The sequence below is a fragment of the Glycine soja genome, chromosome 7, assembly GCF_004193775.1.
Source record: "Glycine soja cultivar W05 chromosome 7, ASM419377v2, whole genome shotgun sequence".
NCBI lineage: Eukaryota > Viridiplantae > Streptophyta > Magnoliopsida > Fabales > Fabaceae > Glycine > Glycine soja.
Window position 1 is genome coordinate 9,744,013 of NC_041008.1, and position 133,107 is coordinate 9,877,119.

Consider the following 133,107-nt stretch of genomic DNA (forward strand, 5'->3'; position numbering starts at 1 on the left):
ATAAATAATATTTTTAAGATATGTTAAATATAATATACGTCAATAATATTATATTTAATAAGATTATCAAATTAATTATATTTAATAAATATAAAAAATACAACAAATAATATTATTTAATATTTGTGTAAAAAGTACATTAATAATATTATTATTACACTTGCTCAAGTCTAGATATGCATATAGCTAATGAGAGCTTCATGAAACATTTAATAGCAGTAAATTAGGGCAGAAGGGGTAATGAATAATAATTAAACTCATTGCCCTATATGTCAGCTTTCATAATTCATATTTAAATATGTTGTTTGATTGCCTTTTGGCAGAAATCCTGATTCTAGACACTGCATGGCACATGTTCTTTTCACGACAACTATAATATGCGTGGACAATTTTAAATGTAAAATAATCACTAATTGCCCATATCAGAAACCTAGCTAGAAAGTATTCTATTTGAATTCATAAAAAGAAAAATTATGCAATTAATTAGATAGGTGTTCTTCCCTATCTACTCATACTGGTTGGTGGCTATTCTTCCAAAATATTCAGCCAAGAAAACTATTCTTCCAAAATTAATTAAACTTCGTGCCATTGTCATCACTCCTTGCAAAAAATTAACAATGATGTTCGGCTATGATTAATTGTAACTGTGAAATTTGTTTTCTTTCCTTTCAAGTTCTGTTTGCTTTTGCAATTTCTCTTCTTTGTTTTTTTATAACAGCAAATTCTCCTTTTTGAATTGTTGTGTTAATTAATTTATTAAATTCTTGAAATTAAAAAAAACCATAAAACAGATTGAAAAACCTTATTACAAATGAAAAATGTAAATCTAATCAAATATGAACAACGAGGTTTTCAAAAATCGAACTAAAAGTTTTGAATAGTATTGCAAACTCGCAACATATTTTATAAAATATTAACGAGGTTCTACAAATTATCCTTCTTTCTTCTTTTTTTTATTACAAGATAGTGATAAATGTTCTATAAGGATATATTTAGGTAGAGTAACATTTTTTATCATCTTTGGTGGGGTGTCAATATAATTAAAATGTTTACCTTAATGGTCTTATCAAACTCTCCAATTTCTATATAAAAAAATAAAAAGAAGACGAGTAAAAAGTGAGATAACTATATAAGTTGTTTAATTAAAAAGAATAAAATAAAATATTTTTTGTTTAACAATAATAATATAAATTATTTAATTAAAAATATATAAAAAAATGGAATACTTTGATTTTTTTTTACTACTCAAAAGCATATATATTTTTCTCTCTTCTCTTTTTTCAGTGGACGGATTTCTCTCTCCTCAATCTTCATTTTATTTTCCTTCTTAAATGTTCATAATTTTCAAGTAGCTTTTGAATCCTATTACAATACACTCCCAATTAAGTTAGTATTCAATCAACCATGTGCTTTTCTGTTTTATAAAATCTCAATGACTTTTTCAATAGTGACATCGACTTGATCCCAATATTAGTTACTTCAAGCTGTAACTCGACTTCTTTTATTTGTATTTTTCTTGGGAAAACAACTTGTCGGCTTTAATCAAATTGGATCTGTTGTGTTACTTTCCTTTCTTAATTAATTTTTGAGATGATATGCAAAACAATAAATTATCTCAAATTCTTTATGAGAACGGTTAAGAAAATAAAAAATATATATTTTCATTCAAATGCACTCTCTTATAATTTAAGAGAGTGCATTTTAATATTTTAATCAAATATTTTAATCAGTGTTCTTAAGGTAAGAAGAAAAATATTGATTACCAAAACATGCTATCTTTCATGATGTGAACAATATTATAATATATTTATTCGAGTAAAAAATAAAGAAGAGAAAATAAAAAAAAATTAAAATACAATTTAAAATATAAAAAAATTGAAAAATTAAATTTTATTTCTAGAGCTTTCTTTCTTATTTTAGTTTTTCATGGTTTTCTCTTCAATAAAATAATGTAAACTTTAATATTTTTTTTGTAATAAATATACTATTTATGTTCTTTTTGTCTGTCTAAATAATTATATCATGATGAAATAATGTTTGAGATCAAGAAATACAATAAATTTAGAAGTGCTTAATTTTTATATTTTTTACAATTTTTAGGTTATTTAATTGCATTATTTTATCTATATTTATATTAGAAATTCTAGCTGTAATGCCACATGTCAACCTAGCCACCAAAAAGAAAATGCCCCATGTCAACCAAGGATGGTAATGGTAGTCTATCTCCCCCAAATAAAATATTATGGATTCATGGTTATGGTGTAATTTATTTTTTTTTCTTTCTAATCAAGGATGTTGTAATTAGTTTGAAAGTTCATTTTTTATTATTTTTCCCGGCTGTTGCCTAAATACTAGTTTTTAGTTATAACATTAATAATTTTAATTACAACTTATATCCGTTCTTTATCTTCAGCACCAAGCCACACAAAGAAGTTAAATTTATATTCTAAGCAATTGAATAGGTTGACTCCACAAATTGAGAATTACTTGTTACACGCAACTTAATCTTTTTTAATATTATCTTTTTTCGTAATAGTTGACTTTTAGGGCGCATCACTAAATATAATTTGAAAAAAAAATTAAAAAAGCAACACAGTCAGGATGGTATTTGGTTCATTCCCACCACGGCCATTGCTAGAGGCAAAGAAAATTCATAGACATGAAAGGAAAAAGAAAATGACCCATCTTGAGTTGAATGTCTCCTTTATTTTTATTTTTTTTCAATCATTCTCTCTCTGTCGATAGGTTAAGTGTAATATATGTGGATTAAATACTACTATGTCAAACCTAAAATCAATCTTAATGCATTAGATGTATAGAATATAGATCTTTATTGCTTATATGTTATTTAATTTGTCTAATTTTTTTCAATATAAAATTATTTATTCAAAATTGACATTTTCAATTTCTTTTGATACCTTCCTTTTATGTGCCTCAAAAAATAATCAACCCAAAATAAAAACTACTAAAGAGACCCATAATTCCATAAAAAGCAATCGTGACTCCTTGTGAAATAAATGGAAAATAAATCAAGCCCAAAATAAATAAAAAATCACTAATTTTTTCAAAAATAAAGAACAAATCCATAAACGCATTTTAGTTCTCTACTATTTAATCATGATAGTTCTCTTTCATCTCATAAATAATCCAGAGATTATAAATACGGTTACATACTAAAAGACCAAAAAAATTATATTTGTGATGTAAGGATTAAAATGAATAATTTTTAATTATAGGACTAAAATTAATTAAATGGGTAATCAAATCATATATATATGTTGCTCAATTTATTTGTTCTCATCCAATGTTAAATTTCTTACTAACACTTTACAATTTTCTGGAAAAAAAAAGTAAAACTGTTTTTATAAACTAGGAATGAAACAAGACAAAGAAATGGACAATAATTCCACAATGATCACATGAATAATTGACATTGAAAAACAGGTGTAGTATTTTATAAATAATAAAGATTAAAATGAAAATATTTCAATATATATAAGAAATAAATAAAAAACATAAGGATGAAAATAGAAAAAATAATATCTTTAAATAACAATCTGAAATTATATATATATATATATATTAATTATTTCAAATGAAATATTTTATTTTGGATTGTTTCGATTTGAATTATTAATGGACAAATATTGATCCAAAAGAAATAATAAAGAAATGCAATTTGTAGAAAAGTTTGAGACTCTATCAAGTTCTTTTTTTTTCTTACGAAGAGATGTGTATATTTCATGTTTTAGGGTATTGGTTGTTTTGAAATTGCTAATATATTTAGCCATACAAATTTGAATGTTTATTCTGATGTTCTATTGTCTATGCATTGTGCATTTCTATAGCACTCTCTATTTTTTAGCATGTTTTTACTGTTGAAATTTTAGAAGATCTTTATAAAATATAAATATAATCATCAAGAACATATTAAGTTAGATTATCAAGAAGAATTTTAGGAATACCTGGATTCATAATGATTTATCAAGTAAACGCACCGAAATCTAAATTCGTAGGTGATTTCTGATCTATGTACTCTTCTTAGGATTTATTATGGAATAAATAACCGGCTAACAGTGTAACCGGTGACTTTATGATTCTTCCTTAACCGGAACCTCTTTATTACTTAATAGGACATTCGTAACTCTTTAGATGAGAGAAAAGAAACTATATGTGACGGTTCGTTATATTGGAGACCATAGCCTTCTTATAGTTTGTTGACCTAATAGAGTTCTCATTATTCCCTAATGGGCCAACACTGGCATCTACTCATTTAAGTCCATATCATCTGATTTAGTTGTTTAACGGGTTCACTTAATTTGATCACATAAAATAAAACTTACTAATGATAAATAACTAATATAATTGTCTTGTAATATTAGCCCTCATTAATTATTGGAATAGAAAATTCCAACAATCTCCCACTTGGGCTACATATTGTAACAATTCTATCAAAAATCTTTAAGCATGCATCTGTATGTTATTTGCCTTTAGACTTTTACCTTAACAACCTAGTTCATCCCATGTATCAATAATGGAATCATTACAGCTCTCATCACTACAACAAATATAACTAGACCCCAATAACTACCACATCAGTACACTCAATGACATAGGTCAATATGGATAAGCAGCATGGAAATTACATGCAATGTGATCTTAGTCATGCCTATTTTCAACTGGTCCAAACTATATTCTTTATAGAGATCAATCCAAACACAACATAAATATTATAAACAAAACAAACTTATAATGAAATAATAAACTTCAACTTTATTTCGATTGAAAATTCAAACAACAAAATGTTTGTAAACAGTAAGATATAGAATATAAGTAAGACTCCCACTAAACTAAGGTATTATCAGGGATTACACCCATATGAGTAGTATGCTCATGAAAAACTTTAAGTGTCATACCTTTAGTAAGTGGATCAGCTAGCATGGAATGAGTTCCTATATGTTATATACAAATTTGTATTTTCTGAATTCTTTATTTAACAACCAAATACTTTATATCAACAAATGTTTACTTGGTTGAATCCTTAATAATATCGCTAAGATATTGTCCCAATAAACATCCGATGACTAATTAATGTTGGCAACAATAGGAAAGTCAGTTATAATAATTTAGCAATCATAAATTCTAGTATGATGTCTCATAGCAAAATATTAACTCCACTAACACAGTTAAATATGGATCCTTATATGGAGTGATTGCTATTAAGACATTTCAAAAAAATCGAAGTCAGAATACCCAATGATCTCTAAACTTCTAAACTTTTGATATAAAGACATGTAGTTTCTTGTTCTCTTCAATTAACGCAACGCATAATACATTTTACTACTTTATAGTGTTTCATACCAAGATTAATCATGTATCACCTTAGAACTCCCACAAAAAATTATTTCAGGATAATAAAAAAAAATAAACTTAAGCATATATGATAAACTATAATATAAATGTTTTGCAACAATAAGTCGTATGATGATAGTAGTATGTCATCAACAAATAATACCAAAATAATAAATTTACTTCCACTGAACTTTTAGCACACACAATCATCAACCAAATTTACCTCAACACCATAAGAGATAATCTTGATGAATGTTGTAATACCATAGACGAGAGACTTGTTTGAAAGTATAAATGGATTTCTTTAGTTTGCATACCATGGACTTTAGATCATCTTAAACAAGATTTTATGGTTGCACCATATAAGTTGTTTCATCAATTTTTCAATTTATAAACGTAATCTTTACATCCATCTATGCAAAACAATTATCAGAATGATCTACAGTGTCATTATAGTCCTAAGAAAATCTTTCTAAGAAATCAGAGAGAAAGTCTCTTTGTGATCAATGTCTTCCTTCTTGTAAAACTTTTGGCGGCAAGACAATCTTTACATATCTCAAAATTACCCATTGAATCCCTTTCAACTATAGATATTTATTTGCAACTTATGAGTTTCATACATTCAAGCAATTTGACAATATCCCAAAAGTTGTGTTCAACCATCGATTTTATTACATCATTTATGACATCAATCCACTTGAGAGTTAGAGCAAACATGACTTGACTAAGGTCAATTATACCTTCTCAATCAACCTAATGTCATATTCATGTTCTTAAAGAAATATGATAATCATATCAAATTATATTTTTCCTTTCTTTAGTGGATCTTCTTAATGACACTTTTTGAGATTATTGAGTTTGAACTTTAAGTGGTGCTTAAGAGAGAATCTTAGTATTTTCTTGTCTTTTAATAATGTTAGGACTAACATTATTATTTAATTACCATATTTGTTTCTTGAACAATGGTAAGTACAAAGACTTATCTATTGTCAATAACAGGTTATTCTTTAAAGACAACACTCTTTATGTTTCCTTCCCTTCCAAACTCAATTTTATCAAGGAGTCTTGCACGTCTCAAACATGATCTTAAAGTGGAATTCTAAAACTTATACATGTGAGAGCTTTAAATGTAACAAAAAAATATAATTAATTATCTTTAAGTCCAACTTACCTTTATGCAGCCTATAAGACATTGGTTCAATTGAACATCCCTAAATGTATATATGTCTAATGTTGGAATTTCCCCGACTCATACCTATAGGGTAGTGACTACTTTAATTGGTACCCTAAAAGGATATAAATTACATTCTTTAATGTTTTTTCCCGAAGCGACTTTGGTATAGAAGAATTAAAGTTCTTACCATATATGTACAAGTCTAGTTTCATCATTCCACAACTTTGTTCATGCTAGGTTTGCCTAACATTACATGTTGTAAAACAATTTCACAATTATTAAAGAAAAACACATGAAGGACTCCAAACGTTGTATCTTATGTCATATATATCATAGTATTTCCCACGGTCACATTTGACAATCTTAATCTTCTTTCATTGTCTTAGTTGAAGTTCAACTTCATCTTTGAAAGACTAAATGTTTAGAAGCCAAAACTTCTCATAATTTAAATAGAGAGGAATCATCTATGAACATAATAAAATGCATTTGTTCATTCCATGAATCCATAAGGAATAGAACACAAATATATGCATGTATTAGTTCTAAGACACTCTTATTTCTTTCTACACCTGAATTCCATTTTGTTTGTTTATTTTCCCTTTATATACTCAATATAGACTATAAGGTCCAACCAATATAAAGAATCTAGAATTTCCTATAACACAAGCATCCAAATTCTCTATTAAGAGATATGACTTAAGCGCTTATGTTAAGTAACAAAACTCTCGTTTAATTTTAAGTTTTGTAACACCCAAAAAATATTTGCAATAGGAACACTCAAATATCCATAAAAGAATTCATAACTTGCAACATTTGAATCACACGAGAAACTAACTTCATTATTTCTAATTGAACAAAAATGACTTAATTTGTTCAAATTAGAAATAAAATTTGGTTTAATAAATAGCTCAATATATCTCTAAACCAAATTCAAATGAAATTGAGCCTTTTAAAGCAATATAAAAATTCCCATAGCTTCAACTATAACTTTATATCATCGTCCACATAGAAGAATCTTTCATTATCACTTGGCGAATGACTTCATAGGTAGCATCATATAGACATGTTTTTGTGAGTAGTAGAATCAAAATCTATCCATTAACGTCCTTCGGTACAAAAATAAGAAGTTTACCATTTTCTCACACTAAATAGTGTAAAAGGGACCTTTTTTTTTTTACATGTCTCATCCTACAAAAGCAAAAAGGAAATTCCTTATCCTTTTTTCTTGTTTCTTCTTAAAAAAAATTATGCAATATCTTCAACTCTCAACTGACTCCCCTCAAACTCTAAATTCTATACATGTAACTTTGGGGTTTAAATAATATAAGTAATTTAAATCATAGTAGTAACAACAACAACAATTAAGCAACAGAACAATAAATATACAATGCACAAATAATTTTTATGTTAAATTTCAAGACCCAAATAAGATACCTAATGCACCATTAATCCTTAATCTTTGGATTGAAAAAGACTAACTACAAGTGATACTCTCAACGCATTGATCAAACATTAGTGATAAGTTCTGTCAAATAAAGGTTGTCTTTGGACACTCAACTGCTCACATAGAAAACTTATATGGTGATTACTCCAATCAAATAATGATTGTCTTTGAACATTTCATTATTCACATGGAAAATCACACTATTTATAATCACCACATGTTTATCATTGCAAACATGTTATTATTCTGCCAAATTGTGTCTTCCTTGGGGTCGATCACAATTCGCATGAATAATTCTCTGCAACATTCATGTAAATTCAATCAAATCAACTTACGCAACAGAGGTTACTTTGATAACATGTTGTTTCAATAAATATAACCAAAAAATACCAAATAATTTAATATAATAAATAAGAGATTTTAAAATTTCACAACTTTCACATATAATTTAGTTATATAAAAATATATATAACAGAACATACAAATATTTTACAGAACAGACTCATCACAAGATACCTAACACAACATTAATTCCTAGAGAAATTAATTTGTAATTGGTACTTTCAACGCAATGATCAAATATTGATAATAAATTCTGTCAAATAATAGTCTTTCTTTGGAATGACTATTATTCACATGAAAAAAATTTATAATTGTCACACATTTATCATCACAAGTACAAAATATTATTTGGTCAAATTACGTTTTCCTTTGGGCTGAACACAATTCGCATAAATAATTTCATACAAAATCTATACAATTTTAATTAAATCAATTTACACAATAGCCAATAGGAATTATTTTTGCAATATATCGTGTCAATCAATTTAATTAAAAAATACTAGACATACAAATAAATGGGAAAGATCCATTACTGCTAAATTTACACTCAATCATGATAGTAAAAAATATAAAAACATTAATTACGACAAGTAAATATCATATCCTTAAATTATATTTAATGTTATCATTGATTTATACTTAAAATACCCCAAGTAAATATTGTATTAGTAAATAACTTTATCACAAATTTATGAAAAGAATTAAAAAAAAAGCATGTATAAATTCCTAAAATAAATCTTTAAAATATTTTATAGAAATAAAATAATAAGATTATTCATAAAAAAAAATATTTCTTTTGTACTGATTTATGTTTGTGATGTTTGTGCAATGCACCTTGGAGACCGGAGAAACTTCACTTCACCTTCAACTTTAATTTGCTCTCACGTTAAAAAATCAGAGTTATATAAATAAAATATATGATAATGTTTCTCCTTTAATTTATTAGCATCACAAGAAACGTGAAGCATAAATTTTATCCAAAAGAAAGTGAAACAAACAAATACACAATTAGATGACGTTAAGAGTCAATCCTCAGAAACCATGATCAGGAAAACAGCAAAGCAACATTATTTTTTTTTTTTTTACGAAACAAAAAAAACAACTCAATTCCTACAAACCAGTCTATTGTAAAAAAACAAAAATTTTAATTCCCAATAATTTAATAGTAATAGTGACTCTGATAACACTTTGTTGGAAGTTTAGAGGATCCTTATAAAATATCAATATAACCACTAGGAACACATTTCGAGAAGAGTTTTAGGAACGGATAACTAGCTAACAACGTAATTGGTGGCTTCATGGTTCTTTCTCAACTAGAACCTCTTTATTCCTTAATAGAACATTCGTAACTCTTCAGATGAGAAGAGAGAAATTATATGTGAGGGTTCGATATATTAGGGACCATAACTTTCTTATAGTGTGTGCTCACTTAATTTGATCATATAAAATAAAACTCAGTAATGATAAATAACTAATATAATTTTCTTATAATATTATTCCACATTAATTATTGGAATAGAAAATTCTAACATTTACAAGTGTTATTGAGCATTTTCAATTAATGATCTATTGACAAAAAAAAATCATATGATCTTATCTTCTTTGTTTTTATATATTGAAGAAAAATAGAATTATATATATTGTTTAGATTAGGAATTAAACCCAAATATATCCCTATTCTCAAAGTTATGAAACTAATATTTAAAAAAGGTACAATATTAGTCAAAAACCAAGCAACTTCTTTACCTACATGTACTTATACATGCTAGCTAAATATCAAATTCATGTTATATATTTTGAAGGATCATAGTTCCCAATCATTCATGTTACACTTTGTGAATTGCGAGAAAAATTATATATTAATTTTTTTATATAATATTCTCTCAGTAAATAAATAAAAAATATATTTAAGGAATTAAAATCACTTCAACTCAGGCACATATTAATAAAGTTAGAATGATAATATTTTAACATGTGGTGCCCTACACAAAATAAATATTTTTTTATAAGATTAAAATTTATAGTCTATAGTAAATAAATACTATATTGTTGATTTTTGTAAAAATAATCTTAAAATTCATTGCAGCAGAAATTGTGGTCGGAGACTTTTTTAAAACCTTGAGTATGAGTATTTTGGATTGACATATTGGGCCTATCTTGGACTGACATTCTTGACTCAAAATTAATAAAGAAAACCGTAAACATGCTGATCCAAACATAGATTATGTGAACAGAATCACCCTTAAATTGAGGACATTAGTACAGTGTTAACATTGGATGATAGCCAAATTATTACAAAAAATGTTAGTTTTGATATTTATAAATTTCAAAAGATTAAAACAATTTTTATTATTATTTTGCGATGAACATGCTCGTATTCGTAGGTAAACTACCTCACATGCTATGTCAAAATGGTTATTGATATAACATGTCTAAATGTATGTGACATATTACTAAATTGTATAGGAAATCGTTCAAAAAACTATATCAATCAAAACTAACAAAAATTTTGAAAGACTAAAACTATCGTTATATTTTATAAGGACTAGGCATATTTAACATAGAATTTAATAATGATAGATAGATAAAATAAATTAATAGAACCTAATAAAAACATAATTTTATAAGAATTTAATGTTTATATATTGATAGTATAAAATAATTTTACATTATCATTTAATTATAAATCATTGTTTGAATTATTTTAAGATAATTATTTTAAAATTTAACAAATTTAGCATTTATGATAATTTATAATTGAATAATTGTGTAAAACTTTCTACTCTATCAATACATGATCATTTTTCTCATTTTATAATACTAGATTTATATTTTAGACTAAACTTTTATATGGTATCAAAACCAATGTTAGAAAAAGAAGCACAAATTTAAACGATAAATAAAAGCAAAATATGTGACGTAAGAGTTGAGCCCCAAATTTAAGCTTAGGATGAAGATTCACCGAAAGTCACAATTGGCCTATAGTCACTATAAAAAGAGAGTAAAGACCTAGTCCAGTTGGACATTTTAATCCTTAAAATTATAAGTCCTCCATTAATCTCTTATTTTTCCAAAAAAAAATATTCATTTTAGTTATTTTGTACTTTATTTTTCACCATCATTTTGCACACAGGAGAATATCAATGGAGTTTGTAAAATCAAGATTTAATGGAGGATTTTTAAAATCACAATAAATAAAATGACCGACCTAATGAACCTTGGTCAGTGGCCCTACATAGATCAAATGGGCCTATATAATATTGTTCATTTTTGCACTCTTTTTGGACCAAAAACAGAGGATCATGTACAAGTAACATTTTGTATATTGTACCTTTGTGAAATGTTACATAGATCAAAGGGTTAAAACATTATTAATTTTGAAAAGAGTAGTCGATGAGTTAAAATATCAAAAATCAATTTTTCAAAACTTACTCTATTCTAAATCACTTCAGAACAACCAAATATTTGCACTGTGAAACGAGAAGTGATGGGAGGAAAATGCTTTCCTTTAGGCTGAACATCTGATTTAGGGTGCAAAATGTACACACAACTACAGCTTATTTTTAATCTAACCTTAACTTTAACGAAGTTTACCAATATATGCATATCTTTTCCTCCTAGGTTAATAGTCTCAGCCAAAGCATAAATCCTATCAAATAAGAACCAGAAAAATTCCAGAACACAACAAAAAACGGAGGGGTAAAAGGGGACTACAAAATAGACCAACATGAACAATATCACTAATAATCTTAAGCTGCCAAAGTCAAACAAATATTACTTAAATAACAGAATTATCAGTACTCTAAAATCTAAAAATTACTTCAGGGGTCAATCTAGAACAGTGCACAACAACAAACTAAATGGACAATCAATTCACTTAACGAAAAATCAGTTCTGCTACTGCCTACTCGCTTTACAAATCTGTTACCCCTCATGTGCCTTGTTAAAACACTTGTTTCAGATTGTTCATAACCAAATTGAAGACCATGTAATTCTTCCTAGCATCATTATCAAATTCAGGACAATGTAATTCTTCCTAGCCTGGGCCTGATTCCTAAGGATGAAACTGTTGGTGGGAAGGTGGCTGTGCCTGATGCTGGAATAGCTGTGGCGGCTGAGGCTGCTGCTGGAACTGCAGCGTCGGCTGGTGATGGTGGAACTGCGGCAGATGAAATGGAGGATATGTTTGCTGAAATATTGGTGCCTGTGGCTGTGGCGGCAGTTGTTGTGGTGCTAGGTGTTGCTGTGGTGGCTGCTGTTGTGGTGGTGGGAACTGTTGCTGCGGTGGCTGCTGCTGCTGCTGCAGTGGTGGCTGCTCCTCTTGCGGTGGAAGTGTTTCATCCCTTAGTGGAGCATTGAGGTCCATAGTTCCCAGTACTTCTAACTCTTGAATGGCAGCAATTGCAGTGACTGGACTTTCATGGTTAAAATGAGGCTTAAGAACTGCAAGAGATTCCTTGACTTTTGATTGCTGCAAATTAATGAATATAGGATCAAATATGACAACTTCAAAAATGTGATAATAAATAATTGACAACTCAAACCAAAGATTATTTGAACTTACAAAGTGTTCAAGCTTCCTCCTGAGATCTTCATTAGCAGCATTTTGAGTAGTACTAGCAGAAGTTGACCCCTGTCCCACCAAAATAGATGCAATAGAAAATGCAAATAAGAACAGAGTATAAAATTTGGAAGAGAAAAAAAAGCTAAAATATATATTTTTTAATGCTCATTTTCAATTTGATTTTTATACAAACACTATTTCAATTAAGTAAAAGAGTTTCCTATTCAATCCTCCCTGTCTATTGATATTACTAATATAGCAGCATCATTGATTGGGGTTGTAACAGTGGCGTGGGGACCAAATTAAAAATAAGTGCTATACACAATAGAGACCAAAAATACTATATTTCAGGGTCCTTATACATGACAGTCACTTTCAATTTGACCAGTCATTCACAGTAACTTTACAAATTTATTAGTGTTCAAACAGCAACAACCGGCAGTGTTAAATTTGAAAACAATTTATGTGCAGGACAAATTTGAAAATGAGTGCTAATTATAGAGAGACCATGAAATTATGCAAGCCAAAAAAAAGAAGGAAATCTAAATATGACATAGAAAATTCAAATACTTTAACTGGAAATGCAAAAGTAGTAACATAATTAGTATATTGGGAACAAAAAGAAAACTATAAATCATAAAAAAAAAAAATTGTTATAGAACTCAACATATTTTTCTATAATCCATATAAGTTTCTTTTCTATAAAACTCAGAAAGCAAAACAGAAAAGGTAGGGCATTTAAAAATAACAAAATAATTCAAACATTTAAACTCTAAACACAATAGTAACTGCATTGAGTATATACTGTATAATTGAGAATAAAATCAATTTAAAACATGCACAAACTCAGATAAATAATCAGAACATACTTTCATTCAAAAAACAAAAAAACAGAACATACTATTTTTATAATCCATAAAATTCTTTTACTTTATAGAGCATAATTCACTCAATAAATTCTACACGCCATATTAATATTAATCATTCACAAAGTCAACTTGCATTTTTAACATAAAATTCACAGGTAAGCAACAGACATTACTACAAATATTTTCATTTACTTACAATTGTCACCTCCAAAGACCACAGTTCCTGAAGAGATTTTTCTAAGAAAACAAAAAAATTTAATTTCTTTTTAAACTTTCGGTGCAAAAAGCCACAGTTTTATTCATATGGTTCATTATTGGCAATGGAGGAGGGCTATACCAAAACAGTTAAAAAATATGAATAAGAACTATTTCTATAAAATAAAAAGGCAAAAAAGTGTGCAATAATAATAAGCTAATAAAAAATTCGACTAAAAACATAGAAATTGATGTAATAGCTTTAAAAACTTTATTACATATCTTAGGAATAAAAACAATTTTAAATGATACAAAGATTTGAATATTGAACTTGTACATAAAATTTCTATAATCTATAAAATTTCTTTGTCAGGCACTCATGTTAATTCTACATGTCACAATATTTTCAGCAGACATCACTACAAAAGTTCCTATTTTCAAAGTGCATAATTCACTGTTAACTTCCACATGTCACAATATTTTCACAAACATTAAAGTTGCAGTTAAACATAAAACTTACATATTTTCAACAGATATTACCACAAAATAATTTCAGCTATTAACTTATCATTAGCTCAAACCAAAGATACCCAAACAAAAAAATACAAACTTTTTCTTAGAAAAAAAAACTCCAGCACATTAAGTCACTCTGTTGTTGTTGCTTTATAGCAAGTCACTCTGTTTTAATCACACATATTCCAGGGTAATGCAATAAACAATATAACAACAGACAAAGAGGATCCAATAAAAGATTACAAAAGTTATGGAAAAAACATTTGCAATTGTAACATACATTGTCCAATATATTTTTATATAATTTAAAAACCAATCCAAGTAAATATCCCCCAACTAAAATGGAAAAGAAAAAAAAAATATTAAAGTTAAAGAGGACAACATAATAAATACTATTTTCACAATCAATCTAATACAGATTTCAAAGTATCCAAGTATAAAAGATTTTAAAATATCCACACATGACACGCACAAAAAGAAATTACTGTTAATAAGTTCATAATCATGCATTTATCTTACAAAGAAGAAAAACATAACACATAAGTGATGCCTCATAGAAACAAAAACAATTTTAATAAAGATGGAACTTGAAATAAAATTTTATATAATCCATAAAGTTTCTTTGTCAGAAACTCATGTCAAATTCTTCATATCACAATAGTCCTTTAAAGTATACTTTCAAGTTAAACACAAACTCACAGGTTTTCAGCATACATTACTACAAAAATTCCCATTTTCAAAGTGCATAATTCACTCATTTTAAATACCACATGTCACAATAGTTCCAAAAATTAAACTTACACTCTAAACATAAAATTCACATTTCATCAACAAAAATTACCACAAAATAATTTCATCTATTAACTTATCACCGCCTCAAACTATAAAAAACCCCAAAAATTATAATAAAACCTTTTTTTTCCTCTGAAAAAAACTCTGGCACATAAAGCCACACTGTTGTAATCACATATGATCCACATAATACAGTCAGCATTATTAAAACAGATAAAGGATGTAATGAAATCTTTTTTAAAAAAATATTTAAAAACAAAAACATTTTTAACTTACAGAGCCCAATATATTTTTGGATACTTTATAAGTCAATATATTTACAAAGCATCATAATTTGATCCAGGTAAATATCCCCCAGCTAAAATGGGGAAAAAAGGATTTATTAAAGTCAAACAAGTATAACATGATAAAACTATTATCCCAATCAAATCTAAAACAGATTTGAAAGTATCCGTGCACAAAAGGATTTTAAAGCATTCACACCTAAAAAAACAAAATATTACTACCAATACGTTTATAAAACAGGCATTATGCTTACAAAGAAAAACAACAAAACGCATAAATAGTGCCTCTTAAGAACAAAAACAATTTTAAATCATAAAGAGATTTTAAAATAGAACTTGCAATAAAAAAATTATATCCGTAAAATTTCTTTGTCAGACACTCGTCTTAAATTCTGCAAATCACAACAGCCCTTCTAAACAAACAACCTCACAGTTCAAACAGAATTTCACACATACTCAGCAGGCATTATTACTACGAAAGTCCTATTTACAAAGTGCATATATATTTTTGGCACACGGCCACAATGTTTCCACGGTAAGTAATATAACAACAGGCAAAGAGGATCTAATAAAAGTTATAAAAAAAATAATTGAAAACAAAAATTTACATAACCTTATATATTTTTGAAAACTTAATAATATTTACAAAGCATCATAATTCCATTCCAAATAATATCCCCAAATGAATAAAGAGTAAAGAAATATATATTAGAGTCACAGGTGGTAATCAAAAAAGCAATAAATACTATTTATGCAATCAATATTAGTACACATTTAAAAGCAGTTCACGTACAAATATTTTTATAGCATCCACACGCGCACACACATGACAAAACTAAAAAAAAAGAGACACATAATCACACAAAAATCTTACAAACAAGAAAAAACAAAGCAAAACAGAAAAGAGAAAATGTATACCTTCTTCGGACGACCCACGGGTCTTGCCCCTGATTTTCTGAGCTGCGCAGGCAATTGACCGCGTCCTCTCCCTCGTCCTCTTCCGCCGCCGCCACCACGTCCACGGCCTCGTCCCCTACCTCGGCCTGCAGCAACCATCTCATCAGCGTATTTCTTCGGTCGTCCACGAGCTCTAGGCCCCAGAGCAGCCGCAGCATCAACCGGCACAGTTTCAGCGGCTGCAACATACTCTGTACCCACGGCAGCGGCTGCATCCGCCGGAGCAAAGGGAATGGGAGTTGGCTGAGACTGATTCTTGGGCGGGCGGCCCGGGCGTCTCTTGGGCCCAGAGACATCCGTTGTTGTTGTTGTGACAGACTTGTCCTTGGGAGGACGGCCCAACCTTTTCCCAGAACCGGGAGGACGTCCTCTCTTTGCCGGACCTGCTCCGGGAGTGACACTCTTCTTCGGACGGCCCCGCTTCTTGCTGCTGCCTTCTGTCTGCACGGGCTCATCTGCAAGTCCGAGCGCGGCCCAGACGGGCTCGGCATTCTGCTGAACCTGCACATTAATGTCCTGAGGTAAGTTTTGGACCGGAATTTGAGCCTTGCGAGGCCGGCCTCTAGGCCTCGGGGAAGTCAACTGCAGAGCAGAGGTGGCGGCATCATGCGCTTGTGCGGGTGCAGCTCCGGTAAGAGGCACAGATCTAGGGAGCGCATAGGATTTTTTGACCATTTGGAGCATTCCGCTGCTCTTCAAGAGAGTTAAGTGCTGAGTCAACAAGATGGAGTGATTCGGTGGGAGGTGTTCCTTGTACACTTGCTCAATATACTTCGCTATGGCCCTCTTGCTTGAACCCTCTTTCTCCTTCAGCGCCTCGATTGCCGTGTATATCATCTTCACCGCACACAAACAGAGTGAGAGCTAACTAGATTTGAAAGAAGAAGAAGAAGAAGAAGAAGAAGAAGAAAAAGAGAGGAATAATAAAAGGGTGTTTTTGAAATTTACCTCGGCGTAGGGTGGATGGTTGGAAGGTGGTTCGGAAATGGGTGGTGGAAGGTGGTCGTTGGGTTCGGCCGGGAAGGGGACGGCGGTGGCAGGCGGAGCTGGCGGTGGAGAGATCGAGGAAGGCTCCATCGTAGAGAGATAAAGGGTAGATTCGAAAATTGGGAATTGGATTGGATTTACGGTATATCGAGAAAGAGATGGATATAGAGATAGAGAGAGAAAGAAGGGAAAAAGTGTCTTAATATAATTGAGTTAGAGAGAGAAAGGGGTAGGTGGTTTTGTAAAATGAGGTGTGTGTGGTGGAAAATTATAACAATCAAGGGTGATGAGTGAAGAGTTGATGATGACGGCCATGATTGAAGGATTGGGTTGAAATGGAAACATCTGCGCCGTTCATTTCACCACTTTCCCTTTGCTTAGATACCTGACGTGGACTCAATCTGTCTCTTCTCATTCTTCTATCCATTTTTTACATTTTTACTTCACTCACCTCGCTTTGCTGTTTGGGGTTTGCATTTCTGCCCCTTCCTTCTTCTCTTTTCTACATTGTCCCCCCCCACCCCCCCCCCCCCCCCCCTATCTGTGGTTAACACTTAGACACTCAACAAAATATCATTTTAAGGAAAAAAAATATTTCTTCTGACGTATTTTGTTGAACATTTTATATTTGACAAAATAAAATAATAAATTAAATTGATATTTTAGATTTTTTTTAAATTATTATGTATATTTTTTAATACATTTCTCTTTTTTCATATTAATTTGATTCTATTCCATTTTTATTTTTTTAGTCTACAATAAATGATTAAACATACATGAATAAGAAAATATAATTTTCTCTATTATACATATCTCCCTATGCCTAAGATTTAAGGGGGGGAAAAAACTATTTTGATTAAGAAGAAAACTTCTTCTGGTTTATTTTGTCTAACATTTAAGATTTTGACAAATAAGTTAAGAAATTTAATTAATATTTTAGATTTTATGAAAATTATGCTGTTTTTTTTCATATTAATGTGATTCTCTTCCACTTATATTTTTGCTATTTTATTATAAATAAAAAAATATCTTGTTAATATTATAAAATAACAATTAAAATGAAACAAAAAAAAACTACTAGTATATCAAACAAAATGAGATGGAGAAGCTATTTGTAACATTTAAACTGTACATTTGTTTATGTTTATGTTTACTTGCTACTGTATTTTCGTGGGAAATATTTTTTTATATAAAGTTTTGATAAAATAGATTTTGCATGAATAGGTGAATGTAACTATGTAAGTGTTTGATTCATCTATGGTTGGAATAGAACCAAACAACAGTCTAATTTACTATTATGTTTAGATATGCTCTACTTCTCTGATCACGTCTTAAATTTTAGTAACTCATTTAGGGAGTTTTAATAGTGAGTTTGTTTTAGTTTCTCATGAATGATAAGTTGAGAAAGTTAGATTCTTATTGATATGATTTTCTTAAAATATTTTTAAGAATACTTTTAAAATAGTATGTTTCTTAATAAAACATGATCATTAATGAGAGTAAGAATTTAAGATTTTTACGAAGAAGCATTTTAACAATAAAAACAACTATCAATAATAGATCAATTACAACAAGAGTATCATAGCTTGCCATTAAACAAGAGTTAAATAAATCATTAATTATGTTGAAACTAAAAGCGTAGAGTTTTATTTATTTTGCTTGAGGAGATCTATAGTTGTTGAAAAATTAGAATGAAAACAAGTAAGGAAGTAAAGTAACCTGACGCACGAATGAAGCTCCATTGGTTGAAAATTCAAACTTTTGGTTTTGGTTGATGAAAAATCAAAAAATATTCAAATTTTAAAGAAAACGAAACTTTCCCGCCCTTTTGAAAAAAAAGGAGGCAATGCATATTCATGTTTGTTGCAAGCCCCATACTTTGGAATTTTATTAAAAGGATGTTTAGTCATTACTGCTCCTATACGCCACCACCTATGGACCACAGAGGCAAATAAGAGTACAAAATAGCTAGTATTATATTTTTGAATTTATTGTGAAACGCTCAAGCACTCAACGTTAATATTCCATACCCATCAATGAGTGATGAATTGTGACTTCTCAGACTGGTCTTTTTACTCCAATCTGAACTCATATTTAAGTTGGATTAATTGTTTTTAGCTTCAACCAGACTTTATCATGGCTTACTCTATGATAAGATCCAGATTATTTTTTTAATGTGGTGATAAGATTGAGATTATTAAACTATCGAGTGTTTTATACCGGTATTTTAAATCAAATTATCATATCATGGATAAATAGTATTTTATGGTGCATATTTATAATGTATTACTGATCTGATAAACAAATTTAAGTTTTTAAATGTTAATGACGCCAAAATGGACTGGACAAATTTAAAGAGTGGTTTGCACGTAAGTTTAAAATAAGAACGAACCATTTTAAGTTTGATTAATTAGTTGGTTCTTGTACATTCGTCTTTTTTTTTTTTTGGTTTTATATGTTGAAAAACTCTATGTTTTAGTCTTTATGCCAGTAACTTTTTTATGTTTCAGTTTCTATTCTTAGTTTTCTAGTAGTAGTGTAAAATCGTCACAAAATATAGACATAAAGACTAAAATTAAAAATAAAAAAAAACTGTTCGTTTTGAAATTAAAATAGAGAATTCTTTTAGGTATTGGGAGTAAAACAAAAAAATTGTCACAAGTATAAGAATGAAAAGATTAATTAAATTGAGAGGTCTAACTCAATTAATTAAGTAAAGTGCATGAATTATTATAAATCTTTCTCTCAGAATATAAGTATGAGATAAAATCTTAAATTGTTAAAGTTCTTCTCCTTACCCTCCTTAATTGCATCAATTGTATCAAAGTCAATTATTCAACTTGTGACCGACTCATACAAGTAAAATGGAGTTAGTAATGAATCCATGGACGTGGAAATCTCTTGTATCGAAAATCTTCTTGTTGGGTGAGTCAATGCATGGAGGTCAGACGTCTCGTAGGCGACGCAAGGTACTAGATTATGTTAGTGACAATGGTTAAGCTAGAGCAACCACGATTAAGCTTTAAAAATCACTATTAGATATTTATGGATTGAAAATAACTTTCACTTGAAAAAGAAGGGAATTAAATTGTAATTTTTACTAAATTTATAATTTTTTTCGAAAACAACAACTTTATCACCTAATGGTTATTAGCTAATAAACCAATAACATATTTTCACAAAGCAATTCAGACAACAAATTCAAATCTTGTGAAAACAAACAGAGTTTTTTCAAAAAGTAAAGATCAAAATCAAACTCTTCGTTAGTTTAAAGCACAAGAAAGAAAACTAACAAAATAAAACACAATAAATTATATTGGTTTGTTTCAACCACCAAGATTACATCAAGTTCTTGATAAATCATAAAGTTCTACTAAATTCAACAAGTTACAAATGTTTATCATTATCACTTCTAGCTCCTTAACTTAAGTTGTACATTAAACTTATTACAATGAGTATTATTTGTCCTACCAAGTCACTGCTTGTTCTAACACAAAACAAAAGATTTGTTGGTTTGATAGCACAATGACTAATACTTGATTGTCTTGCAAACAAATAAACACTTTCAACACTTAGTATTTTCTCTAAAGATAAACAAAATGTTTTTAAGAGCTTTTCTAATTTTTTTAAAAATTAACATTAAGAGCTTCTTATAGAAAGAATTTGAATAATGAGCGTTTGAATTTGTACTTCATCTCTACAAAGCTTCTAGTATTTATATGCCTTCTTCAATAAAATATTTGTTGTCTATAAACGAATATATTTCCTCTCTTAAGCTTGCAGCTAAAGAATGTGACGTTGAGACATTAAATGCACGTATTTCTTCACATTGAGAAATCACTATTTGTTGTTGGCGTGATGAATACTAGAGTAGGAAACCACTTCCTTTTTGTGCCAAAACATGTTTATGCAGCAGAGCTCTTCTTTTGACGATTGAGAAATTTTAGAGTTTGACTTCGTATATTCTTAATAGGATTCGATAGATCATAGAAGAATGTCTCTGTAAAATAGATCTTAGAAAAAAAATAATAAATGAAGTCTTAAATGTCATCTTTAATATCGTATCAGATCATGATTTCATCTTGTTATTATCTTAAACATTAGATGTAAACTTCACGAAACATGTTCTGATGACGCATAAGATGTAACTTTTAACCTTTGTATTTGTTTACATCTAATCAAAATAATTACAGTCTGGATTCGTCTTAAAATATAAATTATTTTTGACCTAACATGGAGACTATCATGTGAAAGAAATTCAAACTTTAAGGGGAGATTATTGGAGTAAAGTGTAAGGTGGAGTCTCACATTAGATAAAAATAAAAAAGCTGAACAACATATAAGTGAAGAAAATACTCATAAACATAAACGTTAAGGTTTTTGGTTAAAATATGGTGTCATGTTCACTTATGTGATTATTCATGGTTCATTGATGAAAATCTTTCCCGTGTTTACTCCCTCTGATGCACAACACTTTCAATATCTAGTTACCGTACGGAACATATTGTGAATATCTTTGAATTTTTTTTTTCTTTTTCTTGTTTGAAACAAGTTATGAATATATAAGGTCCACTTTTTTTTACAATGAAAATAGATGAATGGCCCAGGAATGCTTGACTTATCAATCTATTGGCAAACTTAGGGACCCATGTAGCCTATGGAGATTAATAGTATTTTGGACCAAAATAATAAACTTTTGAAGTGGCTCATTTTATATCCAAGAAATCCATATATGAACAAGGTTTAATTTTACTTTCCCATCTGGCTACTCTAGGTTGGGAGTAGGTCCTCGAGGAAAGTTACAAACACAATCAACTAATTAGATCATTCAAATATTATTGAAATAGAAATATTTTTTTTGTAGTTTAGAAAAAAAGGTTAAAAAAATTCAAATAAATAAATAAAGAATATATTATTTAATTTTTATAGACAAAAATTAATTGAACCGTCATCTATGTTAAATTTTAGGCTAAATTATTGTAACAAGCTAACAATCTATGTGGTTTGTTAAAATTTTACATAATACTCCTCTCTTTTTAGCGTCTTTGTCAACTTCTTTAATTACTTGAAACACATTATGTTATATATTTTTATAAGGAGAGATACTATATATGTTAGATAGGTAGGAATATTATGTGAAATTTCAATAAGAAAGTTGTGTTTTAACTTTTAACTTAAAAAGAACAATTCAAATGTATATCAATGATATATGATATGCATGTGAAAATTTAACTCTTATGTTTAATTATCTATAACTATTATCTTAAATACATTATAATGAATTATTTTAAAATTTTCCATATATTATTAGGATTCAATGTTATTAAATTAGTATTTACACAAATATATGATCAGTATGGACACACCTTGTGTTTCATCTTGGCTAGTTAATAAAAAATTTCTTAGTCTTTCAAAAAAGAATTTATACAAATATATAATGAATACATTTTCTCTCTCTTATATAACAAGGTTCAAAGAAGTAGTTTATAGAAAACTTAAGAAAAGAAAAATGCAAACCTATCTATTTTTTTGTTGATGTCGAGTTCAATACCTATATATTTCTTTTTACTGCAATTCAATACCTATCTAAATATATAAGTTTATATAAACTAGACTTGATAAAAAAAATTAATATAGCCTTTAATGCTATTATTGTAATATGTATATAATATATTAATAAGTATTACTTTTTTAGTATAGTATGACAAAATTTTGCTATATCTACCCATAACTATAAATAACTTAACTAATCCTGAAAATAAGTATTAATGTATCATTTAATATTATTAATGTAATACCTATACAAATACTTATAAAACATATCTTATATTGTACCACACAGTTTTGTTAATTAGTTTAAAGGTAAAAAAAAGGTTATAACTCATAATTTAAATCCAAAAGAACAATTCAAATATACATACATATATTAATAATATATTCATATTATCATATAATAAGTTATATTTTAATTTATACCCATAATTATATTTCAAATAAATCATAAAATTTTGTTATAAATTATCTACACACTTAAAAAATATTTATTTTAATGATTGTTTTTATTAAAAAGTTGTAAAGAAAAAAATTAAAATGTAAATTTATATTGTTTTAAATTATTTACTTAAATGTTAACAATTAATTTCGACTAAATACTTTTTTTTGTAATTTTTATGCATATAATATAGTAATTTGAATTTTATTTATGACAAATAATTTAATTAACCATTAAAACATAGATGTTATGTAATTTATATAATATTTTCTATAATAAGATAAAGTAAGTAAAAAATATAATAAGTCAAAATAATAAGTTTTGTCTACATATGTATCTTTAATTCTTTTGAAATAAATTATGATGAATTACTTCAAAATTTTCTATATATCATAAAAAATATTTATTTTTAATTATTATTTTGACAAACATATTTTAAAGTTGGTTAAATTAATTATTAAATCTGTAAACTATTTGAAAAAAATCCTGAACTAATAAAATATATTTGGATCCTTAATTTTGTATTTTTTTTTTGTAATTGAGTTCTCAAAATTAGTTGATGTTGGCATAAAATAGCAAAAAAAAAATGACAGCTTATTGTGATTTTAAAATTTTTGGAGACTCAATTAAAAAATTACAAGATCAAGGACTTAATTATAATTTTTTTAAGTTTATGGATTTAATTAAAAAAATTCAATAGTTCAGGAATCTATTGATTGATTTAACCTTTACAAAGCAAGCAAATTAAAAGATATATTAATATAATTTTAAAATTATATTTTATGTTAACTATTATTTACATATCTAATTATTTTTTTACTTTTTAATCATATTTTTATGCATATGACATAGTATGTTGAATTTTTTTTATTATATATATGTAATTGTTGGTTCCTAACAAAATTAACACAAATAGTTAACATAATATATAATTATCATTTAATGGTGTGATAGATAAAAATCATATTTTATATAAAATTATAATATAATATAATAATTGATTTACTTTATAATGGTGTAATTTGATTTCTTTTTTTCTCTCTCTTTATGTTATATATAGAGAGAAAGAGTGAATGATAGATATGAAAGAGAGAATCATTTAAAGAGTATTTTTAAATTTTTATCATTTATATTTTTTCAATTGAAAGGGTATAATAGTCACAATCAAATGAATCAATAAATGTATTTATACTACTAAGTCTAAATAAGATTAAATACTTGTCCATTTAATTATAAATCTACACAAGTTTCTAAAGCAGAAAAATCATATTAATGAGACTGGTCCAAATTGTTTATGAGTAAGTCATTAGTTCAACCAATTAAATTATTTGGCAAAAATTAATAATCAATAAAATCAATGATATTTCAGACTAATAATACAATAAAAAAATATCACGAGTAATTAACCCACTATCTTTTTTTCTTTTTTTTTCAAAAGGAATATTTCTCTCTCTCTTTCTTATTCTATATATATATATATATATATATATATATATATATATATATATATACATTAATAATTTACAGACAAACTCATTGTATCACAAGCTTATGAAGACTTACGTTTTAAACTTAGTTTATGTAGATTGATTTGTTTAAAGTTACATTAAGTTTATGTTAATCGATCGAATATCTATCAATTATTCATAATATTACGACCCTAATTTTAACATTATTGTTATCAACATTATATTAATTTGAGTGTAATTGGACTCAAAACTTTAAGTAAAATATTATATTTGAGTTTATAAATAAATAAAAAATATAATTAAAAGAAATGAGTCTATTAAAATTCAAAAGTAATCAATCAAATTTGTTAATTAAAATTAATCATTAATATATAAATTTGACAAATCCTTATTTAAAATATGATTTGATTATGTTCTAATAAATAAAAAATAAGAAAAAAATTTCACTAAATCTCACACATCGTTCTTTCCATTTTATTTTAAATATTTTTATTTTATTTTATTATTTTTTATTCTCAACCAAATTTATCCTAAGTTCTTAATACACCAGTCCGGACTGGCAAGAGTTTGAGCCCTTTCTTTTGGGCTGTTGAAAATGACTACACTATCAGTTTCATGATTGCAACAGTGGTTCAGAAGTTTGGATAATGACCAAGTACAAGAATATAGAGTTTAAACAGAGCCAATCAATGTCATAATTAAGATTGAAACTAGAGTCTCTAAAGGATGATTCCAAAGCCCAGCTACGTGAGCATTTGATTAATTAGAAGAATAACACTATGATTGAAGAGAAGTGATTCAGTAATTATAATATTTTACTAATTTCAAATGAAAGGTGTTATCGGAAAAAATACTCTATACTCATTTTTATGCCCCTTTGTTTGAAGAAACAAGCCTAAAACATTCATTAATTTTAGTGGATTTGAAGCAAAATGGATAATGGAGTAACTGACATTTTGAAAAGTAATTTGCAATTAGTACATGAAAGGAAAATCAATTAACGAAATGTGGGCATGTTGCTTTGCAAAACTCATGAACCAATGTAACTATTTTCTTTTATCATTTTTCTGATTTTCTCACACTAGCTATCTTTTACAGTTATGCTATAATTCTTCATTACACATACACGTACTTAAGCTTAATTGTTTCCTTTTCACTAATAACTAATTATCATAATTATAGTCACAAAAATTACTAAAAATAGTCATCCCCAATTAAGATAATAAAATGGAATGGAAAGATATATAACAAAGTTATTTTGGTTTGTTGCTTAGATCTTAAATGTTATGGGTGTAAACCATAGTTGGAATCATTAGGATATCACTAATTGGAGATCTTAATTTGAGATTTTAATTATTTTTTTTATCTTGCACTGTCATATTATTTTAAAGATTTTATTTTAAGACCTTATATCTTTTACTTAGATCCACAAGAGAAGTCACATTCTAATATTTATTTATAATTTATTTCAAAATAATTAAAAGTAATTAATTATATATTTTTTATTTTAAAAAAACTATAACAAAATACAAAATTTATTAATAATTAAAATATTCATTTATCAATATAATTTTGAAAAAAAACTTATAATGGTCATAAAAAAATGCGTAAAATGTTGTCTATTCAGATTCTCTCTTATTTTTCTCTCTTTCCTTCCCATCCACCTCCTTGGCCCGTTAAGTTTTTCTTCTTCCTTTCTTTGGTAAATAATCATTTTCATTCCTGAATGTGTTGAAGCAAATTCATCCCCCAAAAGATGAAAATTCAAATTTTATTCCCCAAAAGTGGAAGAAGTGCAACAAATTCATCAATTGGTTAATTTTCATCTAACATCGTTATTGAAATAGCTTATATGACACATTCAATAACGAATTTGTTAGTGTTTCACACATCTAGGGATGAAAATGGCTACTATCCAAAATATAATTTAATTTTCATCTTCTTTCTCTTTTTTAATAATTGCAAGCATAACATTACAATAAACACTTAAAAAAATAAGAAAGTAAGCATAAGTTATAACAAACATAATAATAAACATAATATTGATTAATAAACATAATTTGTTTGTTGCTCTGACTATTGTGACAATATCAGGTCGTGACAAAATCAAGTTGAGTCTCATTTTTTGTAAGGATTAACTTAATAATTTTGTATTTTTATTTGAGTCTCATATTTTGGATAAGGTATTGCCATATTAAAATTTTTAGAACAATAGACAGATTATGCTTATTAATCAATATTATGCTTATTATTATGTTTGTTTTCCTATTTTTTCAAGTGCTTATTGTAATGTTATGATGGTAACGATTAAAAGATGAAAGGAAAATGTAGATTAAATTATATTTTGGGTAAATAGTCATTTTTGTCCCTAAATGTGTAAGACGCTGACAAACTCATCATTTACTATGTCATGTAAGCTCTTTCATTAAGAGTAACAAACAAAAATTAACTGATAGATGGATTTGTTCCACTTTTTTCACTTTCGGAAACTAAAATTTGAATTTCTATCTTTCGGGGACAAATTTATTAGCATTCTACACATTTAAAGATGAAAATGATTATTTAACTCTCTTTTTTTTATTTTTTTTCTCTTTCCTTCTCCATCCACCCCCATGCCCTCTGCCCCTGAGTTTCTCTTCCTTTCTCTTTTATTTCTTTCTTCTTTTCTTCCCCACCCCCTCTGCTCCTCCCGGTCTTCTTCTCGCACCTACCCCTTCCGCTTTGGTCCCCTTTTCTCCCCCTTCTAGCCTTATCTTCTTCCCCCTTCCCTTCGATTCATGTTTCTTCTTCTTCTTTTTTTGTTGGTCTGTTTCTTTCTACAAGAATCATTTAGGGAGAGAGACAATAAAAAGTGATTTTTTTAAAACATGCAGATCTTTAGGCTTATTTTATAAGAACCAAATCTCTAGCATCAAGATCTTAAGTATATTTCTAGCTCGGATCTTGAAAGAACGAATCTTCATCTCTCTTTTCAAGATCACCTATTGGAGATGACCTTAGTGTTTAGAAAAGAATAACAATCAAAATGAACTTTTATATATATATATATATATATATATGAGGGTAGACAAATGTACCCCCTCATTTTAATATCTTAACTATATTTTGTATCTTCAAGATTACCTATTGGAGATGACCTTAGTGTTTAGGAAAGACTAGCAACTAGAGGCAAACCTATATATATATTTGAGGATAGACAAATGTACCTCCTCATTTTAATAAAATCAAGTGGAATTATCTTAAAATTTTATATTTTGTATCTTCTAATTTTATATATTTGAACCCCTTAACTATTGTTGTTTGAGGATAAATAAATGTACCCCTTTATTTTAATAAAATTATAAGTATTTATTTTTAAATTTTATATTTACACTTCTGATTTTAATGTGTTTGAACCAATGACCTCTTTTACTTACTCTTTTTTATTTTTAGATTAATTTTCTAAATAAATTATCCGATTAATCTCAGGTCCTAGATCTGCTAGTGCTAGCAAACCTTGGTTTGTAAAAAAAATTGATCTTTTGATTGTTTATCTATTTTCACACGTAACCCGTGATGCCAATATCTTTTTTATTTATTTATTATTAATTATATCTTTTATTCTATAATATCATTTCTAACAATGTTTTAAATAAAATTGGATTGGTGTAGTAAATAAAAATAAGAATATTTTTATTATTATGTTATTGGTATAAAATATTTATCAACTATATTGATTGAAAATTTTAATTGACCATCTTTAATAGTATATTTTCTTCCAGCTACGTTTTTTACCATCCATAAGACTAAACTCGAGAACTTGCTTTACTGAATGAAATCTAATATCACTTTGACTAACAATAATATGAATTGGAGCTTGGGCCTTCCATCTCACTTTGGCGTAAATTCTATCCATCTCCACTTGTCTTTAGACGTGAAATCATTTTTTTTATAATTTCTTAAAAATTAAATATTTTTTTATAAGATAAATGATTATGTTAGTCTTTTGATGTGTAAATAAATGATAATTTAATTTCTAAAAAATAAAAATTCTTATCTAATCCTTAAATGTATAAAAGTGCAACAATTAAGTCTTTTTTTGTATAACTTAATGACAAATTGAGTTCCTCATTTTTTTTATAAAAATAAAAAATTAATCTTTAAACTTGATAACTTAATATTAAATTGATCTTTAAATATTATAATTTAATGATAAAAATAGTCCAACAAAAATCTAAAATCAAAAGATGATTGTCGCACTTTTTACATAGTGACTAAATTAAAATTTTATTATTTCAAAACTAAATTATTACAAATTTACACATTCAAAAATCAAAATGATTATTTGTCCTTCATAATAACATACTTTTTATAAACTCTAATAAATAATTTTCTGTTGAGAAAAAAGAATAAAAACATTTATTTTTATTAATAAATTTTTATATGATTTATTTAATTTTTACTCTCTTTTCTACTCTTCTAAATAAGCGAAGAGAAATTTAATTATTATTTTTTATTTGTATCTATTCAAATAACATATTTTTTCTCTTATTTTTTCTTTTATAATTCTTATTTCTTCTTTCTTATGTTTTTTCTCACGTTGCTTTATTCCTGATCGAAAAAATACATCAACGAGTTGAATGAGTGAATGCACTGTTAATTTGAATTTTTAGAATAGTTAGATTTTATTATTTCAATAATTCATGTGTATTTGTTATATATATATATATACATATATATATATATATATATTAATCTTATAGTTATTTTTCAGTTTAAATTATTTTAAATATTTTTTCAGGCTTTCCATATTTTCTAGTTTTTTTAATTACTATTTTGGTCCCCAATTTTTTTTATGTTCAATTTCATCCTCTTGTTATTAAAAAAATTAATTAAGTTATGTAATTTTTATAAATAGTTTAATTTAGTCCCTTTACTTTTAAAAGGTTCAATTAGATCTTTTATTTTTTAAAATGGGTTCATTTGGTCTTTTTTTTATCTACTCCATTTTTTTATAAATAAGATTAAATTTAGTTTCAAATGATTAGACTGAACCTATTTTAAAAAATTAAGGGACATAACTAAAAGTTTGGAAAATAAAATGACCTAACTGAACTATTCTTAAAAGATATAAGACCTAATTAAACCTTCTAATAATAAGAAAATAAAAAATTCAAAATAAATTAAAAAATCAAAATAATAATCAAACTTTTCTATATTTTAATTTTTTTTTATTGTTCGAACCGCGGACAAGCCTACGGCCCACCAGTTCGTGGACTATCTGAGTCAGACACAAATCACACACTTGTTAGACTCAATCTAATAATTCATTTAAATCAACAAATAAATACAAAAGATATATTTCCATTAGTATAAGAAATAAATATATATCATCTGATTGCTATATTTTATCGTTAATATAAATTTGCGATATCTATATTAACAGAATATTTTTACTGAACAAAGCCAAAAGTAGTCCTAATGGCTAGCAATTTTTTTATTTATAAAATATGCAAATTCTTTTGTAGGGTGACTATTTTTCATTCAGTTGTCATTACATAAACACATGTTATCTTCTTTAATTGCGAGATACACTTGTTACGATCCGTCCAAGCAACTATGAACTTATAAATCCTAATAAATTCTGCATTCAATTATTTAAAACAATATATGAATATATTATTTAATGATTTACATAAAAGTGGCAAGATATTTATAAGGATAATTAAAACCTATGTACGTATAATTTTTTTACGCTTAAGTCACTGAGTTTTCTTTCAATGAGGTGAGTAGCAAACGTATAGAATTTGGATCCTTTTCCTACTTAAGTAATTCGAGAACTAATTAAAAACATTTGCACATAAAATCTAATAGAAAATATATTTTCCACTATGGGAGAAAAACAATATTTTAGCTGATCTTGTAAATTTACAACTCTACCCAAAACAATCACAAACATTTGCATTTTATTTTGAGGTTAATGATTATTTATTGAAAATGTGAAATACTTACATATTGTTTTTTAAGAATAAATTATTGTTAATATAACTTTTAAAGTAATTATGATAGAAATTAACAAATTTTATGATAGGATATGATTAGATAATGATATAAAACATTTTTTTATACTATAATCCTTTTTCTCTCTATTATTTTCTCTTACAAAAATCAAATAAACTAAAGAAAGAAAGAAATTGTCTTCATTCATGTGAATTGAACGTGTCCTTGCACTAGGACCACCACCATAACACACTAACTAAAAAGGAACGAGTAGGAGAACAAACTCCTGAAACAAAGGATAAGGGTATGAGACAAAAGTTTAGACGGTGACAGCATGGGAAGGAAGGTCACAAGTCTTCAACATAGTGGAGTTGCTAGCAACTTCAACACTTGAATAGAAGCTGGATATGCTATGGTTAACCATACTCAACTTAGTCTCATGGAAAATCTTGGGAACTCCATGATCGAGCAGAGGAAATCAAACACATTGAATACCATCTACCTCAATTTTTTTATGCTTTTCAGACCCCCAATCATCCATCTTATTCAGAGGTTTCTTATCTGTAACAACTTTTTTTCAACGCAATCTAATGGTAATGGATAAATTATGGTATAAGACCTCACATGCACCTTTTTTTAAACCAGAGAATTATTAATCATGAAACTTTGAACATCAATCATATTTAATCATATTGTTCTTAATTTATTCCATTTATTTTAGAAGTACATATTAGGTTAAGATTCCATGTACACTAATTAATAATAAATGATTTTTAATGAATGTGAAGTTGTATAAATAAACTTAGGGTGACATTCTTTTCATTTATAGTTACATTTTGTGAAAAAAGTTACCTAACACTACACAAAAGAGTGTTCAACCCAATGATTTTTTTTTTTTTTGTTTTTCAGATGATATATGGAGCCATGAAAGCATTGGATAAGGATGATGGATAGGGATCAAACATTGAATCCATATCATCGTACATTGTGTCTTGTTATCAAGACCCGCACATGAAGCATATTCTCTCTACCAATCTTGGAAAACTAGTGAGCACGGGAGAGATTTTGACAAATTCTGATAGTTGCTATTCATTCCCACAAGACATTAAAACCCCACAATTGCTTTTGGAACATTCATGTCTTGGTGTAGATGTGACAGACCTATACGGTGATTCATTGGCCATTATAGTCAGAGACGATGTGGAGACACACAAACCTGTTTGCAAGAAGAAAAAAAACTATAAAATTGAAGAAGTGGAAGAAAAAAATTGTGAACATGAAGAAGAGAAAGAGCCAAGAGAATCAAGGAAAACAGAGGAAATGGTAGGGAAAGGACACGAAAGAAGAAGGATGTGGTTGAGGGGATAATGGGAAAAAGAAGATTACAAGGACTTGGTAATGTAACACTCAACAAAACTAGTTGTAGCAATTAGTTTGCTTATTGTATTTTATATTATTAGCCTCAACTTTCCACTATGCTTGCTATAGTGCTTGCAATGCTCATATGCCTAGTGGTTTCAGTTATTTTTCCAATTGTCATGCTTGTTTTACTTTCATGTCTTGTCATATCCTCAATGTTTAATTAAGGGTTGATGAGAAGATATATATTGTTTTATATAGGATGTGATTCATCATAATTGAGTTGGAAGGTAAGATTGAGGAGTAACCATGCTTCAAGGTTTATTAGCTACTTTACATTATATTAATGTATTTCTCACTCACTCTTCTATAAGTTAATTGGCATTTCAGTTATTCTTCCAAATAGTATTTAAATCTATTCTAAATTTTCTTCTCTTAATTCATAGCAAGTATATGTTTCACATAAAGTATATAATTAAACAAGCTTCATATTACTACTATAAATTAGCAGCCGAGTGCATCCAAACACAATACTTTTGATATTTTTTTTTTTACTATAATGACAATTGTCACCAACAAAAAAACTATCATGGGTTTTAAATGAATGAAACTTATTCATGCATATATTTTTATAACTTTCTCTTTCATGCTTTCCCTCTTGTAATTTTTTACTTCCTCTCTTCTAGTACCATATAAACTCATACCACGTCAATCAGAAAAATATATAATAAAAAAATATCACTGTTTATTTTTAAAGTAAAATATTATTTTGGTTTCTGAAAAATTTGGAGTAAGTCATATTAACATCTACAAGATGATAATTACCATTTTTTGTTTATAGTAAAAGAAAAAGGTCGATAAATTTAATCTTTCTTTAAAGACTAAATTGACTGACTTTTTTATTTATTTTTTTAGAAGTAAAATAGTGATATTTATTATCATGAACTAATGTGATTGATTTCAAATTCAAGAGACCAAAATTATATTTCCTCTTAACCTGCAAATTGTCTTTTGTTGGAATGTCGTATCACCACCACTTTCATAATTCATTTTTCATAATCAAAATATATTTTTTCAGCTTTAACAATTATTTGAAAGAAAACAGATTTTTTTTGTCATATTATTCTGCAAATAAAAGCAAGTTGAAGAGATGAAGCAACTTCTTTTGACCGTGGGGTGCTACCAATTTAGGAAGAATGATCCAATTTTATAATAAAAAGTAGGTTTGTAGTTTAAAACCATTTAGTCATTATTAGTTGGTGGGTCACAACATCTTGATAACTTTGTTTTGCTGGAATCAATTCCCATGAAACTTTGTTCGATTAAAAGTTTGTTCACGGGACTTCAATGATGAGGAAAGAGTTGCATGCCAAAAGTCCCTACCATTTTGTAACAAGTGTAATGTTGAACTTTATGGATGGATTGCAAATTTGTTGAACTTAAACCAACATACTTTAATCAAACCCGTGGTGTGAAATCAAAGGGCATGACGTGAAATTAAAAGATCTAAAAGGGAGGTGGTGGCCTCAACGTGACAACAGCTCAAACGAAAGACAGGCAAACTTATGATGAGAAATGCGCGTGTTTAAAAATCTGCTTTGAATTAAGCAATCATATTTGGAATGCAAAAGTTATAATCATTAACTTCTTTAAAGCATATTTGATATGTGAAAAAGGAAATATACGTTAAGAGTATGTTTGAATAAAGTATTTAAGGATTTAAAATTTTTAAGTCTAAATTTTTTTATTTGGATGTCTTGGCGAAAGGAATTTGAAATTTTAGTATTTTAATAGATAATTCTTAATTAACTAAAATTTTGGAATTGTAAATCTTGTCTAAAAGATAGGGAATTCTAAAATTCCCGTTCGCTTTCAAGGAGGAGAACCTCTCTTTTTCTCTGACACGCGACGACTCTCACTTGAAGTTTCCCCAATCTGGGGGCCGCGATTCTCGTTCTCTTCAATGAGCACGTGGCGCGAGGCAATGTGGTTGAGTGTGGTCCTCAACCCATATAAATCCTCTTCTGTTAGCCTAGCAATAATCTCCCTCCTGATCTTCGTCATAATGCCGTCATCGCCTTTTTCCTCCTCCTCTTCCAATTGAAACTTGCATAGCGAACATGAGGTGTGGAGTTCGAGCCATCGATGTGATGCAATCGAAGTGGTATAAGTGTTTGTAGGGTAATTGTTTGGCTTCAGTGAGGGGGGTAATTTGGTCTTTGTAGATGACGCAACGAATGACATCGCTGGGGTCGAGGGAGGGGGTGACGTGGAGGGAGGGGAGGGGGCGGGGTTATGAGGAAGGGGGGTTGAGGAGTAAAAGAGCATCTTGGAAAACGACGACGAAGAGGAAGGATTCAATGTCGTTTTGGGAGAAGGTTGGGGAGTCCATGAGCTCGAGGAAGTGGGTGTGGCAGTGCAGACAAAGGAAAGGGGAGGGTGGGAGCTTGAGGGACACGCTTATGTCGCACTCGTGGCACCAATTGGTTGTCGGACCCGCCATCGATGGTGGTGGTGGTGGCGGCGGAGGAAATGGGAAGAAGCACTAACTAGTGTGTGAGGTGAGGTATGATGTACTTGTGTTGGGTGTAATGAAATTTGAAAAATGAAAAAAATTTAATTTCTTTATCCAAACAAAAAATTTTGAAAATGAAAGAATTTCAATTGAATTATTTGAAATTTTTAGAATTTAAAATTCTTTAAAATTTTAAATTACCTCATCCAAACACACTCTAACCTTGTGTTTGGATTAGGAATTTCAAAATTTCATAGAATTTGAAATGCCTAGAATTTGTATTGCTTTGATTTTACTTTCCTTCATTTTTCAAATTTCTATACACCAAGAGGGAGGCAATGTGGTTGAGCGTGGTCCTCAACCCGTAGAAATCTTCTTCCGTTAGCCTGGCAATAATCTCTCTCCTGATCTTCGTCATAATGTCGTCACCGCCTTTTTCCTCCTCCTCTTCCAACCGAAACTTGCATAGCGAACATGAGGTGTGGAGTTTGAGCCATCAGCGTGATGCAATCGAAGTGGTATAAGTGTTTATAGGGTAATTGTTTGGCTTCAGTGAGGGGGGTAATTTGGTCTTTGCTGACGACGCAACGAACGACATCGCTGGGGTCGAGGGAGGAGAGGTGGGAGGGGGTGATGTGGAGGGAGGGGAGGGGGTGGGGTTTTGAGGAAGGGGGTTGAGGAGTAAAAGAGCATCTTGAAAACGACGTCGAAGAGGGAGGATTCAATGTCGTTTTGGGTCGATGCTGACCAAAAGAACTTACTCGATGTCGGCTGAAAAACATCGTTGGTCAACGTTGACTGAAAAATCCCTATTTGAAGTTGGCGTGAATCTGGCAGGAGAAGGCGGGAGAAGGCGCCACAGACGATGGTGCTGGACGGCGTGAATTTGGTTGTTGTTTAGAGCCACCGCGATGAGACATTTTAGAGTAAGAAAGAGGATTTGAGAGAAAGAATATTTGTTTTTGGTTTGAAAGGCTACCCGCCTTCTCAAAAATAGGCGGCATCTAACCGGACAAGGTTGGACAGGTTTCCAATCTCGGGCGGGATGTCGTCGGAGTAGGTGTTGTAGTAGCCGACGTAGAGCTCGCGGAGGGCGAAGAGGTTTTCGAGCTCGGGTGCGATGTTGCCGGTGACCTCGTTGCTGGAGAGGGCGAGGTACTGGAGGTGCTGTACTTGGGAGGGATCTGGCCGGAGAAGAAGTTGCCCCGAGGTGAAGGTGGCAGAGGAGGGGCATGGCAGCGACAAAGAGAGAAATTTCCAAATTCACTCCCTTGAAGATATAAATTGAAATTCTATTCTTTCAACTAACTAAAATCCTTTTTAAAATTCTAAAATTTTGAATTCCTTTTATTAAAATATCCAAACAGTTACTTTTAATAATAATAAAAAAAGAATTTAATTCCCTATAAAAAATACATTAGCCAGTTAAATTACCCTATCCAAACACACTCTAACCATGTGTTTGGATGGAGGATTTACAAATTTCTAGGAAATTCAAATACCCAGCATTTTGATTGCCTTGATTTAAATTTCTTTCATTTTGTAAATATTTTATTTGGATGAGACAATTCAATTTCTTGTATTTTAATTTTCTTGATAGAACAAAGTAATTCAATTTCAATGAAATTCAAATTTTTATTTTTAAATATTTATTTAAAAAATGAAATTTTAATATTGAATAAAAATAAACATGAGTCATTTTTAAATAGTTAGATATTCAAAATAAATTTAATGTTATACAATATATAATAATAAATTTCAATTTAGTGTCCTTATTTGTCTCCAAATTTGGTTATCCTGCACTTTAATTCACTTGAGTCTCCATTTTTTTTCAATCCCGTTAATATTTTGGTGCACAATTTTAATCCTAAGTGGTAATTTTTATTTTACCATTGGATTTATTATTTTTTTAAAAATAAAAAGGGCTATAATTATTTTTAGCTTTTTTTTTAACTTTCCCATATTCTCCTTTAGCTTCTCCTTCTCTGTAACCTAATTTCTGCTCCAACAACAACACCAACACCGAAGCCAATGACGGCGACGACACCACCACAACCTCCTTTCCTTCCAACCAAGTCAACATTACGAAAAGAAATAAACAAAACTCGTTCACCCAATTATTTGCAGAAGGTAAAAATCATTCTCCAAAATAAAGATAAAAATCAACATCGGTGGATCTTTGCAAATTAGGCTTCTTCCAATCAAGAAGGAGGACCGGGGAAGCCAATAAGAAAATGCAAAATAATGGAAACAAATATTTGTCTTTGCTCACATCTCCGCTTCGGAATCACGTTTTTGCGTCTACGCATTGGGTTGGCATCTAAGGCTCGAGTTTTGCTTCGGATCTCACATTTGGGTGGTGGAACATGGTAGCACCACCGCCATGGTAACTATTGGTCGTGGGCAAGGAGGAAAAGAAAAAGAAAAGAATAAAGAGAGAAAGAAAGATGAAGGTCGCGCCGGATAGAGGAGTGAGAAAATTGAAATTCTTTGGTTTTGAAGAAGATTTCATATAACTCATTTTTTGTTAATTAAAATTCCTAGTTAAAATTTTAAATATTTAATTTTCTTTAAATTATTATTCAAACACTAAATTTAAAATGACAGATATTTAATATCTCATTTAAAATGAATTACTCTATTGAAAGTATCTATCCAAACACATAATAAGTGTTTTTATAAAGACATAAGGTTAATTTCATGAGAAAGGTGAAAAGGTCCTGGTTGCTAACAAAATTTAACATGCTAATATTTAATATTTATTCATAAAAAATGGAGACTTTTGCAACTGGTTAGTGTGGTGTGAAATTGAAATTTTAGAATGTGTAAACATTTTCAGAATTAACAAAAAAGAACTTATGATGAAAAACTTGTTTCAAAACCCGCTAAGAACCAAGAAATCATATTTAGAATGTGAAAATTGTAAGTATTAGCTTCTTAATTAAAACCATACATGAGATGTGAAAAATCAATTTTGAGATGGGTAAGTTGTAACCAAACTCGCTATATAACACCGTTGAAGCTTTTGCAAATAGCTGCTGGTTTAGAATTGGAATTTTAGAATATGTTAAACATTTTGAAGAATTAACAGTAAAACGAACCACTTGTGAAACACTTAGAATAAATTTGTGTAAAATTAATTTGAAATTTAATTGCTAAAGACATGGTGATTATATTGTTGGTTTAATTTTCAAACACAGCCAGTGTAAATATTTTAGGCGGTTTATAACCAAGTAAAAAAAAATAATTCAAAAATAAAACTTTTTAAGTAATTATATTAAGTTATAAAAATAATTATTATAAAACTCAACATTTGGTACATATAACAATTTATGACTTGATGACAATCTTACGGTATTATAATCAAATTCTTATTTGTATTATAATTCACTTAAATTGCTAAATTATAAGAAATTATTACCAATACATCTTTATTGTAATTTCTAATGAATTGAACTTTTTTTAAATTTATTAAACAGTACACTTAAAATATCCGTTAACAGAACTTTTTTTTATAATAAAAATAATAATAACAAGTTTAGCTTAAATGGATATATGTGTTATATAATCATGGAAGACAGTCTAAAGACAAAATGTGGATATGGCGATGGAGGAATGCCAAGAAGGGCAAATGAAAACGAAAGTACGAAACATTGGTCATTGGAGAGTGTCACACGCCACCTTAGAGCCATTTTCACTTCAGCATTTTGCGACAAACATCATAATTATAATCAACTCCTATTCATCATGTTCAATTGTTCATGCACTATTTCCTTTTTGTTCTTTTTGGTACATATTCATGTTTGTTCTATGATGCTATATTGCTATTATAATCAACTCTATTCATCATGGGCTAATCCACTTAAAACACCTAATATTCAGAATTTAAATTTTCATTTGAACTCTTTCCATTTGCAACGTTTTCAGAATTTAAATTTTCATCCTCTCATGCCAATACAATTTGCTTAACACGTACTCTAATCTATAATTTACTTTTTTTTTTTTTACAGAAACAGAATTAACACATTTCCTTCACGGTAGTTTGGTAAATGCAATCTTTAACAAAAATGTTAGATTTTATCTACAACTAATTTAATAGGGTGGTCTCGCCTGACCCATTCTGATCGAACATAAATGTATGTACATAGCATACTTCATAATATAATTTCTTTATAACTCGTGTTATTTACCGTCACACTAGTATTGTGTTTGGAAGGAGGCATTTAAATTTAATAAGGTAATTCATTTTTTCAATGAATTAAAAATTTCCCAATGTGAATTAGGTTGTTTGGATAAGAAATTTTATAAGAAACTGAAATTTAGACATTTTGGTAGAGTATTTAATTAATTAAACCAGTGAAATTTGAAAATCTCCCAAGAAACATAGACTTTGAATTTTATTTTTTTCTCTTACTTGTAAACACTCCTTTGTGACCTCATGCACGTCCATTCTGTATGAAACCATGACATATTTTCTCTCGCGATCTTGATGCGTCATCTCACGACCTTAATTCGGATTTAAGGTTCCGTTGTATGTTTGATTTCGATTTCATTTATTTTTTATTTATTTATAAGGTTTCTCATTTTAATATGTTTTCTCTATATAATTTTATTTCTCTTTAAATCTTTCTGGTACCACTTTGTAAGCACATCATAAAATTCATACAAGTTTAAAAATAAAAAATATTAGTATAGGAACCAAATGAATTATTAACGTATTTTCACTTACAAATTTAAAGCTTTGAATCAGGACGGATCCAAAAACCTTCCGTTGGAAAATTTTTTCTTCCTTTATAATTATTTAAATGACTAACTTTTAATAAATAATAATCCTTTAAAAAAACATTATTTTCACACATGAAATTAAAATTAATTTTTATATTAAATGATAAAAATCTTAATTATTATCTTAATAATAATAAACACACAACTACTTTTACATAATTTTACATTAGTTATCATTTTAATCATTATAAGAAAACAATAAATATAACTAATTTTACATAATTTTATACTAATTAACATTAACCATTATTATAATAATAACATACAAAATTAATTTTATATGACTTTATATTAACTAAATTTTATATGTGTGTGTGAAAATTTTTAGGAGGCCCTTTAGATTCGTCCAGCTTTGAACCATATGTGATAACGTTATTTAGAATCATTTGTGGGTTGATGTATTCAACATCCTGTTGTAGTTATTTGTGTTTTGAAGGTGTTTTAACAAAATATTGTAAATGCTCGTATGTAATGTAATCTTAAAATATTTTGAAAATTTGTAGATGAAAATTAGTTAAAAATAATGTTTAATATATTTTTGAATCATTAAACATGATGTAATATTTAAATTAGATGAGAAATCAAATTACAACTTGATATAAAATGCGATTTTTGTTAATCCAACGGTTGAATTATATTTACATATTATCAAAATCTTTTGTGTCAAATTTTGTCAAAATTGAATTACAACAAGAAAGTAACCAAATTATCCATATTTTAGTATATTTTGAAATGTTTATATTACGTCGATTTTAATTTATATAAACGAGGTAACACAAAATTTTAAATTAATATGAAATTTTTTATATGTGATATATTTGAAAGAAACTTTAAATTCAATGGTGAGTTTTAAGAAAATATTATTCAATTGAAAGATATAGAATGCTACAATAGACAATAATTGCCAAAGTTAAATGGATATAATTTGATCCATCCTCTTTAAATTATTTATAAATTATTAAATATTTAAAGATTGATATATATTTCTTTTTAATTTGGTAAAGTTTAATATTAAAATTATCATTTAAAAAGATATTTAAAAATGAGATTTTGCACTAACTAAAAATTTAATCATCCTATTCAAACAAGAAAACTAAAATACAAGATATAAATTATTTTATCTAAACAAAGTATTTAAGAAATTAAAGAAATGTAATTGAAATATTATGTATTTCAAATTTTTTATAAGTCTAAAATTCCCCGTCAAACCATAGGGTAAGGAATACTTTGGATCAAGATTTTATATTGTTTATCAATAATTTTAACTACCTCCTTTTCAAATATTGTTAGTATAACTTAAAATAATTATGATAAAAAATACAAAATTTAACATACATTAGAGTTTATTAATAAATGAAAATATAAAAAATATAAAAAAACATTGATATATAAACCATTTATTTATATCAATGTAAAATATTAAATTTCACATTTTATTTTTAAAAAAGTAAATCACACTAACTATTCCTAAAATTCAGTAAAATTACACAAATTAAAATTCTCATCTCAGCCTGTTCCTGCACCAACTTCTTAATTTTTGAAAAATATACATGAATCTTATGCATTAAACTAATCCTTTCTAATTGTTTGAAAGATATTACAAACATCTCTCTTACAAGAAAAGTTAATTTAATGGGTTAAAACTTAATAAAAGTTCAGATTAGTGTAGTTTATTCAAATAAAAATAAATAAACATACAGTAATGTAAAAGGTAATTATACTTAGATGTAATTTGTTCTTGTCTCAAATTAACAAAGTTTCTTCCGGTCATAATTGAGTTTTATTTTTAAGGTTTAGTGATTTTTCAGTATCTATAGTTTAAAACACCTCATTTTAATCATATAGTTATAGTTTTATTTAACCCTTTTAGTCTTGGTCTTCAAAGTCTTGACACCTTTAAAGCTACTATAAAATTGGAACTGACAATATAAAATCGTCAAGAAAACAAACACATCCAGTGCAAGATTCATCCCAACGCCAACAAGACTCACGACTTGTCCATGAAAGTTGCCATGAGTGACTATGCCCGGACCATGGTGGACAAATCACCACAATATAGCCTTGTTTTCTTAATTAATGGCGGTTAAAAATTCACCAAATCTCTTTTTGGCAATTTTACATCACTTAGTTATAGTTTTGTAATAATTTTAACAGTAGTAAAAAATTGTAATTATAGGTACTAAAATAGAAAATTATTATCGATAAATTTTTAATTCAAATGACAATCATCTTAATAATAACACTGGATTCGATCATCTTAAATAAAATATCAGGTATAAACATAAAAAAATGTGATGAGAAGAAGAGAATCTGATTAAAATGACAAATAAATTATTGTGAAAATAATTTATGACAAATAGTCCGAAAATATGATTTAAAAAGTCATTTTAATAGCGATTTGAAAAGTCATTCTTCTAAGAGATTTTAGATAGAGAAAGAAAAGTTGAAAAAATATTTCTTAATTAGTACAAGAAAAAAATGAAAAAAAGTGGGTTATATATATATATATATATATATATATATATATATATATATATATATATATATATATATAAAAACCTATTCAAGTGTTTATTTTAAGTGATGTGAGACTCGAAATGTTTTTTTTTTCTTCAAACTTTCATCCATTATCTTATTTGTTTTAATACAAATTATTTGAGGTAGATTAGTCTTATCAACAAAACTAGTAGATAAAAAAATTACTATACTTATGGACAGAAAAATAATTAAACCTTTATTTATTAATCTGTCTAATAAATGGTAGGAAATTAAAATTTAAAACTCTAATTCTAACGGGATATTAATGTCTAACAAACTATAATTCTAACAATTGTCTAAAAAGTACATCAAAAGTTTGCCCTTAATGTACACTCCAGAATTTCTTTCCATGTTTTCCGCAGGCTTTGGGGCTCAGAAGATTCCAAAAAAGGAAAAATGAAATGGGACGAGGCACTTGAAAACTAAAAAAGAGAGGAAAAGAGAGGGAAGAAAATGAGGTAATAGAGAAGCAATGGTGTATTGGAGTGGCGCAGATTGAGGAGTAGTGAGTATATATGGGTGGTGTAGGAGGAACACTTGTGGATGGCATTCGTAGCTTCTTCCATCGTTGCAATTCTATTAACTCTCACATTCACCATCACAAAAACAAAAAGAAGAACAAGAACAGCAACAACAACAATATTAACAACATTGTCTTTGTGAGACATTTGCGTGCCCAGTTGGCCAACGTTCCCACTCAGCAAACTCCTTCCTTTAACCTTCTCAAAGTCCCCAAACGCTCCCACTTCAAATCTCCTTCCATGGATCGTAACAAAAAGGTCCCTTTAAAAAATTACTTCTTTTTTATGGGTTCCATAAGATCATGTCTTTTCTGTACTTTAGCTTTATTTGGGTAATGGGTATTGTTCAAGTTTCAATTTTTTCCAACCCATTTTTTCTGCCTTTTTGGTTCTTTGCCATTTATTTATTCTGTGTCAGGTATCACTATTTTGGTTTTGACTTGTGTGTGCGTGTGCGTGTGTCTATATATATATATATATATTTTAAATCATGGCATAAAGCTATGTTTGATTTCAGAAGGATGGGGACTACTAGAGAGGTTAGATTGCAGAGATTGTAATTGATTTCATTTGGTGCTTCTTTCTGGTTATGGTAAGAAACTAAGAGGTAGCATTTGGCAATTATTAAGATAGCCTGATCATGGTGAACTTTCCTTTCCTTGCTATGTTTTCTTGTAAATGGGAAATGAAGAGAAAGAGACATAGTTAGCAATTAGCATATTTTTTATTTATCCCCCATGCACTCATGACTTAAGGCAAGAGTTTATCAACATGGTGTGATATGGTTGGCAAATAACCATGCCCGTCAAGCATGTGCTCAGGGGTTCGATCCCCAGGTCCAACATCTGTTAGAAAAGGTCAACCCCTTAAATGAATCTTCATCTCTTGAGGGATTAATCTCTGGCTCTTGGCCAGGGATACCTTCGACACCATGTGTTTTACATCTATTACCATAGAACTTGCAGTAGGTTGAAAGACAACCAAACTAAGTTCTAGTGTACTCAAATTGTCCTTACATTTTATTTGCCTATTTTTACATAATGATTTGTGGTTTATCAAACAGGGTGCACTGGAGGTAGAGTTTTTTACTGAGTATGGAGAGGCAAGTAGGTATGAGATCCACGAAGTGATTGGAAAAGGGAGCTATGGTGTTGTGTGTTCTGCCGTAGACACTCATACTGGGGAAAAAGTTGCAATTAAGAAAATCAACGATGTTTTTGAGCATGTGTCAGATGCCACACGGATCCTAAGAGAAATTAAACTCCTTCGTTTGCTCAGACATCCTGATGTAGTTAAAATTAAGCATATAATGCTTCCTCCCTCACGACGGGAGTTCAGGGATGTCTATGTTGTGTTTGAGTTGATGGAGTCTGACCTTCATCAAGTAATTAGGGCAAATGATGATCTTTCCCCCGAGCACTACCAATTTTTCTTGTACCAACTTCTTCGAGGCCTCAAATTTATACATGCAGGTATCCTTGTAATTAAGTCCTTGACTGTTGCTGATAGTGATAATAAACTAAAATAACATTTTTTCTTGCAGCAAATGTGTTTCATCGTGACTTGAAGCCAAAAAATATTCTAGCTAATGCTGATTGCAAGCTAAAATTATGTGATTTTGGACTTGCTCGAGTTTCATTTAATGAGGACCCATCAGCTATATTCTGGACTGTAAGTATTCTAGCAAATTGATGCACTTATTAGTTCTGTTTTGCTTCTGCTTTTGTCTTTTAAGATTTTTAGCTGGAAAGTGCAATCAAATTCATTATTTCTGTTCCAGAATCATCCTTCTAAATATTTTGCTGACTGATTTTATCTACTCTCTTACTAAGGACTATGTTGCAACTCGGTGGTATCGTGCACCTGAACTATGTGGTTCTTTTTTCTCAAAAGTAAGCTTTTTTGTATTCTTTGCACTTTGCTTCCTCCCTTTTCTGTAGTTTGTGACATGTATCTAAACTGTTATTGCTCCACATGTGATTATGCTTAATTATGGGTTATGGTCCAATTCTCTGGTTATACCTTTTAATTTTGAATATTATCTTACATAAAAATACTTCTTGAATTTAGAGTTGATGTTCTAATTTCCTTGTAGACTGTATATATATATATATTTTTTTTTTTTTAATCAAATATCAATTTATACGATATATATGTCATTCTGTTTTAGTTGCTACTTCATTATCCTTTTGCAAAGCCTTTTATGCACTAGATCAGTTACCTCTTCAATCCTCCTCTACCAGGATTGTGTATGATTTATGAAGTTGAATATATTTAAGTATTGCAGTACGTGTACGATTTCAAATCCTTGTCTTTTGCAGTATACCCCCGCAATTGACATTTGGAGCATTGGATGCATATTTGCAGAAATGCTCAGTGGGAAGCCATTGTTTCCTGGAAAAAATGTAGTGCACCAATTGGATCTCATAACCGACCTTCTTGGTACTCCTCCTGCTGAAACCATTTCTAGGGTCAGTTTATCCAAATCTATTCTACATTTTTTAACATCAATAGGTAAACTTATGACAGGCTGTAATGGCTAATGATATTAATTCTAAGCTTCTATTTTTCCTGTTCTAAAATACTTCATGTCTCATGTTTTTCTGATCTACCCTATGATTTGTTGTAATAAGTGTCTTTCATGCTTACTTTATTTCTTCTCACGTGTCCTCTTGTTAGTAATTTTTTATCTGGTCTTACAGATTCGGAATGAGAAGGCTAGAAGGTACCTTGCTAGCATGCCGAAAAAACAACCTATTCCATTCTCCAAAAAATTTCCAAATGCAGATCCATTAGGTCTTAATTTGCTGGAGCGATTACTTGCATTTGATCCTAAAGATCGTCCAGCAGCTGAAGAGGTTGATCTTCATTTACCTAGATAACTACCAAAGGCGGAATCTTTTTGAATGTACCAAATGATGATCAATTATGCAGATAATTTCCAAGGTTCCTTACTTCTTTGTCATGCCTGTGTTTGCAGGCACTAAGAGATCCTTATTTCCATGGTTTGTCAAATGTGGACCGTGAACCGTCGTCCACTCAACCCATTTCAAAGCTCGAGTTTGAGTTTGAGAGGAGAAAATTGGCCAAAGATGATGTTAGAGAGTTGATTTATCGAGAGGTATGGCCATACATTTCAATGACTTGATTCAATTTAATAATTTATTGTCTTCTCCTCTGTGCCTGGGTAATAATGAGTTATACATTTGTACTAAACAGATTTTAGAGTATCATCCTCGGATGCTTGAAGAATATCTTCGTTGTGGAGAACAAACAAGCTTCATGTATCCAAGGTAGGGAAGTAATACTGACTATTGAAAAGTTAAGTCTATTTCTTTCTCTAACTTGATAGGTTTTCAGATTTCTGATAGTGCTATCATATGATTGTTTTTGATCAAACTATGACCCTAAATATTATGCAGTTCTAGTCTTGACTTTGGAACTTGTTCTATTATTGTTCATAATTGAAATAATTTTTCCTGCATTATAGTATGCTCATGCTTCATCTCCCAGTATTTATTGTGAAGCTTTGATATTTATAATTATGGCTTCTATCATAAGATTATTTGATTATGGGTTTTAAGGATTTTTTTGAAGTTACTCTTTGTGCACGTCTTATGGCTTGTTTGTTTGACACTTACAATCAATTTCTTATACTGTGCACATGTTTCAATGTAAAATAAATGGTTGAAATTAATTAGGGTACACATCTCAATTACATTAATCAATTCTATCAAAATCAATTCCACTCAACTTTAAACCAATCTGGCTCTTGGTGGAACTTCTACCTTATCCCAATGATTATTAGTCTGTGTTTCATGATTCGTGGATTGTATTGTGATGGTCTGAAAAATGGCACGTCCATGTGGGTAGTTGGAATGAATCCAATCCCCTGCCTGAGCCTGAGCAGCCTATGCATTTGAAAAATGAAAGGCTTCATGTGTATCTGAAAACAGATGTTCTTGGAAGACATGTCTGTCCACCCCCTTTGGCGTGCTCTTTAGGAATGAGACAAAATATTGAGCCAGCTTTTATGATATGCTTTTCATGATACCTGATTTTATAACCATTTTTTCAGGACATTGTTGTTGCACCAAAGTTTTGTTAGATTTTTTCTACATAATTTCTTATAAAGAGCTAGAGCTTCCATTAGCAAAACATTTGGCAGCATGTTTAGCTTTTGTTGATGATTCTTGTAAAAGTTTTGACTCTTGAGAAGCAACTGATGGTTGATTGTCTTTTTTCTGCATGTCATCTAAGAACTGTGTAATGCGGGATCTTTAAAACCATTGCTTTCTTGGAATTTTTATCAGTAAGTTTGTGTTATCCTTTTGCAGTGGGGTTGACCGGTTCAAGCGACAGTTTGCACATCTTGAGGAGCATTATGGCAAAGGTGAACGAAGCACACCGTTGTTGAGGCACCACGCCTCCTTACCTAGGTAAGTTTTGGTTAATCATCTAGGTTCCTAGACAGTTTCGAGATCCAAACTTGGTGAACCTGTTCAAATACTTGATTTGCAAACTTACACTAACAACAACCTTTTTGTCTTGTCCTTTTGGAGGTTTATTTTTTATCTATTTTTTTTATTACCACTGGATTTTAAATTATAATCCAGATTAGTATCGTCTTTACAATCTTCATAGATGAGGCTGGCAGTTGTGCCTGCAAACTTTGTCTCTGATATCATCTAAGTATCATGCATTGACTATTTCAATTAACATTTTGCAGAGAGCGAGTTCCTGCTCCCAAGGATGAAAATAATCAAAACAATGATGTTGAAAATCCAACTGGAGCAAATCTTCAGAGTCCTCCAGGGTCTGATGTGACAGATTCTGGAAATACAGATGCACAAAATGGACCCTCCAGGCCAAAGTGCAGCGCACGGAGCCTGTTGAAGAGTGCCAGCATTAGTGGTTCAAAGAGTATAGATGTGAAACAAAGTAAAGTTTCAGAGGTAATTAACTCTCCTTTCCAGTGCTGTCCTTTTATTGTGTGGAATGGATGGTACTAGCTGGACAGTCTGATATCATTAGAATATTCAATAATCTATGAAGCACCAATACTTTCATTTGCTTCATTTATTTGTATTCATATCCGATACGCTTAAATACTTTATCGATATGTATATGTGAAGTATAAAAGCCTTTAAAAATAGTTATGAAAATCCATTACAACTAGATATGAGACATAGCAGCATGTATAATATAAAAATGCAAAAGTATTATTCATTACTAAAAATGGAAATTGTTCTCTTTATAAATGATTTCAAGAAAATAATAAGATTGATATCATTCCTATTTGTAGACAATTGGAAGTGACTCGCAATGACCATATTTTAGTAATGCCTAGGAAGTATGTTCTTAATTTGGATTTGCAGAATTGTCATTATATATTTATTATGTTCTATGAATTTTTATACATCTAGATAGGTATCTTTTACATGTATTGTATCTTATAGTATATTTTTAGAATAATCGTATTGTACTTGATACATATATACACGTATCATAGCCAATAATTGATTATGATTTCCTTGTTCTATCAAGTATACACAATACACATCTGCCTTCAAATTATCTATGTTTATTTCCAATTTTTTACTCTTTGAATACATTTCTCCTTTGGTTATGTTGACCCTATTTCTATTTCCACAGGAGGAGCCACTTAGAGAGGTCAACAATGAGATTCTGGATGAGTTGACACAGAAGGTTGCTTCCCTCCATTCTTAGTTCAAACTTAATTCATGATTTTGTTCTAACTTTCCTACGCTCCCTTCCAAAAGAGAGAAAATGAGTGGTTGAATAGAAGCTAACTGTAGGACTCTGTTGTATTGAACTACCATTTCGTATTACCACTGCAAGTCATGCAAGTATTTAGTTGTGTAAAAGTACTCATTATTGCAGCACAATGTATTATAGGGATGGTGCCAATTACCTTAGTTTCTTATGAGAATATTAGCAGTAATTGCTCTTGCTTTGCATGACTTTGAAGGCGTCAAGTTCATGCATATTATCAATATTCTCATCGTAGATGCACAGGATGCTTGAAACTGTTGTCATGTGTAATTAGGAATGATAGAGTTTAGATATGATATCAGTGCCCATTTTTTATATTTGTTGTTCCTAAATCCATACTTGCCTGGTTAATAATTTTGGTCTATTTCCCATACTTTATGAATATATGATGATACCTATCTATAATGCATTTAAATTTAAATTCACTGCAATAAGTTAATTACAAAAATATAATGTACATCTCTTGTTTATAGCAAATAGAATATTTAAATAATTTCAAATAAAACATCATGAGTGTAAAATTACTAATTTTGAAACATGCTTATATTCTTTAAGAAATGTAAAAAACCTGATATTAACACTAATTATTTTTAGTGATTTGTGAAATTAAAATAATATTTTTTAATTATATAGTGATTTGGCTAATATTTGTTATATATAATGATAATGATTTGTGTAATATTGTCATTTTTATTTTAGTATATTAACTAGTCTAAATTATACTTTTAATTTTCTTTTTATCTTTTTTGTTTAAGTTCAATTTAGTCTTTTATTTTTAAAATTTAGTTAGTCATTTAATTTTAATATATTAACAACGTTAATTCGAACCTAATAGAATAATCAAATTGAACCAAATTTAAAAGTTTGTTAAATTTAATTTTCAAAAGGAAAAATGACCAAATTTTATCTAAACAAAAAGATAAAAGACTAAAAGTATAATTTAACTTTAATTTTAATTACAAAATAACATCATAAACACATAAAATGCAATATTTATTTTATTCCCTATAAGTACTGATAATAAAATCGAGACAGTAAATATTTATTTAGGCATAGATCATTCTCTATGGTGACCACACTGGTCAAAGAAAGATCATCAAAATTGCTTCAGCCTGAATGAAGTAAAGCTCTGAGAGTTTCGACAAAACAAGAAGAATAAAGGCTTGATAGTCTTGAAGCAGATGTTGAGCAAAGATTTGCAGAGAAGTGAGAAAGAGACAACAACATTCTCCACCAAAGAGACAACAACATTCTCCACCAACTCAACGCCGTGCATAATTTCAAGACTCAAATTGTCTTGAGCCTGAGTGACTATGAAGTACAGACACTCCAGTTCCTTGTCGTGTCTGGTGTCCGACACGCGTCCGTGTTAGTGTCCGACACCAACACGATAACCACCGTACTACATTCTATATTTTTGATATTATAGGTGTCCACGTGTCCGTGTATGTGTCGTGTCCAATGTCGGTGTCAGTGCTTCATAGCTGAGTGACAATGGGAGGATTTGTGGTCACGGAGTTGTATTAGATCAGCAAAAGGAGCAATTTCCCACATTTCAACAAACAACTTAATACTGTGACATGCTCCATTTAAAAAGTGCCACTACATGCTCATGAATTTACTCGTGAAAAATATATCCTCTGAATGAACAAAAAAGTGCCACCAATGGCTATGATAGCAACAACTGAACCCCAAAACAGATTTGAGAATAACTTAGAACAGAGGTTAGTGAAAAAGATGATATCATCAATAGGAAGGTTAAATTGGTTCCTTCCAATTTAAAAATAATGCTAAAGAAATTAGTCACGTCAGTCTATCTAACACAGTATAACAACCTTCATCTGCTTATATCCAACATAAAGACAGCTTAATATACAAAACTGATAAGCTTCAATTAATTATGCCTAAAAAATTATCTTCATAAAAATATCAGCAAACACAAATAATTATGTTAGTTTCAGCAAACACATACCATAATAGATAAGGTAAATGGAATCAAATATAAGAGATAAGGAATTCAAAATAATTATGTTAGTTTCAGCATGGTCTGAGAAGTGGAACAACGACTTAAAATCATACAAAGTAGAAGAAGATTGACAGTACAATGGAAAGAAAAATAATAGTTATATTGTCAAGTCTGAAAACAATCAACCACAACTCTCAAGATATCAAGATGAAAAACAACATCACTGTTAATGAAAAATAAAGAGGCAGTGAGCCCACAACAAAGTCCGTCTTTTTTATGCAATCAAAAGTTAAAAATATTGGCTTGTTGTCATCAAAATTCAGAATAACCTGATGTGAAACTAGACACCATCTCACCTGGTTTATTCTTACAATAGGCCTTTAGCAATCATTTCACGGAGAAGTTTCTCTGCCTTATCATTCTCATATTTCAAATGTTATAGCATCAGAGGTGCAATTCACTGTCTTCCATGTTGGACCACAAAGCAAATGCCTCGTCAATCAACCCCTCCTTACAAAGTCCATTGATCATAACAGTATATATGTAAACATTTAGATGATAGCCTTTATCCAACAAATCTTGAAAAAGCCCTTGAGCATTCTTAAGTCTTTTGCCTTTGCATAGACCATGAAGAAGTATATTTAATGTGTACATATCCGGTTGAATTCCATTATCTTTCATTTTGTTGAACAATGCAATCGCCTTGTCAAGCTGACTGCTCTTGCATAAACTATCTATTAAGGAACGGTAGGTGATAACATTTGCACAATCATGCATATCATCGATAAGATCAGAAACATAAAGATTCTACCAGATTTGCACAAACCATCAATAAGAGAAGTGTAAGTCACTATATCAGGAGCCACATTTTTCTGATGCATTTCCTTATAGAGATTTATGGCCTCATCCACTCTTCTAATCTTACATAATCAGTTAATCATGATATTGTAGCTGCAAAATGGAACACATGTTTTGCATTCTTCACTCCACAAACTAAGACGTAAAGTATTATAACTAATAACATTAGGTTTCAAACATGCTTTCAGCGTCACAGCCAACACATTTTTGGCTCCTTCCATCTTTCCTTCTTTGCACAATGCATCAACCAGTATAGTATAGGTACGGACATTTATGTTGATGGTTTTCAATACCATTTCATTTAACAACCCAGTTGCTTTTTTCAACTTACCAAACCATACTGAAGCCATGAATTAGAGTATTATAAGTGACAACATTAGCGGAAATTCCCTTGATATGCATTTCAGAAAATAAATCGCAAGCCTCGTCCCCCATTGATCAAAGTCCTGTAATAACTTGGTTGAGCTGAAATCCTTGTGCCAATACCTTGTCATGAAAGTGCAGTGCCTTCTTGACCTGACCCTTGGGACAGAGACCTTTGATGAGTGTTGTCAAAAGGTTATGGTATGGTGCTGATAACCCAATTTGAGGATCTTGGATAACACAGAGAAAGCCAAGTTGATTTGACCCAAATGGCAGAAACAGTAGGATGTTCAAAGTAAAAAGGCCAGACTGAATTTTCTTGAGTTCTAACCAGTGAGAGAGGAAAACAACAGTGGGGTAGTGCTTCATCTTCATGATGGATCCTAAAATCTGGCCGAATTGGATGATGGGAGGGGTATGACGCATACACAGCATGCGATTGAATTGGAAAAGAGCATCATCAACATTTTCAAAGGACTAACCTTTTTAGAGGACTCAAACTCAAACTAGCTGAACTATAATGCCATATTTAGGTTAGTTAGTCTACCTATATTATAGTTTAGCTGATAATTTTTCTGACTCCCTGAAGCAGTGGTCAGATACCAGGTAATAATAAAATGAACAGAAAGAGAATAAACTCACCATTGTTAGGCAGAGATAATCGTTTTTTGGCCTGCTTATCTGCCTGTAATTTTCTCTCCTTTGGATTTGAATGAGATCTTGACTTAAGTTCAGGTTTTGAATTAGCTTCTTCAACAGCATTTTCAACATTTGGCTAAACAGGCAGTGTGTCAGATGATTCTAGCAAACCTGCAGACTTACAACATGCCATCTTTTTTATGCAATCAAAAGTTGAAAATAAAAGAAAATAAACTACTAACTAACTTTTTCTTTTATTCAAACAAAGGATTTTAAAATTTAAACGAGAGAGGAGAAAATTTAAAATTTGTATTCCATCGATTTTGACCAGCAGAAACACACAATATGCTTGTCCATATTTTATTACCCTAAAGTATATACAATTTATCTTGTTATTGGGTTGTTATAGTATAAAGAAATGTGATAATTGTAAACATAGATATAAAAAAGTTATAAATATTTGGTGAATTACTTTTCTTATTTTTCAATTTATTTATTATCTTCAATTTGATCTCTTTATTTTTAATAGATTTAATTAGGTACATTATTTTTTAAGATAAATTTAATTTGATCTTATTTCATTCTGTTGTAACATTTTTTTCTAAAAAATACAGTGAAATTCGGTTTAAAGTATTATTAAATTGAATTAATTTTTTAAAAAATAAGAATTTAATTGAAACTTTTAAAAATAAAATACCAAATTAAATATATTTTTTTAAAAAATAAGTACCTAATTAAAACTTTTCAAAATAAAGGAATCAAATTAAATTTTAAAAAATGAATATCTTGATTTCTTTTTTGAAAATTTGTTCATAATATTTTTTCACATCTATTCTATGTTAAATTTTTTGATATTTTTTAATTGCGGGATGAATTATATAAGAAATTCGTTTTTTTTTCAAATTTTTAAGGTGAATGACATAATTAACTATTATTTAAAAACAGTCATGTTTTGAAAACATAATTAACACTCTTTCATGAGAATTGTGATTTGCGCCTTTTTTTATTATTATACAAAAAAGTTGCTTACTAAGTATGTACCCAGTTCCCATGTCCAACACCTTCACATACGTTTGATTTCATTTCTGCAAATAAAAGAATTGATATCATTATTTATAGAAATAGAAGTTGAAACAAATAAATGTGGAACATTTCTTTACCATTTGTAAGATCTGCACACTCATTTAGAAGATGTGTCGCATCATGTTTATCATTGCATAACATTTTCTTCTCCTGTTTTATAACATCTTACATGAGCAGAAGTAGCAAACTTTATCATATTTACAAAATATGTTGTATTGTATGAAGAGGGGTTGTGTTGTCAAGGAAATCACCGGTTAGTTAGTTACACTTGTTGAGGTGGTGAGTGGAATGAATGAAAGGAATGGCTATGATAGAAGGGTGTAGAGGAGGAACAAGGAGAGAAATTAAGGAAAAAACAGGAGTTATGTGAGGACAAAGAAGGGTGAGAGTGTGATTTGTTAGTGTAACGTGGAACCAAAACTGAAGCATGATTTGTTAGCAAGTGTGTAGTTACTTTTTTTATAAGTTTCACTTTGTATCTTTTTCCCATTTTATCCTTTAACTAATACATGTATTATTAAGAGATAACATAACATTTATCTCGGAACAATTGTTTTTACAGATGTAACACTTATTTTAAGATGGTGAGAGTGTTATAAAAATCTAGCTCGATGCAGGTCATTTATTTATGAACCTATGCATATTAGACTAATTCATATATTCACCTTTATATAATATGTTATAATATGTTATAACAATAATATAGTGTGAGATGGTTAAAAAATAACTTTGTCTCTTAAAGTTAAATATATAGGTAAAAGTTTAATAATTAGAATTTAGGCACCCTCTACCTCAACATACATATAAATGGGAAAACATATAAAATACGAAATCTAATTAATAATTGTATTCAATAAAATCGTAAGTAAATCCACATGAGTAAAAGGTTCACATTTACTTCACTATTACTAAATAAAACTTTTCAGAAACATTTCCAACTCAAAACAAGATCGTTCAAGTTTACAAATGAACTTAAGTTAAGGAGCATACTAAAATAATCATTCACTTATTCATTTGGTTAATAGCAACCATACACACATGTATAGTAAACAAGTATATCCTTACATTTTCTCCTAAGTTACTACGACCTTTGTAGAGTAAAATTACAAGTACAAAGGATGTGATAATCCTATTAATTTAATACTTATCTTTTTTGAAATCTAAGACAATTATCTAAAACTCTTATGTTGATCACAAAAACTGGTTTGACCATTAACTATGTCTAAACCTAAGGTAAGCATTGGATCATTGCTTAATCCTGGAAGTTTGACCTTTTCTCAGTAATTTAACTCTCTAGGGTGATATAAAACTCCGAATTGTTTGGAACAAACTTTATTTGTTAGACAACATCAAGGGATAAAACTTTCATGAAGACCATAAAACCTAATTCAATCATTTTCTTAGTCATTTTTAGTCTACAAGTTAATTTATGTTGTGAGCAAAATAGCATAGGCTTAAAACAACTAATTTTCACTAAGCACGAACGTGCTCTCATCAAGCACAACCGTGCTTCGCTAAAAACCTGCATTTTGTGAAGCAAAAGAGATACAATTCATACCTCAAAACACACCCAAATTCAAAACAAATAGCATAGAACATGTGATCACATCATGGGGAACAAAACCCCTCAATCAATTTCAAGAAAACATGCAAGAATCAAGAATTTTCAAATTTCTAGGTTTCTAACATTCAAAGCTAAACACTCAATTAAACCATCCAATTTGCATCAAGGGGATCAATTGACCCGTCAAACATGAACAATCCGTAGTTATTATTGTACATGCAAAATTAAAACGCATAAAACACCCTAAAATTAACCTCAATTTGATCCTCTAAGGATCCCTACACATGTTACTCTAACCCCAATTATGATAAACTCATTCCTTAGCTCGAAGCGGGTTCACGTGTGTAGTCTGACAATAATAGTAGCATCTCTAGAGGTTCCCAAAGATTCTTCAAGTTTTTCCTCTGGTTGCTCTACTAGGGTTTCCAAGCGTTAGAGAGAACGAGAAGGGATTGAAGCCTCAATTTCACTGTCTCCATGCAAGGGAAATTTCTCTCTATAGACATTATTTCGTAAATCCCAAGGTTGGGAATGTGTGAAAATGAGTTTCAAAGGTGGTGTCCAAATTTTAGGACAATCCAACGGTTAACGAGTTTGAGATCATTGTTTTACTGAGACAAGTTTGGGTGTATGCGGAAAAAAATAGTTTGGGGAAAGGAAGTAGGGAGGAAGAATTTGGGAGGAAGAGAGAACGTAGAATCATATCATATCATAATGTAAAGACTGACCTAGTATGTCTCTATTTATAGCTAGCATACTCTGAGTCTATTATTTACTCTGTTAGACTTGATTATGATCTTAGTTAAAAAATACATAACTTGAGTTTATCCTATTTATCTATCATTAACCTTTTTTAGAGACATAGTCTGACCTACATAAAAGTTTGACTTGGCCTATAAGCCTATTTAAAAATGTATACTTTGTGATAATTTAACATTGAAATTAAGGTAAAAATATATATGTTAAGCTTTATAAAAATTGAGTTTTATTTGTTTATATGATATACATTCAAAGTATAATATGATATTTTTGATAACTTGGTTAAAAACATGTTTTGCAATAAAACCTTTGAATAAGACATAAATTTAGCTTTCAATAACCTTATAAGTTTAAACTTGGCTCTTCATATTGGTCAACATACTTAACATTTTAAAAGATTTTTATCCATAGGAATTGGAAACAAATATTAGGCATAAGAATCAAACACATGTGTAAAAGTATTTATAATAATCTACATGATTGGTTAAGAGAGAAGGAGGAATCTTTCTCACTAACAAATTAACAACTAATATTAATTAAAAAAAAAACAAATTTTACACACACTATTCAATAGATGTGAATATGTCTGAAAAATAATCAAAGGAGTATTAGCAACAGACTTTTAACGATTCTTTTTATTGATTACATGTTAAATTATTATAAGCACTGATATTTGGTTACATGTTACAGTTCAATCTCGGATGATAAAAATGAGGTTCCCATATTGATGGGGAAAACTATAAGCAATAGAAGGAACGAGTTCTTCTCCATTTAGGGGTTGCTGACCTTGACTATGCTTTTCGTAGGGATGAGTCAGCTGAGCTTACGGATTCTAGCACTTAAGAAGAAATTGCGTTATACGAACGATGGGAAAGATCTAACAGTCTTTCCGTTATGTTCATCAAGACGCGCATCTCTGCTAGTATCCGTGGTTCAATTCTAGAATGCCGAAAAGTCAAGGATTTCATGAAAGCCATAGATAAATAGTTTAAAAGTTCTGAGAAGGCCTTGGCTATCACCCTAATGTCTAAGTTGTCATCTATGAGGCTCATTGGAGACGCAGGTGTGAGAAAACACATTATGGAAATGAAGGATCTAGCAGCTTAACTTAAGTCGCTCCAGGTTAAAATTTCTGAGTCATTCATGGTGCACCTAATTTTGAATTCACTCCCATCACATTATGGTCCCTTCAAAATATTATACAACACACATAAAGAGAAATGGTCAATCAATGAACTTCTGACCATGTGTGTCTAGGAGGAAGGGAGACTTGCTCAAGAAATTAGTGAAGATGCTCTGATCGTGACTCAAGATAAGGGGAAGATGGAAAGGAAGGAAAACAACCATATACCTCATACTGCCAAAATTAAAAAGAAGTCTAGGTGTTTTTTTTTGTAAAAAGAAAGGGCACATAAAGAAGGACTGCCATAAACATAAGGCTTGACTTGAAAAGAAGGGTAATTATTTTTCCTTTGTATGTTTTGAATCTAATATGGCTGATATTTGTCATGATACATGGTTTATTCTGGATCTACAATTCATATTTCTAATACCATGCAAGGCTTCTCAAGTCAGAGGGAGCCAAATGAAGGCGAATGGTTCATCTACTCTGGGAATCGGATGCATTCACATATAGCGGCTATTGGCACATGTAGACTTAATTTAGGATTTGGATTTGTTTTTGAATTGAATAATGCCTTTTATATTCCTGAATTTTCTAGGAATTTAATTTCTGTTTCTAGACTTGTTCCTTTGGATTATTCAATAAAGTTTAACGCATCTGGATTTGATTTATTGTTTAATTCTTCTATTATTGGAAATGGTGTGTTGAATGATAATTTGTTCAAAATTAATTTATCTAACATGATTCCATATAATTTGATGGCTACACAAGAAAATGTTGGTATTAAACTTTGTATGATGAATGAAAAATCATCAAAATTATGGCATAGGAGACTAGGACATATCTCCATAGAAAGAATTAAAAGGCTAGTGAACGATGAAGTACTTGAGACTCTTGACTTTACTGATTTTAGCACTTGTGTCGACTGCATAAAGGGAAAGTAGACTAACAAGATAAAGAAAAATTCCAAGAGAAGTTCAGAAATATTAGAAATTATACATACTGACATTTGTTGTCCCGATATGGACTCGCATGGCAAAAAATATTTTATCTCTTTCATAGACGATTACTCACGATACATGTATCTTTACTTGCTTAATAATAAATATGAAACGTTGGATGCCTTTAAGGTTTTCAAGGCAGGAGTAGACAAACAATGTGGAAAACAAATTAAGATTGTGAGATCAAATAGAGGAGGAAGATTTTATGACAAATACACTGAAAATGGACAAGCACTTGGTCCTTTTGAAAAGTTTCTTCAAGAGCATAGTATTGTGACCCAATACACCATGTATGGCTCGTCAAATCAAAAAAATATGGCTGAAAGAAGAAATCGAACATTAATAGACATGGTAAGAAGTATGCTTAGCAATTCCAAACTTCCTCGTTTGTTATGGAATGAGGCTTTTAAAACATGTGCATGTTTGGGGTTGCCCATTTGAAGTTAGGATTTATAATCCAAATGAAAAGAAGCTGGACCCAAGGATCATTAGTGCATATTTCATTGGTTATGTTGAAAGGTCTAAGGGGTATAGATTTTATTGTCCAACTCGTAGAACTAGAATTGTTGAGTCAAGAAATGCAAAGTTTCTATAAAATGATGTGGCTAGTGGGAGTGATTTAACTCAAGGCATTGGTGTTGAGAAAAATCAATGTGATGAAGCAGTTCCTACATTAAGTTATAAGCTAGTGTTTTTTGGCGATACTCACCAAAATCGTGTAACACAAGCTCCACATCAAGTTGATTCTATCCTAGAAGATCCATTTGAACAACATCAAACACAAAATTTTGAGCAACCTATTGAACAACATCAAACACAAGATGTTGAACAACTTGTTGAACAACAACCAGAAGGCGTGGATGTAACATTAAGGAGATTAACTAGAATAAAGAAACATGCACTTCCTAGTGATTATCAAGTGCATTTACAAGAGTCTCAATATGACTTTGGAGTTGAAAATGATCCTAAGTCATTTTTGCAAGCGATTAACAGTTGTAATTCTAAGTTATGGTATGATGCTATGAAAGATGAATTGGAATCTATGGAAAATAATAAAGTATGGGATCTTGTTGAGTTGCCTAATGGGATAAAGCCTACTGGATGTAAATGGGTTTTCAAAACCAAGAAGAATTCATTAGGTAAAATTGAGAGACACAAGGCCCGATTGGTTGCCAAAGGATTCGCTCAAAGGGAAGGAATTGAATACAGGGAAACCTTTTCTCCTGTATCCATGAAAGATTCCTTACGTATCATAATGACATTAGTTGCTCATTTTGACTTGGAATTACATCAAATGGATGTGAAAATGACTTTTCTAAATGGTGACTTAGAAGAAGAAGTTTATATGACACAACTCGAAGGTTTTTCCTCTAGTGATGGGGCTCACTTGATTTGCAAGCTCAAGAAATCAATATATGGACTAAAACATGCATTACATCAATCATATTTGAAATTTCATAGTGTCATCTCATCATTTGGTTTTGTTGAGAACAATATGGATAGATTTATAAACCACAAGGTCAGTGGGAGTAAAATAATATTTTTAGTTTTATATGTGGATGATATGCTTCTTGCAACCAATGATTTTGGGATGTTACATGAAATGAAACAATTCCTTTCTAAGAATTTTGAAATAAAGGATATGGGTGAGGCAGCATATGTCATTGGCATAGTGATCCATAGAAACCGATCTTAAGGGAGTCTCGACTTGTCTCAAAAGGCCTATAATAATAAAGTTCTAGAAAGATTTTGGATGAAAGATTGTTTACCCAACATGGCACCTATTGTGAAAGGCGATAGATTCAATTTGAATCAATGTTCTAAAAATGAGCTTGAAAGGGAACAGATGAGAAACATTCCTTATGTTTCCATTGTATGAAGCCTTATGTATGCGCATGTGTGTACAAGACCTGACATTGATTTTGTGGTTGGAATGCCTGAGAGATATAATAGAGGAATAGAGCATTGGACAACTCCAAAGAAAGTGTTAAGATATCTTCAAGGAACCAAAGATTACAAGTTTATATATCAAAGATCTGACAATTTAGAAGTTGTTGGCTACTCAGACTAGGATTTTGTTGGTTGCGTTGACTCTCGCAGGTTGACATCTAGATACATCTTCATGATGACTAATGGAGCAATATCTTGGAGAAGTGCAAAATAATCATTAGTTGCTACTTCTACCATGGAGGCTGAGTTTATTTCATTATTTGAAGCGACATCACAAGGTATTTTGTTAAAAAGTTTCATGGTCAGTCTACAAGTGATTAATTATGTTCCTAGACTGTTAAAGATACATTGTGATAATTCAACTGTTATTTTTCTGGCTAAAAACAATAAAAGTGGAAATCGAAGCAAGCACATTGACATTAAGTATTTAGTCATCAGGGAACATGTCAAAGCAAATGAAATCATCATTGAAAACATCAGTACTGAATTAATGATTGCAGATCCATTGACAAAAGGCATGCAATCAAAGTTATTTAAGGATCATGTTAAGAGTATGAGACTTGATTCAGTCATATAAAGTTCCTTTTTTGTAGTGAAACTTTAGTTATTTGTTTGTCTTATCATTTTGTTGTATACATTTTTGTTGAGAAAGACGTGCAATTTGGACTCAATACATATTGAGTATGTTCATTCAATTAAATTCTTGCTTTTACCAAGAGTGATTACATTGCAATACATGGAAGGTAATAATCATTTTTTAGAGAACCTACTGTCATGATTCATGTGGTTAGCATCTTGAGTGTGAGTATAAAGTTATCAATGTTGCAGATATCATAAAGTGTGAGAAACATTGAACCAAGTGGGAGGAGAATTTTAGTTTTGATTTTGAAATCCAATTAAAGTGGTCCTGATTTTTCTCACCCACTTTTTCTGTTTTCTCAACTACTTGACTTAGTCATATTTGGTAATAACATTTCAGTTTTAATTATAAAGTTGTTGAGAGTATATTTGCATCCTGATATTATGGAATCATTTTTTATGATGGATAGAATCTGATCTATATAAATAGGCATAAAGTCCCTAGTCTAAACATATCAGAAAACAATACCCATTCCATCTAAGTGATGGCGTTAAAGGCTAGAAGCATGCTTTGCAATAGACGAGTGTTGTCAAATTCATCCGTTGCATTATTGAAAGAGCTATGGTTGGAGGTTAGTAACATAATTTAAATTACATATTTTGGTGTTCAAAAATTCATCAATTGCATCCCAAAGCCTGATGGCAGGGTTGGCATGTGAGAGATGCCACTCAAGGTTTGCATCCAGCCCAAATGAACTCTTCTACATATTGTGAAATAACATTGTGTAATCTTTTTTCAATGACTTGAAGGTTAGCAAATTACACCATCAGGGAAAGCCTGTGGTTGAGTTTAATGATGGTAATCTTCCAAATGAATTTGATAATGATGGTACTCAACCTATCAAAGATGAAAATGGTCATAGAAACATTGAGACCCATTATTTACCTTCTACTTCACAACAAGCACATGATGCACATAATCATCAAATGAGGGAGGAATGGGCTGCAATACACATTCAAATAACATTTCAAGGATTTCTGGTAATTTTCCATAACAATTTTGGCTTAATGGATTAACATTAGCTAAAGTGGAATTTTTTATCATGAAAAAAAACATATGTGAACTAAATTTGTTACCTAATTACTTTGTATATTTTTCTTTTGATTCAATATGAGCGTAGGGCAGTGTTTATGCAATGCCATTTAGTTCTTTTCCCGCCCCCTCATTTTACTTCAAGAGTCTATCTTAATATCTGAAAATACTTTTTGGTATTGAAGAATCAGGTATTGTAGTGGTTAACCAAAGTGATTTACTAGTATCTATGTCTAGGATATTATGTTTCTAGAATTTAATTGGTTTTTCTTTAATATGCACTTCATGTATTTGTTTTGAGACTTGTAATAATTATTTTCAGGAGTTTCACTGCCAATAACTTTGACCAAGTGAAAGTTGTGTTTTATGTATCAGGCCAGAAGAGCACTACAAGCTTTGAAAGGAGTGGTAAGGCTTCAGGCCCTTGTAAGAGGCTATGCAGTGAGAAAACAAGCCACAAGCTTTGGTGAGGGTTCAGGCTCGTGTTCCGGCAAGGCATGTTCGCATGTCATTGGAAACTCAAGCAACACAACAGAAACTAAGCAAAAGCTTGCAAACAAAGTTCCAAGTTCAAGTTCAAGAAATAAAAGTAAGGATTAAAGAGTAATGTTCAACAAATGACATTATGTTTTTTATTTGTAAAATATCTTCATCTCTTTCTTTAAAGTTATGAAATCCTAGAGTCTCTCAGAAGTTTTATAGTTTCTTTGAAGAAATGATGTAACTAAAACTTGATAGAAAATGAAAAGAAGTAAGAACTAGGAAGGAAGTAAAGAGAGAGAAGTTATCATCACATACAAAACCTAAAACAAATTTCTATGATAATACCATTATGATTTTGATGTAGTTGCCTATGCATCCCATATGTGTTCAAAATGTTTTCATGAAGGTAACAATTCCATAAAGAATTGTATTTGCAAAATGCCAGTGCTTGGTTTGATACAGTGTTAATTAAATTGTAGTTTTCCTATCAAATTATTTGTTCGAGGCACCTCGTTATGAAATAGTAGTGATAATAACTTAACATATTTTATAATCATATATACAGGAAGGATGGTGTGATAGCATAGGATCCGTTGAAGAAATTCAAGCTAAAATATTGAAGAGACAGGAGGCAGCAGCAAAACGGGAAAGAGCTATGGCATATGCTCTAGCTCATCAGGTGAATTTACAGTAGCATCTGTCGTTTAACTAGAATGGTGGTGAGTCTTATACTTTAGGTAATTTTTTATGCAACCCTCGTAATAAGAAATATCCAAAATTTGTATTTCATTAACTTATTGGTGGGACGTCATTGCCTTCAAGCTATTCTCCATCATGAGACATAAGAAATTTCTTGTTATATCCTATGAAAGTATTGGAAATTCAATCTTAGCTTTTGAATGGTCCATCTCAAACACAAGTTTGTATATTGAATTATCAAAGAGAATACTAAATGTAGAGTCACTTTTTCTCATAAAGAAAAATATGAAACCAATTTGAACATCATTTAATCAAGCTATGTAGTTTTATAACATCATTTAATCAAGCTCCTTCGAACGGTGGTTTCACCGAGAACCAACAACGCAATGGCGAGCTATTAATGACACATTGTTCAAATTAGAATAGGTGTAAAGTAGAAAATAGGGGAGAAATAAAGGAAGAACAGGTGGTCTGTGGGGTTAACCAAAAAAGCACTCAACAGAGAAGCCATGAAGGGCAGTTGTTAGTCGTCATCTATGACTAACTTTTGTATAGAAAAGTTTTTCAAAATGTATATATTTTTCCCAATTTATGGTTCTTTTTGTAGGATTGTAAATATTTCTTGTTTAGTTTTTATCTTTGCTCAGTAGAGGCTCTTCACATTGAATTAATGTAAATTTCACTTCAATTTCAAATAAAAAGGAGAATAATTGGAAGGTGCAGAAGCTGCTGTCTCACTAAGCCGAGACCGTGCGCTTAGCGAGTATCATCCGCTAAGCGAGGCAACAGTTTGCTTAGCGAGTAAGAGGAATCTTGAAAGGAATTTGCCATGCCAGTACGCGCTCAGCGCGTCATTAGCTCGCCCAGCGAGAAGTTTGTCTCTTCTGGCGCTTAGCGTGCCTGGCTCGCTGAGCCAAAATCCACTTATTCGCGCTAAGCGCGAAAATGGCACTAAGCGTGCCTTCGAGGTCAGAAAATCATTTTTAAGCCTGAAATGAGATCAGTGAAGAGAGCTTGGCGGATAGAGTGTGAAGAACAGAAAATAGAGGCCCAAAACAGAGTAAGGAAGCAAAAACCTTAGCTTTTGGGAGGATCTTAGGTTTAGGAGTGATTTCTAGGTTTCTAGAGATGGAGGAGACATTCCCGCCACTGTGTAATCTGTTATTTTCTCTGAAAACCCACTTCCTTTTCGTGAAAGGTGCTACCTTGTGATGGAAGGCTAAAACCCTTTGTTGGGGAATTCTGCTGAGAACTTGATGTAAATTCTTATCCTATCTATTTAAAGTTGTTTTGATGTGTTTGATGTTTCTATCTGTGCTTAATTTCTGCATGCTTGTGGCTTAATCATCCATTTTTATGTATAGTTAGGAGCTTTAGCATTGGAAAATGTATTGCATCCTTAGAACTGGATAGAATGGGCTAGGTTATCATATGTTTGGACACAGAGTGCGGTAATTTAGTTTTCTTATGCTATGACCTTAATGCTGTTCGGTTAAGCTCGACGAGACATCCGAGAATGAAGTTTAATTAGAATTAGCCCTTGCATACGAGACATCGATGTTTGGGAATGTTGTTCTCAGCATAGAACACATGAACATCTTTAAATAGAGAAAAACCCTTAATTACATCAAGTAGCTCAGTAGGAGGACCCAACGCTTTTACTTATCTGTTTAAACACCCACTTGCTCACATTTTCTGTAATTAATCATTAGAATAGAATACACCCTTGCTTTGATTCATGATTATTGATTCTTTGTACAAATGCCTACTTATTGAATGATATTTCACCAAATGAAACAAGTTTCCTGAGTTCGATACTCGGTTCTTAATGTTTTATTATTACTTGCACGACTCGATACACTTGCCGGTTAGATTTACACATCCATAATAACAAGTAACACCGGGGCATAAACAACATTACATGATGGAGACAAGTGACAATGTCCACGAGGAGGAGGGAGACATGAGCAAGGCAAAAGAAGGAAATAAGAAAGTCACATCGAAAAAGAGGATGTAGAAATTTGACAATAGTGGAAATGTTGGTTCTGAAATGGGCCCAGTGCTATCAGAAAAATTTAAATTAAATGAGAAAAGGCCATGTGACCCAGAGGTGATAGAAAGGGGACACATGCCCTTATTGGGACTTACTAAGCATACAAATGCTGAAACAATAGAAGGGACAACCACCACCCTACAAAATAAATCATCTGGGTCAGCATGTACTTGGCAAGTGTATTCAAGAAATAAGTGGTGCAAGAAGCAAATAGACGTGGGTAATGGCACAAAAAATGGGCTAAATGTAGGCACCACAACATCTTCAAACAGTAACTGGAAACAACACATGTCTCTTGTAATCCTAGCGATCTTTTTATTTTATTTTATAATGTAGCAATCCTTACCTTATGAGATAAGGTTCTATTGTTATTGTTGTTGTTTTTTATAATGTAATTATGCAATCTTTTTTGTGGTTGGAGATTAAAATGTAGGTTATGTGATAATTTATATTCAAATGTACACCCTACAATGTGTGATTGACTTTCATTTCATTTCATCATAGTTGTCTGCTATTCTTGAGTGAGTGAGTACATTTTACCATACATATGTTAGAGCAAGCTAGATACACATCTGCATATTGAGAGGAATAAGAGGAAGAATGAAGAGAATGCAATATGAGAGAAAAGAGGCTTTCTCATTAACTGTCTTAAAGTCAATACAAGAAATGGGTTTATATACAACAACATACAGCTGAATGGTTACCCATGTATGTGTAACCATATTAACTAACTTTCAGATTTGGATTACACTCCAACATTCTCCCTTAATCCAAAACATTCAGCTGATTCTATATTCAGTAAGGTTCTCAACTTCTTAAATCTTTCATATTTCAAATGTTTGGTAAAAACATCAACAACTTGGTCATTGGTGCTACAATATACAAGCTCCAATCTTCCTTTACTTACTTGATCTCTAAGGAAATGATATTTAGTTTTGATGTGCTTGCTTTTTCCATGAGAAACTAGATTCTTTGACAAGCTAATGACTGATTTATTGCCAACATACATCTATACTGACCTTTCATACTATAATTTTATCTCTTTGAGTAGGGCTTCCAGCCACAAAGTTTGACAAGCGGATTTAGCTGACCCTATATATTCAGCTTCATAAGAGGAGAGTGCCACTACACTTTGCTTCTTTGAATACCATGATATTGGTGCATCCAGATACTTAAACAACTATCCAGAGGTGCTTTTTCTCTCAACCTTATCACCACACCAGTCTGAATCAAAGTAGGCTTCAATGCATGATCTATTTTGATCATTCCCTATTGGAAACTATAAACCAAACTCACTTGTTCCCTTGAGATACCTTAGGATATGCTTAGTTGCAGTCATGTGAGGAGATTGAGGATTACCCATAAATCTGCTAAGCAATCCCACTCCATAACTAATGTCGGGTCTGCTATTGCACAGGAATCTGAGTGAGCCAATAATCTGCTTGAACAATGTTGCATCAACTGGCTTTTCATCCAGTTCTTCTATTAATTTCAAGTTTGGCATCACGAGTACTGGAGTTGTGTTGCAATTCTCACCAGTATATTTTCTCTGGTGTAGGATAATTCCCTTCTGTATATGCATAAATTCAAAACCAAGGAAATAATGTAGGATTCCAAGGTTTGTCATGTCAAACTCCGACTTCATCTTTTCTTTGAATTGCTCAATTTCTTCATTCACATCTCCAGTAATGATAAGATCATCCACATACAGGCATACAAATAGCAAGTTATTGTGCTAAATTTCCTTTACATACACACCAAACTCTATTGTGCATTTCACAAATCCTTGTTTGTTAAGGAAATTGTCAATCAATCTGTTCCAAGCTTGAGGGGCCTGCTTGAGGCCATAAAGAGATTTAAGTAATTTGTATGCTTTGTGTTCCTTCCCTTTTATTTCAAATCCTGGTGGCTGCAAGATGTATACTTCTTCTTCTAGTGGTCCATTCAAAAAACCAGATTTGACATCAAGCCGACATATGGTCCAATTTCTAGAACTGGTAACGACAATTACTAATCTGATTGTTTCCATTCTTGCAACTGGGGCATATACTTTTGTATAATCAATTCCTTGTTTATGAAGGAATCCTTTTGCAATGAGCCTGGCTTTGTGATTTGCAATTGAGCCATCTGGTTTGAGCTTTACTTTAAACACCCACCTCACATCAATTGGATGTATATTATATGGCAGATCAACCAGCTCCCAGGTTCTATTTTTCTCTACGGCATCCAACTCTTCTTTCATAGCAGCCTTCCATTCTATGATATCCAGGGCCTGCTTCCAGTGTACAGGTTCAGTGTCAACCATAAAAGCAAAATGTACCATTTCACCATCATCGGAGATTGAACTATTACTGTATAGTTCATAATCTGCAAGTCTTGTGGAGGGAAATCTTGTTCTATGTGACCTTCTTACAGGAGGTTGCATTGAGCCAGCAGGGTTAACATTCTTGGTTCTTGGGTTGTCCTCGAGAATATATGAGTTGGGAATTTTAGACTCATTTTCCCACTTCCAGGCTGTAGTTTCATCTACCATGACATCTCTGTTAATCACCACCTGCTGCTTCAAGGGGTTGTAAAGTTTGTATGCACCAGTTGGATGATATCCAACTAGGATAAGAGCTTCACTCTTATCATCTAGCTTTCTTCTCCTTTCATATGGGATGTGTTTGTAGCTAAGAGACCAAAAAATCCTCAGATGATTCACCATAGGCTTGTCCTCAGTCCAAGCTTCTTTAGGTGTTACAAATTGAAGTCTCTTGGTGGGACATCTGTTCAAAACACATGCTGTTGTAGTGACAACTTCTCCCCAGTAGCAGTTTGGTAGTCTTTTCCCTTTAAGCATACACCTACCCATATCCAGTAGGGTTCTGTTTCTCCTTTCTGCCAAGCCATTATGTTGAGGTGTATATGGAGTTGTTACCTCATGTTCAATTCCTTTAGCTTCATAGAATTCTTTGAACTCCTTAGAGTTATATTCACCCCCTCCATCTGTTTTAAGGATCTTTAGCTTCAATTCAGATTGCCTTTCAACTGAGGTGCAAGATTTCACAAAAAGAGAAAACATTGCACCTTTCTCTTTCAGCAAATATATCCAAATCTTCTTGGTAAATTCATCCACAAAAGCCGGGAAATACCTATTACCACCAAGGGATGGAGCATCGAAGGGTCCACACACATCTGAATGGACTATTCCAAGAGGTTGTTTGGCTCTTTGTGGTGCCTTGGTCTTGAAGGGTTTTTTGGGTTATTTGCCAATCAAGAATCCTTCACAGGTTTTCTGTAGTGAGTGAATGGATAACATTCCAAGCACCACTTGTCTGTTGCTTAGTTGATGCAGACTCTTAAAATTTAAATGGCCATATCAGTAGTGCCATAGCCAATTATCTTCTTTTGTGTTAAAAGTGGAAAAGTATTGAATGGCATCAGTACTTAAATTCACCTTGAAGGTCTTATTTTTGGATAATGGTGCTTTGAGCACTAGTCTTTGTTTATCATCAAAGATTTCAACATGGTTTGCTTGCATTGTCATGGTAAATCCTTTCTCAAGAAGCTGCCCCAATCTAAGTAGATTATTTTTCGTTGAAGGTACATATAGCACATCATGCATATATGTTGTCTCTCCATTCTTTCGTGTGATCATTACTTTCCCTATACCTTTTGCAAGGATGGTGCTATTATCTGAAATCTTACACTAATGGTGGCATTTGGATTGAAATCAACCAACCAGTCTCTATTGCCTATCATGTGGTTTGAGCAACCAGTGTCAAGATACCAGGAAAAGCAGTCTTCTTTACTGCTCGTGGTTACCATAAGCAAAACTTGATCTAAATCAGATCCATCTTCCTCTTGTGCCAAGTGTGCCTGATCATTCTTCTTGTATTTGCTATGGGCATTGTTGTTGCCAATCTGCCAACATTCATGGGCAAAGTGCCCAAATTTATCACAACTGTAACACTGGATCTTTCTTTTGTTAATGGGCCTCTTACCACCTCGACTTCTGAAAGAGTTGCCTCCTCTTGAATTGGAATTATCACACTGATCATTTGAATTGCTTCCAAGATTATGATATTGGGAAGTTGAACCATGTGTTTCTGCATTTCGATCGCCACTTCTGCCTCCTTTATGTCTTCCTCTTCCTCTTTTTTTCCAGCCACCACGACCTCTAGACTTGTGGCTGGTTCTGGCTTGAAGTGTCTACTCTACAACATTATCATTACTCTTTATTTTGAGCACCATTTGCTTGTATGCCTCTAGGGAGTTTTGCAATTACTCCACAGTTATACTCTCAAGATCTTTTGATTCTTCAATGGCTACTACAATGTGATCAAAGCTGAGTGTTAATGTTTCAAGCACCTTCTCCGCAATCTTTGAATCGGCCATTGCTTCATCACAGGCTCGCATGGAGTTTGTCACCACCTAAATTTGATTAAAATAGTTTGCGATGGTTTCCTGCTGTGTCATTGATAACAACTCATATTGTCTTCTGAAAGATTGTAGCTTGACCTTCTTTATTCTCCTAGTATAGCCATATACTTGTTGCAAAATATCCCATGCTTGGTTCGAGATTGTAGCCTGTGAAATTTTCTGAAACACGTTTGCAGAAACACATTGGTGTAAAAGAACTCGAGCCTTGTAGTTTAGTCGCTTGTTCTTTCGATGCGTCTCCTTTTGTTCTGCTGAAGCATTCTTGGAGGGTTCTTGAAACCCATCTCTCATGATCTCATCAAGTTCTTGGAATCAAAAAATAGCATCCATCTTCACGCACCAATCTTCATAACCTTTCCCATCAAACACACGGAGATTTCCAGGTATGGCATTCATAGCAGCCATAATAGCACACCTGCAGTAGTGCTCTCAAAAACAACAACAATGGTGCTTCCTTTTCACAGGTCCCTGTCTATGCACAAGCTCCGATACCAATCTATTAGAGCAAGCTAGATACACATTTGCATATTGAGAGGAATAAGAGGAAGAATGAAGAGAATGAAAGATGAGAGAGAAAAAGGCTTTCTCATTAAGTGTCTTAAAGTTAATACAAGAAATGAGTTTATATACAACAATATACAACTGAATGATTACCCATGTATATGTAACCATATTAACTAACTTTCAGATTTGGATTACACTCCAACAACATATACTTCAAATAAATAATATATGCACTCATAATAATGTGAAGATTTTACATATTGTCATTTAATTATAAATTGTCTTACCTATTAAATTTGTTAATTTTTATAATAATTAACTTAAAAGTAGAATGATTTATAATTAGATAAAAATGATAAAATTGACACTCATAATGTAAGTCTACAAACTGATATACTTTTAATTTTTACATAAATTTGATTATTTGATTATAATTGATATTTCTTTACAATCAAGAGAATCAGGATAATCATATTTATATCAGGATAATCATATTTATATGTATAACAAATCTTATAATTATAAATACCAAGAGAAGAGAAACATATATTATATAATATGAGTAATGTGACAAAGAAATGAAGAGAGAAAAAAGGAATAATAAAAAAAGTTGTAAGAGATATATTAGATAAGATGATTTTTTTTAAAAAACGAATAATAAAATAATGCACTGAAACAGTATAGTATCAATCTAAGCACAAGATTTTGTTTTCTAATTATGCCACTTCCACCTTAATTTGTTTTTTGCAATTATGACTTACACCATTTTGAAGGGAGATTACACTAATTTAGTAAATTACCATATAATCAAATGAAAAAAATAGAGAGAAATTTTGTCTACGTTATCGTTTTGTATATGCCCTGAGTAACCGAGCCTTCCATTCCATAAGTTCTTACGTGCGCCGAAGCTGAAATCGGAGAAAATCTAAATTTGATTTATAATTACATTCATTTATAATTTATAATTTATATATAATATATATGTATTTACAAATTTTTTTAAATATAAAATTAAAATATGTTATTAAAAAATATTTAAAATAAATTGAATAAAAATTTTCAACTTTGTTGTAAGAATAAGATTAAAGGTAACAAAATTTATTAACATTATATTATAATAAAAATTATATAAATTATTTAAGACCAGTTATAATATTTTTTAAAAATCATGTGCATAAAATGTTTAATCATTTAATGTTAATTATGTCATATTGTCATTGATGTCTAGTTAATTTTAATCATGTATAAAAGGCCAAAAAATATTTTAAATATTTTGTATAAATATCAAAATTTTAAAAAAGTAATGTACGTAAAATATTATCACGTAAGTCTAAAAAAATGCATTATTTTAATTTACCTATATTTTATACCATATCCTTATACTATTTTTTTTATCTATTTCAAACGTAAGATAACATATATATCTATTTTATCTATTTTTTTTTATACCCAACCAAACCAAATACTACAGAAGAACACCATCTGTTCCTACGAATCCATTCCCAAGACTCTGCCTTTTCTTCCAAACTCCACTTCCCTTCTTTGCTTCCACTCTCACTTTCACTCTCAACCCCCATCCTTTCAAAATGTTGATGATGCTCTTTACCAATTCAATCACATGCTGTGTATGCGTCATACCCCTCAATTTAACAAGATTTTAGATTTATTTGCGATGATGAAGCACTACCCCACTGTTGTTTCCCTCTCTAACCGATTGGAGCTCAAGGCAATTCAGCCTGACCTTTTTTACTTTGAACATCCTCATTAATTGTTTCTGCCATTTGGGTCTAATCAACTTGGCTTTCTCTGTGTTATCCAAGATCCTCAAATTGGGTTATCAGCCAGATACCATAACTTTGAACACACTCTTCAAAGGTCTTTGTCTTAAGGGTCAGGTCAAGAAGGCACTGCACTTTCATGACAAGGTATTGGCCCAAGGATTTCAACTCGATCAAATTGATCAATGGGGTTTGTAAAATTGGAGAAACAAGAGCTGCCATCCAGTTGCTGAGGAAGATTGATGGGACATTGACTGAGCCTGATGTGGTAATGTACAACACAATTATTGACTGTTTATGTAAACATAAACTTGTACCTGAGGCTTGCGATTTATTTTCTGAAATGTCTGTCAAGGGAGTTTCTGCTGATGTTGTCACTTATAATACTCTAATCTACGGCTTCTGCATTGTTGGTAAGCTGGGTTCTTTAATGAAATGGTATTGAAAACCATCAACCAAAATGTCTGTGCCTATAATATATTGGTTGATGCATTGTGTAAAGAAGGAAAGGTGAAAGAAGCCAAAAATGTGTTGGCGGTTTGAAACATGATATTTTTACTTATAATACTTTAATGGATGGCTACGTCTTAGTTTGTGGAGTGAAAAACATGTATTCAATAATATGTGCCTAATGGCTAGTATATTTTTATCTGTTGGATCAGAGGAGTTAGGCTATTCAGTGGCCTCTTTGCAGCAGATGTTTTCATTGTTCCATGGTGGATGTTAAGAGTTGATAATTCTCTATTTCTTCTCTGCACTTTGATTGCTATAGTCATATTAAAAGTATTGAAGGTGAAACACTTTAGTTCCCTTTGAAATTGCATTTTTATTATTAAACTCGTTTAAAAGACAAGCGCAGAAGTTGAAAGCAGTGACCTCATTGTCTGTCAAGTTTATATTAACAAATGCCTTTTTAATTCATTTTAGTCTTGGGTTGTTAGTTGAGTTTTAGAATCTTAATGTGGCTTTTGTCCATCTTCCTTTGGTAATCCTAATCTCCTTATTGACTTAGTATCTTCCAACACATTCATCGTTTCTCAATGCTCATGGGGACGGTGTTTAAGAAGCATTAATAATAGAAGAAATTCTGTTCTTGATTTATTTCATTTGAGAAGACATATTAACCTTTTATCATGCAACAGAGTATGTAAAAATTTAGTATATTGTTATACATTTTTATCTTGGCCCCATTGCACCACTTACCCTGAAGTTGTGATAAATTTATCTTTTAAGCATAATATTTTTAAATGCCTAAACATATTTGTTTCAGCTTGAAAGCTGCCTTAGCTAATAGGATATACATTGTTGATTGAAGTGCTTGTTGCACTAGGCAGTGGGTTTCTTGAATGCTATTGTTCATTCCATGCAAAGGAATTGTTTCCTTTTAGTGTTCCTCTGGTATATCGAAAGATGGATGGATGAGGGAATAAACACTCCAATTGGAAGGACATGGAGCAGTGAAAGAGAGAAAGAACATTTGTAGTCCCACTTAAATATTCTTCTTTCTCATTTTGGACATAATGAGAATGAGAATTATACATCTTTTTTATTTAGGATATTTATGTCATTTTATACTTGTATCTTTTTTTTCCTTTTTTACTTTTTACTCAACCAAAAAATTTAAAAAATCATCTCACTTTTTAGTTTTTACTCTTTTTCTCCCTCAACTTTCATAAATCAAGCATGGCCTTAACTTTTTATTTTTATTTTTTATTAATCCAGTTACTGTTTTAATGTTAAGATAAATCAATGGGTGCCAATTTAGGAGCTTGAACCTCTAAATAGTTTTTGCTTTATATAGTGCTTTTCTGCTTTAAGAAACTTAAGGTGTGTTTGGAGAGTTATAAAATGCCTGGAAAACTGGAATTCAGTTGAAGCTATTAAAAGCATTTCATTCATGAAAAATCCTTGTTGAGATTATTCATCTCAGCAGTAAATTTTGACGGGTGAATTCACTAAGAATATAAAATATGAAAAAGCCATGGAAAAATTGTTGAAACAGTAACCATCAACGGTTAATGGAGAAAGAAATTCAGAATCCCCATATGTGTAGGTAGAAATTAAATTCCTTATTTTAAGATAAATTAAATTCAGAAATCACGTGTATTCTAAGTGTGGGTGCAAATATATATTTCCATAAGAGTTCCCTGGGGCTATGTTTGAAATCAGAAACAATTTTTTTTTATCTGAAACAAAATAAAGCTATAACAACATTCACAAGATTCAATCTCTGTAAATTTACTTTTAGATCTGTACATGATTATATTAAAACACATTCATATGCAATCAAATAACTTTAAAGTATCTCTAATTATCGTTTTTGTACCATTTCCAATAAGTGAAGAAGCACTTAGCACCATTAATTGGAAGATTGAGAAAGAAAAATGGGCAGAGAATGCATCAATAACAAAATATTTGTTACAGCCCACCAGCACAATTGTGACCTCCCTATATGATATAGCCCGATGGCGTTTTTTCCCCTAATCAGTTTGATCGTCTCCATTCATGGTCCTCATAGTCAACGGTTGGTTGTTCTTTAGGGCGTTCAGCATTGCACTTCAGGCAAGCCATATTTCTTGCATAATTGTAGAAATCGCATCTACAGGCAGTAATACATGAAACAAGAAACTTTAAGCGTGCAAGGAAAGATGGGAAGAGAAGGAAGAAAAACAAGGACTTACTTGGGGCAACTCCAATCCCCACTATATTTCTTGGAACTTGGGTTTGGCTCTTGACAATGCAAACACTTCATTTTACTAGCAAAATTCATGAACCCACACCTACATACATAGGAACATCCACGAAAAAATGGAACAAACTGTTTAGAGCCAGTGTCAACATATTGATTACATACTCCTTGCATAATGGAAGAAATCAGCTATACATGATGTAAGATGGGAAACAAGGTGTTTTTAGGTTGGGGGGAAGAGAAACATGACTTACCCGGGACAATTCCAGTCCCCAGGATGTTTCTTAGGCCTTGTCTCAGGACAACGCAAACATTTCGTGTTCCTAGCATAATTCATGAACCCACATCTACATATACAAAAACATCATGAGAAGGTATCTTAACTGTTAAAAAGTCATTGACTCTAGTCATCTATTGTTATACTTGGATATCAATAATCATAATATCATAATATAATATAAATTTTGCTCTTGCTCATTCATGTTGTAACTACTTTTAGCTGAAATTTTACTGTCATTAACAGTTTTAGCTAGAGATGGATAAAAGTCATAAAGGAGCAATAAATTGTTGTAATAGCATATCGGTAACATGTTTGCAGGTAGTATCATAACAAGTAACTATTGTTACAGTAGAAATAAAGGGAAGAAGATATTTGATAAGAGTGTGATTTAATCAATTAAAATCATAATATATATGGCCGCCCTAATGACCAAAACTTTATCCCTCCACCAGTACTCCATAACATAGCAATAAAATGCACAGAATAGATTAGACTGCAGCAAAAATAGATTAGATATACAGGGCTTATTTAATATATAATCAAGTCTATAATATACTGGAATAGTTACATCATGAGGTTGTTTATTCCAGTGATATGATCATATGGATGAGTTTGCGGGAAGAGAACTTCTAAAACTGAAGCTTTGAGGAATCCAATTATTAATGCAAAGTGAGAGACCTAAAATTATTCATTGGTGCCAAATGCAGCTGACCAACAAAGTGCAAATACTCTGGTAAAAGAATACAAGACATAAAACAGATAGCAAGCAGAATGGTATTTTAAATACTCTGATATTTGTAATTAAAAAAATATATGAATTAATTAAGAAACTCATGTTAAATAAAAGGATCATATTAAAAATTTTCAGAATGTTGTACATTCCAAACAGAAAAAAAAGCCCCCAAAAAATCAGGGTACAATAGTTGCAGGTAATTATCACAGTCAAATTGTACGTTACAAGTTTCTTTAACTTTCTGGATAAGGCTTCAATAAGGGCCCAACCAAGAAAAAAAGCTTACTATATCATGAAATATCTTTACAAAACTAAAAACTTATGAGAAAGAGATGAAGCATGAAATATGAAAGACATTAAAGGAAAGAATAGTAACAAAATCTAGAGATACATTACAAAATTGTTACGATATCGATGTCTGAAAGCTATCAATGTTTAAATTTATAGATAAGTCAGCAAAATTTTAATTATTGACATGAAAATGATTCATCTTCTATCATAGGAAACAGAAACTAAAAATATGATCAACAGAAATTTTCTTGTCAACAAAATAGGGGACTCACTGTGGGCAAGTCCAATCTCCTTTTTTCCTTTCAACTTCAATGGTATTAGCTTCCTTCGCCGGCCCCTCTATTTTGCATTCTAGACATAGTCTGTTTCTGGCAAAATTTAAATAATTGCATCTGTAGCAAAACCAAAAAGCAACCATCAGCAGACCAGAAGACACCAAATAAGGGATAATTGAACACATATATAATGTATTTGATGACAGCATCAGAACAGAGGAAAAATAAAAGAATTTTTTTTGAGTCATTTAAGAATTAAGATACTAGGCATGCATATTTGCATATGAACAGCACAACAAAGAAAACACATGAGACAAAAATTCAACGAAGAGGTTAAGAGGCACTTCATATAGTTCTGTTGGTATTAACTGGCATTATCATGTTCTTTTTGAAAAGGAAGCTAACAGACACACAGAAATTGGCCATGCCTTATGAGAAAAGCTAGTAAGCAAGTAGAGAGGACTTACTCAGGACAGGTCCAATCTCCTGGCTTCATTTGAACAGTAAACGGGTTAATATCCTTAGGCTTGTCTTCCTTACAATTCAGGCATTGTGTATTTCTAGAAAAGTTCATGAAATTGCATCTGCAAGAAATTTTGGGTAAAACTCTTAACGGTGAATTATTAAGTTGTCGAGATCTAATTTAAGATTCAAATGACATGGAACATTTCCACTAACACGAACAATTGTGGAAAGTTAAATCATCAATATTCATGATAAGGAAGAAGTGTACTAACAAAAGGGATATAAAATCAATACAATCATTGACCAGCCAAAAATACTTTGGATTACATACCATCACTAAAAACCATCACTTAGAAAATAATTTGAATCATTCACAAAATGGGTATAAATAAAACAAATACATCCATCCCACTGGTCAACAATTCTTCTAAATTAGTATTATCACTAAAAACTATCTCACAGGAAAAAGAAAAGAAATGATAAAAAAAAAACTTGTATGACTGACAAAAGGGATATAGTTATAAAACAAATCTACTCATCCACTAGCCAAAAATACTTCTGAAAGAATACTAACATTAAAAAAAATCAAACCAAAAATAAATTTTATTATGCATGAACAAAGTATAATTCTTACTGCACGTTTTAAGATAAAGCTTTATATCTATAATATCTAGTTGCTCTTAACCTAGTAAAAGTTGCAGAGAATCAATAGATGATATTGATAGATCACTTGCTTGATTTGGAAGTTAAATGCAAGGTGGATGGAGAAAATTCACTTCTGCACTAACAATTCCTTTCAAATTTTATGTGAAAATGCAAAAACTGAAATTTCACGAATTCATGTGCAGAAGTTACTACTTACTACACACAAAAAAAATATGATTCCATGAGCAAAAATAACTCACTTTGGACACATCCAGTCACCTTTCTTCATCTCAACATCTTTAAACAATTGATTAGTCGTAACACTTAGAGATTGGCCTTCTACCACACCATCCTGTGCAGTAGGCTTTGAACGAGCAGGAGCAGGGGCAGGAGCAGGGGACTCACTCAACTCAATTAGCTGAGAGAGAAGTTTTCTGACAGATGATTCAATAACTTCCCGGCCCGGTGGTTTGTCTCCTCCAGAAAGCACAAGTGGATCTAGTGCGTAGAACAAAAGTATTCGAACTATATCAACAGTTCGGGCATCAGTTTCAAAATCCTTCAGAATCACATAAGCTCTATCACAAGAGCTTCGTAGATAGCAAGCACCACAAACCTAGATGGAAGCAAAATGCCCCCTCAAACTCAGGCAGAAAAATAAAAATAATAATAATAAAATAAAATTCCATCTCATACTGTCATATACATAGACTAATAATAACAAGCAACAACAGTTAACATCTCACTTCGTTGACTAGAAGAAAGACTAACAATACACTGTCTAACACTCACGCTTCAGTATTGAGTAAAATTCCGCACTACTATTTATGAGAACAGTATGAGATTTCATTCACACAATAATAGTGTGTTAAAAAGGGAACGTTAAATCAATGCATAATTTCTTCACATTTATCTATAATAACTATTACTTGCAAGTTGCAACCGATAACTTCAAAAAACATAAATACTTCCGATGAAAAATTGAAAAAAAAATAAAAATGAACTAACACACATACATCCCCTTCATCTAATTGCAGGTGTGCTCTCAGCCTCTTAGCTGAATTAACAGCTTTACGGAGAAGATTAGGGCACCCACCCTCAACCACTGCTTGGATATCATTTGTAGGCAGCAAACTGCATAGCATAACAAGCAACCAAACAAAATTTATATCAAAACTGAACAAGTAATAATAATAATAACTCTTAGAAAGTGGGTTATGGGTCTAACTCAACCCTATAAACCAGCTTGTAAGGTGAGGGTTGCCCCAAATTATATACACTACTTTAGCCTCATCACTAGTTGACATGGAATCTCCAACACACCCCTCTCATGCCGAGCACTGGACATCTTGAAAGTGAATTTTGCAAGACTAGACATCTGCAGGTGATCCGATAACGGGTGACACCATAGGTCCAACAAACAATCACTAGGTAGGCTCTGATACCATATAACCTCAGATATACATATGCCCTTCTCATCATTAATTCTTACAAGTTACAAAGCCATATTGAGTAAAGGCAAAACCAACAATAACGACAGTTTTTTCCCTCATTCATCACATAAACTAAAGTTCTGTTTGGATAAACTTTTCAACAAAAACACATAGGCACTTACAGGAGGAGGAAAAAAAAAAATTCTATAATTTGTAGAAGTTCTTTCAATTAGCCTCTCCAAAAGCTCTTTTTAACTCATGGAAGAAACTTAATTCATTTGAGGGTATAAGGTTCTGGTTTAGACTTAACTCAAAGGAGAGACTTAATTCATTTTACCTTTTTATTTTCTTCTCTTACACATTCTCGAGAAGTTTTTTTTTTTTTTTTTTCTAAACAGACCCAAGTAATTGTTCACCAAGTTCAATTTTTTTTTTCGAACAAAAAGGAAAAAAGAGAAAAACGAACTTGAAAAGGTCGTAACGGTCACGCGCGAAGCTGAGACAAGCGTCCTTGAGAGAGTTCATGTTGGCGTAAAGGCTTACGGTGTCGTCGGAAGAGGAGGTTTTGGGGAGGTAGCCTTTGGTGTTCAAGCGGTCGACGAAGGAGACCCATTCCGGCCAGGGGTGGTCGACGGAGGGTAGGGTTTCTGCGGCGGCGGCGGCGGCGGAGAAGGAGGAGGAGGAAGAGGAATCGGGGCGGAGGAAGCACGGCGGGAAGGGAATGGGTTTGAAGAAGAGAAAGGGAGAGTGGGGAGTTACAGTTACGGGTGCAGTTCTACGGGTGCGGAAGAGTGCGGTTCCGATTCCGTACAGTGTGAGCTTAGAAGATGACATTTTTTAGTTTTAGCTTTCTCCCCCTTCGCCTCACTCTCACTCAGGTTTATCTCAACGGAGCACACTACCAGGGTTTTGGAGTCTGGACTAGATGATAATATTTATAATACTATTAGTAGTAGAAAACTATAAATAAATGGGCTAAATTATTTACTTGAAATATTTGAGAATTTTTAAGTGAACTTTTAATATGGTTATTAGAAGATATTAATTCCTTAAATCAATCTTAATTAAATAAAAACTCTTACATGATTAATGACCTAAAAAATAATTGAGGACTGTTTGAATTTTTTTTAAGTTGAAGGATATATTGAATAATTTAACTTAATAAATTAATAATCTAACTAAGTGAGACAAACTTAATTAGCCACACATGCTTAATTCATGAAAGAGAAGTTGAACTCAATTCCTACAAAAGCACAACCTTGTCTTGCAGAAGGACTAATTTTTAGACTAAATAATATATATATATATATATATATATATATATATATAATTTTATACATCTTTTGTAAGTTTTTTTTTTAAATCTGTAATTAATAATTAAAAGTGAAAAATATCCATAATAAATATCTCCTTCATATCATGAAATATTTTCTTGGCAAATTGGTTGGTCTTTCAATAATAATGTTAATGTTAATTCCAAAATTTCAACTATTAATATAAGTAAGTAATTTTGAGATTGAGTGAAAAGGTTGTGAAATTACAGGTGTGATTATCATTCTTAAAGAAAGTGTCTCGTAGAATCATGAGAAATAATTAAATAGTATTTGTTTGAAAAGTTTTAAAAGTTATTTATCACGTTATAAATCGGAATTCTTAAGATAAGAAAAATCACCCCTAACATGAGTACAAGGGATGAGAGAGAGACTCTTGTAAGTGTGATAATGTTTCTTATTCCTTATAATTCTTGATTAAATATTTGATTTATAAGGTGATACATATTTAGGAAGCATTTTTCAAGTTTATTCAAAAACTTGTAGTGTTATTAAGATATTGAATATTTGTTGAGATATTCCCATAAATGTGGGAATTTGGTGCTGAACTACAATAATTTTTTATTCTTTTTTGTTATTTTTATCCTTAGTATTCTGTCATTTGATCCTTATTATGTATGTGTGAAAGATGTTCCTAATAATGATATCAAAATTATGATGTGGTCAGATGAATAATAAAACAAGTATTGATAGAAAATCTATTTGAAAATTTGTGTCAAAAGTTTTTTGGATTTGTGATATGAAAGTCAAATTGTTGGTGGTAAGTAATAATGATGCAAATATAGGTAATGCCACCATTTTGATACTTATGAATTTTGAATAGCAAAAGCATAACATGAGAGAGAAAAAAACATGAAGATGGTGTGAATGTATGAATGCATGAATTTTGATGATACGAAAGAAGAATCAAACAAGGTCGCTTCAAAGGATAAGCATTTGCTTCAAGATTAATTTAAGATTGTTTCAACAAACAAATCATTGTTTCAAGATTCACTAAAGATCAAGCCTTGCCTTAGAACAAAGGGTTTCAAAGTCATGCAAGGCTCTGGTAATCGATTACCAGGAAGTGTAATTGATTAGGAGAGAAGAATGAAAAAGAGTTGTTGAAAAGGGTTTTGAATTTGATTTTTGAACATGTAATCGATTACCAGCAACAAAACTCTGAAAATTCAAATTCAAAAGTCATGACCCTTCAAATTATAACTGTATAATCAATTACACAAACATTGTAATCGATTACCAGTGGAGAGTTTTCAGAAAATCTGCCAACAGTCACATCTTTTGATTGGATTTGTGAATGACCATCAAAGGCCTATAAATAGGTGACTTGGGCACGAATTTTGAAGAGAGATTTTTTTGTTCAAAATGTCTTATCCTCTCAAAAGGAAATGAGAGAGATTCCAAGAGAACTTCATTGCCAAATGCTCTCTCAAAAGAAACTCTTGGGCAAACACTTGCAAATCTATTAAGAGTTTCTCCATGGACTTCAATTATAATATCCTTCTCTTCAAGAGAGAATTCTTCTTTCTTTCTTCTCATTCAAAGAGATTGATTAAGGGACTGAGGGTCTCTTAAGTTGTAAGGATTTCTGAACACAAGGGATAAGTTGTCTCTGTGTGGTTCAGACTTTGTAAATGGATTTTTACAATGGGAGTGGAAAATCTCAAGTGGGTTGCTTGAGTACTGGACGTAGGCACGGATTTTGCCGAACCAATATAAAAATTGTGTTTACATTCTCTCTTCCCTTATCTCATTTATTTTGTTGCAATCAATTTTGTCTTGCATGTTTAAAGAACATTATTAAATTGATTACTGTTTCTTCTGCACTCTAAGCCTATCCCTCTTAAGTTATTGAGGCCGCTGGTCCAACAGATGGTTGCAAGAAAGGACTTCCATGACACTAATGAGAGTGGGTGTTGAGAGGCTAAGGATGTGGTTTGGAAACTTTGTTTGAGAGACCAATTGTGAATGTAATTCCAAATTCCCAATTATTAGTTAATAGTTATAGTGATTCATTTTGAGATTAAGTAAAAAGTTGTGATCATTGCTTAGTGTGTGATAATCAAAGGGGGACAACTTCTAAAAGAAGCAATTAGTTTAGTGTTTATTCAATAAGTCTTTAAATGTTATTCATCACACTATAAATCAAGGGGTTTGATATGAGAATAAGCAACCTAACTTGAAGAAGCCATCATGTACCAAGTAATAGTTAATATTTGTTGAAATATTATTTAATGTGATACACTATTTAAAAAAGAGTTTTCAAATTATTTGAAAAACTCATATTTAAAAGGTGATACATTATTTGGGGAGGATTTTTCAAGTTATTTGAAAAACTTTAATCTTATTTAAGATAATGAATATTTGTTGAAATATTATTTAATGTGTCAAATCACATTATTTTTATATTCTTAATCTATTTCTATTTATTGTATTGTTTATGTTATATCATTTTATTCCTGTTGTGTGTGTTGAGGGAGGGCAAGTCTTCAATAGTCTTAAATATGTTTTACATTTATGTAAATTAAAGTTTTTATCATGGTAATGTTGTTGCTAATTGTTTCTTTTTATCTTTTATATAACAAGTTAAGACATGCTTATGTGATTGTCAAAACCACTTGTAGAAACTAAAATTAAAAACAGTTTTATTTGTGAATGCTAAAATAAAACTTGCAATATTTTACACATGACAACAAATCGCTATTTGTACAATGACATAAAACACATTTTTCTAACATTAGTATGCTTGGTGTTTATGATTAATTTAAAATATAAAATAATTGATGTTTATGATTATTTCAGTTTGATTCTTGTGTTATTAAAAAGTTATAAACAAAAACTCTCGTTATACTAAAAGTATCATTATACTTAATACTTTTGTGTTTATGATTAATTTAAGATATAAAATAAATTTCAAATGAATATTTTGTATATAGAAACACAAAAATGATTTACATTTATAATTTAAAGAACTAAAATAAAGTTTATTTATCATAACTCAATAGTTTAATAGTGTTGTATAAATTATTGTTGTATAAATAATTATCTTAATCTTCAATTTGATCATCAAATTGTATTAAAGTTTCAATTAGGTTCCCATATTTTAACAACCTCCAATTAAGTTTCATATTTTTTTAAAACGCTCCAATGTTACCCTTTCTGTCAGTCTCAACTGACATAGTAAAAAAAGTGTTACGTTTCCGTCTCTTTTCCTGACTATACATTTTGGCGATTGTTGTTTAGTAGTCGTTAAAAACCGCCACAATAATTAGTGATACATAACAAAAATTGCCTAATACGAAGAACAACCCAAAAAATAGGAGAAAAAAATGGATATCAGCAACATCAACGAAGCATGAACAAATTTATTTTTCAAAAGCAATATACTTTCCAAGAATTTGTTTAAGCGACCCCATCAAGTGTTCGTGAAAATGCCAAACATAAACTCCTCCCTCCACACCCAATCCATCAGCACATGAAGATTACCCAGATTTCTCCCCCTAACAAAATCGCGACTCTCCCAACCCCAAATTTGCGGAGCGTGAATGCATGCAATGCGAATCCTCAGATTTTAATTGAGGGACAAGGTTGCGCATCATCGGAAGGCTGCACAAATAGCAGATCTTGGTGCTTGGCTATGGTGAGGTAAAGGAGTGGCGGTGCTGTGTGTGTTTTGGTTGTGCATTTGTGGAGGAGATGGCGCTGACTTGCTGGTGGTGCAATCATGTTAGGTGGGAGTCGCCGCGTTAAACATTTTTAACGGTTTCAATTGAAATTCACGAAAAGAATAACATTGAAACATTTTTAAAAATATGAAAACTTAATTGGGTATTTTTTTTAAATATATGGACCTAATTGAACACTTTAATACATTTTCACAATCAAACTGAACATTAGACCTAAATTATTATATGACTTATTGCACAAATAACAATGCTGATAATTTATAATTGGATCTTATTGTAATGTAATGATTTTCATGGTTCAAATCTGTGCTTAGTAAAAATGTCTACAATTATTAAATAAAATTATTTCTCAAACATTTTAAAAAGCAATAATACTAGAGGTTTAGAGTTAAAATGTGAGAATGTAATAACCTATTTTCTCATATAATAATTAATTAATTAATTAATTATTGATTTGAATAATATTAAATTCAATTTTTTAAATTAAATTGTTGGGTTGGATAAGATTGGGATCCATATAATATAACGAGTACCAAAAATAAATAAATAATAATAGTTAAAAAAAGAGTGTGAATAAGTTTTGGATCACGTGGAGAGCACAGACAGAGAACAAAGGCTAAAACCCTGTCCCGTGGATCTACGAAACCCACATAAACCCTCTCTCCCTCCCAACGACCGAGGAAGCCATCAAAATCATCGCAACGTGAAAGTGAGAGTGAGAGTGAAAGAGATCTGATTGTGTTGTGAATCAATCTCAGACACGACGCTATGAGAAGGGTACCTTCCATTCTCTTCAGAACCCTCACGTCCCCTCGCGTCGCCACCTCTTTCTCCGTCCCCAACCGCCTTCTCCAGGCCGCGCTCTACCGCAGCGCCGCCGCCCGCTCTCACCGCCGCCGCTTCTCCTCGCTCCTCGGTCCTCTCGCCGCCGCGTCTCTCGGCGTTGCTGGGGCTCTGGTCTCTCAGGAAGTCCTCGCCAAGGAGCCCCCGCCGCCAGAGGCTCTCCCGAACGACGTCGTTCTTTACCAGTTCGAGGCTTGCCCTTTCTGCAACAAAGTCAAAGGTAAAAGAAAAAAAACTAACAGCTGATTTAACAAAATCTAGCTGTTAAATCATGTTATGTTGTACTATTGATCATCACACCCCCGGAGCCATTTGATTTTAGATAAATTAAATAGGTTTGATACATTAGTAAGTCCCTACACTTTTTGGAAAATTTTAATTAGGTCCTTCAATTAAAAAAAAAAAGAAGTGATTTTGTCCTTGATCTTCTACAATTTTTGTAACAATTTGTGGTGATTTTACTAACTTCAGGATCCCAATAACAAGAATGATAGAAGATCAAGTATCCAATTATAATTTTTAAGTTTAGGAATCTAATTAAAATTTTCAAATCGTTCATTTTACTCTTATATCCAATTATAAACTGCTATGTGGGTAAGTTTGTCGATTTTACAATATTCACTTTCAAATTCATTCCTACCATGATTTCTGATTGGTATGTGTAGAAATTAAATTCATTAAAAATTCTTCATAGATATTTCATATTGTACCCAGAATTTACTTATGTTTTTAATAAGTTTAATATATGTCAAAATGAAGTTGATCAATGAAGAATTAACTAGTTTTTAGATTATATGATTTTTTTAATTCTTGATCCACTTAACAAAAAGTCTTAATCTAATGGTTGGATTGATGGAATTCAATGTAACTGAGTAAGTTTGGCAGTACTTAGTGTATGTTTGGTCATGGGTCAGATGCGTGTGTTTATGTTAGATTCCACATTCAAAAGCTGAAGCATTGAGTCATTGAAATACAAAGAGCCAAGCCAAGCATGCGCTTATTCCTCAGAGTAAGTAGATTCCTTGAGTTATGTGAGAATTTTAAAAAGAAGCATTGAGTCATAGAAAGAGAATGGAAAAATGACACATTGGTTGTCAATTGTTGCTTCTAAATGAGGCTGTATTTTTCACTCTATTGATTTATCTCATATATAATGGTGAGCATGGGCTAGGATATTGGTGCCTATTCTGCCATACATCCGTCTCTTTTATTGCTGTAGTTTTTCCATTGAGATTTCACAACATTTTTTTCCTGGTTTCTGTTATTGATATTTTTACTTGCTTTACCAGCATTTTTGGACTACTACGATATACCTTACAAAATTGTGGAGGTCAACCCTCTCAGTAAGAAAGAAATCAAATGGTCTGAGTATCAGAAGGTGCCAATACTGATGGTAGATGGTGAACAGCTAAATGATTCATCAGGTTTTTACATTTTCCCTTGAAAATTGATTGTGAAATTTTATGATGGACTTGTGTCCATTGAACATGTCACTATAATTTTTCACTGATGTTTGTTTGTTTGGCAGTTATAATTGATAAGCTGGGACATAAGATTCTGTCCAAGAAAATTGTAGATTCAACTTCTGAGGACGAAGAGACAAAATGGCGGCGGTATGGTTTTCTTTCTTTTGGCCTTGTTTTATTTTTCAATCAAGCATGTTTCTAATAAATGTAACAGGGTGAAGTCACTGATTTTTTTCTTTAAAAGTTTGATTGAATTTCATTTTTCCAATTTTAAGAAGTTGTTTTCAGTTTCACACTTTCATTTGAACCAACTAAAAAGGAGATATTGCTCAGTGGACTGGAAGAGAAACCTTTCTTTCTTCCTCAATTACTCTGCTTTTTGTTCTAAACTTTACCATTAGGATTGAAGAAAATATATTTACTGATGATTTTATAACATTTCACTTATCTTTTTATGCTTAGATTCAGCATATAAATGCAGTGTGCTATTGTGCTAACAAGCATAACTGGACATTTATGTTAAAACAGTATAAATTAAGTCACTACTCCCTTTGTGTGTGATCCTGTTAAATTGTTGGCTTTCTTTCTCTTTGGCGATTTGATTGCAGTCATCTTTTATTACACTTAACATGTTAGGAATCTTATGTTTCTATGGGTTGGATTTTGGTTAACCTTCTAATCTTTCAATTGTTTACTTTTGACTCCCTTGATTTGTATTGTTGGTTCAATATTCCAATAAGAGGCCTTACTATATCTGTTAGGCAAGATGCAATATGCAATATGACAACTTGAATTGCTGTCAGTAATTTGTACCCGTTAGAGGGAAGTCAGACAAAAACTCTGGGGAAGTGATTGAATCTATTTTAGCTTAGCATCTATATCTAAGAGGCTAATTAAACTTTCTCTTCTGATATAGGTGGGTTGATAATCATTTGGTACATGTTCTGTCACCAAACATATATCGAAATACATCTGAAGCACTTGAATCCTTTGAGTATATTACGAGCAACGGTAAGTTGGTACTGACTTTTGCTGTAGAAATGATTTTTTTTACTATTAGTTTTTACACATATTTTAGCACATGTTGCGGTTTATGTTTCTTTCCACCACATTTTTTACTGTATGAAATTGCCATTTGATATTAGAGCACTTTTGGAACATAATCTGTTGCAATGAAGCAACTGTCCCAAAAGCTTAAGCTATTAGGTGAAGACACCTTAACAATTTTATATTATATTTGAGTGATACCTTTAACAACAAAATGATCCTCAAGACAATCCATTTTTGCAATAGGAGAAAAAGCATCACCATTATCCTGCCCAAAAATTTGAGTGATCCCTTTAACAAAATGAACCTCAAGACAATCCACTATAGGTCCTACTTTTATAGTGAAGACCCAAAGGCAGCCCGCAGGATTTTTACCTAGAGGTAAAGGAACCATCTCCTAAGTATGGTTTAATTCCAAAGCTTGCATTTCCTCTATAAATGCTTGATACCATCCTTAATGGGAAAGAGTTTCCTGGACAATTTTAGGGAATAGAAGACAAGGAAGACATGACAGCGTATTGAACGGAAGAAAGATGATATAACTTACATAATTATAAATAGTATGAGGATTATATGTGGAGAGAATACCTTCGCAAATAGCAATTGGGAAGTTTGAAGGAGATGAAAGCTGGTGATACAAAGAAGGTGGAGAAGCTGGAACAAGTGGCGAAACATATGTTTCAGGATCTGGTTGGGATGCTGAAACTTCACATGAATGACAATGATAAGTTTTCCAAGGATGAGCACAGTCTACTTCAAGAGTGGAGATTGGTGAAGGAAGAGAAGGACAAGCATTGTCTTCTTGAAGGGTGAAGTATGTAGAGTCATCAAAGAAAGTCATAACTGCTTAAGTAAAGAGACAATATAATGAAGGAGAGTAACACTTATAATTTTTTTTACATTGGAATATTCGAGGAAGATACATTTGATTGCACAAGCAATGGGCTTGTCTTTTCCTAGAGAAACATCATGAACAAAGTAGCTACAGCCAAAAACACAGGGGGTTTATATGTAGACTCATTAGGAAACAAAATGGAATGAGAGATCTAAATGTAAATATTTAACAAAGAGGATGGCATTAAATAAGCAGTGGTTAGGCTGTAAGAATTGCATCTGCCCAAAAAATTATAAAGACATTAGCTGAAGTGAAGGTATGGGCAGTAGCAAGAGAAGATGAGCATGTTTTCTTTCAGCAATACCTTTCTCTTGGGGTGTGAGGACAACTAGATAGATGAATCTTTCTTTTAGATGACAAAAAGGACTTGAGAAATAGAAAACTACTACTTGGTATTATCATTTTGTAAAACGTAAACTGAGTGACCAAATTGAGTAGAAATTTCTGAATATATTTTTGAAAAATTCCAAGCATTTATATGATCAATTTTTCATCCAATGGAACCAAGTACACCTTGAGAAGTCATCAATGAAGGTTACAAAATGATGAAAGCCTAGAAGTGAACTAAACACAACAAGGCCACCAAATATCTAAATGAATAATTTCAAATGTTTTGTCATACAATGCACCTGTTTTCAGGCAAAGAAAGAAACTCAAAGTAGAAGAGATATGAAGGACACAACATATATAATTGTTTGGGACGTGTTCTTTCCGGATATTATTTACTATTGTGAAAGGATCAGCTTTATACACCTCCATTCATCCTTAGTTTTTGGAACTGTAAAAATTCGGGCTTGGCGTGGAGGTGGAATCATCATGAACTGGGATGCCTTTTTTTAATTATTGAGCATATGTGGCCATTGAAAAGGCTCAGATTGATGTAGAAAAATTTCTGTAATTGACATTTTACAGTAAAAGAGCTGTGAGACACTATCTTACTGACTTGTAGAAGATATTAGAGGATATCACATGCAATCTGCTTCAGGTCTGAAAAGAGTCTAATAATTCTGACGCTGAAATGTGCGTGCATGCATGCACACAAACACACCAGCTTTCTCCTACTTTGACTTGTACAATAGTTCACACATCTAGAATCATCATTTTTTAATGAGAAACTTAACATTTTCCTGTATGTTTTGTTATTACTCAATCTGTACTTGTACATTTTCATGGGCAAAATTCACACTGTTGATGCTTTTCTTTTACCCATTCTTTTCCCTAACATGCATACAAAGAATAAATCTTTCTTCAAAACTCTCCTTGCATATTGTGCCACTTAAGATTTGAGAGCTTAAGATTTTAGTGAGAAGAGCTTGAGTGAATCACACTCGAGCTGAGACTTTTTATACATATAGAGGTCAGCAATTACATGGAAATGAAAGGGTGCAGACTGCAGCACCCAGACCAAAAATGGCTATAGCAGGAAAAAGAGAAAAAGGCAAGAAAAGCATAGAAAAATATAAAATTACATAGAAAAACACATTAATATAACAGTGCTTTATCTACTTTCAGCCGATGTATATCATGCTTACAAACCCTGAATTTACTTTATATGAACTTCTGTCCTTGGCCATGATTTATTAAACCTGAAATCTAATCATGGTGATATTTTGTTTATATTGATATTTTTAGGCAATTTCAGCTATCTTGAAAAATTTTCGGTGAAGTATGCTGGAGCTGCAGCTATGTATTTTGTGTCTAAGAAACTGAAGAAAAAATATAACATCACTGATGAACGTGCTGCTCTTTATGAGGCAGCAGAAACATGGGTAGATGCTCTGGATGGCCGGGAGTTCCTTGGTATGTACTCCACTGTTGTGTTAAGGAGATTATACTATCAATGCAAAAGCATCCATTCCCTTTCTTTGTGTGTGTGTGTAACTGTGTATAAAACTGAGGTCTCAGATATATCCAAATGCTCTAGCAAATGTTTGGAACAACTTTTTTCTAGAGAAACAATTGCTTTTTCATTAAAATTCTCTCAAGAAGTTGACCTGAAAGAAAGCAACTATTTCTCCAAAATAAGTTGAACCAGATGTTCTAATTTTATTTTATGATTTTTTTTCTGCCAAGCAAAGGAGTAACAAATAAAATAGCTTCATATATCCTTGGCCGGTCAAAGTATTGATCATGAACATGTAGTCTCCAATTTGTAGTACTTTTGATTTTCACATTGGTGGTCTCTTGTAATTTTTCACTGGATTTGTTTGATCTAAACCTCAAAAGATTATTCATAGTTAGTACCTGCACGTAACCATTTAATGCAAGTGACTTACATGTCTATCTGTTAGTTTAGCATCAAATAATCTCTGGCTTTGGCTTCTGTTAGTTAGTGAATTTTGATGAATTAGTAATCTTGCATTCATAGGATTCGAGACAATATTACTTTTCTGTCTTTTCAGGAGGGTCTAAGCCTAACTTAGCCGACCTGGCTGTTTTTGGGGTTTTAAAGCCCATACGCTATTTAAGGTCTGGCAAGGATATGGTGGAGCATACACGTATTGGCGAGTGGTATGCAAGAATGGAGAGTGCTGTGGGAGAGCCTTCCAGGATTAAAGCCTAAATTGGGTCCTTTCTTGTCCACTGGTTTCTATTATTATTGGCTTCTATTATTATTATTATGCTCTTGCTTTTGCCTCCACTGGTTTGATGGAAAACATTTAGGTTTCTCAGATAACATATTTGGCTCTTTAGAACAATACTACAAAGTGGTATTAGTCTTATATATAGGCAAAGTTTTGCTGAACAATTGATTCTTTGGAAAAATTATTCTTCTATTATAGCTGCTGTTATTGTAAAGATTAAAGAAATCTTTGAGCTGTATCAAAGAATAAGGCAACGTCTGCTATGCCTGTGATACTTTTAACACCTTGGTTTTGATTAATTTGATGTATAAATGACTTGATAGAGTTGAATATTGAGTTTGATTTTGATCACTGATGAATCGATGTAAATAAGTTATGAGAAACTGAATCGATGTAAATTAAGGATTTGTCTTCTAAATTGATTGGTACATTTTAAAAGATATAGTACTATTGATTTTGGAGAAGGCTAAGTCAACCTTTCCGTAATCAAAATATTGTAATTACCAACTCCTTGAACCCTGTTATTCTCATTATTTTGAGCGTGATTTATTGTACTTTTTAGATTGCTCACTACTTTTTCTTTTTTCTCAAAAGAAAGTTGACAAATTAAATTAAGGTTTAAATATGTTTTTGGTCCCTGATATATATTTGAATTTTATGTTTGATCTCTAATAAATTTTTCCTTTTCATATGCTCCTTGATATTTAAAAATTTTAGTTTTAGATTCCTGTTGTCAATTAAGTGATGACATGCATGTTAATTATTTGATAACGTGATTTGTGACGACTTAAAAATTATTAGTATTTGTTCGAAAATGAAATTTAAATTTTTTGACGCTAAATCATCAAAATCAATTAAAGTAAAAAATAAATAAATCTGGGAGAGGTTTTGTTTCAAATGAAAAATTGAGAAAGCATAAGTTAATTTTAACTCAGAAGCAAAATTTAATTAATTTAATCTTGTAATTTTTATTCTAATACCGGGAAGGTAGGAACATGTTCTTCCAATGGTTGGTTTATTACTGCAACTATTGGGGCCAAAAATCCAAAGAATAAAACAAGGTTGTGGCTAAAATATTCTTGTCACCTTCCAATTGTCTTCTTGTCTCTGATGTTATACACCCTTGTATTTCTGTCGTGATCAAGGGTCAATCATCATCGAAGCACCATTGTCCTGTAATTGATGGTAGCGAAAGTGAAGTTATCAAACGAAACTAGTTTGCTGAAACTGTCGAGCACAACCATGCTATCATTGAAAGTGGATCTACCATTCCCATTCTAAAGTTATTGCTCTGAAGTCAAGCATAAGGGCATTAAACACGAGGACCCTAATATATGAGACACAAAACATTCTTGAAGTCGAAGAAGAGCTTGTAGTGACTGAAGGTATAGTTGGTCCCAATTCTTGACGAAAGGAGGGGTTGGTGTTCTTGCTCAGAGATTGGTTAGGAAGAAGTGTTGTCTTTGTTGTTTCCATCGGTAAGAGGCTTGCTACTGATGAGAGAGGCCTTCAGGAAGAATCCAATGGTTACTACGTTGGTAACGCGATGATTCTAATGAGCTCCACCATGTCTCCCTCAGTGGTTGTCTCAACGGGGGAAGACGTGTGTAGGAATCTGGCACTAGAGATTTGGGACATGTGACTGAGGCGGTGAAAGCCCACAGTGGTGGTAGAGTGGGGGCCCATCACGGATTGCATTGGCAAAGATGTAGTTGATGCGAGAGTGGTTGAAGGTGGCATGCACGAAAGAGGAGGGAGAAGGAGAAGACTTTCTCAATGTTTGATTTATTTATTTTTTTAATTTAATTGATTTTACATTTTTAACCTCCACAAAATTTAAATTTGATTTCAAAACAAATACTAATGATTTTTGAACCGTCACAAATTAAGTTATCAAATATTTAATGGATATGTCATTATTTAACTGACAGTATAAATCTGAAACAAAACTTTTCAAATATCAAGAAATAGATATGAAAGAAAAATCTATCCGGGATCAAATGTAAAAATTTGGATATATATATAAGAGATAAAAAATATATTTAAGCCTTAAATTAAACAATATTAGAAGAAATTTAGAGTATGAAGTACAATTATGGATAAATATCACTCATAATACTATATTAATAATGTACTTTTTCAACGCCCTCTTAAATTAATTAATTGATTTTTTTTGTTCACAATCAATTTCGCAATGTACACGTTGAAAAAAAAATTCACTCAAAGCAATCGATTGTTTTGTATTAATCATATAGTAGTATTTTATTATTATTTCTAATTTTTATGAAAACATTTAGTATTTTATATATCACATTACTATAATATCATCATCTTAATGTTTTTAAATTATATATTTTTATTACCCTTACATTACCATTTTTTACTATTTATTTCAATGATTGTAAACAATTGTGTAGGCCAGTTTCTAACTGTATGCTTAATTTACATGATTCTGTTTTCTGGTTTTATGCTTGAGGTTGGAGGGGCATCGTGCTCCAGTATCTTTGTCTATGCAGTCATTCTGTATATACCAAGATGCTACTGCCGCCTTCGCTCTCCACTCCTTTTTCTTCGAATAGAAGGGCTTAAGTGGGTCCAAGGCTATTATTGTCAATAGCTGGAAAGAAATAGCCTGAAAGAACAGAGTTTTGTCATCTGATAGATGTTTATGTCACTGCTTGTTATTTTAAGGTTTAAATATATTTTTCATATTTTTATTTTATTTTATTATCTTATATTTTTAAATTTTTATTTTTATATTTTTAATTAGTTTCGATATTTTAAATGATGATGTAATAAACTAATAATATGTTACATCATCAAGTAATGAATCTGACAGTATTTAGTAGCCAAGGAGCAAGGAGCATGCGTGTTTGACAAGCTTTGGTGTGGAAGTGAAAGGAAGCAAAACATATTACAATTTTGCAATTCATTTGGTGTGAGTTTAGTGATAGTGATAGATGATAACAGTGAGAAGGTGCGTACTGCGTAGCTCCTATTCTTTCGAATAATACTCTCTTAATTAATTAATACCAACTTTTTATCACAAATCTAGCTATATATGTCAGTATTATTTTATCACCCTAAACACAACACTTCTTCAAATGAAAATATAATTTGTAATAGGGTTTAGAGTTGGGAATTTTAAGGTTTAAAGTTATGGTAAAACACAACACAACACTTCACAAATCTAGCTGTGTTGTAGTCTTTTTAGTGAATAATACAAAAGAAAATAATAAAAGAATTTTTTTTGAATAATTCCTTCATATTTTTAGAGATAGGAAACAAAATTTACGTGTTATATGTAAGCCAGCCACCAGGCACCCGGCACCAGTCAACAAATATTTTTATAATATTTTTTCAATTTAAATACTTATTTATAAAATATACTAATTTGGCTCCCTCACCAATAAATATTTTCATTGGCTGCTTTTATATTATTTTACTCTAGCTTCACCCCTGATTGTAGTCAATTTTATTCATTTGATATAAGAAGGTTAATTAGGCATATACTGTAGACAGCAATACCCTCCAACTTGTGTCTGGGGAGGCACTTCTTGTCAGTAAGATGTATGCTAATTGGCTAATTAAACTTGTCTAATTAGGCATAGACTGTAGACAACAATACCATCAAATTTAGGTGTAGACTTTGGAAATTAGTAGCAGCCAATTTGTGTACCCAAACAATTTCACATTTGGCTTGGATCGCTGGATATAGTGACACAATAACTTGAGTTAATGTTGGTAATTTGTACTTGCTCAATGGAAATCAAACAAGAAACCTGGCTGAAGTGATTCTGTGATTGAATCCTATATTTGCTTTGCATGTATGATGTATGTCTAATTGGCTAATTAAACTTTCTCTGGAATCTAGGTGGGTTGATACTGATATGACGTCCATTCTGTTCAAGAACGTATATCGAAATGTATCAGAATTGTTTGAATGCTTTGAACATACTGTGAGCTTTGATGTAAGTTGGTATTAGCCTTTGCTATAAATTAAATATTTTTTTTTCATATTATTATTTACACTTGTTTGAGCACATGTTATGATTTATGTTTCTTTCTACTACACTTTCTGTTGTATGGAGTTTTTTTTTCTATACAAGCACAAATTTTGAACGAATTCTATTGTCATGAACTTATTATCCTGAAAACTTAAGTTTTAGTGATTGTAATTTAATGTTATTTTGTTTTTTTTTCTTGTAAAACTTCTTTAAGTCATTTTAAATTATGTTTGTTTATTTTACATTCTTGTAGAATTTTAGATAACATTTTTTTATTATTCAAATTGCTATCCAAAGCACTTAAAAAAAAAATCAAACATAATTTATAGGAACTAAAAATAAAAAAATTATTTTACAAAAATAAAAAAAACTAAATTACAACATCTAGAAATATAATGGTTCACCAAGGATTGAACTCCGACGCTCTAATACCATGTCATGAAACAACATTCCAAAAGCTTAAGCTATTAGGTAAATTCATGTGAATAGTTTTATATTATATTTCTAGCCTCTATGATTGGTAGGTGAGAAGAAGGATTTATTATTTTGGAGAGCAATGGTTGGGATGAAGTATCTTTCTGCTCCAATTATGTGTGTTTATGTTAAGGCTCGCACGATGGGTGATGCTCTTTACGAGGCAGCAAAAATATGGGTAGATACTGAGTCGCAGGGAGTTCCTTGGTATGTACTCTACAGTTGTGTTAATAAGGCATGCGTTCATTCACATTTTGTGTTAAACTGAAGCCCCGGATCAAATATCTCAAAATGCTTTAGCAAATGTTTAGAACCATTTTTTTTCTAAAGATTTTTATTATTATTGAAGTTCTCTCAAGAACTTGACTGAGATAGCAATTATTTCTATAAAATATGTTGAGCCAAATGTTTTAATTTTACTTGATGGTGATTATTTCCCAAGCAAAGGAGTAGCAATAAAATGGCTATACATATGTGTGTCTTAGTAGGTCAAAGTATTGATCATGAAGTCTCCATTTGTAATACTCTTGATTAGTTTTGGTTTCCTCATGGATGACATCTTATAATTTTTCTCTGGACTATTCAAAAGAATTTTAATGTTTATTTTAAAATAATTTCTTTTTAAAAAAATATTTAATTAAAAAATATTATAAATTATTAATAACTCTCAGTTTCTTTGTTCCTCATTTTTTTTTATATTGGTTTAATGTTATTTCACTTATTAAAATGTTGGAGATTTTGATGACTAACATACTTTCTGTCCTTCAACCTTGGAGATTTTGATAACTAATATAACTTATTTTTTTAACATTAGAGATTTTATTAACTAACAACATTTTCTTGCACCATTCAAAACAAATTATCAAAAAATATGGTAACTACAATTTTTTATTCATATTTCTTGCAAGTGGACCCACCAAAGAGGAAGAACAACGATTGCTCACAGTAGCACCTCCAAAAATTAAGACCAACCCGCAAAAGTTTCTCTCCCACAAGAAAAGTGACGTCAAACAATTTCTTTTACTGTTACATGTCAGGAGAAACTCTTCCGTTGGAGTTGCTCTTAGTTTTAGGGATACATGGAGAAGAAAGATGGAATTTCTATAAAAAAAATAAAAAAATTGAGTCTAGTTCAACAGCCCTTGATTCGGTTGTAAATACATTGAGCAGACCGGTACTATGATAGATCCATGTTTTTTCAATAAAAAACTGTGTACATAGGCATTACTGAGAACTTGACCATACGTCTGGAGTTTAATGGTGCCACCGTCTACAATTGCTTTAGTAAAATACTACATTCTATGTTTCTATATATCATGGGTAGCCACATTAATGTTGTCAAATTCGTGATCTTCCTAAATTGCAGCCACAGAGTCCAATATTCACAGGTCCTTGCTACAAGTATCAACTTCCTGGCAGCAAGCGAACATTAGGCATGCTATTCAATTTATGTCAAGGACAGCAACCTAAATGAATGTTGAAAATGATAATTCCTATCTCGGCTCACCAGTAAGACAACCTAGTTAGCAAATATGACAGAGAGAGATGTGGCAATTATCATCGATGTTCTTCCACGACAAGCTGAAACTGACAACTCTGTTTGGACACCAAAAAAAACAAATATTACCTCAAAAATTCAGTAGTGTAACAGCAATATGGAACCATTTCTAATATCTACAGCTGATCTATATACCAAAAATGTAGAAGATAACTTGTTTAAGTTGGCGTTCCTCCCACCAAAGACAGTGTCTGAAGAAACTTAGATCTTCCTAGTACTTGACAACTCCAACATTTTGAGCCTTGCCCAGAACAGACTCAACATCTCCATGAAACAAGCTGAATTTTTTTGCCACAGCAAAACCAGCATGCATTCCATCTACTGCTGCGCTAATGATCCCTCCAGCATAGCCTGCTCCTTCACCAACTGGATATAGTCCTTTTACCGAAGTGCATTCATAAGTGTCACCATTGCGTGGAATTTGGATTGGGGAACTAGTCCTAGTCTGGAACCAAAACATTGTTTAGCACAAACAAATAACAGTTCTGAAGCAAAGTATGGATAATCACTTGCTTTATGCAGAAGTTTTAATCAACAACAGCAGACTGAACCAGGAAGCAGAAGCAGAGGAATAATTTGCAGAAGTTTGGTAAATCCATAAATACAGTAGAACACATTTATATTAGACCAAACCAAAATGAATAGCATGTATTTTTATTACCTCTACACCATGAAGGAGAGCATCATTGCAGATAAATCCTGGTAACTGGAAAGTTAAGGAGTCTGAATTAAAAAAATGTCCATAGTAGTTTTGCTGGATAAATTTATAAAAGACTATGGAATAATAATTTGAAGGACATGGGAAACTGCAAACCTCCTTGTCAAATGTTACAAGTGAATGTTTCAAAGCTTCAGTTACATGAATGGGAAATAGTTGATGGAGGTTTGCTGCCTTCACACCCAATCGATAACTTGACGGGGGTACAGATGTTACTGGCACAAACTAGTCAAGCTAAGTTCATGTATAAGCTGAGAACCTGGGAATAATAAATAAAAGGTAATGGTCGATAGTTTTACCTGACAACTTGTTCTCAAGAAAATCTGTAACTGTCTGGACAGGCACTGTAAAATTTCCTCCTCCCATCATAGCAGCTCTTTTTTCAAACTCTCTCTAAATAATAGAAGTATTAGATAAAACCGAGATACAGTCAATTTATAACATCAAAACACTGACAAACTAGTTGAACATTTTGCATCTGATGCAACATATTGGTCCATTTCTCATGGCACCTATGCTGAAAGGCCAGAGAAACAGGAAATAGATTTACATATTCTATTATTTAATAATTCAAGGATTGAAATATGGCTCTAGGAAATGAAAGAAAGATTTATTAATAAAAAAACTGGACAAAAGATCCCACATTTAACTTCACACTTTGCTTTTGATAATAATAAAGATGAAAAAAGTAATGAAGGATACTAGCATAATTAATGCTGTTAAATATTTAGCGTAATTACATCACTATTTGTAATCAACTGTCCTTATTTCATGCATTTATTGATAGGCTTTCCCTATTTTCTATATTTACTACAATTCTAAGACTTAAAATAATTACAGCCTCTTATTTATAAGCAATGCAAATAATATTTATATATTTCTTCCCTAGCCTAAAATCCCCATAATTTCAACAAAGGACAGTAGAACAAATAGTTTAAATACTAAAAATCATAGGAACTGCTACAAACCAGGGAAAGAGAAAAAAGAATTTGATATAAAGAAACAGTGAAATTGACCAGTTTTATTGAGATTAGGAGATATCTCCTTCAAGGGTTTCCCGTTCACAAAAGATTTCCCCTTTCAAAAAAACTGCCAAATTCACATAATGATCCCGTCTAATCTGATTTGCTCCTAATCCTATTTATAATCAATTCCACCTAACTATACTAATCTAACTAACTAACTGATGGACTAACTGACTAACAGTTGTCCTTATTCAGATCTCATTTATACCTTATACATCCTAACAACAACACAAAACTAGGATTACAAGAATTCAGACCTACCTGAAATTTGACCCCGGCAAGAGGACCATAATAATTCAAAGCTTCGAAATCCTTTGTTGTGACAGTAACCACAAGTGCGGCATTTGCCCACTTAGATGCTCGCCGAGAAAATGACATGCCATTGATGCATATTTCTGATGGACTTGTACTAGTGAGAACAACCTAAAAGTTCCAATTTTCTGTAGTTCAGTACCAGTTGATGACATCTGATAATGGCTGAGGTAAATTAAGACACTGAAATAATAGTTTAATGATACAAATGTGCCAGACACGCCTCCCTCTTCCCCCTTGGTAAATCAATCAGTAAATATCTATACCATGACATTTATGTGCATGGACTCAGCACCATAAAGAGGTCATATTCCAATTAAAATGATATATGATATGCAAATAAAATGGGAACACCTACCTGCCCACCTGGACACATGCAGAAAGAGTAACAACTACGATTTGTCACCCCTGAATCAGATACGTCATTGAAATCCTCCTTGTCAATATAATTGGCAACTTTGTAATCTGCCACTGGAATTTTACCACGTCCATGACAAACCTCGGAAGCCAATTCAGCATACTACACATTTAAATGAAAAAAATTGCATGCATCATAATCATGACAAATAGATAAATATGTCTGAGGAATAGCTTTTATTACAAACAAAAAGCTTCTGCCAATACAGAACAAGTTAATTACTACATCACATCTGAGTATGAATTTATCATGATTACCTCTTCTTTCCCCCCAAAATTTGTAGCAATGAAATAAATTCCTACCCAAAACAAAAAATGATTGTAATTAATAGTTAATATATTATAGATTGCTGACAGGACTGTCAACATGGTAAACTTATTTTGGTCCTAGTTCTTATCAAGCAGGAGAATTATAGTAAAACATAAAACATTATAAAAATTTAGCGAACACCTTCCCATTATGGCAAGAGGAAGATAAAAAAAAATACTCGCTCAATAAGCAACTAAGCTCCAACTAAGGAAGTTTCAGATTATAAAAAAAGATGGGGAAGAAAACTCTCTCCTCAAACCTAAAACATTTGTTCCCTATTTGTGATCAATATGATAATGCAATAACAAAATGAACAATAATTCTGCACCAGCTGGATTGCTAATTTGGACTTATAATACTATGCATTGTGGGAAGTTAGCTCATTTGAAATTATCTGTTTAGAATGCATCAAGTGAAATAGTCCCACAAAGTCATTTAACTTCTTAATAGTTCACGCTTGTTTTATTTAACTCATTTCCTTAAATGAGGAAATAGGGAATTTAACTTGAGAATAGATTATTAGTATCTCAAGAGTCATGACCATTGATTGCTAACAGAATTAGCAGAGGTATTGACTTCTAAAGTTAACTATCAAATTATAGAAAATACAAATTAACAATTGAATACAAGTGAATCCCCAGCTCTAGGTACCATAGAGCCATTAGAGAGTTCTTCTGTTGTTTGAAAATCACAGTTTAATTCCTCTTAATATCACTTTTAAATTATTTGCATAATCTCTCAACTCAATTTCAATTTTCTAGATAACACAAGGGTTTTGAGAATCTAAAGGTTACTAATAAGTTGTTGCAGGAATGACATTTGGGACTCTTTTCATATATTACATGAGCAATATGGAGCACTTGTCATCAGTATAGTAGGGTGTTGAAAAAATTAGACTAGATACAAACCTGTATGCTGTTTATTAGTTCTTGAGGATGCTCAATTCGTAGCCCTACCTGTAACCAATGTAAAAAGAAATAAAAATAAGAAAATCATGACAAAAACAATTGCCATAGAAAACATCACATTGTACGATCATTTATTCAACTGAAAAACAAAATTACACATGGGCCAGAACAGGGTGCATGATGTTATAACTTATAACAGATGTGAGCTGATATGTGAATAGGTCAATCAAGGATTTTCTATGTTGGTTTCTACTTACTGAATTTAGAGGTTTTGGTTTCCATAAAGAAGGTTTTCTGGTATCTATGGCCAGAAAGGAAAGCTAGAAACTTCAAAGGGAACTTCAGCTCCAGATTTGGGACAAGGTTATTGTTTCAGCTTGTCTGTGGTGTTCTGCTCATTGAATATAAGGGGCTTTCTATGTTAGACATGAAGTAGCATGACTTGTTACAAGATTCAACCTCTTAGGTCCTATGGTTTGAGAAAATGTTTTCTATTTTCATTTCTTCCTTTTACTAATTTGTATAGGAAATTGTGAAAGACATATCTTGTGAGGATGTCTCATCCTCTTGCTTTGTACTGTTCTTTACGTAATAGAAATTCCTTTTATTTAAATCACTGCAGCATTTATATAGAATAAATAAAAATAATTCACTGCAATAAAACAAAACCATTGTTCATCAGAAGTGACCATGCAGATAACACAAGGTAACATAAATGTAGGCCATTCTCCTAGCCACTCAAGGATTTACCAAGTATTACTTTGATATGGTTCAAAATGCTCCAAAATGTATAATTATCAATAACCACCAATGCTACAACATCAGCTTAGATTTTCAATCCTTTAGGGTGTCAAAAGGCTCCTTCAAATGTAAGACACAAAAATGGGAAAGACAAGAATAATATATAATCTTAATGTCAAATGTAATCTTAATAAAATAAATCCACATGAATCAAGCATAAATTATACACAAAGCATGTCAGTACTGAAGAAGCCACAGTAAGCAAGATTAATACAAATAAGCATCTCGACTTTAATAAATTGAAATAAAGATTAATATAATATGTCAATATAAACTCACAGCAAAATCTTTGGGTATTAATTCCACATTGTGAGAAAGAAGAACTTCATATATATCACGAGCAGAATGACCAACAGCCAGAATAACTCCATCATATTCCATCTTCTGACTTGTTAAATGTAATTTATCAGCTGACTCAGATACCATAACCCCTAGAACATGTCTATCTTTTATAACTAAATCATCTACTCTTGTCCCAAACTTTATGGTGACCTAGAAAAAAGAACCAGAAGTGTTAATTGGACAAATGAAGACAACTGCAAGGAAAACTATAATGACATGAATTTATTTTCAACACAAGAAAGTTATTGGAACTCACACCCAAATTTTGCAGATGTTGCCTAAAGTTGCGAAGTAAAGGAACCAACCTATCTGTTCCTAAGTGAGGCTTTCCATCAATCAATATCTGTTTTGGAGCTCCAAAATGCACTAGAGTTCTCATAACCTAAAAAGAAGACATCATGTCAACCATTCAGTAAGATATAGGATAGGCATTGCCGCATTGATAGGACAATTGATAAGCCAATAAAATATATTATTCGTTGGAAACGGGTCTTTTATGAAAGTTCAGAAGATTCATGAATAGTGATTATTTTATGAATGCTCAGAAGTCTAGGATTCATGAATTCCTTTGATCCCCTCATTCTTCCTCCCTATAGGCATCAAAGAGGAAGCAAGATCTCTGTTTTGTGAAAGACTCAGCCTCTAAACCATAATTTTTGTCATTTCTCCCATTCCAACTACTATTCAACTTGGTTTCAGAAATTTTCTCACAATTTTGCATCCCTGCTCTAAACTTCAAAGGTAGGGCAATGTTGTTTCATTGCCAATTATTCGACTTCCCAGTGCAACAACCAGTCTCAGGATGAATTTTGATCATTTTTGTTTCAATATCTCTAACCAATTGCATGGCTTGAAGACAGGACAAAGGGTTAAAAGCATGGATGGTGGATCCTGCACTTCATATTTGGCTGAAGTCCTCCATTAAATACCCCAGTCTCCAAATATTACTAGTCATGCAGCCTATTTATTTGAGAAAAGAGGAGTTCAAATATCTCAATATAAGTATGGCATAAGTAACATAATTATAATATGGGCAAAGAATTTTGTTTCAAATTTTCATAATAATACCAAGACAAAAATTTAAAAGTCATACTGTGCTTTCTGAAAGCATTGATTCAATTTTGGACAGATATCTTTTTCTTCTTTCAGTATATGAGTTGAGTTAAGCATAAACATACTACCTGATAATGGAATTAATACCGGAGTATATATTCAAACTAGTAAATTTGATCTAAGGACTACAAACAAAGGCAACAAAAAGCATGCATTTATAATCATCACAAATTATTACTGTATCTGATTTTAAGATAAAAAAATGGGTAGAAATAAACCATTTATCAGTTAGCACTGTTTTCTTAATACATCTACAAGAAAAATAGATCAATTTTACACATACACAGGATGCACATATCAACTTCATAAATACTACATAAGGAAACGAACTAACTGCAAGGACACTGCCACTATTGCGTCCAATTCTGGTTACCAACTTCCCATCACTCCAGGTACCTGCACCACCCTGCCACACATAAGTCCTTAATCAATGACAGAGTAAAAAAAACAAGCAGACTCATGTGAGAGAAAAACTAGTCGAATAAAAAGCATCACAAGAATCACAAATGAGTGGGCCAACTATCTTCAAAACTCCAATTATGATTTTCAGCTGAATTTCAAAAAGTCTTAGAAATGTACAAATATTGCAGCCTATATGAGCATTAAAAAGGTGCACTTCCATTAACTCAAACAACATCTTATAATAATCTCCTTGCCTGTCGGCTGTTGTGGAGGAAACTCAAATTGTAGCAACTAGAAACAGAAGAATATTTCCATGTTTTCTTTTGAAAAAACAATTTGCATGTGTCAGATCCTAGTGGATGAGACTTGTAAGACTAAGACATCCAAAAACAAATTTTAAGTCAAAACTGATGAATGATGTAATTGTGCTTATTATATTGAGACACCAAAGCATCATTTAAAAAAAAAAAATCAAGATGCAAAGTACAACCTCTCCAAAGCAGAAGTTACTTTCCAATTCTAAAATTCGACGAACTACAAGAGCACCAATATCACGCCCCCTTTTTTCTACTGGTTGACCTCTTTCTATCAGAGTAACATCTGCACCAAGCTCTGCAAGAACAAGGGCAGCAAATAGGCCAGAGGGCCCACTTCCCACTACTGCAATGTTTGGTTTTCTCGTAGCCTGGTTCTTGTAAAACTCTGTTGAGAAAATGCTATGTCCATTTTCCCCTTTCAATGCAACTTTATTTTCTTTACTGTCGTGAATGATACTCGCCAGATCACCAAAATCTCTTTCATCATGCAAACGTTCCACAAGGCCAACTTTAGGCTCCAGCCGAGAAATGAAGTCCCAACAACGAGGCTCCAGACTGATGAGCTTTTGGACATCCATGTCCACAGTATGCACAAATTTGGGCTCTTTTAATTTCTAAAAAAGCATCAGCAAAACGAAATAAGAGGATGCAAAAGCAATGATTTCAATTATGACAATCCAAATTGAAATTAGCCGCATTTTGTTTACTGTTAGAGACACACAGAATTGAAATATAAACCAATAAACTCATTAATTAATCCATGACAAGATTGCACACAGCCATGCCAAATATTTAACAATACCTTCCTAGCATCAAAGGACTTCCTAACGATGGTGAAAGCCTCTGGTGGCAACAGCGAAGCAACCTGAAAAACACCCCAATAATTAAAAAAAAGAAGAAGTAAATGTATTTATTTACTTATTTATGAGGAAGGCCGTTTTTCCAATACCGGGAACTTGAGAACTGTGGCGATTTGTTGTAGAAGGGCATCGGAGACATGGAGAGAGTCTTTGCCAGGGTCTTGATCGAGAGGAACGGCGAGCTTGAAGAGCCTCCATGTGCCCTCAAACTTGCTCTTCTCCTTGGAATCCGATAAGAGCTCTTTCTGCTTTGTCCTCAGCCTCTTCTTCTCCGATGGGTACCTCTGTTTTCCGGTTCTCTTCGCACACCGGATGTGCCGTATTAGCTTGCCACTACCATAAGGGAGTCCTCGAAACCAGAGAGCATTGTGACTCTGGTGCTTCATTAGGTAGGAGGACGAAGGAGAAGGAAGAAGGAACATGGTGTTGGTAGAGTCAGTAGCTTGTGATTCATTCGGATAAGACACTTTCGGTTTTTTAAATTTGGGTAACTTTTAATTTTTGTCCCAATTTTTTTTTATTTTAATCCTTTCACTTTTAAAAGTTGTTTTTTTAAGTCTTTCTTGACTAACTTTTTTACGGTTTATATCTATATTTAGCGACAACTTTTTATTGCACCAAGAACTAAAAAAAAAAAACGTTTCGAAAGTAAGAAATTAAAAGAGGAATTTCATTTTGAGAAACTAAAAATAAGAGTGACCTAACTTTAGGGACATATTTAAGTCGTGTATGTTGTCATAAGATAAATTAGAACCTTAGATAAAAAAAAACCAAATTAAAATCCTAAATAATTTTGCTTAAATGCAAATAATAAATTTCATAATAAATATAGATAGACATGAAAACATGCCTGTTGGCCTCAGACAAGTTTCCCCACCTCACATTCATTCCATATCACAATCACAACTCAAAGATACTCATGTGCAGTCTGATGAAAAAATCAATTGAATTATCTTTCTTCTATCATTTTTAAAATATTTAATATGATATTAAATATAATTACATTTAAAGTTAGTAAAAAGATTAATTATATTTTTAATTGAGCAAATATTATCTTCAAAAATATCTAATCTTATTAAAATTGATCATAATTTGTTCTCTCTTCATGTAATGGTAAATAATGATGTAATACCTATATAAAATGTATAAATTCAAAATAAAAATAGTAAATATAAAATTATAATTATTTAAAGTGAAACTTATTGAACTCGTGCTTTATAAAGTATTAAAAAAATAAAATTATTACTAAGTTATAATTTATCATAAACAATTCATGGTACATAGAATTGTTTAGTATTATCTTTATTTTTTTAAATTGAGCATATTGATTGTCATCTTGTAGTGAGTTTATCATTATAAATAAACTAATAAAATATTATAATTTATTACATTAATTTATCAAATATTTCCTTATAACCTATATATTTCATATATGTTAATATTTAAGTAAAAAAATATATAAAATAATTAGCTTAACTATAAAATCATTGAAAATATGAGTATAGTTTTACGGCACATACTGATAATAATGATTTGAAAAAAATCATAATAATGATGGGAGTAAAGTTTACACTTATATGATTTCTCTCTCAAATAAGGGAGAAAAAGTATGATAAATATTTATTTTTTATATTGAAGTTTATTTTTCTCTTATAAAAAGTATGAATTCAAAAAGGATCTAAAAATAATAAATATGAAGATATAATGCAATATGATTATTAAAATTTTCATTACAATTGTTAAAAAATAAAAGCCATATGAACAAATATTTACTACAAATCTTCATTGCAAAGTTTAAGCTTAGATCAATGACCAATATTTGTTCATATCTCCTTTATGTAAGCCAATGTATTTGTTAATTTGTTACTAATAATAAGGTCTGCTAAATTTAATTTAATTAGATTATATCAATGAATATTGTAAAATTCAAGTCTCCATCAACAAATGATCTCTAGCATTTGCTTCAATATTTCTTATTGAATAGTGATGAATTATTATGGTGCATGCTTAGGATATATATATATATATATATATATATATATATATATATATATGATACAATGACTACTTTTCTGTCTTTTCACCAGGGTCTAAGTCTAACTTAAGCTGACTTGAAACTCTTTGGGGCCATAAGATCCGTACGCAATTTGTGGTGTGTCAAGGATATTATGGAGCATATATGCATTGGTGAGTGGTATGGAAGAAGAGAGTCTTCCGGGATTAAAGCCTAGATTGGTTCTTAATTAGAGTCCAGATTAATGACACTTTTTTGTTATCTATCTAGATTTTGCCTCCACTGATTTGAGGGACTGACATTTGGGTTTATACATATTAGGCTCTTGGAACAACTAGATTTAAACGAGTGTGGTATGCATTTGATCTACAAAATTATTCTAGGGTCTAGTGAATAAAGCATATTTTAATTTTAATATATTATAGATTATTTATAGGTAAAATATTTAATAAATTTTGAAAAGGTGTTGTATCATTGCCAATGTTATTAACCAAATGTCTCTAAAAATATTTAGATTAATGAGACAAAAATTTCGCATTGTAATAAATAATAATTATAAGTATGGACTATATTCGATAAAACCAACAACTTAGAGTTATTAAACTAGCTTATTACAACATAAGCGCTCAATAAAATTATATGTTGAAAAACATATAAAACGACAAAAATAAACATATTTATATAATTTTAATTTTATTTTGTGAATAAAAATATTTATAGATAAATCATTTTAATTGTATTTTTAGTTTTTTTTTCATATTATGTATTCTTCTATTAATTTTATGTTATCTTAAAATATTTTTAATCAAATTTAAAATAAAGCAAAACAAAATACATTTAATTAGACATTATACTTTTTATGTTAATTAGTGTACTAGTTAAAATAATTTTTCTAATATAAAATTATATAAAATAATAGAAAAAATAAATCAAACATTTATCACTATTAATTTCACGTAGTATAATGTGAATGACTGAAAAAAAACACAAATAAATAATAAAACTCGGTTTTATTTAAAAAGGATATTAAATAAATTTAATAAAAAAATTCAAAGATAAAAAATATAAAATATTAAAAACTAATGTTTTAAAAAATGTTATATCAATTTGTTTTTTAAAAATAGTAGAAATTACTAAAAAATACTTATTTACTGAATATAATCTTATAAGTTTTTTAACTAGTAAAAAAAATTAAAAACTACTTTAAATGACTATTAGTCCTAAAAGCTAAAATTAGCTTAAATAACCCATAATCAAGCGTTTATAAGAAATAAATATTACTTCTACTTATTTTTAAGTTTCCAAGAAATTTTAGGCTAGCTTATATCTAACTTCTTATGCCTATCTCTTTTAATATTCAAATTTTGGGGTATGTCAATTTTTGTATGTCTTGTTTGTGTCCATGGGTATAATTCTTGAAGTTTGTTCCCATAATTTTTTTCATTTATTAAATAAATTTTTTTGTCATATTCATATTATCGGCCAAATAAAGTAACTAAAAGTAGAAGAGATGTCCACATTGAAAATAGGGCTGATAATAAATCGAATCAATTTGAACATAGTTTGAGACTTGACTGACAATTGATTTGTTAAATTTGATTCATGAACCAAATAAGTTAAGTTTAAGTTTAAAATTGAGTTTGTTAATAAATGAATTGAACTTGAGCTATATATGGTTTAATTCAATTGATTCATGAACTAGTTTGATATATAAATTTATCTATTTATATTTAGATCTATCTATCTATCTATAAATCTATGCATATATTATATACTTTATATTATTGAATTCCTATAAATTTTTTTAGTTAATCTGATATTTTTTGTATGAAATGAATAAATAAAAGCATGTATAATGATTATAAATTTAACATATATATAGTTATATATTTATATTATTAAACTAATATAGTTAATTTTTTTTATTAATTTCATATTGATTTTATTTCTTCATAAAATAAATAAATAAAAAATATGTAAAATAATTAAAATTTTAAATTGAATTGAGCTAACAAGTTACACTGAACTGTGTGTGAGTTTAAATCAAATTGAGTTGAGTTAAAAAATAAAGGTTCATATTGAAGTGGAGTCAAGCTTCGTGCTAAACCATTTCTTATTGACTTGAGTTGAACCAAACTCGACTCAATTCGACTCATTTCTAGCCCTAATTGCCCATATTACAAAGTTCACGCATGGTTAAAGAAACATGATTTTGGGAAACAATTGGTATCATAGTTAAATGATCTTGTGGCTAGGTGACCAGAGAGAGAAGATTATTCGAAGAAGCTTGAGGAAACTGATGGTGGATCTATGTGGGGTCTTTGTGTCGAAAGTCTATTTGACGATGTGATAGTCAAGTGATGTGTTCCAATGGAGGTAATTGACAATACAAGTTCAGAAGTGTCATCATTCAGTACTCGTGGAGCAGATCGAGAAACATACCAGATTTTGTGCAAGCAAAGCAAAATCATAATGAGTATCCAAAAAGATTAAAGATGAAATTAAATTTTAATTGAGGGAAGGATTGATGGGAAATAATTCAAATTTATAATTTTAAATCTTTAGGATATTGTTTTATTACTAGGATGTTGTTTAGAATTAAAGATATATTCTATAAATTAGAGATTTATTTCTTTTTCTAAGATTATGATGTTAGGTATATATATATATAGAAATTCTTAAAATTAGAAAAATTACCTAGCCAAAAGACGGGGTCACCACCCTAGGTGAGGGAGGGGGTCATGTTGAAGAAAGACTTACAAGTTTGTTTAGCTTGTCTTAAAAACTTGTTGTGAGGAGGTTGTGGATGTAGGAGTGAGGACCCGAACCACGTTAAATAAATTTGTGATCTTTTTCTATTTTATTTATGGTATTGTTTCTTGTTCTTGGTTGTGTGATTTCTAAGTAATAAAGATATGAGTGTGTTTTTTACAACAATTGGTATTAGAGTCGATGATTCGACTTGATGATTGGCTCAGACGAGTAAGATAGTGACGATGGATCATTAGCTTGAGGATCCCTTGTATCGAAAGTCTTCCTAGTAGTGGATCTAGGTGGTGTGTCCTATGGGTTGAGCGGCAGTAAAAGTATCTAGAACATGTGGACTCTAATGGTCATCATGAAAATACTCGTGGATAAAAATGGCTTCCGCTCTAGGAGAAAACTACTATGTGAAAGAGACTCACACTTAAGGGGGAGATTGTTGGAGTACAAATGTGAGATGAAGTCTCACATCATGTAGGAATAAGAAGATCAAACACTATATAAGTGAAGGCAAGACCCGTAAAATTGAACTTAAGATTTTGGATTAAAGTATGATATCAAGTTCATTTATATGATTGTTCATAATTCATTGATATAAATCTCTCTGATATTTGTTCATTTGAACTAGGATGCATTTTTTTTTTACTTGAAAATGCTCATATGGATGTGGAAAATGTGACAATAGAAGAGACAAGATAGACCTTTATCTCATGTCTTGTAGAATACATTGTTAGAGGACACCGCATATGCAATCTGCTTCAGGTCTGAAAAGAGAGTCAAATGAGAGTAGTTTTAGTTTGGGCTTGTTATTAGTAAAAGGATACAAAACCTGTTTGGATGATAATGTAAAAATTCTTGAGGGTTTCCTAGACTATCAATTATAGAAAACCAACCGGATCTTGAAATTTATGGTTCTCACAAAACAATCAATAAAGAATAATAGATAATTATGTGTACCTTTCTCCATAGGATCTTCTCTCTGGTGCACTTTGATTTCCTTGAAAATGAGAGAAATAGGATTTCACTTCCTTTGGCCTTTCTTTTATGTCTCTCTCCGTTCGTGATGGCTATGGGTGAGAAAAGAGCACTTTCTGGTCAGGAAGGGGACCTTATTTCACATTAGTGGGTATTAAGCCCCTTTTATAACCACTACTCCCATCAAGTAGCAGTTAATCTAGAAACTTCTCCTATTAAGCCCAATTACAATTTAGCCCTTAATTGTTAATTATTTATTTATTAGTCCCCACTAAGTCATATGCCTCTCACATGAGACATTAATTCTAACAGATAAATCATGCATAAATACATCTAAAAAAAAAACAAGAAAAAAAATTAAGTAAACTTCTTCATGAGTTAAAATTAACTTAGATATGCACAGGTTAAAAGTTAATTTTCAAGCTTTACTTTTTCACTCAATCTTCAATTTTGATACTAGAATGTGCACACTTGCACCTGCACGCACATACACAGAGATATAGACCAGCTTTCTCCCATTTTGATGACTTATACAACACTTCATAGATCTAGAGTCATCGTTTTTTTTATTTCAGACTTGACATTTTCCTATCTGTTGTATCTTTTCTCAATCTGTAATACTAAATTTTCATTGGCAAATTAACACTTGCCAAGTCTTTTTCTTTTACCCTCTTCTGTTCCCTAATGTACAAAGAGAAATATATATATATATATATATATATATATATATATATATATATATATATATATATATATGCACACATACAAAGGAATTAATCTGTCTTCAAATCTCTCTTTGCGTACGGTGCTTTCTTATCTACTTTCAGCCCATGCATTTGTTATCATGCATACTTACAAATCCTTAATATACTTTATCTGAACATCTTTATATAAACTTGTTTCTCTAGCTGCACCTTTTCATTTTATGTCGAAGGTTGTGGATCTGAAGACACCTAAAACTACTATTGGTGAACGAGCTAGTCTTTATGAGGTAGTAGAAACATGGATTACAATACAATTAATGCAAAAGGCATACATTCACATTGTGTTGCTTAAACTGAATTCTCAGACCAGATATCTCAAAATGCTATAGAAAATGTTTGGAACCACTTTTTTTTCTAAAGAAATATATATATTTTTAAGTTATCTCAAGAAGTTGACTTAAATAACAATGATTTCTACGTATAAAATAAGTTGAATCAAAAGTTTAAATTTATTTGACCCTTACGGAATTGTGTTAGTTTAGCTACATTTAAAAATATTTAATTTTGTATCTATAACAATATATAATAGAAATATAATCATTGGTGTACATTTTTTTTTCTATTTTACCCTTCAATATGTTTCTGTTCTCCAAGAATATTACATTTTATTTTTAAATTTGATCCTTCAACTGCATACAGGAACTGCACAAGGCCACCAAGAGTAACTACACACTCCACGATTTAAAAACAAAACAGCACGTTCTCTGTATTTTTTTTTTCCTTTTGAAATCAAATTTTCTGTTCTTTTTTTCCTTTTGAAATTGAATAACAAACACAACTTGGTATAACGGCATACTCTCCCATGTTTGTATCACACTCTACGACAACAATGGAGAAACGATGCTGATTTAGTGTTGGCAAAGTAGCTAAAGTGATAGAGCAGAAAATAAGGAAGAGTCCAAAACTCAGATGATGATGGGGAACGATTGTCAAGTTACAAAGATCTAACGGTATCATCAATTCATTTAATATAGTCATCATCAATTCATCATCATTCATTTTTTGCTTTCTACATAAATTAGTTAAATTTTTTTTTCTGATTTGCCTTTTTATCTCTCTCTCTCACACACACATATTTGCCCCTTGGAGTTTCAATGGGACACGTACTTATCGAAAAGCACTTGAGCCTTGAGTGTATAAAGTTTGAAAGCATATGGTAAACAACTTACTTTTGCAAATGATGACACCCATGTCTCTATTGAGTGGAATGCATTCTTATTTTGTTTGCACTCAGTATCTCCATCAATATGAACTGCTTATGGACTAATATTTAGACAACTTGATTCTTAAAATTTTAAAATAAAATGGTACCCATATACGTTCAGCTTTGATCTGTACATGTTTGCATCAAGATTTCTGGGTTAGTTGTAGGGAAATCTCCTGTGTACTCATTATAAATTCCTATGTTGTGAATTGCTTTCTCTCTATCTTATCAATTTAGACATTGCAGAGAACGATGAAATCCAAATGGAAGCCTAACCATGTCTAAAAATTCAGTGAAAACCACCGTGACTGAGGTAAGGAATCATGTCTTAAATTTAGGTGGGGACTATTTAATTATTTTGTATATCTATTCCAATGCTATGGTAACTACAAACTCTTCCTTTAGTTCATGGTTAATTTTTTCTTTAGAGAAGTCATGTCTATTGACTATTTAGGCTATCTTTTGTGTGTGTTTCCCCCTATATTTCATTGTTAATGAGAGGAAGTGTACGGGAAGATGTGGATAATAAATTTAGTTTGAAATCAAAAGAAAAGCCATTTGGGGTGTAGTTTTTGAGGGAAACACAAAATCAAGTGGAAAATCCATTTTCCATATTCATGAGATGCAAGTGAATTAGGAAGCCACATTACAAACTGGCTACAGTGAGTGGTAGAATGAATATATGTCTAAGCAAATGCACCTTCATTTGTCTTGGAGTACGTTGTTGATAAAAACCTGTTACATAATACCTGCCAGTTTAAAGGATTTTCCATTGTACGTGTTGTTTTCAATTTCTTGAAGTTGTATGATTGGTATAACTTTGTTTCAAATTACATGTTTCTTTCATTATTTGCCACTTTAATTTGTATTTTGCTTCAGGCTTCAGTCCTATGAAGAATAATTACAAGGTTTTAAGAGCAAATATGCAAGAAACTTTATTTTCCAAAGTCAGCATATAGTTTAACTACATTTCACTCATTTTCATTCGTATGTGTCTCTAGACATACGTGTATCATATGAATCTATAAATTTGTTGATTAATATTCTTGCAAAGTTGCAGGCATCTAAACCATCTTAATTAGATACAATTAGAATCATTTAGAAGTAACTCAGATCGATGATGATGCAAGTGAAGATCATCCCGGTTATCAAAAGTTCATTTCTTTTTCTTAATAGCTAGGGACTATATATATATACATGCACATAGACAAATTTCTAAAAGACAGGCAAAAGGATTCATTAGTAATTGGCTTTGGTAAATTATATTTGAATTTGTAGCTTTGACATGTAAGGTGGTCATTTTCCATTACCAACTACAAGGTGAAGGTTCATATATATATATATATAAAGGGTGAAACTTATTCTAATTGTACTTTATGTTACCACATAAGATTGCATCGCATGTATGATCTTTTGTTTATTATTCCAAATTTTTAAAAAATAGAAAAATGAGTTATTACATTTAAATGTATTTTCATTTTAATCACGTCTTTTTAGGTAAATAGTCATTTTTATCTCTGGATTTGTAATTCATTGACAAATATGTTCTTGAAATATGAAAATACAAAATTTAATTTCCGAAAGTGTAAAAAGTACAACAAATATATCCAGTTATTAACTTTCGTCTGTCGTTAATAAAATAGTCAAGATTTGAAGAAGTAAAATATGAGATATATTTATCTTTTATTTATAATAGATTGTGACTAATTATTATAAGTTGAAAAAATTTGTAATGATTAATATACTATTGCAATGTTTATTTTGGATAATTTCTATTATGACAGACAACTTATGGTTGATAATTAATATTATTGTTATTATTATGTTTGTTTTAAATTATGATTGTCAATATATTTTTTATATGATTATTATAATGTTATGCTTGTAAAGATAAAAAAAAGAAAAAAAATTATCCTAAAATTATATTTTATCCTTAAATGAAACGAAATTTCGTGTCTAACAAATTAGTCTAATATAAAAAAAATAATATTTAGGTCCATTGAAAATTACTACATTTTTCATGATAACTTATTGATATTTTGGTTGAATGCTACGTACTGACATTTAAGTTAAAAAAAATGACTGACATTTTCCTCCAAAAAAAAATATTGACATTTTTGTCCAACAAAAAATTAGTGGTATTTACGTCTAAACATAGTATCCTATTGTCATTTTTCGTCCAATCTAATCGATCGGTCGCACTTTTTACACTTTTAAAGACTAAATTGTGTATTTTCATAATTTAAGAACACATTTGGTAGTGAACGATAGATTTAGGGATAAAAATAACTATTTACTTTAAAAATAAAGGTGATTAGAATGAAAATGCATTTAAGTGTAATAACTCATTTTTTTATTTTTTTTTTAAAATTTGGAATAATAAACAAAAGATCATATATTACATACCATGCTACCATAATTAACAAAGAGTCATAATTAGTAAAAATATTATTTATACATAAACATGCATTCTGAATACACATTCAACTAAAATATATAATAGGAGAAATTGTTATAATGCAAAAACTTTAACGCAATAATATGTAATAGCGAATTAGAAATGTGGATACACAATATCTGTGTTTCCGATAATAAATCATAGTTACATTCAAAATCTGAAATTGACATTTAAAAAAATTGATATTAAGAAAAATAAAATAAATATTTAAATATATTTTTTATCTATGTAATTTAGTATTTTTTATTTTAATTCTTACAAAATATGTTTGTTTTATTTTTCATCCTTAAAATATTTTAAATAACACTTTAAATAATAAAAAACATATTTTAAATAGTGAGAAACAGTATCTAAAATGTACTAAGAAATTTTTTTTAAAAAAATTACATTCTAAATGAATAAAATAATCTTTTTAAGGATAAAAAAAATACTAAATTACATTACTTAAACCTAGAATAAACTAGACGGTTAATGCAGGACGCTTTGGTTGGTGTGATGTCATATCCATCATCCAATCGAATTGTTTGAAAGTTAAAGAAAACCAAACCAAAGCAGCCGTTACCTCTCATTCCCACATGCAAAAAAAACGAACACAAAAACAAAACAAAATACAAATCAAAGATCACATTCTCCTTCTCCTTCTCCTTGTACCTGTGTTATTAAGGTTTCTCTTTCTTCTTCCAGAACCAATATCCCATTTCTGGTGGGCCCCACTTGCACGTTCCCCTTTTTCTTCTTGCCATTTCATTTTAGAATTAACAACATATGACCACAGATTAAATTAAATAATTAATTTATAATTTAATATAATATATTTGGATGTGTTGGTTATTTTGCAGAAAGTATTTAAACAAAAGAAATGGAGGAATCAGATTCAACACCAAAGTCTCTGATGGAGAACCTGCTTGGCCTTTTGAGGGTTCGCGTGAAGCGTGGTGTCAACCTTGCCGTTCGTGATGTTCGAAGCAGCGACCCCTATGTTGTCATCAAGATGTACCGCCAGGTTTCCTTCTTCATCTTTCTATTTTTATTTTTAAAATGTAATATTTTTGGTTATCATGTTTTAATTTCTAGAGTTGGGGTGGATGAAAAGTCCTTAATTTGTGTCATGTTTTAATTGATGTTTGACTTGCATGATGATGATGACATGGGGGTATGTGTTATTGTCATCACTAGTTCTTAATTACAGTGATTGAAGCATTTTAAATGCAATATTTATGTCCTGGTAGATCTTGTCTAATTATGAACAATGATATGATTGATGAACCCCCCCAACTTTTTTCTTTTTTGCAGAAACTAAAGACTCGTGTGATTAAAAAGGATGTGAATCCTGAGTGGAATGAAGACCTTACTCTTTCTGTTATAAATCCGAATCACAAAGTTAAACTGGTAAGTGACTGAATTGGTTAATGTCTTTTTCTAGTTTGTAAAACTTTTGTTCTGTTAAAAGAGGCTGATGTAGATTTTTTTTTTCCTTTCTGTTTAGGGTTGGTGAGACAAGTTGTTAATATTAGAAGTTAATCATGTTTTTTCTTGCCTCTATACTTGGGAAAAACGAGTTATTTTCATGAGAACAAAAGTGAGAATGAGTTCACAATCTACACAACACACCTGAACATTTTTGGACTATCTGTGATTTAGTAGTAATAGTAGTAAACTTCATGAATTGCTCTGTTTTGATTACATTTTATCATTTCATTTGCAATGCCTTGGAAAGTAAAATCCTGTTTGCAATCCTCAAAGGTAGGTAATTTTTTCTCTAATATATGATGTTAGGACACATCAATTTTGGTTCATCATAATTAGACTGCTCATTGGTTGATGATCCTTTCTGATTGCAGACTGTGTATGATCATGACACTTTTAGCAAAGATGACAAAATGGGAGATGCAGAATTTGACATCTTGCCCTTTATAGAAGCCTTGAAGATGAACTTAACTGGCCTTGCAAATGGTACTGTAGTCACAAGAATACAACCAAGCAAGCATAATTGCCTGGTTGACGAGAGCTGCATAACTTATAGCAATGGCAAGGTTGTCCAAGATATGATCCTTAGATTGCAAAATGTGGAATGTGGTGAAGTGGAAATCCAATTGCAGTGGATTGATCTTCCTGGTTCTAAGGGTATATGATATTATGATCTTATGGGGTGCTTGTGTATTAACAACTTCATGCATATAAGCTGGCTTTTGCCTTGTACTACCTAAGGTCAGGTTTATCTAAGGCTTGTTGGGGAACTAACTGAACTTGTATTTATACCCGGTTTGTGATGCATTAGTACAGTTTAGAACTTTTAATTTTTCATGTTTAAAAATTTACCTTTTGGTCTCGGTGTGTTTTGGAAGGGGATTGACGCATTGATTTGGTTTCATATCCTGGGTGAAATATGCATGCCGCCTACGCTTCATAAGATGATAAAAAGAGTAATGTCTGCATACCTCCACTCTGGATCAAACTGTAACTGCATCATCTTTGTCATCATTTGATTGTAAATTTGTTTCACTTGAGACTGTATTTAAGTTAAGTGGTTTAAATTATTCTCACCCACATATGAATAAGGTGTACATATTACTTTCCTAATAAAAATTGAAAGGACAATGGTTTGCATCTTGATTTAAGTTTTAATTTCATGTCGTATTTGATTTGTAAATGGGATGAAAGATAAAACTACAACAATATGTACTGTATAAAACTCTCATGAGAAGGAATTATATGTATTCAAAGAGGAGAGACATAAATGATTTCCATTGAGTGCTACTTTTAACTGAGTCTGCAGTTTGCACCATACCTTTCACAAATCTTTAAAGAGTTAACAATCTATTTATTGATGGTGTAAAGATTTTTATAATTTCATCTATTCATAAATTCTTATATTTGATAAGTGTATTGACTTTTTGATAAAAAAAAATTACGTCTATCACGATTTCTAATTAATTAATGATATAAATAATTTTACACGTGCCTATAATTTAAACTAATATTCAAATTTCTCATTTTTAATTGTTTTCCCCGTCTAGCCTGTATGGATAAAAATGATCTTATGTCAATTTTGATTGATGTGAGCAATCTCTTGCTATTTTTTATTTAAAAAAAATATTGGTGTTTCAATTATTATCTAGGATTTTGGAAAGAAAAACCATGTGTGAAATGTTCTGTGTTTGTGTGTCACAAGCCTCTTTCTCTAATCCATAACTTTAACCTTTCCCAAGACATCCAAGAAGCTTTCAAACAGTTGGCACCTGCATGGTGATGGTACAGCAACTATTTTACTGATAATATCAGCTCAAAAACAAATTTACTTCTCACCAGCATTTCTTTGGTTAACACCAATAAATAACCTTTTGGTAAGTTTCGAAAATATCTTCCAATAGAATTTGGAATGGCACGGAAAAGAACTTTAAATGTACATATGGAGGGTTATTTGATATTTTGAAGTGGCCTCCTCATTCTCTGAAATTCTGTACTATTTTTTTGTAGATTATCCTTTGTTAATGTGTGAATGTAATAATCCCAATTTCATGTGAGTAGTCTATAAGTGAGAATGTATGTCCATGAACAAGAAATTACCCTTGCTCTTACAGCATTTAATATATGTTATAGTCCTAAATTTCAGTGCCATATACAAGGTGAACACTGAAAATCGATTTTGAGGCATTGAGATATCTAAAATGGGTATAGTTTATCCTAATAAAAATTTTCCTATACTCGATCAGGAACTGTCAATATGCCTAAGAAACCCCTTACATTAAACACTATATTTTCTGGATATGGATTCAGTAGGAGGGTTTATCTCTTGGCGGAAAATTGTCCATAATTTTCTGGATATATATCCAGCATTGCATGATACTAAGGTGAAATCATTTACTTTGAGGCATATGGAATACTGTAGGGTGTAGGGTCAGGTGACTCTAGCGTACCTTGAATGGCTCTTTAGCCCAACGAGTGGCTTCACCAGACTGGGCCTAACCATATATTCCTAGAACCCTATGTTTGAATTGGGGGAACTTCTTTATCCACCCTGTCATTTTCTTGTACCCCCAATACTTTTTCGTTTTTTTCAAAATTACCCCTGCTAATAAATAGACTCGTAATTCATAAGAGACTTACGGATTCGTAATCCGTAAGAGTAAGTTTACGGATTCGTAATCCGTAAAAGGCTTACTTGTAATTTGTATACGAATTGGCAATCTGTATGTACGGATTATAAATTTTTTTTGTTTTTCTACAAATTAATTACTCATACAGGATTCAAACCTATGACTTTCATATTTATTAGCACGACGCTCTAATCAACTAAACTAATAGGTCAATTATATTATTAAATAATTAATATAGTCATATATAACACTAAAATTTCTAATGTATATTTAGCGCACATGTAAATTTACATAGTAAATTTTGTGACAGTTAATTTTGATCTAATAATTAATTTTTTTACATATATAATTTTTATGAAACCTATCTTTATGTAAACAAATTAATTATTAGATCAAAATTAATTGTCACAAAATTTATCATGTACATTAAATATACATTAGAAATTTTAGTGTTATATATGATGACATTAATTATTTTATAACATAATTGGCCTATTAACTTGGTCTATTAGAGTATCGTGTTAATAATGCAAAGTCTCGTATTCAAATCATGCATGAACCATTAATTTTAAATTAATTTGTAAAACATTTTAAAAAAATTGTAATATATACGTATAAATTGCTATGAACATACATATTACAAGTAAGTCTCTTAAGGATTACGAATCTGTAAACTAATTATGAATTCGTAAGTCTCTTACAATTTACAAATCCATTTATTAATAGGAATAATTTTGGCAAATAAAAAAGTATTAGATATACAAGAAAAACATTGGGTGCACAGAAAAATTCCCTTGTATTGGTGATTAAAAAAAGTGGATAAGAACTAGTGATAAAAAAAAGTGGATAAGAACATAATAGAACAAAATGAATTGAAATGGAATGAAATAAAAATGTCATTCAATTATTTAAATATTTTATGATAAAATAGAGCAAATATTTTATTTCATTGTTTTAAAAAAATGAGTTATAACTTTAATTCTCATATTACGCTTACTTTTAAAATAGTTTGTATTTTTATTTATGTTATGTCATACATTCCAAATAATATTATGTAAGAATTTTTAAAAAAATATTTACTGCTTCTAAGGAAATACACGAATAGCCATCAATTGTTAAAATCTTTCGCCTCCCATTCCCATATTGCCAAAGATGTTCCATGATTCTCATGAATATACCCTTATGGATATATTTGCCTAGTTCTAACCTCCTTTCATAGCAAAAATTATCTTTCTTTTGCTGTAGATATACTTGATTTTATATACTCAAAATATGTTTCGTGCACTATTATTCTTTGAAGACAACCGCGTTACATGGGCATATGTGTGTATAAAACATATGCTTGTAGTTTTCTGCTAAAGAGAATAGGTTTTGTTAGTGCACTGTCACCACATAGCTGTGAGTGTATCCATTTTGATAGTGAAGGACAGAGCCTATATCAATCCAAAATATGTAGTGTTTGAGCAAATATAATAAGGATAAAATAATATGATTTTTTTTTTGCTCCACCACATTCTTTCCAAATTGATGGGAAGAAAAATGACTATAAATAATGGAGTAGAATGGATCTCATTCCATTCTTTTTAAATGTGTTCCTCTTAATCTATAAGATTTAAACATAGAATGACTTACATTTCCACTTCTATCTCATTTCATTCCATCTCCTACCATCAATCCAAACAAAGCTTTTTAGTGACAAGGTTTTTGGAGAGCCACTAAAATGTGTTCTAGATATTGGTAAGATGATCATAATGTAGTTTTATAAAAATCAGCTCTTAATTTGTACAATTTGAAAACCATAAAACAAACATTAAAATATGTAGATCACTAGTAATCTGAAAATACCGGTTACTACTGTGTACTAATGATTCCATTTCTCCATCTATAAGTTTTTGGTAGGGTTTTTGACATGATGACCTTATAATAGCATAGCCTTTCGTTTCATGTATTTTAGTAAAAATAATGATAAAGTGTGTTTTAGAGAGGAAGTTGTAGTAAACAACCACTGTTAAAGCCAGATATTAGTAGTTAGAAATGTTATAGATTTTTCTGAAATGCAATCACCAGACTAATAAATAATAAATGTTAATTTTGTAATAATTACTGTATAAAATATTAGACAATTGTCTAATTAGTTGATGGCTAATCTAAAAATTTTAGACTCATAATGTATCTAAATTAAACTATATTCTTATAGTATTTCCTTCATTAGAAGATTCAAATCTTATCACAAACTAATTATGTCTAATGAATAATAGTACTTATTGTGAACGCAAAAAAAGAACCGAAAGAAAACAGTAGCAAGCATGTCAGTTTAATTTACATCTAAGCATTTCGGTTTGAATAATACTAGTACTATTTTTACAACAATTTATTTACAATGATTTTTAAATAAAGAGAGAGATAAGAGGGAAAGACAAAAAATATAATAAGATAAATAACATGATATATAGGAAGATAAAGAAAAAAAAAAGAAGTGTATAATTATTATTATAACATTATTATTTCGATTTTATTAGTATATAACAATGAGTAGAACCCCCCACCCACTCACACACAGAAGTCCCTTTTAAACAATGAAATAAATACAAATAAATAATCTTGCACACGGGGAAAACCTCTTTAAGTTGAATCAAAGATACGAAAGTTGATTTTTGAAGATAAGAAAGTTGATTTTTGAAGATTATTTGTAATATAGGTTATTAATAAGATTAAGTTTCTTATGTATAGATAAATATATGATTGTATTTATTTTAACATCTTGATATAGGTATTCTTATATTAGAGAGACTTTTGATTTTTTTTGAACAGCGGAGGATATTCGTTTATTGTTGTATTATTTTGGACTTAATATAATTTACATTTTTTCCAAAAAAAAAGATAAAAAGAATATCTTTTTTTGGGTACAACGAAAAGAAAAGAAACAAAGAGGCAAGATTAAAAAACAAAAATAGCCCACTGAATAGTAAAAAAAGGACTAAAGATATTCTGTAAATGATGTTGTACATTTTTCTTAGTCAACGATTAAATGTTCTATACGGGTTAAAATTAAAGTAAAAGTGCATTAAATCAAGTAATCGTGTCTATGATGAGAAAGCAAAAGTTTGGAATTAACCCAAGATATGAAGGTAATTTAAAACTTTGTTCCTTGTCTTTTTGTTTTCTGCCTCTCCCTCTTCCTTTCTGCTACCAGTTTTAGATTATTTTTATTTTTATTTTTTTTTTGCTTACATATTTCTTCCGTAAGCTTTTGAGTTTATGAAAGATCTTATTTAATTTTATAAAAATAACTTATGATACTTGAAAGTTCTTTTCAACATATTTCACTAAATACTTTACTATAATTCAATAGATTTTTTTGTTTATCTCAATACATATACTCTCATGAGATAAATAGACATTTAATTAAGTTTATTTAGAGGAGACATTTAATTAATTTATTAACTAAATACACTTCTAATTATAAAAGGAACTTAGTTAAGTTTTTGTTCTTAGATAAAATTGAATTGGCAGTTCTAAAGCATCTTTTACAAAATCTTAATTAAAATCAGCATCGAATAATGTGTTTGAAATCCTTTGTGAATCCACACAAATATGCTTTAATCATCTCTCTATGCCAATGCCATTTTAAACCCTTGGTCGTATGAAAGGAGATTTACGTGTAGCATTTTATCTTTGCTTCTCTCTTTCCCAAAAAGTTGGTTTCCTTATCTACAACCGAATCTCCTAACAACCACGGCAAAAACATGTCTGCAAATCTGCTTCCTTGATTATTTGTCTCATTGATTTTAATTCACTTCCTAATTATTAAGAGCATATTTGGATGAAAAAATTTAAAATTTTAAAAATTTTAAATATTTTAATTGAAATTCTTTTATTTTTAAAATTATGTGTTTGGATAAAAAAATTAAAATTATAAGGATGAAAGAAAATGAATGCAAAAAGAAGAAAATATATGATTGGTGTGTTAAAAAATAGGATATTGATGCGGCGGAGTCGCAGGAAAACCGGGACACGACGACGTAAAACACCATACCCTATCATACCATTCAGTCAATGACGCAAGGCATGACCCAAACCCTCCGCGCCGACGAGCACCACCACGTGATAGGCAGCGACGGTTGGTCATGCAGTTTTATGTGCCCCCTACGCCCGATCGACGCTCTACGAGCTCAAACGTTGTTTCTTGAAGAAGAGGATCATCGACATGAGAGAAGAGTCACGAGTTCGAGAATAAGATTTCAGAAACTTTCAGGTAGAAGAGATGATGAAAGTTATAAAGGAAATACACAAACATTTTGAAAGGTTCTTCTATCAAGAAGAGAATTTTAATTTCTCATCTTTTAAAGGAAATTAAAATTTTACATTTTTAATTGTTTAAAATTCTATTTTAAAATTTTAAAAATTTAAATTCTTCTTAAAAAACATCTAAACAATGAATTTTAGATTAAAGAAATTTAAATTTTCTGATCAATTACTTTTCTCAGTTAAAATTCTCTATCCAAACGCAATCTAAATGTGATAAATTAAAGAACTTGGGAAAATTAAGCAGCTAACAAAATAATAATAATAGTAATTACCAACTATATCTATATTGCAAATATAATTCACTCGTGTCTGCAAAATATATGTATATTCCATGGTTCAGAGCATGTGGTTTCATCTACATACATGAAAGATGTGTGCTTAGTTTTATTAGTGTTATATATATATATATAATATGTGAAAATAAGAGATACTTATTTGAGAATAAATTATTGTTTATTTTATTTAGGACTACTTTTTAAATTTTATTTCTTATTATCACTTGTTATATTTCTCATTTTCTTATCTTTCTCTTTTCTTCATATCCATCACAAGCTCCAATAAGGGATGATATGGGAATGTCGTTATTCTAATGTAAACGTGGTGTGTTAGGCAACCATTCAAGTTATTAGCCAATTAAAGTATTGAAGGTCACGAAATTTTTGGAAACAGGTGAATTGCTTTTAGGGTCTTGCTAAAAAAAGTGTTTTTGAAAAATTGATTAAGAAACTAAAAAATAAAGATATTTATGGGAAGATTATAGAAAAGTATATAAAAAAAATCATAACTAATATGATTTGGTACATCTTAATAAAAAAAATTCCTTTTAATTTTTTGATGAATATTAATTAATCATCTCTTTTCTTTAATAAAAATAAGATAAATATTAATTAATATTTTTAGAATATTCATATTCATTTAATTATTTCTTGTTTTTTGGGGAGTAAGAGAGAGGAGTTTATAGTAGGGTGAAATAAAGAAATGAAATGCGTGCATTCCATTTTTTAAAGGTCTTAAGAAACAGAAAAACCCGTTGCAGTGCGTGCAACTAAGCATGGTGTTTAGGGTTTTGAATTTTATTTATGACTGATTGACATGTTAATCAATGTTTCCCAGCTGCTTTTACGTTCATTCTCTGCTCATCTGAGTGGCCACCATCATTGACTTCAACGCATGATCCTTTTGTTATCATTTCTATATCAGAAATTTAATTTCTCTCATTCTTTCTCTCTACCTATATGCATGTTACTCTTTTCTTTTTAGTAGAAATTAAAATTGAATTTCAACTGAGATAAATATGCTACTTCCGTTAAATTTTTTTAAACAATCGGTTTACCAGAAAAAAAATATTCTCATTAATCGGAAATTCAGCAAAAAAATAAATAAATAAAATTTAATAAAACATTATTTTTTCCAAAAATTAAATTTAACACTAATTATATTCGATCACTTGCTTACTAAGTCTCTTAATTTTGGACTGCATGACATGGCTTAACCAAGGAAGGAAAAAGTTTAAAGTAAAAAAATATAAAAGAATTGGATTATATATATATATATATATATATATATAATGAGTAATAACAATAAGATTTAAATTTGAGAAAATTATATTTTTATCAATGCCATTAGGATTTTTTTATTTTCATATTAATAAATTTAATACTTAAATTTTAAAATATATGTGAATTTAGTTCCTAATTTTTAGATATTTTTATTTTCGTAAATAATCAACTAAGACAAAATCCAAATGTTATTTAAAAGAACAAATTCATTGATACGAAAATATAAGAATCTTGACTTTTTTTTACTTTTTTTTTTCCTTTTTCCTTAATAAAACAAAACAACTACATGATTATCTATACTTTTTTGTTGAATTATTTCTTCTCATCTAAACATAACATTAAAGTTGCGTAATCCTTTCAGTGTCTGAGCTCAAATTTGTTTACCACACAACTTAGTCCTAGGAGGTTAAAAGATAAAAGTTTCTTTACCATTTTTATCACACCCCTATTCCTATGTTATCTTAATTTTGTGTGTCATATAGTTGCTAATATAGAAGTTATTGCTAAGCAGAATAATAAAGGGGTCAATGGTCTAAGGAGGCTTAGATTGGTCCACTCACGAAATTGTGTTAGGGAAAACCCTATTAAGCACCTTACCCACGAGAACCATGAAAGGTACTGTTGGTTCTTTTTTATATTAGTTCCTTTTAGTTAATGCCGATTCATTTGTTTGAACACTCATAAAAAACAGAGCAATGAAATACAGAGTAAAGGCTACCCTCTTTTTCGGTAACATTTTCCTTTTACAACTATGATTATGAATTTATAATCATTTCTGTTTTGGCTTATGGCCTTATTTGGTCTAACACAATGTTAATTCTACTTTCGTACTATTTCTAATTATACTTGGTATCAGTTTATAAAACGGACCTCAACAAATTATCACAAGTAAAAATTTGAAGAAGAAGAAAAAAAAAAGGCACCCTAAGAAATAAACACACTTGTCATCCAATAGCTCCATCCAATCATCTTAATTTGATAGTACCTCCTTCATTCCAAAAATTTAGTCGTTTAACTACCCAAATAAAAAAACTTTAGTTGTTTAAGGTTTTACACAAGTTAAGCAAGAAATATTTAACATATAAATTTTGACTAGATTACTTTCATTTATTGTTTTACAATTTTCTATAATATTTCCAACTATTTTATTTTCAAATGCAAATTTCACTAAAAAATAATATTAATGTTCCACCAAAAATACCTTGTCAAAATTGAAATTTGCACAATTACATATTAAAATTCTAAGCAACCAAAGTTTAGAAAGCTAAAGCAACCAAAGAAAGAGTACATAACAATGTTTTTTTTATTCGTAAAAATTATATATATATATATATATATATATATATATATATATATATATTTATAATAACTTATACATCTCATTCAATCAATTAAAATAAATTATCTTCATAATTACAGGTTTACTATCGACAACACTTCATTAATATTATTTATTCGCATACTAACCTATAATACTTTCTTAGAGATATCTGTAAAATGAACCAAAGTAAGAGATTAATTTTTTTAGTTTAAATATATATTTAGTCTTTTTTATGAGTTTTTAATTTTACTTTCTCTCAATTCTTTGTTTCTTTTAATTCCTTATTATTTTAGCATTAATGTTTTCAGTAGTCTCAGTCAATCCAACACTTTCTAATTGATTACATGACTATTTATTATTCATATGCTTCATATCTTAACCTAACCTAAGACGGTTAATGGAATTTGTAAATTCTAATTTTGCACATAGGCATCTTTGAGTAAATATTCGGATGAACTGTGATCAAGTGATGTAATTATTTTTTTTTACCGTGATGATGCTTTGGGGAAAGACCATGAAACACAATGATGTAACTCAGCATATGCTGCTTCAGACCAATATTCTCCCCAAATACTTTACGTACTTAAAAATTATCATCTGACAACTGCATCAGTTGTTTCATATTCATATCTTTAAATAATAGAACCTTAGTCACTTGTTAAAACTAATGTGACGTAACTACGTCCAAATATTCAGCCCACTGGCTATCCCTTGTACATTTTCTAATTAAAAGTTTTGGCAAGTTTATTGCTTAATTTATCCAAAGTATCTGATCTTATTGGTTTGAGCGTTTGGATGGGTTAATTTAACATAAAATCTTGCCTAATAAATAGCGTCACCAAAGACAACGTAGCAGAAGTAACAATCAATTTACTGGTTCCAAGGTTCTGCAATTTGCAAATGCTTGATATTTTACCATTTGATTAATTGAGAAGCCACGCAATACATAGCAAAAAAGATGTTTTGTACTGTTATAAAATTACTATCAATGCGGTTCAGTGTTCACAGCTTTATTGGTTCGAGTAAACAACTCTGAGGGAATGTGAAACTTTTTGTTTAACTTTATACCATATTAAAAAATTTGTTGGCAGAATTTTTTTTTTAATAATGCTACATGAGTACATGTGCATATTTTTATACATATTAATTATTTTATATTTATATCTTTTTATCATTTAATTATAACCAATAACGTCTTACTTTTTACATGCTGTCTAATACAGACTTGACAGTGACACATTAGTGCATGTTTTTGAAACATTTCCCCTTTTTTTTATATTCCAATTTATGGTTAGTAATTTTAAATGTATATTTGTTCCAAATGCGATCAGAATTAATACATAATATCCTAAAAAAAAAAGTACCCCTTTGAGAAAAAGACGCTAGTCGCATAGCTAGAAACTTTGTCTAGGTTAGATTTTTCTATATACCAAAAAATCCTACACATTTAAAGGCTATATAAATGTAGCACAACGCCAAATAAAAAAAATAAAAAACAGATTCCGAGTTGGACACTGAACAATTGTTGAATTTACTTTCATAATTTTTTTTTATTTGTTGTGAATAATCATAGAGACGAAAGAGTGAACAAAAAAAATGTTAAAGGATACAAAAGAAATTTGAAAATTACATAGATATGCGAACAAGAGAAAGCAACTGAAGATTATACCAATTGAAAAGGTCAATTATGAAAACTTATTGTGGGTACACCTCTTGCTCCACATTAACCTAAGTGCTTCCATGTCTCTGCCTCCTAGGACAAATGAGAAATGAGAATACATGATTCAATTTCCACAAGCAAATTTAGTTGGGAGCTAAAAATATGTTATGTTATGCATTAGGTTTGTCTTGATTATAAATAGATATATGGGTCAACTTAGTTTGTTTAGGTCTACAAATAAAAGAGTTGAACTAGATTGACATGCAAAATAAATAGATCAACATAATGGTTGCTTTATATTGACTACAAGTTGACGACCTAGTCTGCAAAATTAAAATAATATAAAAGAATTTATATAGACCAAGCATATGAACTTGCATTTATATGGATTAACTTTCACTAGACATAGGTCCGTGTAGACGACAGATTAATCAGGTCAGTTTCTAGACAATACAACATATACTCACCTCTAGTCCTAACTATGGGTAGCTAATGTGTGCATAATTCTATAAAATAATAAGTTGCAAAATAGAATCAAGTAAAATATGCTAGGACAAAACATGGTGTGTATTACCATTTTATCAGTCTAAAAGATGTTACTAATGCAGAATGGTTCTATTTGAGAAGATAAATACAACAGAAAATGTTCGACTAGAGTGACAATTAGGACAAAATTTAATTTGTATGGATTTGATCAATGTTCAACAAATAAACAATCTTAGAATTTTCACCAAAATAAAAAATCTCCTTATTCTATGAATTTGAACATTTTATCAATTAGAACATTCTTTGGTTCTGAATGAAATGCATGGACTTCCTAATTAGCACAATTCATTCATCTTGTACACTTAATCAAAATTGGAGTAACATGCTAAAAATAGTTTAAGAATATAATCCAAAAAAATGAGAAACTTTGAATAATAAAAATTGCAACTTTTTTTTGGAGATTTTACTGCACACCTTCCTATCTTTAAATTTTCGCAATGAAGAAGATAGTGATGCCTTGTCTTCACCTGCTTTATTTTCCATATATTCCTTTTCCTACAATATACTAGTATTGAAATTGATTGTTTCTACTTTCTCCTGGAACATGGTACACAGTTTAGTTCATCTGTATTTCAATTGATTTGTTTTATTTTAACTAAACCTAGCAATAGCATTGTGGTGTGATCCCACCAAACAAAATGAACCCGAAGCTCTTGCAAGAGTAAGCCTAATTAGTATCGTTGGGAAAAGGACAACTTATGTCTATGTGATGGTTTTTACCCTCTTCATCTCTTCTATTTGTCCTCTGTTTTCTGTATCCTCCACTCTTTGGAAGTCATGTATGGCCTTATCTATCTATCTATCTTAGATCGAGGAGTCTCCCATCTTAATTCATCTAACTCTATTGAAATGCTTCTCTAACCACTTATTTGATTTTAATAATATGATGCTGGTATTTCTTTTGGTAATGATATGATGCTAGTATTTAATATTTAATAGGAATAAACCAATTATTTTGTTTAGTTAATGAGAATATAATTAGCAAGCGAATTTAATTGTCAAGCCAAAAAATTATATTGTTAATCCATTAGAAATCATTTTTATACCAAATTTAGTTATTGTAAAATTAATAAATTAACTTACCATAAATATAGTCTGTAATTGAAGAATGGTGTAAAAGACTTTGTTACATTTTCCGTAAATGTATTGTGTTGCATAGTTAAATCTAAAATTTAATAAGAAAATATACACATCATCAAATAATAAATTGTCACATAAATAAAAAAAAAATGTAGACTTTTATAATAATGATTTTGAGAGTTGTGACTGGTTTTTAATTAGTTAGCAGTGTAATGATCTTTATACTGAGAATATATCAAAATTAAACTTATTTAATAAACATGCAAAAAAAAAATCCATTTTTTTTAATTCCAAATTTCATCATTGAAAATATATATCAACATTGCAAATTCCAAATTCCAAATCAATTTCTTTTTTGCCTAACTAGAAAAACAAACCAAAAAAAACAGCAGATTTGAATCTTTCAACTAGACATAATTATTCAAACGGACATGTTATGCTCAATGGTTTGCTCAACTAGTATGATTAAAAAGTACATTTTTTTTTAAATAGTCATTTTATCCCTTAATGTATAATGGGCTTACAAATGTGTCCCTGAAAGATGAAAATACAAAATTTAGTCCTCAAAAGTGTAAAAAGTACTATAAATATATTCAACGGTTAACTTTCATCCATCACTGTTAATAAAATAGTCTATGTGACACAGAGGAAAAAATTTGTCACTGAAATGATGGTGAACGTAGTCATCTCTAATTGCCAGCATATGAACATATTTGTCATATAATATTTTATTTACTTTTCGTCTTCTCACTCCACTGGCAAATGTGTCCCTGAAAGATGAAAATACAAAATTTAGTCCTCAAAAGTGTAAAATGCACAACAAATATATCCAAACGTTAATAATACATTATGACTAATTATTATAATTTGAAAAAAATTATAATGATTGTGAAATTTTTTTTTAATAAACTCGTAAGTTAAATTGAGTCTAAAAGAAAAAAGAATACTTATTCTATAAACTATAAATAATTTTTTTACACTCTCATGCTTGATGAAAGGTTCAAGTAAAAAAATGTTTATTGTAAAGCTAAATTAGGTCCATGAATAATTTTAAGGGAGAATTACAATTGCAATGACACTTTTAATTTGTAAAAAAATACTCACCTCCTTTGGAATGAGTTTTTTTAAGGTTATGATTTTTTAAATGATCAACAAACTTTTATTATAATTTGTAATTTGATGTCATTGCATATACTAATTGACATTAATATTTTAGTATGAAAAATTTATAAAAAAACAATTAAATAAATAGTATTTGATTAAATAGAAATAATAATTTTCTTATCATGACATTTATTCAAGAGTTAACAACTAAAAGGATTGATTTTTTTGTAATGGAAGAAAAGTAAGAAGAATTCATCAAAGCAATACAAATTCACTTCTATTGGTAATATTTTATGCATGTCTCAACCGTTGATCAAGCTTAAAAATTATATAACGGAAACAAACACTTACCGGTGTGATATAGCTCTCCCAAAAATTTTATAAATTTTTCAAAATTATAATAATTAGTCACGATCTATTATTAACGTCCGAATATATTTGTCGCATTTTTTATACTTTCCGGGACGCATTTGTCAGCGGAATGGAAAAACGAAAAGTAAAAAAAATATTATGACAAATATGCTTCTATGCTGGCAATTAGAGATGTTCACATTGACAATGATTTCAGTGATAAATTTGTTCATCTGTGCCACGTAAGCTATTTTATTAACGGTGACGGACGAAAATTAATGACCGAATATATTTGTCGTACTTTTTACACTTTGAGGAACTAGATTTTGTATTTTTATCTTTGAGAGATACATTTGTCAATAAATTACACATTGAGAGACAAAAGTGACTATTTATCTTTTTTTTCTATAAATGTTTTTTTTTTCTTGAAAAAACCCTTCATAAAGAAACCGTGGATCTAGAGAGAAAGAGTCCCTTTACAAATCCTAAAGCACTCCCCCAAAACAAGTACTTTAGACATTCCCACCTCAAAACAAAATGCTTTTCCTAAGCTTTCTGTGACAAATTTAGGACCCATAGAATAGAAGGTAGGGAGGGAGAGCCTCACATCCACTCACCAAAGTTTCCAAAGCCATCAAATACCCCCCCAAACCAGGCACTACCACCTCCCATCCCTTCCCAAACCCCAAACCCCAAATCCAAACCAAACACACTTCAAAACAAAAAGCAAAACAACAAAGTGGCAATACAAAAAAAAAAAAAAACTAAATAAAAAGGCAACAAACCCCCCCACTCTGCCTTGTGCTTTGGAGACTGCGAGTGCAACCTTTCTTGCAGCTCGCAAAGCTGAAAAAATATTTGCTGTATTCTGCAGCATATTACCACCACCCACTCACTCACTTCCCCAAAAACACATGCTCTTCCACATCCCTATATATCTTTTCAATCTTCATCATCATCATCACCACCAACTCCAACTCTCCAAAACTTGCCACTTCAACCTTCCTATATATTCCTTCCTCCACTCTCTTTCTTTACTTCTTCTGCTATCTTTCTGAGAGACCTCACAAACCCACTAATATGATCACCTTAACAGACTTCTACCATGTCATGACTGCAATGGTGCCACTCTATGTGGCCATGATACTAGCCTATGGCTCAGTGAAGTGGTGGAAGATTTTCTCCCCTGACCAATGCTCTGGCATCAACCGTTTTGTGGCACTCTTTGCAGTGCCTCTTCTCTCCTTCCACTTCATAGCCTCCAACAACCCTTACGAAATGAACCTCAGGTTCCTAGCTGCTGACACCCTTCAAAAGATCATAATACTAGTCCTCCTTGCAGTTTGGAGCAACATCGCCAAAAGGGGTTGCTTGGAATGGGCCATAACCTTGTTCTCTCTCTCCACCCTCCCTAACACTTTGGTCATGGGCATCCCTTTGCTCAAAGGGATGTATGGTGACTTCTCAGGGTCCCTTATGGTGCAAATTGTGGTCCTCCAGTGTATCATTTGGTACACCTTGATGCTGTTCTTGTTTGAGTTTAGAGGTGCCAGAATGCTTATCTCTGAGCAGTTCCCTGACACTGCTGGCTCCATTGTCTCCATCCATGTTGACTCTGATGTCATGTCATTGGATGGAAGGCAACCACTTGAGACTGAAGCTGAGATCAAGGAAGATGGTAAACTCCATGTCACTGTGAGGAAGTCCAATGCCTCAAGATCAGACATCTTCTCAAGAAGGTCTCAGGGTCTCTCTTCCACCACTCCACGCCCTTCTAACCTCACTAATGCTGAGATATATTCTTTGCAATCCTCTAGGAACCCTACACCGAGAGGTTCCAGCTTCAACCACACTGATTTCTACTCTATGATGGCTGCTGGTGGCAGGAACTCCAACTTTGGTGCCTCTGATGTTTATGGCCTTTCAGCCTCAAGAGGGCCAACTCCAAGGCCTTCTAACTATGATGAAGATGGTGGGAAGCCAAAGTTCCATTACCATGCTGGTGGAACTGGACACTACCCTGCACCAAACCCTGGCATGTTCTCTCCCTCAAATGGGTCCAAAAGTGTTGCTGCTGCTAATGCTAATGCTAATGCCAAAAGGCCTAATGGGCAGGCTCAACTGAAGCCTGAGGATGGGAATAGGGACCTTCATATGTTTGTTTGGAGTTCAAGTGCTTCACCAGTCTCTGACGTGTTTGGTGCCCATGAGTATGGAGGTCATGATCAGAAAGAAGTCAAATTGAATGTATCTCCAGGGAAAGGTCTTATTTTTGTTTTGTTCTTTCCAAGTTGGATTTTTTTGTCTTAATACGTGTTTGAAATTATGTTCAGAAGCATGAAATTACATCCGGCATGTGGAAGTTAAAACTACTAGCATTCTTAGTAAATGTGAAAAATTTATATTTAAGATGCAGAACCAAACACGATAATATTAGTCTTTTATTTGCTTGTTTGTTTGTTTTCCTTATGTGGGTGCTAACTTGTGGTGTTTGGTAACCAGTGGAGAATCATAGGGACACTCAAGAAGACTACCTAGAGAAAGATGAGTTCAGCTTTGGGAATAGAGGAATGGATAGGGAGATGAATCAGCTTGAAGGTGAGAAGGTTGGAGATGGGAAGCCAAAAACCATGCCTCCAGCAAGTGTGATGACAAGGCTTATATTGATTATGGTGTGGAGAAAACTCATCAGAAACCCCAACACCTACTCTAGCCTAATTGGCCTCACTTGGTCTCTTGTTTCATTCAAGTAGGGATTTTTTTTTTCTTTCTCCATGTTTATTATGCACATTTCATATGTAGTTGTACCACTCATTCTTGTTTCTTTTTGCCTTTCCATTTTTATTGATTGTGGTTGAGTGTTGTGTTGTTCCTTGCAGGTGGAATGTGGAGATGCCTGCCATAATAGCAAAGTCTATCTCCATATTGTCAGATGCAGGGCTTGGCATGGCCATGTTCAGTCTTGGTCAGGACAATTCTCTCCTTCTTTTTATCTTTTTAGCTCAGAAAATAACTTGTTCTGACATCATCTTTGCTTTGCTTGAGAGAGAAAAAAGAAAAAAGCAGAAAATCTTTTCTGATTCCATGTTGATGTTTACTTTGATTAATGATTATTTATTTTAAATTAAACAAGCAACTAGGAGGAGGCGTGATAACTAGAGAAAAAGCAAAGAAAGCAAACAGTATAATTTATGATAATGTGTGCACTCTTTTTATGATAACTTTTTTTGCCAAGTTTGTGATGATGCGGGGTTGGTGGTGGTGGTGGTGATGATGAAAGTTCATTCATCCCAAAGGGGGTGATTGACTGAGAGATTTGTAGAAGTGG

At 30.9% G+C, this 133,107-nt stretch overlaps 8 protein-coding genes and 2 pseudogenes across 15 annotated transcripts in view; 5 read left to right on the forward strand and 5 right to left on the reverse strand.

Annotated features, from left to right (window-relative positions):
* Positions 1-12,030: 12,030 nt before the first annotated feature.
* LOC114418670 (translation initiation factor IF-2-like) lies at positions 12,031-17,718 on the reverse strand. 2 transcript variants are annotated; one of them, XM_028384132.1, is made up of 4 exons: positions 17,435-17,718; positions 16,448-16,987; positions 12,877-12,945; positions 12,031-12,783 (listed from the first exon to the last, which is right to left on the reverse strand). In XM_028384132.1, exons 1-4 carry the CDS (start codon positions 17,561-17,563, stop codon positions 12,367-12,369), a joined length of 1,155 nt encoding a protein of 384 aa, XP_028239933.1. In that variant the 5' UTR covers positions 17,564-17,718; the 3' UTR covers positions 12,031-12,366. The 2 variants fall into 2 exon arrangements, with proteins under 2 accessions (XP_028239933.1, XP_028239932.1); XM_028384131.1 differs by having other exon boundaries at positions 16,448-17,323; positions 17,435-17,717.
* A 24,735-nt stretch (positions 17,719-42,453) lies between these two features.
* Positions 42,454-48,761, forward strand: LOC114418671 (mitogen-activated protein kinase 9-like). 2 transcript variants are annotated; one of them, XM_028384133.1, is made up of 11 exons: positions 42,454-42,889; positions 43,695-44,103; positions 44,175-44,302; positions 44,464-44,523; positions 44,953-45,102; positions 45,334-45,489; positions 45,612-45,752; positions 45,851-45,924; positions 46,969-47,070; positions 47,361-47,586; positions 48,287-48,761. In XM_028384133.1, exons 1-11 carry the CDS (start codon positions 42,626-42,628, stop codon positions 48,359-48,361), a joined length of 1,785 nt encoding a protein of 594 aa, XP_028239934.1. In that variant the 5' UTR covers positions 42,454-42,625; the 3' UTR covers positions 48,362-48,761. The 2 variants fall into 2 exon arrangements, with proteins under 2 accessions (XP_028239934.1, XP_028239935.1); XM_028384134.1 differs by lacking the exon at positions 42,454-42,889 and adding an exon at positions 42,982-43,223.
* Positions 48,762-49,442: 681 nt separating this feature from the next.
* On the reverse strand, positions 49,443-51,334 carry LOC114420307 (annotated as a pseudogene).
* Positions 51,335-51,689: 355 nt separating this feature from the next.
* On the reverse strand, positions 51,690-52,040 carry LOC114420331 (pentatricopeptide repeat-containing protein At1g62590-like). Its single transcript, XM_028386253.1, has one exon. The coding sequence runs from the start codon at positions 52,038-52,040 to the stop codon at positions 51,690-51,692; it is 351 nt and encodes a 116-aa protein (XP_028242054.1).
* Positions 52,041-60,857: 8,817 nt separating this feature from the next.
* On the forward strand, positions 60,858-62,582 carry LOC114420332 (annotated as a pseudogene).
* Positions 62,583-73,576: 10,994 nt separating this feature from the next.
* LOC114418673 (zinc finger protein VAR3, chloroplastic) lies at positions 73,577-79,072 on the reverse strand. Its single transcript, XM_028384135.1, has 8 exons — positions 78,625-79,072; positions 77,742-77,859; positions 76,986-77,341; positions 76,083-76,199; positions 75,613-75,732; positions 74,291-74,383; positions 74,029-74,127; positions 73,577-73,946 (listed from the first exon to the last, which is right to left on the reverse strand). The coding sequence occupies exons 1-8, from the start codon at positions 78,990-78,992 to the stop codon at positions 73,832-73,834; spliced, it is 1,386 nt and encodes a 461-aa protein (XP_028239936.1). The 5' UTR covers positions 78,993-79,072; the 3' UTR covers positions 73,577-73,831.
* Positions 79,073-83,762: 4,690 nt separating this feature from the next.
* Positions 83,763-90,364, forward strand: LOC114418674 (prostaglandin E synthase 2-like). The gene is made up of 6 exons (XM_028384136.1): positions 83,763-84,238; positions 85,308-85,442; positions 85,547-85,631; positions 86,401-86,495; positions 89,059-89,226; positions 89,829-90,364. The coding sequence occupies exons 1-6, from the start codon at positions 83,944-83,946 to the stop codon at positions 89,987-89,989; spliced, it is 939 nt and encodes a 312-aa protein (XP_028239937.1). The 5' UTR covers positions 83,763-83,943; the 3' UTR covers positions 89,990-90,364.
* A 4,987-nt stretch (positions 90,365-95,351) lies between these two features.
* LOC114418675 (uncharacterized protein Cbei_0202-like) lies at positions 95,352-104,036 on the reverse strand. 5 transcript variants are annotated; one of them, XM_028384138.1, is made up of 15 exons: positions 103,665-104,034; positions 103,518-103,580; positions 102,889-103,329; positions 102,331-102,402; positions 101,140-101,265; positions 100,821-101,033; positions 99,741-99,788; positions 98,464-98,625; positions 98,055-98,216; positions 97,068-97,161; positions 96,865-96,983; positions 96,712-96,756; positions 96,186-96,495; positions 96,000-96,088; positions 95,352-95,904 (listed from the first exon to the last, which is right to left on the reverse strand). In XM_028384138.1, exons 1-13 carry the CDS (start codon positions 103,995-103,997, stop codon positions 96,262-96,264), a joined length of 2,112 nt encoding a protein of 703 aa, XP_028239939.1. In that variant the 5' UTR covers positions 103,998-104,034; the 3' UTR covers positions 95,352-95,904; positions 96,000-96,088; positions 96,186-96,261. The 5 variants fall into 5 exon arrangements, with proteins under 5 accessions (XP_028239939.1, XP_028239938.1, XP_028239942.1 ...); XM_028384137.1 differs by having other exon boundaries at positions 102,280-102,402; XM_028384141.1 differs by lacking the exons at positions 95,352-95,904; positions 96,000-96,088; positions 96,865-96,983 and having other exon boundaries at positions 96,354-96,495; positions 102,280-102,402; positions 103,665-104,036.
* A 7,340-nt stretch (positions 104,037-111,376) lies between these two features.
* On the forward strand, positions 111,377-116,255 carry LOC114418676 (protein C2-DOMAIN ABA-RELATED 4-like). 2 transcript variants are annotated; one of them, XM_028384144.1, is made up of 5 exons: positions 111,377-111,451; positions 111,542-111,608; positions 114,593-114,756; positions 115,047-115,142; positions 115,595-116,255. In XM_028384144.1, the coding sequence occupies exons 3-5, from the start codon at positions 114,613-114,615 to the stop codon at positions 115,883-115,885; spliced, it is 531 nt and encodes a 176-aa protein (XP_028239945.1). In that variant the 5' UTR covers positions 111,377-111,451; positions 111,542-111,608; positions 114,593-114,612; the 3' UTR covers positions 115,886-116,255. The 2 variants fall into 2 exon arrangements, with proteins under 2 accessions (XP_028239945.1, XP_028239944.1); XM_028384143.1 differs by lacking the exons at positions 111,377-111,451; positions 111,542-111,608 and adding an exon at positions 114,314-114,456.
* Positions 116,256-130,586: 14,331 nt separating this feature from the next.
* Positions 130,587-133,107, forward strand: part of LOC114418677 (auxin efflux carrier component 1-like) — a 3,925-nt gene continuing 1,404 nt past the window's right edge. Inside the window, exons 1-3 of the mRNA XM_028384145.1 lie at positions 130,587-132,042; positions 132,282-132,528; positions 132,659-132,744. Of these exons, the coding sequence (XP_028239946.1) occupies positions 130,860-132,042; positions 132,282-132,528; positions 132,659-132,744 (1,516 nt within the window). The 5' untranslated portion in view covers positions 130,587-130,859. The remainder of the gene's footprint in view (positions 132,043-132,281; positions 132,529-132,658; positions 132,745-133,107) is intronic.

Bases quoted from the DNA above. Each gene is read 5' to 3' on its own strand.
- LOC114418674 (XM_028384136.1), top strand. From the start codon at position 83,944: ATGAGAAGGGTACCTTCCATTCTCTTCAGAACCCTCACGTCCCCTCGC. The intron at 86,496-89,058 runs GTAAGTTGGTAC...TGATATTTTTAG, and splicing joins TGAGTATATTACGAGCAACG to GCAATTTCAGCTATCTTGAA. The intron at 89,227-89,828 runs GTATGTACTCCA...CTGTCTTTTCAG, and splicing joins GGATGGCCGGGAGTTCCTTG to GAGGGTCTAAGCCTAACTTA.
- LOC114418673 (XM_028384135.1), bottom strand. From the start codon at position 78,992: ATGTCATCTTCTAAGCTCACACTGTACGGAATCGGAACCGCACTCTTC. The intron at 77,342-77,741 runs GTATGTGTGTTA...GCTTCCATCTAG, and splicing joins TGCAATTAGATGAAGGGGAT to GTTTGTGGTGCTTGCTATCT. The intron at 74,384-75,612 runs GTGAGTCCCCTA...TTGTATATGTAG, and splicing joins GGAGATTGGACTTGCCCACA to ATGTGGGTTCATGAATTATG.
- LOC114418671 (XM_028384133.1), top strand. From the start codon at position 42,626: ATGGGTGGTGTAGGAGGAACACTTGTGGATGGCATTCGTAGCTTCTTC. The intron at 44,104-44,174 runs GTATCCTTGTAA...TTTTTCTTGCAG, and splicing joins CCTCAAATTTATACATGCAG to CAAATGTGTTTCATCGTGAC. The intron at 47,587-48,286 runs GTAATTAACTCT...CTATTTCCACAG, and splicing joins AACAAAGTAAAGTTTCAGAG to GAGGAGCCACTTAGAGAGGT.
- LOC114418675 (XM_028384137.1), bottom strand. From the start codon at position 103,997: ATGTTCCTTCTTCCTTCTCCTTCGTCCTCCTACCTAATGAAGCACCAG. The intron at 103,581-103,664 runs GTATTGGAAAAA...GGTGTTTTTCAG, and splicing joins CCACAGTTCTCAAGTTCCCG to GTTGCTTCGCTGTTGCCACC. The intron at 98,217-98,463 runs GTAGGTGTTCCC...TGGAACTTTTAG, and splicing joins GCATGTGTCCAGGTGGGCAG to GTTGTTCTCACTAGTACAAG.
- LOC114418670 (XM_028384131.1), bottom strand. From the start codon at position 17,563: ATGGAGCCTTCCTCGATCTCTCCACCGCCAGCTCCGCCTGCCACCGCC. The intron at 17,324-17,434 runs GTAAATTTCAAA...TGTGCGGTGAAG, and splicing joins ACCATCCACCCTACGCCGAG to ATGATATACACGGCAATCGA. The intron at 12,946-16,447 runs GTATACATTTTC...TTGGTGGGACAG, and splicing joins CCGTGGGTCGTCCGAAGAAG to GGGTCAACTTCTGCTAGTAC.
- LOC114420331 (XM_028386253.1), bottom strand. From the start codon at position 52,040: ATGCGTCATACCCCTCCCATCATCCAATTCGGCCAGATTTTAGGATCC.
- LOC114418676 (XM_028384144.1), top strand. From the start codon at position 114,613: ATGGAGGAATCAGATTCAACACCAAAGTCTCTGATGGAGAACCTGCTT. The intron at 114,757-115,046 runs GTTTCCTTCTTC...TCTTTTTTGCAG, and splicing joins TCATCAAGATGTACCGCCAG to AAACTAAAGACTCGTGTGAT. The intron at 115,143-115,594 runs GTAAGTGACTGA...TTCTGATTGCAG, and splicing joins CGAATCACAAAGTTAAACTG to ACTGTGTATGATCATGACAC.